Here is a 135,673-nt window from a genome sequence, read left to right on the forward strand (position 1 = left end):
GTATGGGAGACTTGGAAAAAGGTGAGTGATATCTTGGGCATTCAAATTTGTGCATATATGCAAAAACCCCACACCTCTAAATACAGGTAGAGAAATTCTGTTCCCCATTACTGCCACTCATATCTCAAGAGACTTTTGAGTGAAAGTGCAACTTCCAAGAGGCTTCAGGAATTCAGCTTGCTTCCATTTTTTCAATAAACGATGAAACACTCCAAGGTCTTTCTATTCTCTGAGGCTATTTGAGGCTTAGAAAGAGGAAGGAGCTAAGATTCTGGTTCTAATTATTATAGTAATTTTGAATGAACAACTATCAGGTGATGAGGACCTGGTAGCACTTCAATACATTCCCTAATTTTTGAAGATGGAAGCAGAAGAGAACTGGTGCTGTAGCTGGAAGTCAAATCTTTCTAAGGTATATTTTTCTTAGTCAGTGTAAATACCTAAAACTACTTAAAACTGTTTCTTTCCAGAAAGTGTTGATATATAAGATCAGTTTTTCCAGACTTTATAGAATTTCCTCTTTCCCAGTAATGGAAAGTCTGCTTTTCTTTTTTTTCTCCCCATCTGCTTGAATGCCACAAGACAGTTTATCATTCCTAATCCTTAATTAATTAATTACTGCTCTAATACAGCAGTCCGAGTGCTTTTAGAAGATCACCATCAGAGGAAGAGTTTGTTAAAAATCTGCACTCTCGGGATGCATCCAAGTTGAACACAAACCCAGTCACAGTATTTTGAGGGTCTGACACTTTGGTTCATAAGCAATTACTTTCTGAATACAGACTCAGCATTGGAGCAAAGACAACGTGTACTTCTGTATGTCAGTTACTGGTTCTTATGCTTGAATCTAAGACTAGGTGTCAAATAAAATATGGATTGTACTTCAGAGTAAAGGAAAAACATTTATAATAAAGTTAATAAGCAAAGATTTACATTCCTGCACATGACAGTACCTCTGGCAGCAGCTTTGTTAATGCTACAGTTATTGCTGCTTCTAAGTGGAGTGGCAGTATTGCAGTTCTAACTTTCCAAAGACAGACAAAAACCACCTATCCCCTCTTCTAGATCTAAAGCTGCATCTTGCTTTTGATCACTTGAAATACAGAAACCTGGTTTTGCTTAGTAGAAATTACTGTCGTGAATGAGGGTTATAAATGGAATACCAGTCGAGTTTTACTCCTTATCTCTAGTGCTGCTCCCCAAACTGTACCATCAATTGATGGATTAGAACACCCAAATTCCCAAAACCTTTTAGTCCAAAATTGCAGTAACAGCAGAGAAGGAAAGAATGATTGACTTTTTTTTTTTAATGAATGGTGGTTGGGAAAGCACCACGCAATCCCAGTCGCTCAATACACTGTTCCTGTTGCCCCGAGGCACTGGAAATCCATCTCCATTTAAAAAGCAGCCTCGTTGCCACACACACAAATGTATTCTCAGAATAGCAAGAAAGCTGGAACAGGTGCAGTCAGACAAGGAGCTGCATGTGAACACAGGCATGTGGCAGAGGATCCAGCAAGAGTCCAGCTCTGTGGCATCAGGACTCCCCTACAGTCGGAAACTTGATCTCCAAATATTTAATTTACACATTCATCTGTTTGCAATTAAAAAAAATAATTAAAAAAAAAGAGATTAAGTCAAACTTCTAAACTGATTCATCTCTTCAAGAAGATGCCAGAAAAATTTAATCTGTCAAGGAATACAACTGACTGAAGTCATACCAGCCCTAATTCCTTTGTCACTCTTGTGAATAGATTAAAACAACCAGAAAAAATTAAATAGAAAAGCTGCATTACAGAGTCTTTAAATTGTGAGCAAAGAAAAAAGTAACATTTTAACTTAGATTTCCCTTGTTAGAAAATATGGTCTAAATATACAATGAATTCTGAATTAACTTGAATTTCCTTGGATTGAGTAAGAAAACAATGCACTGACTTTAGAAGGTCATTCTGTGATAGTGTTTAATTTTAAAGCAAATCTGGACTACTCCAAGAGTAGTTAATCTGAAGGGATTGATTTCTGACAGCTGTTATTGTTTGAAAAGTTAATATCGAGGAATTTTGTATTGGTTTGAAAAGGCATCTGTTTCTAGAACGTGTAAAGCTTTGATAAATCAGAGATAATTTATCTGCTTTCACTTTGTACAATAAAGCTGCTTTTAATATTCTTATCTTATAATATTAGATGCTAAATAGAGTGACTTTATCATGCCATCAGTTTTTAAGCAGAATCATTGAAGTCAGGTGGGTTTTCTGTTCCAGAATAGAGGAATTATGTGACCCACTATCATCTTACTTGTAGTGAGAAAGAAACCCAATGAAACAGAAAAGGCTGCATTGTGCCACCAATTTATTAACAGTTTGCCCACTGAGAAAATGAGAAATTTTACTTTATAAACTATAGCTAAATTTGTATTTCATTGTATCTAACTACTTGGAGAAAGTGAGCTCACACCAAATATTTCTTTCAGCTTCTCTCCTACCCACCATGCAACTCCTCTACTCGTTTATTCAGCAAAATTCCAAATTGGCATTATGCACACAGAAAGAACAATTTTAGGAAACCAGACATTTCTTAAGCCAAAGGAAAAATTGAACTGGCTTCCATAAACAAGACAGTAGCATCTTCCAAAGTAGAAGGTGGAGCTAATGATTTTTATTGCGGAGAAAGGGAGGGGAAGTATTCTTATAAAATTTGGCAAAAAAAAAAATCTGCTCTAGTATTGAAGTCAAGGAGAGAGTTGTGAAAAAATACATGCTTGAGCTGCAAGTAACTGGGCAATATGTTGGGGGCGAGGAGGGACATAAAAGTAGTTCCTGAAAGTCACAGAAATTCCATGACTTCATCATTTACTAAGCCTTTATCCCATTCTAGGAATGTGTTTTATTTAACAACATATACACTGTTCCTAAGTACATATACACAGCAAACTGAACAGGTATGTTCTTTTGGAAACAGTACCCAAAAAAAAGGAAAAGTATACTGACAAGAGGGGAAAACTAGAAAGTGAAATGCACACTCCAAGACACAGCCTCAGCAGTTGCTCTCATTCTGAAAGCTCCTGCAGTGAGGCCACCTGCACTCAGCTCCAACATCTCCGGCTGCATCATTTCACAGCCATGGAAAATGTGCATCTCTGCTTTGTACCTCACTTTCCCCAGCTCTGATAGTGATATTTCCATTTATCTACCCCTGAAACAAGTCCATATCTACCAGGAATGCAGCATCAGTACAAACAAGAGCAAGGAATAGCACTTGACAATGTTATGGAGAGTCTCTCTTGTAAATAGGTAGCTGAAAATATAACATTTCACCAGTCTAACTAACCCCATGTTTCAAGATGCTGGAATATAATTATTCAAAACATCCCATCTGCCAGCACAAGGCATATTAATATATAGATATATATACATATATATGTATATATACACACACACTATATATACACCCTGCACTTGTTCCTGGTTTATTTAAAAATGCAAACCAAAAACTTTAGTGATGAGAGATATTGTAGCTCCCTGCTTTAAAGCACAGTCATTGGATATCCCTGACCTGATATTCTGACCTTGAGCACAGATTATTTACAGAAGTTCAGACACAGCATTTTAAAAGCTGAGCTCCTCTGAAATTTGCATTGCTTTGCTCTGATGTTTTATATAATCTGCTCTTTTGGAACTGTGAGAAAAATAGCTCATTTTATTCCAAAGGATGAAATCATGGAAGTGTTAAGATATTAATCCATTCATCAGTTGTCTTCAGATAGGAAAGTGAGCTGATAAAACAAATTAAGAGCAGAGCTTCTTAGAGAACTAGAGAAACCTACTGCTGAGGTTAATTTGCACACCTCCTCCACACTCTCCTGCCAAGAACACAGACCTTCAGGAGAATTTCACTAACAGTGACTGTAGTTACCACGCTCTAGAGCATAACCATTCCTACTTGAAAATTGAATTTGCAAAATTTTAATCATCCTGCCAAGAATGCCAGTCCCAATTTGACCATATCAATGTTAAATTTGACCATGCCAATATTAAATTTAAAATATGCTACAACCTACTTCTGTGAGAAACTTTGCTGAACCAGAGTCAAGGGAGAAGCAGGTATATATTCAAGAGACTGTCCCAAGAAATATTTTGAAGGTTGAATAAAAAGTTTAGCTAGACTACTCTGTTATCAGAGCTGTCTCAGTAAATAGGAGTGTGTTCTCCTCACCTCTCAAAGTTATTTCTAAAGGACAGCTTCTTCAGTTGTTCTGTGATAGTGTGGAAGCCTAATCTGGAGATGGCATTACAATGATGTTCTTTAAGTGGCAATGCACATATGAAGGTGACTGAGTTTCACTTTTACAGAACTGCTAAATATGTGTTAGTTAAACAATAGCAGCCTCTCCTCTTTGTTTCTGGCTCAGACCAAAGAAAGAAATATAGAAAACAAGTCCTACCACTTGAAGGCTGTTTGGCAACCCATCTCAGTTCAGCTGCTAGCACACAGCTCTGTAATAAAACAACCACTGTTGCTTTCTGGCGCTCTCACCGTACAGGCCAAGTCCTGAATCAACCAACAAAGTACAGAAAAACAAGGGAAAGACCTCCAGCCCTGTCACCTCCAGATGCAGAACTGCATCAAACAAAAGGCAGAACAAGTTTACATGTAAACTAGCACCGGGGTTGTTTTACCAAGTCTCTGTCTGCTGATTGCTTCAGTTTGCACAACTGTCAGTTTTGCACTTTCCACAAGTACTGAAATGCTCAGACACTTCAGAAAACACAGGAATTCCTGACAGTTCCAAGGGTTCGCCTACGTGGATGTCAGAGATTTCTGTTATGAGGACCCAGGGTGAGTTTAATCTACAAAGAGATCAGTTGGCCGACATCATTAACACACTTCTACAAACAGTGGATAAAACAGTTTTAAATTACCAGAAGTTGCATCATTATGGATTATTATTTTAGCATTGTTAGCCTTCTATAATATGATGTTGCTCCCACTGGAATACTGATTAAAATAGGAACCAGATGTGCTTTTCATGACCAGATTGAAAAAGATAAACAACCAGAAAATCAATTCAAATAAAAAGGATGCCCTGGGGGTGTTTCTCGAAACTGAAGAAGGAGAGTATATGTATCTTTTAGAAGGGTGGAGTAAAAACTGAAAAACATTCAAAACCAGAAATCTCCTTTTTCACAAAAAAAATCTCTAAGAAACATGAAACAATCTAATTCTTCAGATACCTATTTAGATTATATTCCTATGCATCACTATATTAAAATTGGGTGTACCAGCCAACACAAAAACAAAGAAAAATCAGTATTTTTAGTTTTGCTCATAAATCCATAAGAAATAAAGCTCATAGGAAAAAGACTAATTTATATTTAGACCTCAGTGTTTTATGGGAATATCACTTTGGTTTATTGGCCTGTAAGTATGATATGAAAGTTCCAAAAAAATTATCTATCTTCTACTCCAGAGAGCCACTAAACGGAAGTGTTATCTTTGTGCCAATCCTGATGGGAGCTGGTTTTGTGCTAAATGCAGAGCAGTGTCTGCAATCTTGAAGATTGAGTATGACTGAATGTTTTGCAGCATAGACCATCTGTTTCATTACATGGAATAGAAAAGAGCAAAATTTCTAGTCACAGAGGAACAGAGATCACAAACCACAAAGGAAATTACAGGACCAGTCCTTAACACCACAGCTTCTACTGCAGATATCAGGGTGGACCTATTGAAGGTAGATTTTTTTCCCTTGCTTCTGTACATCTAGGCCAGGAACCAGATCACTGAAGAGAGTGGCAGTCTCCTTTGGCAGGCATGGAGAAGAGTGGATTTCTTCATTAGGTAGATCAAATAATAATGTAAAAAATAGGAAAAAAAAAAGTCTCACATATCTACCTTAATTTTAGAAGAGCTAGAAGAGAGACTAGGTTAGCCCTGCTCAGTACCAACTCTAATGACTACTGACCCAGTTGCACCAGGTCATTTTGCTGCAGTTGAGTGTCACAATGGGAAAAGTATAAGCCACACAATCAGGCTGCAAAACCTGAAATAGCACACCATATAAAGGCAGAAGAGATAACTTACTTCCAGTTTTCACAAACTAACACTTTTAGATATCAGCATCTGATTTTTTGGGTGAACAAAGCTTTGTCACCATGTGGTACAGCAATCACTCCATCTCTAGAAGTCCTTCATTGCAGACTACCAAAGCCAAAACACAAACTTAGAAATTTAAGATTACATGCAGTACAGCCTAATACACATTTGATTTGCCAAATGATGTTATTTTTCTTAGATATATTTTGAAAAAGCATTAGACAGAAGAAGAGGGGATTAATATGAGAAACTCCTCTATCTCTTCCTTCTTAAAACGACTTCCAGGGGTCCCCTATTTTCTAGCTCCTATTTCTTCTGACATACTGCTTACATTAGGAACCTCATTACTTTCCTCTGTTCTGTCTCATATCCCTCTCCCTCTGTCTGGGAGTTTGCCAATTTTTTTCCATTATTTCTTGTCTCCCACAGTTTATAATGCTCCTAATTTTCCTCTTCCCATAGCTGGTTCTCCTTTCTCTTCCACATGCCAGCACCTGCTTGTACATTTACAGGCCTCTTGGGATACTTCAGGAAACATATCACTACCTTCATGTAAAAGTTTACTGAGCTTGGACACTCAGACAATGACCTGCCTGAGAAGCAGCATCTGTGGATGTTGAGAGGCTGGTGTTGGATCAGAGTTCCATTCTTTGAGACATCCTCTGCTGCATTTGAGATACTGGTGCCAGCTGCGTAAATCAACAATTACAACTGTAAATTACTCCAATATCAGAAGAAAATTAAGATCATGAAGCCAAACGCTCTGTATTTTGGAAACACCAGAATGAATGCTGTTCATGAAACATTACTTCAACTTGTGTGTGTACATAGGTGATCTTTCTTTGCATTATCACTTTTTTATCCACAGTTGTACAACTTGAGACTGCTAAAAGAGATATTTTCTTACTGCTGTTGAAGTAATGACTATCAAAATCACACTGGTATTGGGAGTTAACTGATAAAACCTCACAAAAGAGTCTCAGAATTGTAACAAACTCCCAGATTTCAGGATACTTTAGGAGAGCCATCTTTTCTTCCATAGGGAACTCAATCAAGAAAAGATACAAAAAGTTTTAGTCACCATCAGGAACAATCAGGAAGGGCACAGCAGATTAACTCAAGAAAAAAAAAAACTAATTTGTAATTTAAGATTATAGAATACATGTTCAATTTGATAAACTATTCACCAGAGACCTTTTAGTGACCAAGAATTCATAGCAGGCACTGCCAACACATTGTTCCTGTCTAACAACGCTACGAAACAAACAAACAAACAATGGCATGATCTTCAGAGAGGAATTTTATTGAAATGTGGTTAACTAGCAAAATACTGCCTGTCAAAATTCTTTAAAAAAATAGCTTTTCAGTAACTTCCCCTAAATATTTATATCTTCTTTTTCTGGGGCTTTCAGTCAACTGGATTGAAAACACTCACAGAAAGTTGTTCAGTTGAGTGCCGTGTCAAGGGGTTGCCACATCGTGCCTCAGCACGATGCAGTTTAGCACAGTAACTTCAGCACTGGAGCCAACACACAGACTCAGTGTGAAAAAAGTTTTCACAAAGTCACATCAAGAAAAGTTTTCTACAACAGAAAAGGATTCTCTTGCAGTAACACACTGTCAAGCACAGCAGAGATGCAGAGATGCTACAGATGCACTCAACCCAATATCATAAAAGGCTGATAAGGAGAATTTACCACTACACTAGGCAAATTCCTATCAGGGAATCAAATTTTTCCTCCTCTTTTATGGGGAGAAAGGAATACACAGATCTTTAGTCCCAGCTTTTCCCTCCCTCTTTCTTTCTACCACCTCCCAAATGTTCTGCATTCCAGTTTCACCAAACAGTAATATATAGGTTTGTGTGAAGAATACTTTAGTTGCAATGGACAGTCTTTGTCAAAGGTGTGAAAAACTAGCAACTGGAATTGCTGTTAAAAGGGTAGTAATGTGATAGTTATGATAAGCAAAGTAATGCAGGAGTAAGGAGGCAGATCAGAACAACGTCAAGTTTGATAACAATCTGTTCCAACGCTTGACCCTCATCAGTCGCTGACAAAATTCAATCCTTGCTGATGCCACAAGCCAGACAAATAACCATCCAACAAAGCAACAGCTGCAGAGACATTTAGACTCTTGGAAGCACAGCTGTTCACAGAGAGAAGGGATCACTCCTTCAATCTGCAGAACTATACATACAGAGCAGCAGGAGAGTTTATATTGCAAATAAATAGCACAGTCTGGTAATTCTCAGTCTAGGCATCTTTAAATCGCAGCCAGTTTGAAATCAATAGTATCCCATCTTGCTTAACTTTTACAGGAGCTCTGAAAGAAACTGGAGTTTTCACATAGTCTCAATTTGCCTTGCTGCTTTGAATGCAAAGGTATTTTGACACTTTCTTTCCTTCTTTTTATAATTAGAAAAACTGGCTCACCAGTCCATGCCCACATCAGATGCCTCAGGAATGATGTTGACATGCTAATTCTAACCCTGCACTTGATATGGTGAACTGCACTCCAATCCTTAGCACTTTACATCCTTCTTTCACACCCTCCCCAGATTATCAAATGACTATTCTGGCCTGAATTTACATAGGATTTAGTAGGATATCATGGACTTCATTATCAGTAAGTGAGGGAATGGAAAAAGTGAGGAAATGTAGTGGAGCTCGCTCTGAAAGCCAATTACTAACACAGATTCTCTGCTAACAACACCCTTTTATTAGATTTCCTCAGTTCAGCCAATGCTTACCTACCATTCAAATGGTCAACAGCTGGAAAACCTTACATTTTTGTGACTAAGTGGTGTCCCTGTTTCTGACAGATGGGTAATAAATAATGCAATCATTACAGGGAATTGCTCTTACTCTGAATCTACTCGTGAGTTCTGAACTCTACAAGGAGCACGGCTTTACAGGGGAATGGGGCAATTTTCCCCTACATTATTTTGCTTTTAAAACACATGTAACAATAGCCCATATAACTAGATGGAGGTTAGGAAAGGTCTTACTCCAGCTGTTTCCCAAAATCAAATATTAAATACGCAGTAGTAACCCAGTAGCATTTCTGCTGTACACGGTCCCACATTTTGTTATTTTGCATTTGTTTGCACTGATTATACCAACCTGCTTTATTGCCTGCTTTGTACAGAAAAGAAAAGCCACTGAAAAAATGTCTAGTTAAATCTCAAGACTTAAGATGCTTGTAAATAACACAGAACCAGGAATCTACATTAAACCCTGGGTGAAATCCTGGACTTGCTAAATTTATATAGAGATGCCAAGAGCTTTGTTTGATAAACATTGGTTTGGGTGACTCTGTGACTATGTACTGTGATAAAGACCTTAAGTTTTATCATCACTGTCTTTATCTTCACAATTTCCCTCCCTGACTGAATGCATGAGGTGGATAACTAGAATTTGTGCTTTTTGCATATTTTACCTTACATCATTAATAATGTTTCAATGTATTTCATTGTATCAGGTTTTTAGAATCAATCACAGGAGCATTTTGACATCTACAGTATGCTAGAAGGGCAGTAAATATTGGATGTATCACACCTATTTAATTGGATAAGCTCACAGGTGTAGAAGGTGGATCTAAGCAAACACATTCCGCAAATCCAGGTCTTAAAGTTGATTCTTATTCTGTGTATATAAAAAGATGCTACACATTTTTTATTTTGTAAGAAGAATATATTTAAAATCAGGCAGAAGAAATGACTGCATGGTGAATATTTTGGTAAAATAAAAATTTGACTACAAACAGATGGATCACTTCAGAAAGAGAGACCTCTGAATGTCATACCTGGTAATAAATGAGATAAATCAAATGGCTCTCCTCAGTATTTTCTCATATCAGCTCTCTATTTTTCATATCTCCAGCAAAAATATACTGTTACAATTCTGTAACATCTTATGATAAACACAGCCTGAGTGTCCTGATGTCATCACAAGTAGGATCCCCTAAACCTGAGGGTTATCAAGCTATATATTAATTACAACAAGGAAATCTATCATAACCATATACAGTGCAAGCTCCATGTAGAAAAGAAGGGTTCACCTGATGACCATTGCATTCTTTTCTGTCTCCTTTCAAAGTCAGGATCATGATACTCCACTGTCCTAGTGAATCAAGCCTGGATGAGTTTATCTCTGAAGTTTACTACTGATTGAACTAAGGCATCCCCAGTCTTTGTTTTCCCTAAAATAAGCTAAATAAAACACATTTGCTGTAGTTAATTAACAAAAAAGGAAGTAGTTATGCAGTTGTCAACTATTTGATAGTTTCAGGGGGTGTTTTTCAGTATCTACTGCATCCCATTCAAATTTTCCTGTAGAATTAAATCAGCTCAGTATGATCTGGATGAATAGGAGGAAACAAAGAAATTAATGATGTTGAAGAGATCTGTTTTGAAAATTGCTAGGAAAAAATTATTGTTGTCTTTTCAATGTGATTTTAATAACCCACACCAGTTACCAAAATAACATTCTTAGAGTCAAGGAGACAAAAGATCCATAATTATGGTTTTTAATCTTAGGTTTACAACCTGAAAAGATAAATCCAAACTGAGGTGCAATATTCCTCATCTCTCTTGTTTTCTGCCTTGCTATACATTTATTTTCCATGCATTTTGCAGCGTTTTTCAGATACTGCAATGCTGCCCAAAGATTTGCACAAACTGTAGCACCTTTCTCGTATCTTTTTCATGTAGCAAAAGTCCACCTTGAACTAATCCTGATTTCCAAGATCTGGAAACTATGGACAAGGATTTAACCACAGCAAGATTTAGCACCTTCACATCTACAGCATTTTTTCCATAGGCCCTTCCAATCTCATTTTAGCTCTTGCTGCAGGGCATTAAAGCCCAACAACTTGAGTTTAGAGTCTGATACAGAGATTATTATCTTCCTACTGTCTTAAACTCTGGAAGTTCTGGAAGATGTTCTAAAGCAAATTCAAAATGGATCAGGGAACAAGGAGGAACACAGTGCTAGTTTCTTAGCAGGTCTGTGTTGCCCTAAGGGTAAACTGCACAAAAAGGAGGGGTTTTTAAGTCACACTCATGACCCAATGCCAAACCTGGGCAGTAGATATTACAGCAGGCCAGCCTGGAGATGAGGAAAGCACGGATCCTTAGTCATGTTTTCGTCTGAAAGGACAGAAAGTAATTTCCTATGTAAGGAAAAAGGGAATAAACTTTATTAAACTGTTTCTATTTGAGCTGGAGGCCTATGTACAGTCTTCATAATCACAAGCAAAGTGCTCACAATTTATTTCCACTTTTCAGCACTTTGTGCACCGCAGCAATGCTATGGAAAACTGTCCTATCAACCAGGAAGCAGGAACCAAAGCATAGGTTAACATAAAGGGGGTAGGGTTAAGCACTGAAGGATGGCTTACAGCATATGTGTTTGGCACATTTTTGTATTTCCTGTGTTCCTGATACCTGAACACATTCATTCAAATACAATATTGCCAAAGAAACAGGAAATCACAAGCATTTTAGGGGGACAATTTCTATATATCATCCAGGATTTTCTTGGGGCTGCATTTGCGTAGCCCTGGTCATGCACGTAAGCAGATAGAGGATGAAGTACCAGTCAAGCTAAATCTTCTCTAAACCTAAACCAGTTCAATTTGAGAGAGATATTAGTTATGCTTGGTTTAAACAGGTGCACGTTGGATCATTCCAAGGATCAGAGATATGTGCAGAGAAGCCTGATGTGCACATGCAGACCAAGCTGGCATTCTCCCACTAAAAAATATCCAGTTGTACTTGTTGTATAGCAAGACATAAAACTGTGTGATTAAGGAAAACTGCAGTTAAACCATGGTGGAAAGACATTATTCTATAATTATAAAATAAGAGGATATTAAAGTAACCAACAATAATAAAAAAATAACTGCATTGTTCACCAACTAAACTTAGAGCTCATGCCTTATTTAAGCTGCTTTGCATTTATTCTTAAATACAAAACTTCATAGAAATCTGAACTGAGGCACCACTTAGAAAACACACTTACAGCAAGTGATTTATTTTTTCAGAGCCAAGAGAAATACATGCCTATGCCTGGACCATGAATAGCTCCAGCTTTCTGTAACTGAAACCTCAGGTATGTATTTTTTCTCCTGTTACTAACTGTCAGAAACAATAAGTTAGCAAGGAAAACGAAAAATTAAAACCAGTGTGGATCTGAAAGTGCAAGTTGTTATTGCACATAAAAGACCCAGAATATTTACAAAAACATTTCTACTTGCATCCTATTTTGCTGCGTAAAGCACAGATTACCTTTTATCCTTGATTGCTTTCTCTATAATACACAACAGATAAGCCTTTTGAATACCACACATTTTTTTCATTGCTATCATTCTGAATTGAGACTGTGGAATGGGCCAAAGAACATACTGATACAAATCCAGCCAATGTACTGGCAAAAACCGCAGCGGGGATAAATCACTTCAGTCCCCACTTCTTGTCAGAACGGTGGTCACGGGTTGGCAAGATACAAGTCAAACTGGAAATAGCCATAATCACAGTTTACAAGAGTTAACCTAATGAAAACCACTTCTTGGTGTATCAACTGCAGGCATCCAGCCTTTGAAAGCCCTAAGCACTATACCTTTCATATCAGAAAGGTGCATATATTGAGTCTTTTGCTGAAACAGAAAATTAGCCTGAGCTCCAGAATATGGGAAACAGCCCAATGTGCTGAAAGAGCAATAACTGCAAGAAAAATTGATCAACTTTGGACTTTGAGTGAAAACAGTTAAAAAAAGAATGCAAAGCAAGTGACAAATGGGATCAATCCACGGGAGCGCTGAGGAGGAAGCCGACAATGCCAAGGAAGGAAATTGCTCATTCTCTTTGTCTGTGCATAGGAAGGGCTGAGCACTACAAGCTTGCCCGGTGCCATACACCTTTTTGCTCTTTTGGATCACTGCAGGAAAACACCCTGACTTAGTTCTGTCCCCCCTCACCACAAGGTGGCACATATGTACTCCCTGGGATTTTTAACTGCCCCTACAGTTCGTTTTAAAGAAAAAACTGTTATCCAATTGTAGAGCGAGGAAAGGAGTGCAAGTGGGATAAAAGCAGGGAATGATAATCCGTGTTATATTATCAAGAATGAACAAGTAAATGTAAGTAAACTATTCTTAATAAGTGGATTAATTCCAAATTCTCCTTGTTAGTATTATTTACTAAAGGGACTGAGGTGTACTCACATCAACAGTCTGGCAATTAAACAGGATGAGGAGTTATTGAAAAGTTTGCTTCAGTATGTTTTACAAATACATTCACCAGAAACTAGGCAGAATTTACAGATGAAATGCAACATGGACAGACTGGTGCCAGAGATGGAAACAGTCACAGAAAACCAGGTGTATGTGCCCCTGATTTTGATTTTTCAGACTTTCAGCCTGCTGTTCACCATTGGCTGTTATACCGTATGAGGGGTGTTCTTACATTGCTGCCACTTTTCATTCTCGCTCTGTGAGTTTCAAGAACCAACCACACGTGCTAAGGAAGGCTGTTCCCTACTAGCAATTTTTCCTTTCTGCTGATAAAGGCTGTGTTTGAATGTCAGACTTTGAAACATCCAAATAAACATTCTCATTTTCACCTAGCGGCCGATGAAATAAAAATCTCAGCGCAGTACTCCCTCTTTTCAAATTCATGATGTGAAAAGGTACTGTGTGATCTACAAGGGCCACAGCACACCCTTCTCCACAGCACATAACAGACCCACGTTTCATGTATCCTTTAGAAAGGCACTAAGCAGACTGTGAATACACCAAACTGCAGAAGAGATCTGAAAGCAAACTGAGATAAGCATGTGAGTACGAAAGAGAGGAGGAGGAATTTTTTAAGGACAGCAAAATACTAACCTAAACCAAAGCACAGAAACACTGGCTGGCACACGAAGCAATTCTATCCACGCACCACGAAATATATGTTTTTAGAAAGTAGATTCTTGGAGATTTAAAGCATAAACTATGTACATAGCTCCCTCTGATGACCATTGGACACGATACAATGCAAGTCTCCTTTTACTTTTGTTCGTGCACTCAACTGACAGCTGACTGGTTAAATTCTAATTGCTTCCAAGTGAGGTCAGCAAAGGTATTTATCGAAAAGGACTGAACAACAGGCTCAACACACACATGCACGCGCACGCACAAGCACATACACACCATCGCTCCAGCCTGTTGATTTATGGAAACAATTACAACTCTGGTGGAGCCTTTCTGAGCTGAGAAAGTTTGTAGCTACAGTAGAGTGTCTCATGTTGCAAAAAGCAGACAACAGAAATGGAGTACTTGGGCATCCAGCTCTTATCAACAGGAACAAGTAAGTTATCTGTCCTTTACAAGAACAGTTTCTAACAGCTGATAGCTTTTATCTTCATTTGTATACGCTCGATGCTAAAAAAAGAATTAAGAAAACGATTTCTACTAATAATCTGAAAAGGGTAGGAATGAAAATACAGGGCTAAAGCTATGAGGTCTGTTTTGAAATCTCAACTAGGAAAAAGTTAAATGATAGATTGTGCTAATAGTGACTATATAGATCTGAAGTAACAAGGAGAATTTTATCATGCATGAGAAACTAGTTGAAGTGAATCAATAGGAGATTTTTGGAAGGACTTAAAACCGAAGACAGAACTCTATTTACAACCAGGGGAAATGTCTGTTTGTGTAAAAAGTTGTATGAGAGATATCTGTTGTATATACATTTGCATATTGTTAAAAATCAGCTCAGATGTCATACGTTTGTGTGCAGTACTTTTCATTAGCATAACGTAACCTTGCGTGTTTGTAACAATTGAGCATAAAGACTTACACATGCACCTTTTCTCACAGATCTTTTATTTTCAGTGCAAGCAGCAAATTCAAGTAGTAAAGAAGGTCACGACAACAGAGGTTTTTATAACTTGTGTCTTTAAAGGATATTCTGACTGAAGAGATATTTAAGAAGCTCTTCTATTTCGCCATTAACTATTAAGGAATAACGATCAGAATTCTAGAAGAGGGAGCAATCTCATTTAAATGAATCTGTAACTCATAAAGACAGAAGGCAGGTCGGTGACCTAAGAGCAACAGTCTACTTGAGATTTAATTTTCATTATGTTGTTCATGAACACCCAGAACACTGCACTATAATGCACAAATGGATACTGACATGGATCCTGCCAATTTTGCTCTACAGATCATACTTTTACATTATCTTTCTAATGGGCACTATATCTTTAGCTTGCAATGACATGACTCCAGAGCAAATGGCTACAAATGTGAACTGTTCCAGCCCTGAGCGACACACCAGAAGCTATGATTATATGGAAGGGGGGGATGTAAGAGTGAGAAGACTTTTCTGTCGAACTCAGTGGTATATGAGGATTGATAAGCGAGGCAAAGTAAAAGGGACAAGAGAAGCAAACAACAACTACAGTAAGTAATACTTTTGCATTTCCTATTTCTAAGGTTTTAGAAATCTACACATCATTGTTTCCCATTCCTTGATTTATCGTCATTTCAGAGGAATTTTGTATAGTGAACTGACCATTGTGTAGAACAAGTTTGCCAATTAATCGTACAGCAGGACATTTGTTATTGATTTTGAAATGCGTCATTTTAAATACTACATTGTAGATCTGCTAATGTATTAGTTACAGCTGGAAACTATTAGCAAACAGAGAGCCTATTTTAACAAGTGAACTAAGGTTGTAAGTATGAAAATGTATAACCACCGACTTTGCTCATAAAATACCTCTGAAACATTAAACCACGTTTATATAGTCCACAAACTACCTAAAGGTTTGGTTTGTTTGAGTTAACAATTAAAACATATGCAATACTAGAAAGTTCAATGGAAAGAATTATGTAAACTCTCTTGCAAAATCTTTTAGATAGTTTGCCAAGCCAGGAACAAAATCTATTATAGTTTCTGCAGTTCATTATTACAATGATCATGATGCTGAAAAAATATTCTCTCCCCTTTCTTCCAAAACCATGACTCATCTAGAGAGAATGGACATATAATATTTTACAAAGCTCTACCCAATACAATTTCTGGACTGGAAAAATAATTGTTGCACTAATCTGTGTTTTTCATACAAATACCTATATATCTTTGATTTACACTTGAAGGTATCAATTTTTGCAGCCACTATTTTGCCACATTTTCTTTCATGTTGTTGCAAATATATTGTTTATTTAGAGAAACATGGCATCTACTTGAAAGGACATTACTTTATTAAGATACAACAGGAAAATACATAGGATTATATTGCATATTTCAAAATAAAATCATAAGCAAAAGGGGCCAGGGACAAATAAAAGGACAAACATATTTCCAAGGATGCTGTTAAATACAGTTTTAATGTAGGTTGTATGTAGTATTGTGCTTTTTATAACAGCAGCAGCAGCAAAAGAAACCAATAAATCAACCTTCAAGAACCGTTGGTGTGATTCAGCTTTTAGCTGAAGCTGCCTGCTTGTTTTCTATAAGAACAGCACTTTCCATGCTATAAGTGCCTGCCTAGTGGGCTGCATCATTTATTTCTTTACTTCAGGACTACATTAAGTGCTTGGCAACTTGTGTGGCTAAAACTGCATTGACTAATGTGACTGTTTCTTTTAAAATTTGTTTCCATATGCCTCCTTTCTTCCTACACTATTACCCAGTGAATAACCATATTCCTCTGAAAGACAACACATGGCCAGCAGCCAACTAAGTTATTTGGTCCATATTCAAGAAGACTCCCTTTGAGTTTCAGGACATTGCTACAATACAGATCCATAGGGCTAGTTTTGAAGTGAAATGTTGTTCCCACAAAAATCACTGAAAAAAATCGTTACTGAGCATTGAAACAGATTCTTCTAAATTAATGTAGATCAGTGAATATCCACAGTACCCAATTTTTTCTTTTGTTATTTACAAACACCTTAAAGAAATTATGACAGCATATGAGCTGAATAATTATATACATTTGTGCTTTTTTTTTTAGTTGAATGATGCTCAAGTAAAAACTGTGTGAGCAATTTAGCATTATTTCAAATTCAAGTAAAGGTTCTCAGTTCTCTGCAGGATTTCATGCTGCTGAAGCACATTAATGACACCTTGAAACATTCTGTAGTGAGACCACTAGAGAATAATAGATCATCTTGTGCTAATGATGTTCAGAAAACTACAAGAGACTACATTTTATGATTATTTAGTGATGGTAACTAACTATTACAAATTCCAGAAAGGCAAACTTGAGTCACTAAACCCTTACATTTGCATTGCAGTGAAAAAAAATTGAATCCTTTTTCTGGTGAATTAAACGAGTATCAGAAGAAAAACCAATCAAAAATTGAATGGTTATTTGGTGACTGATGTGTGTTTTGATGAACTGGCTCCACTAAATTTGACTGAAGCATGTAAGAAGTCTCCCACCATCTTAAGTTTAGGTCTCTTACTGTAATTTATCTATTGTATCCCAGGGAATAACATCCAAATGCTTTTGTTGGACAAGTAGAATAGGCAAAAATAGACAAAGACGACTGGAAAAATGTGAACACTTTTAACTTGGATTGTCTGAGAAACTAAAAAAATTAGTGTTGTAGTATTATCATAGAAACACTTCTTTTGTCATATCCTCTGCTCAACAAAAGATGCAAGCAGCCTTTTTGAAGACGTGCTTATGGTTCTCTACTAACATACCTATAAGGAAAATAATATTTTATAAGGGGGGAAACAAACAAACAAAACAAAAGCAAAACCAACCAACCAAAATAATACAGGAATAAAAATCCCCACCTGGACTAACACCCTTTCCCTTTTTAACATTAGGAGACTTAAAAGGCTATTTTTATCCAGGGTCTCTGAAAAACATGATTTTAAAATCATACCCATGACAAAGATGTATTAATGTGTGTGTTCAAATATTCTTGTTCCATGATTTCCAGTTCTGAAAGTTAGTAAAAGGTAGATCAGACCTGTTTCTTAGGGTGCAATCCCAGAACAGCTGCAGTCAAACTAATCAATGGATATGAAAAGTGTTGCTCCAAGACATTTCTTCTTCTTTTGTCCTAATTTTCCACTTACATAATAAATAAAAGGAATTTTTTTCCCTTTTGAATTCACTAATATGTGCTATTAAAATAAAAATAAGAAAAAAAATCATATTTTTACCTATCATAACTTAGTTTCATAAAGGAAGCTGCCCTGACAGTTTCATAGACAGAATCAACCATTTGCTTTCAGCCTGTGAATAGGGAAGCATGAAAATTGTGAAAAGCAAACTTCACTGAGAAATGTCTGTAGAATGATAACTTCATCACCACTTTGGCAAGTGCCAAAATTCACAGAGGTTCTCTCATAGTTGGAACTATGAATGTCAGAATGCCAGGATGGTGAGGAATTAGGGTCTTTGCATTTCAATCTTCTCTAATTACAGAGTAAAAATATATAATAACATACTATGAAAGCAACAGCAAAAATAATGAAAGTGTTAAAATTTCCTATGGTTTTAACTTAACAGCCACTGTATTAAATGTATGTGGATCCAAATTTCATGAATGCTGAACCAAATCCTCATTCGCCAACTGTAATTAATCTGTATTTATCATTCACTTGCTTCAAGACACATCAGAAGTTAACTGCTTAGTTCAAGAAATCTGTGTGTGCTGCCCCAGTGAAAGGGAATTGTTGAATCCTGTTTACAACAGTGATGACCTTGTTAGGTACCCAAAGAACATGGTTCTGTGCACATTTCAGAAAGCAGCAGAGCCTTCTGGTGGACATAAAGGTGATAACTCAAGAGTGAACTAATCAAATCAGAGGACAGTGATCTCCACTAAGCAGAGGAAATCACTTTGCACCTGACAGCTTTGCTTTCAATCTCAAAGCTAAAAGGCAGAGTGAGAACTGAGAGTCACACACTGAAAAACTAAAGCAAGAATTAGGAAGCAGCCAAGAGATTAGGTCACCCAGGAAAATCTGTCATTATTCATAGAAAAATTTCTCTTTGACAAAAACTTTGTCCAAGCCTAAACCAGATGGTTTATATTGAAAAATAATTTTTTATCTTGTTCATGGAAGAGAATCTAATTTGGCACACAGAACAGACTCTTTGAATTCTTGATTATAAAATATGAGATTGACTGAACAAGTCTTGGAGATAACATGGCAATTTGTTAACTCAATCTCTGAAAGAAAAATAAGCCTCTCATTATCACTGTTTACTCTTTCCTTCATTTCAGTTTGTGTTTATTAATTTTGCCATATTTTACTTGATTTTGTTCAGAAAAAAATGCGGCAAAAAATCAGAGTTTATTTTGACTCTATCCAAGAGGATTTATAACTACGACTGGATGATGCTTTAGGACTTTCCACGCTCTGTTGCCTTTGGAATCTCATTTTAAAGACTTCAAAGGGTCTCTTAGTTACTAGAAAAGCCTTCCCGGAACCTGAATCCTAAGATGTCTGATCCTATCATATCCCATGTGTGCTCTAAACCCAGAAAGTGCCAATTTCCTCTTCTTTTCAGTGGGTAAAACCAACAACAACAACAACAAAAAAGTAGAAAAAGTAATCTAGTGAGATCTTGACACAAAATGGCTGAAATCTAGATTAAAACTTTTATCTTAGAAAACTACTTCTATTTTGACCAAAATCTAACAAGTCGTAGTTTTCAGCAATATTAAATGAACTCTAACTCAGTTTTGTTCAAACCTAAACCCCAACTGATGGCAAAATACACTTTAAATGCATCTTAGTGGTTAAATACTCAAACTTGATTAGAAATCAGAATTATTTCCAATAGCATTTTATATATGCTTCTTAGCATAAAACAAATGCTGGACTATGTATGCTGTGCCACCATATAAATTTTATTTTCTGTTGATTAAATACATGTTACATAGAGAACCAAGAAGATTCAGTTCCTGAAAATCAGATGTTTCAAGGCAGGTATTGATGTACCAGATTCAGTTAAGGGTTATGTGTGTTTCAAACAAACAGAAAGTCTGTCTTTGCAATTGCAGTCTTGATTTTTCAAGAGGTTGTTTGTTCAACCAAGATTTTGGTGTCAGGAGAAGACAAACCTTTCAACCAAGATTTTGGTGTCAGGAGAAGACAAACCTTTCCTAACCTGAAAGTGCTCTTGTTTCACATTAGTACTCTGCTACACTTTTCAATTATAACAGAAGGAGATTTAATTCAAATGGAAATATATATGTATCCCCTCAAAACCTAGCCTACAGTGCCAAGGATGACTTTCTCTCCTTCAGCAATTAATCAGACCCAAATAACAGATTTCCCTTCTCCCCCTCCATTTCTTTGTCTAGCACTGGTTGTACAAACCACCCCCCAGGTTTCCACTAGCAGAAAATCTCCTTGGCTATACCTCAGCCTACACTTTATCACAAATCCCAGGTTTTCACTCTCAGCTGTAGATTAAGATGGGTTTTAGCAAAGATTCAGATATCAGAAGCAGCTGAGTTATACTTGTCTCACAGATTCTAATGACTTTTTCAGTAAGTGTACCCTTTGTGGAAGTGAGGAGAAAGCAGGGAACAAAGCCCTGAACCACTGCAGCGAGATTCTTCAGATCTCATGTCCAGATCAGTGCTCAACTGACACAGGATGACAGGGGTGCCACAAAGCACAATTAAAACTGTTTATTACTTCTGAATATACCTCCTGACTCTTCATCACCTTGTCTATTCTGAGGCATTTACCAGCTGAAAAGTATGTGGAAAGCCAGACAGTAGCAGTTTATACTCACTTTCTTCTCCCTTTGAACAAAAATGATTGCATAAGCTCTGTGAGGAGAGAATCAAACCTCTGGGCTCAGGCCCAGGCAGCAGCTTCACAAGCTAATATACACCAACTGGGCTCTATCTGCCAGGGTGAGCTTCAAAACTGAGCTAAAATCAGTATGAGCAGTGAAAAACACCTAAGCTGAGTCTAAACACGTTGTCCTTAAACTGAGTCATTTGACCTTGATACGCCCTCATAATTCAGCTGTGGCTTCAAGTTTTTCTCAATCTCTCAATACTGAGATTTATCAGAAATGAGAAACTGCATTTTTATGGAACCATCACTCAAATTTAGCAGCCAACTGTGGAAGCAGTTACAGGACACATTTCAAAGATAAATTGCAGCCCCTTCTCCCCCACAGCTTATCCCCCCTCAATTGTTTACAATTTCTGAATGTTCAAAAAATTCAGTGTTGTATCATTAAGCATGTTATTGCTCCATCCCAAAGAAAATGTGCTGAAGTGGCCCTGACCTGAGACTCAAGAGACTTGAGGCTAATCCAAACTTTTAAGAAATTTGCTTACAGACTTTGGGAAAATTCTTCAGACTCTCTGTGTCTCTATGAAAAGAATTATTCACCTCTCTGTAAAGAGCTTTAAAAGTATTAGTGGAAAAAACTTCCAAACCTCAAAAGAATTGTGTGTTACTGTTACAAATATTAAATAATTTTATTATAGAATATTGACTAATAGAAAATGAACTAAAATAACTGAAGTCAGCAGCTAGACAGAAAAACACTGAGCTCAGATGAATCTTAAAGAAGCAATTTCCATATAGGCAAAGAGAATTTGGTAGAAAATGTAATGCCTTATACAGTGAGTCTTGCAAAACAAAACCTAAATCCAGATATCCCCCTTCACAGCTTCCAGCTTTCTGTATTGTTTGAGTATCTCAAAGAGATTGGTTTAGATTTCTAGGATCCTGGAGTACAGAGCAAAGCTGGTTTTCTCCTCCATCTTCCTTAAAGCTCAGGAAGACCAAGACATCCCAGAGCATACAATTATACTGTTCCACACTACAAGATCTATCAACTAGTAGTATATTTTGGAATGCTTTTCTCATCAAAACAGAAGAAGTTTAGGCAAATGAAGGCTGTTACTCTTCGTGGGTGGCACACTGCTTTCATTGCATAATTGACTGTCTATGACTATATTTGGCAACTGCATTTCAATTGTCTTGTTTGACCTTTGACTTTATTTTTAATTTTTAATTCTGGATATGAGCTGACAGAAAGGTCGAGTTAGCCTTCTGGTGTATGTAATTTAGAAACATGAATATTAAAAAGTTAATAGTGAAAATTCTTATGGCAGAAGCATAATAGAGGTTAACAATCCTAGCACTGAATTGTCATACTCTAAAACTTTCATAACACATGACATCATTTATACAAATGGAAAAAGTTCTTTGTTACAACTGGTGTTGAAAAGTTAGAAGTGGATAATCACAGATGTGGCCCACAACTTCATGAAAACACACCAAAAAAAGCAATAAAAATACCGATGCAATCAATACGCTCTCTTGACTGTTATTTAGCTTTTAAAACAAAGAACGAAACCAGGATGAAGTTATTAAAAGGTCTTTTTCTATTAAAAGGACGGATATTCTGTTAAAAACAGAATCCTTCAGCATCCAGACTTTCAAAACTATGCCCAGTCAGAACATGGATAGATCGACTCAAAACTATAAATGACAACAGCAAAAATGACCATTTCGTGGCAATGTTAACCACAGTAACTTCAAAAGGGATCAACAAACACCACTCATCTCCATCACTCCAATAATAACACTTTGTGAACACCCCCATTACCAGTGGATTTTCCGGAAGGATTTTCCTAGCATTAATACTTCCATCTTTGGTAAACCCGCTTGCTTCCTTTTAAATGGGTCAATAGACACTGGGAGGTGCTATAGACTATATAAAGAAGGTGATCAGACTTGTTCTTGGCAATTTTGATACCTTGGAATTTTGATATTTGTCTTACTAGCAGGTAACGTGTTTCAAAACAGAAAAAATATCACCACCTGTTAACAATAAGCTTTTTTTCATTAATAACCTGTGCTAATTTTATACATTTTATTATAACCTTTAAATGTCATGTGGGATTTGATATTTCAATCAAAAATGAATGTTTACAGTAAAAAGTACATAGAGAAGTTCATGATTGTTAAAGAGCTGAAAAACATTGGGGGGGGGGGAGGAATAATTACAAACAACATCCCATTTGGAGAAGGCTGTATGTGAAACTGTGCTGCAGTCCCAGAGCTGCTCAGGTGAACTGGTGGAATCCTTCTGGGAGTGTTTTTGTGCACAGCTGTGAACAGTGTAGTGGCAAACGGGGAGTTTTACATGCCAGGTGTGTGGGAAGGCTCACAAGAGCTGTCTGGTTTCTTACACTGCATGGTGACCAGAGATTTGCCCTTGGAGTGCTCTCTATGAACTCTGAGGGGGGCAATGTTCAGGCTCTCTAGCTGACCATCAAGCAGACAGATTTGGGAGAAAATGCAGATCTAGTCCAGGGAAGAAGGCAGTGGAGAACAGACTGATTCCATCCAGTGCTTGTGTAGCTTCTTGTGAAAACAAGAGTTGTTCTCCCTGACAGAAATTCTGAAGCAAAATAGAAAGGATAACTGAATCCTGAGAGTGCAGCCAGTACTGACACAATTGGAAAGTGCAACTTTCACCAGCTTTCAAAACCAACTTTAACTTCTCCATGCTAATTTATTTCCTTAGGAAGAGCCTGGGCAGCCTGGGGACTGCACATAATGTGCAAGATGATATGTAGAAATCCAAGCAGTCCTTGAGTGCTTATTGGTGAAATTTTACAAGGATTTAGGGAATCAGCTATGTAAATCCAGCACATAACGATTCAAATAATGAGACTTTCTTGTTAGTGCTGCCTTGCAACAAGAGACAGACTTACACTGTGGGAAAGGTCAGCACAAGATCTTCCTCAGCAGCATTCTTTTATGTTTGCTTGTGTGAGGAAACTGCACCTGAGAAGCCTTGAAGTCATCATAGTTATGTCACTTTGCAATACCACAACACACTGGAGTGTTACCTTTACAAAAGGCCAGGGACAAATACCTGTCCCCAAAGTGAGATTCATCCCAACTGAATTCCCACCCAGCACTATTGCCTGCATTAGTTTAGCACCATCTTACCCATGCAATGCAATAACACAGCACACAAAGAAACCTCTGCCATGTACTAAGCCCATCTCTGACCACGCATGAACCACAACCGTGACAAAACTCAGTGCTCTGCCTACAAATATTGCTTCTAATCAAAACCTGAATTGTATACAAATACAAGTACTTTCAAACTAACTGCTGACAAAAAGCCATTCTTTCAACAAAGACTGAGAATGAAAACCAAATAACAAGGTATATAATTTCCAGGGCAAGCAATTTCCTTCGAGGACTCTAAAATACTGCATACAAGTCAGAAAAAAAGAAACTTTCTCATGTCTAAATTACGATTCCAGAAAGACCATTCAGGAAAGAAATACTACCACCTACCTCATCAGGGACATCATAAGAACTGTGGAGAAAACCACAATGGGAAACACATGGAAAGCCTCTTCCCTGCAAGGAATCCTCCTTTCACACTACTGACCAGCTACAAAGGCCTGGCTATGCCCTCCTTCCTTTCCCTTAACAAGGGAAGCAGGTACACAGGTGCTTTGAGTCTCCTGCTCTGCTGGGCATCCTGCCTCCCCTGCAGCACTGGCACTGGCTTTCCAAGTGCTGAGCATTCTGTCTGAGCATCTGTTTCAGCAGCCAAGAAGGAAGTTTTCTTATGAGGGTGTAAAAGACAAACAGTCTGGCATGTTGTCCTACCTACTAGCAGCGTAACAGCCATATATTTGGGTGAATTGGTATTGGACTTCATAGCAAATATTTATTAGTTCAAAGGAAATCAAATGTTACATCAATTTTGAGAGTAGCCTTAGGAGAGTCTGCTCAAATTATAAAGTAAATGGCAAGAGTCCTAGGCCACTTATACTTGTCCCTTTAAATGCCTTTTAAGTTGAGCAATGAAAATAATACAGCTATTAATAAAGCCAAGCTTTGAGATTATTATAAACCAATTTCAATCAGAATGTTCATATTAGCAAACTGGTGCCCAGGCTACTCGATTATAAATAGCAAACTAAAATTATTTAATATGCCTTCATTTCTGACTGGATCCTTATGGGACTTGGAAAATTCAGTCTATATTACTGAAGATTAATGTCATGCAACTAAATTAAAGCAAAAAAAAAATTACCACATCTTTCTAGGAAACTATTACCACATATTTCACGGAAATCATGCTCTGTTAATTTTTAGCTAAGTAATCCAGTGTCTTGAATTTGAATTACTCTATTTTAATAATATTCTTCAAGGACACACTCGGATGAGAACTTATGAAAGGGCACTTTCATCCAGAAGGAACACTGGAAGCAAAACTGGTTTATCAAAATCAGTGAGCTATCATTAGACCAAATCAGACCAAAAGCAGGATTTTTCAGACAATTCATAACATATAAAGCAGACCCCCTAATTTAGTACAGAGATTAACTGCCTAGCTCTGATCCAAGCAGATTATTTAAAAGAATGTGATGAGTTCCAATGGCTAAATCATTTAAGCAGAAAATGATCAAGTGATAGAAGGTATATTTATCATAATTACAGTGAGAAATTATTGGAGAAATTACTCAGAACTGTTTAACATCAGAAATGTAATAAATACCTATCTTTGCCAAAATAAGACTTTTTCCTTCCTATATAACAAAATATTTCATAAACACAAGTAGGTATCTGTAGACTGTCTTGTTCAGATAGGATCTGCAGACAACCCAGAGACAATTTTCTAAAACTGCTGACAAGTACTCAAGGGACATTTCAGTTACCTTCAAAAAGGGCAATACTTAAGCCTAAGCCCCATAGCATATGTATGGTACTTCCATTTCTACATAACTTCAGGTGATGCAAAAATGTGTAAGTAGCCACTGTTGGGCAACTGCGTGAGACAAAAACAAGAGAACTCATGTTTCCTGACTTTGTCCTAATCATTGTAACTGATAATCTTGCATGCATAAAACATAGACATTTTTCTCCTGCTAGGGCTCAATTAAAATGTATGACTGCCACTATAAAAATACCTTTTCCCTTTCTTCCTCTTCACATCAGTTGTTCACCTTTTGGTGCCTGTGATACAATTTTCTTTGGGGCATCCTTATCCATATATGACAAAATTTAACAAACACTAGTTTTGTACAAATTATTTCCCCGATAAACCACCTGGATTCCAAAATAAGAATGCAGGTGCTCACCCCCTTTTAGGGGATGCAGGAAAACGCAAAATATTTCGGTCTGTATACAGCACTGTAAATACTGAAGATTTTGGATCACAATCTCTTATATTGTCTTCTTGTCCAAACTTCAACTATGCATTTATGGATGTTTTCAGCTGAACTGAGCTGAGCAAGCAGAACTGCCAGTTATAGCACACGCTTCCATGAGTTTACTCTTTTCCAACACCAGACCTGTCACAGTTGGATGGTTTCTTTCTTTGTTTTCCCCTTAAGAGCTGTCTGGCAGCTGCACCCCAAACCAGCCTCTGTCAGTGGATTCCTAAAGAATTATACATACATCATCTAATGGCATCACATGTGCTGCAATCTACAGATGGCATTGTACAAAAGAGTCTGATCTGATCCCTGTCAGACTGTGCCATATTTGTTTCCTTAACACAGATTTCTACAAGAAAAAAAATAATTCCCACTCTCTGTGCATGGTATCTGACTGAAATACACTCTCAACAACACAGAGATGTAATCACCATGAGAAAGTAATGGTTGAGAACTATAGCATTGGTTCTTTTCAACATACAGTCAAAATATGGCTTTTCTATTCCTATTGACTTAGGGATCAACTGTGGCAAACTATCATTAATAGTCTAAGTAGTTGCTGTTGAAAGCAAAAATACTGCACAGCTGTGGAGGAGTTAAGTTACTGACTAGTGGAAAAGCTATCTAACCCTGTGATTCATTAGGAAAAGTTTGCTCAAGAGTTGAAAGACCCATATTAGGAAAGAAACAAATACATGCCATTTGTAGAAGTCTGGCTCTACTGCAATCAGTAAAAGTTTTGTTATGATGCCTATCCATGGCTTGAGTTTACTTAAAAAAATGCCAGATAATAACTACTGCTTCTGCAAATCCATGTGCTTTTACTTGAAGATACAGTTTCATAACATTGGTAATAAATACTGGACATAAAGAAAAATGAAATTCCTGTTCCACCATTAATTTCTTCCTGACTTTCAAGTCAGAATGACTTATCTATCATAACAATATCAATGTAGGAGTAATGTTTCTATCTCTATTCTACTCAATACATGGGCTTAAGAGTCCAATACAGCAGAATATACTCAATTCAGTATACTCAACTTGAAAAATAGTTAGCTATTACTTTTCAAGTATATGTGCAAATTTCTATTTCCATATGAAAGATATAAATGGAGGTTTATTCTAAGTTTTTCTGACCTATATTAAAACCACAGACCCAGATTTCTATACTAAAAACTGATAGCATTATTTATAGTGAATATATATTTAATAGTAAAAGTGTAATCTCATTTTGTAATTTTTTTTTGACATTTGCATTTACATATGAATCAAGAGTACCTTGATAGTCATGGGAGAATTAAGGTGGCACAAAAAGATCTAGTTAACAACAGCAGAATTACTTTGTCTCATTTTGTGTGGTAAAAAACAATTACTATCTCAGTCAACTTTGGTACTGTTTCTCCAGCTCCTTTCTGCAACACAGCTGAAGTCACAGATATTCCATGTAAAGAAAGAAAAGGTTTCTTTACCACTTTAAGTACTTGGAATAGCCATAATTGTTTCAGTCAGAGCAAAAAGCATAGCAAATCCTTTACCAGGAACAGGTTTTCCATATACATTTTAGAACACACCCCTATGGGTACAGCCAAGCCCTGTGCTGGTTTAACTACACGGTTTTCAAGGCAGTTTAAAAATTTCCTGCTAAGTTCAATGTTACACAGTCACTTTTATGTTACAAACACTAGGAGAGAACAGTACCATACAGAGCAGAAATGATCATAAATACAATGCAGAATCAAAAAAGGCTGTCAAACTGAGTCTGCCAATCACAAAATTACACAAACTTAATGCAAATCCTCCACACAAAAAAAAAAAAAATAAAAAAGGAATGGAAGAGCTGCAACCCCTTTACTTGCACATGCAGCTTCTGCTACCCAGTCCAGAGTCTAATCTTAAAAGCCTTTTCCCGAGCCCTCTAGCTCTATAAACCTATGGAAGAAATCTCTTCTGTGTTACTCTGCTTCCTTAAAGTGAACATTTTACTCTCCCCTGCTTGAACAAGGTCCTTGTTTAAGCCCATTAGCTGAAATGCATGTTTTCAAACATCAGCAATTCATAGACCAGCTGTTTTCTAGATTTTAGAGGGGTCCATACTTTCTGCTACAGATTGCTTATGCATTCTGTGGAGCTCATCAAAATTTCATGACAATACATATAAAAGCAAACTGTAGCAGAAAAATTGAAAAGTGGAACATTACCAAAGGCTAAAAGACTGAAGCTGTTATCAAATGATTGAGTGGAATGAAATCTTCCATTTGTTTCAAGACCAAGAGAAAAGTATGTCTTTAGGCTTATGCCAATGCACTGCACTGTCATCTATCAAACAGGTTGTTTGATTATTGTCAGAGATGGAAATCTGGAATACTACCAATAGTATGGCTGCTGGGATGGATCTGAATGTAAGGTATCAGATCCTTTAACAGGCTGGTCACAGACATCTTTATTACAAACAGTCCCTGTACAGTGGTGCAGCAGTACCTGTGTGCTGGGAGAGCCAAGCAAACGAAGCCCTGCAGTTTGCAGGCCCAGGAGAGCTCCCAGCCCTCCTGAGGCAGCTCAGGGCCATGGGAAACTTCTCTTACTTGGTAAAGAAAGTGAAGTGATTTCTATCACATTTTATGTATTTTCCTCTGGTTAATTGAGAGAATACTACAGGTGGGGTTCTTGGTGATAATGCAAAGTGAATAACAACACAGCTCTAACTTCATAGTTGCCCTTTTATATGTCCCCTTTAGGTATCTTTAGCTGACATAAGCTAGTAATTTTAATATATTGAAATATTTATTTTAATATAAACTGAAATAAATACAACTGCACCAATTCACATATGGGAATATAAAAATTAGAACAAGAGCAATGGGAAACTAGGTTGTGTATAACCAAAACCATATTAAAAATGCGTTAGAGTTAACAAAAAAGTTTAAAGAAATATAATATAATTTGGCTAATCCAATGCTCTATTAACTGTTTAGTACTGATTAGTCATTTCATGACTTTTTACATTTTAGCTATGATTGATAACTTCTTTTCATAAGATAACATCACACTCTTCCAGCACAACACACTGGAATGTGCAGCCCTTAGTTCTAGAGCCCTGATTTCTACTTTTAGGGTACAAGCAACTTTCACCAAAAAACTGGGCACTATTTCTATGTAATACTTGCAAAAAGCAAAGCACAGAAAGGCTGTAGACTCTAGAAAATATTTACATTATTCCAGTGGCAATAGTTTTCTCACTGACTTCCCAATATTATGCACACAGACAAAACTACAAGTGTGCACGGATACTTTTACCACCATGGTTAACACCTGATTTCCTCTACATCCTGCATTTCCTCTACATCCTGGCATTTGCAGTCAAAACTGAAAAAAACCCAGATCTTCCAACGGGTCAATTCAGCTGAATTTAAAAAGGCAGATTAAAAATCACACAAACAAATACAGACTAGGCTGCAGCTCCCATAGTATATTTGCTCTGGTAATGGCAATTGGTCCTGTAGCCAGGAACAATTTTCTCCACTGGTGCTGATGCTTCTGTTTTTCTCAGTTTTGATATGGGCTTGTAAATCTAGATAATGACTAAAGATAACAACTGGGTGACAGTAACACATTTATAAATATCTGGTCATGTAAAAAAAGAGGGAGGTTTCAAAGTGCTGCCTCTGTGTAATGGCAAATATTCGATTGATTTCCCTAAAGTCAGGCTTCCAGTCAGGCTTAAAATTTTAGTCAGGTAAAACCAGTGTGTTATTAGAAGGAAATTAATTACATTAGGCAAAATTAAGACAAGGAATTCTTAAGCTATTTGAAAAAAAAATTGGTTGGATATTTAACACACATTTTGATCCATATACTGAGCAATACAGGAGAAACATCTGGTATGAAAATCCTAATTTATTTATCAGGATTGGATCAAATTTTTAGATTGCTTTTGATTTGGAGAGGTTTTTAATTTCTGCCTTTTATTAGTTTATATTTTAGTCTTTGGACTTCTACAGATTTTGAAAGTTCAACTAAATCTAAATTATTTGTCAGCAGCAAACTAGAACAATTTGAGAGACCATATCATATAAATATATGTCCAGTGGGGTTTTGAAGGCAGGAGGAGTGAGCCAGATGGTTTCTATCAATCCCCACTCTGCGATGCAGTGAGGGGTTAGTGAGATTTTCCCAGCAGCTTCTTGCATTTTGTACCTTGACAGGAATTACGTGGTGCCTGCTTGTGTTCCTCTAGACACTGTAATTGGTATATTTACATGTCCAGCTTCAGCTGATCCTGCACCAAACAGCAGATCTGACTTGGAAATGGAACTAAAATGTATCCAGTTGGGCTGTGCTTGCCCTGCATTTTACAGAACTACTCTGAGTGGGAAAAGATGTCCATCTCTTGCAATAGGATGGCAGCGTTTACGACTGAAAAGAGCTCTTAACTATGTGAAACAAAATTTTACTGCCTGAAGTTTCAGACCATTTAAAACTATTTGCTTCTATGCCATAGGCCCCTGTGTATACATTCAAGCTCTGGAATCCTGCAGCCACCTTCTTTCTTATGCATCCACTTTCTGAATTTTACGTATTTGAAATAATTTCGGTTATTAGCCACATCTGGGAGCATTTTCACTAATAAAAATGCATTGTACTATATATTTAAACTGATAACACATTGCAGAATGTCATGGTCATTCTACAAGCATTCAATAATAGCTTTTAGTAATTTTTCTCAGCAATGTATAATATGAAATTTTCCTGAAAGAACACAGGAGGGCAGTTTTTAGGTTCAGTTTGTCCCCAGAATACAGCTCTGCTATTTCTCCTGTCAAGCCTGTTTCATGAACCAGGAAAACTACCACAGGAATGGCTGGAGACAGAACAAAACAGCTAAACCTTGAGGTCAGGGAATATCTCATATAAAAAAGAGAAGATTCTGTCTTGGATTTATTTTTGCCTCCTTTAACTGAAAAAGTCCAGCACTCAGTGCCATGTTATATTTAGGCCATCTTTATGACTGCCTGCAGCCAGTTTACCCAGGAGATAAGCCATAACAGCACAGGAAACACACGTGGAATTAAAGTTCCTCACAACACAATTCAGATAATGGATAATTTGTTTTCTTACATACAGAAAAGGTGTGTGAATATGCACTCCTGTTTTTTTTTTTGAAAAACAGAAAAGGTCTTCATGGGAATGACATGACAAATTTAAGGTTAACTGTGATCACTAATTCTGCCCAGGAACGGGGCAAGGAGAACACCAGCTCTTTACTAGATGAAAACACAAAACAGCAGAGTAACAAAAATAAACACAAATTAATCTGTTTTAAAACTTTTGCATTATGGAAGAATTTGAAGAGACAGAAGTCTGTGGGATTTTCCAGATTCAGATAATCAAAGTAGCTGTAGGCATTGAAACTGAATTTGGGAAGTCTTGCACCTCTAGATGGTTTATCATATTTTGCTGTGAAAAGGTTAATATGCAACATTTTACGTTTACTTTTGCTGTTTTGAAGCTGTATTCTGAAAGTCTACAAAGCTTGAAAAGATCATGCAATCCAGTGAAATTGGCAGAAAAGATTTAAATACTAGAAATATCCTTTGAGCTGTAGGGAAAGTATTTTTTGTACAAGTTCAGCTCTGAACTATTAAATCATTAATTTTCTTAAGTGCTTGGAAACAATTACATTTTGTAAACAGTCATTCAACTATTTTTTTTCCATTTTTCATATCAGTAAATTATTAATGGTGTAATAAGAGACCACTTTTTCAGACTGAGGATTAAGACTTGGATTTTACATGACAGTATTAACTCTAAAAAATAATATTATTCTTCATTATAACCATATGTTTAGCTTCAAGGCAATTTTTATTGAAGGGAAATGTAGTTTCCTGCAAAAATGAGAAATGACTACATGCTGTATAAGAGGCTGATCAAGAAAATATTTATATAAAGCACAGAGGAGATCAGCAAAGTGAAGGGGTCTAATAAGTTTAAGGAGACATTCACAAGAGAATGACTGCCTGGGGCAGCATGTTGTTCACTTGTTACTGTGTACTGCTATTCACAAGTCACACCTCTAAATTGGAAAGTTCCATAGTTTTATGATCTACTTCAGTGAAAAATGCCACAGCCTTTGGTCTTGACGATCAAGTCAAGAGAAATATTGGAAAGACAGTGGCCTGAAGTGCTAATGTTTGACAGAGACCTACTCAGGAGAAGGCAATTTAGAGTCAGAATGTCCTAGACCAATTCTTACTATACTACCATTTTCAATGAAGAATGAAGCATTTGATTTATAAACCCATCTAACCCAAAAACATTGGCAGAGAGTTAATACAAAACTGAGGCCAAAGAGGTTGGACAATAAAGAAAAATACTTGGAAATTCTAAGCTATTTCTCTTCAGCAATTATTAACTGCCATATGGTGGCTGAAATCCCCACTCCAGTGATTAGGGGAGGGAATCTTCACTGCGTGTTGCAAACTGACAAGCACAGTTTTACATTTATTCACTTTGAAAAATAACTAAAAACCAAAGGTATTATGGCTCTTAATACTTCCCGCTGCAGATCAAATTAAACCTGTAAGTGAAAAGGAAGGTGGATTTCCAAACATCAGCCTGGAAGTTCAAATCAGACTCTGCACCTCTCGCTGTGGTAGCAGCAATGCATAGTTGGAAGGGCAGATCACACATCTGATGGTGCACGAGAGACTGTGTAAACTCTTTGACCAATGCAGACTTGCCAGTGGCACTTGGCTTACCCCTTCCCTTTCTGTCATGGAGGTAAACACCCACAAGTCCAAGCACACATGCAAAAAACAGATCTTGTTAGTAAAATAACAGCATTTCTAAACAGTCATTTAGTCCCTGTTGTACCTTCCCTCCTATGTTTGGTTCCTGTCTTGCATTTTTTATGCTACCTTCACAGAGATATCAAGTCAGCAGTGTCTTTCAGAAACCTTAACATGGCTCAAAATCCTTAACTAACTTATCTGTCAACTGTTGAGTATCACCAGGACAATGGTTTATCAAAAAGTTGTTCTATCTAGCAATGTATGTATTAATCAGTTTGTAGGACTGAAAATTAGTGAAGAAATTTATGGAAAATGTAATGTCAAATAAGGAATACTTAAAATGATCAATAAATGAAAACCCAACAGAGTACAAAAAATTCTTTGATGGATTTCTGTTTAGCCATTAGTTGATTTTCTTTTTAATTCTATATGCCCACTGTTTTTATGTCCAGTGAATTGCAAAAAGGCAATCAGCTATTTGTGCTTAATCAAATATTTCTGCACATGAACTAAATCTTATAAGCAAATTCTGCTACTTGAGGATGTTTAATAAAATGGTGCACTGAGTCCTCAAGGAATATCTCCCTACCTTTAATCGTGTTTCCTCAGACAACTACAATTCCTGCTTGGAAATTACACACAGGACAAACACAGGAGTTTTGAGTGCTTTGAATATTTATCCAAGATATCCAGATGTCTGGCACCTTGCTGAAGCAGTAGCTTCAACTGTTCTCCTGAAAATCCTTGACAGATCCATTGTTTATGTGCAGATCATTTTTACAGCCATATTCATATCTACAGTGCCTCAGATATTCTACACATGCACAGCAAATGCACACATGGATACAGCACAAAGCCCCTAAATAAAAGCTTTTTTTAGCCTTCCATATTGGTCCATGCTGTAAACAACAACATATATGTGGTTAAGCCATTAATCAAAATTCTGAGTATCACAAGGAGAAGCTAAAAGAACAAAGTGATAGTGAATGTATGTACCAACTTGTTTTCTGTTACCATAATTAATTGTTCATTAAAATCATATCCATAGATAGAAAATTCCTGGGGAGGAGAAAATTTCATCTCTGCTTTGAAAACCATTAAAACATACACTTGTGTATCCCTTTCTGCTTATAAAGCTTATAAACATAAGTTCTCTGAGGTACTGTCCAGGAAACTCTTTCACCCTCTTGCTAAGGAAAGTACACAACATAAATGCAAATTCTACTTTCTATCAATTTTAATTTAACAATAGGAAGGGTAAAAATTAAGTCATATTACAAAATATCTTAAATTAATACTTTAATTCACAGTAACTTCTTTACCATTAGATTTTACATTTGAGAGAGAATGAGCACGCAAATTGTTGCACTGACATTTAAAAATATTATTAAGAATCAAAATAACTTAAACACATACAAATACTTCACAATATAGCCACTATTTTTAAAAAAGAGATAGAAAGGGGTAATGTTTCCTGAAACCAATGACTTTACAAAACTGTCCAATGAAACCATTCCTTTTACTGATAGACTTTTCCAGAAAAACTAATAAGCCAGCTAATGAAGGTATTTACAGTGCTGGCTCACCAAATACACACACACACTAAGACTGTGAAAGTTTTCCAAGACACTGTATGATTGACCATTGAGATTTGCATTTTCTTGCTTTAAGAGGCACAGACATTAACTTATTAAATCACAGAGTAAAAGAACAAATTACATTAAATACCATTCAGTGGTGTAAGCAACAATGAGATCATTTTTCTTGGCCTTGAACCATCTGCAAAGGTCACTTGAATTCATAAATATGTGCTCTAAATTCAATTAATTAAAAACACAAGTTAGTGAAATTTAGAGGTTTCATTTTGTTTTGACTTATTCTCCATCCAAGTCTTTTCTGCCTCCTCCTTCCTTTTTGAGATTCCACATACTTTATCTTAAGACAATTCTGCCTAGGAAAGGGTGTTGCACAAACACATTCCTCACAAGTGCTGAACTGTCAGTGCCCTAAAACTACTGTCAACCTCCCTACCCCTAAAAATCAGCAACAGACTGTTTTTTATTACTTCAGTGCAGAAAGAGGCCACAAGAAATAAAGTGCTGTACATATCACACAAAATTTGGTATTGTAAAGAATTTAGATTATATTAAAAATCAGTATTAAATATATTATCTGTTACTTATTTTTTAAAAAGAAAATTATAACAACTAGCTTCTATACTAGCTTTTGCTTTCCTGTCCTTAAAAAACATACTTTTCCTTTCCTTCTTTCCAGCATTTAGAAGACTACCAAAGTCTTCTTAGTGGTTTCCACCCTACCTTTAAACATTTTCTTGTAACAAATGCACCTGACAGAATAGAAAAGCACTGGAATGAAACTGCTGTCGGCCTTGCTGAAAAATGTAAGGGATACCCAAATTTCTCTTTAAATTAGTATCTACAGAAACTCTAACAAATCGAGGAGCAGTGCCCAGGAATGACAGACATTGAGGGGATACCTGCAACATGGGAAATGTCTGCAGAACGAGCTGATGAGGGACTGAACACAATGTGTACTTCAAAATTTCTGCCAGAATCTTCCCAAACAATCTTACCTGGCCTAGTGGGGCAGCTCCCTGCCATGTGAAAAGATCCCTAGCTCGGTGGTTTTGCTCCCTCTTTTCTTCCAAAACCCCTCTGGTCAGGTTAGAGCTGCCTGCTAGATCTTCAGCCATGAGCAGCACTCACTGGTTTCCTTTCAGCTCTCAGGAGCAAGAATTTCAATTGCTCTTTCAGCCCCTTGGCTGCAAAATGATTAAAGACAAAATGCCCCAGTTTTGCTAAATCACAAGGCTCTCACTACTTTGTGATAGATAAGATATTGTTATTTGAGGATATTATGGGTAAACACAAAGAGACTCTGCCTATTCAGCTCTAGCTGCATACTGATAGAAATTTCTCTAATATAATCTGTAAATGGATTGTGTAGCAATAAAAGCAAAGATTCGTTAAAACAAATAAAATGTCCCAGTGTGTTGTAAAAGTAAAAAAAAAAAATTAGCAAATACAAGGAAGATGAAAATGTTAATGTGAACACGTTACTCAAATAAAAAATTATTAATATGTGATTAATAGGTGATTAAAAACAAACAAAATTATCAAATACTGCTTATCAGGAAAGAATTATCTCCCATGAGAATGCTCAAATCTGTACCAGTGATACAGCTAAACGCCCATTTTTCTCCATAAATATCCAGCCTGAGGTACTATGGAATAAGTCCAAACATAAAAATGTCTGCTTGTAAAGTACTGAGCAACTGTCATTCCAGACCACAATACCAGGAAACTCACCTCATTTGTGATGTAAATTTTCTCCAAAACCCAATATATTTTTCACCCACTAAAACTCTGTGTCAGCCTAAAGGGTTATTTTGTGTCTTTTTTTTGTCTTTTTTTTTCCTCCCTACTGGATATCAATTGTCTGTTATTTAATTTGCACCAAGTGGTTAAAAAGAATGCTGCCATCATCCACAGTCATCTCTTCTAAAGACAAACTGTAGCCCATCTCAGCTCAGTGTCTTTTATGCACACCAGACAGAATTTCAGCTCCGCAGGAAAGTTCACTCACTACAGGAATTTTAAGCTACATTTGATACACTGACCGTGCAACCATATAAAATTGTTTGGAATTTCATGCTGATTTTATAGAAATTACAGTTGTTTTCAATTTTGTATGCCCATCTCTAGATCGTTGGTTTTTTCTTTCTGGCTTTAATCTGATTTCTTTCCCAGTTACTTTGTGGTATATTCAAGTCTACTCTTAAACCTCTTCCGATCTTCTATGGGGATGCTTTAGATAAAGTTACCGAAAAACACAGTTTACATTTTAATTTTTAAATCGGGGGTATTTAAGACCTTGTTGAAGTTTGGCCTTCTGAATTTCTCATCAACTTCTTATCAATTTAAGCATGCCTCTAAAGCAATTTTGGTTATTAGAGCATGAAAAGAGTATTTCAATGAAACAATCAACATATAACGATTTTCTATTTCCCATCCTAGCTTGATGACTTTTTTCTTTTCATTAATAGAGACTGAAAGGATTAAAACTCTTTACTTCAAAAGGAAGCACCTAAGAATGGAATTGCTAATGTAAGACAAGGAATGGTGCAGTATTAGACTGAGGAGAAGAGGCTTTCCTTAGTAGAACTTCTGACTGTAGATTTTAGTTCTTTATCATTTTCCTGAAGCATCTGGTGCTACATAAAATAACACTTAGAAATGGGCACAGACAAATCTCACATGTGTGCCTGGTCATTTTTTTCTATTTCTGTGTGGAGTTTTTTTCTGAAAAGATTTTAACTTACTGTACCTCTCCTGTTGCTCTGAGGAAACCACCTTAGGGATAAAATCCTGCCTCCACTGAGTTAGCTGAAATCTTATAATTCTCTTGTATTAATTTTTGTCTTTATGTATAAAATGGCCTATAAACATAACACAGCATAGAGAGTTTACTTCTATTACCATTTTTCTACTAATAAAGAGATTTACCTCCTTCCAATGAGTCCCCTGAAAAGAATCAGCATGAACACTGAAGGTCAGCTAGACAGTAGAGGAGCAATGAAACAAAGACATTTTAATTCAGTTCATGTCTTAAAGGCAGTGAAAAATGGAACACCAGAACAATCTTTAGCTTTGGTGAGTTTTGCTGAACTCATGTTCAGCTAATCTTTAGACTATATTACAGTGCTGTTGAATTTAATTACCTTCAATTACTCAGGAGCAAAGCTCTTTCCAGCAAGAAAAATGAGATTATTGGGTTAGTTTCCAGTACACAAATGTTGTTCCTGCCTAGTCTCAAAGACATTGCAGTGATAGAGAACTTCAAAACGAAGGAGAAGAGCAAAAAGAAGAGTTTTTTTTTAAAAAAAAAGCTACCTAAAGAGATCACACTCACAGACTTGGCTGGATCTAACAGTCCTGACTGTGTAACAGACCATAGACACACAGAGCATAAGGATAACCATATCTGCTCCAAATTTAATTTAGCCCAACATCCTGTTGGCAAGAACCTCCAGTAGCAGATGATTACAGACAGTATAGAAGAAACAGGAAATATCTGCAGTTGGCCAAAATTCTGGTTGAACAGTTTTATTCCCTTGACACCTACTGATGGATTAGGTTCCTACCTGCAAGGACATATCCTAGTGTCTATTTACCATCCTGTAACTTCTCTTACAGGGATTGAGTACCAAGAACATACAAAATAAACAAAGACCAATATGACTACACTGTCATATAGTGAATACAATGTGAAACCTTGACTTAATAGGAATACTGAAAGGAAATGAAACAAAGAGGGAAAAATACAACTTACATTCTCTATTTTATGGATTTGTTCTTCGGTATATTCTTTAGTAATTTCCTGCTTTGGTAATATAATTATGATATAATATAAAAGATAATTTTATTAAATAAATATAATTTATAAAATTATAGTTGGAAGAGACAGTGATTATCATTATCCACGTCTCTTTAACCTCAAAGTTTGCATTAAGTATTTATATATCAAGCTGAGAATTAAAGAAATAGAAAAGTAGTTTAGATGTTTTCATAGAGAGATTATGTTGTTCATAAGTGTTAAATAGTCCATTAACTAGTTCATCAAAGAACTTGTGCTTTGAGAATTATGCTGAGCATAACAGGTGTGCAGGGAAAAGGTGGACATCTTATAAATTTGTATATTCAGAAGCACCTTGTAAAACTGTTAAAGTACTGAAATTTCTGTCTATATTATATTGAATATTACTCAAAATCATTCTTCCAGGTCTGTGAGAGACCTCTGATATTTAGTGTGGATACTAAATTTAAGCAGGTGATGCAACTGCAATGATGACATTGATAAACTAATACACTTTCAATGTATGATTTCTCAACCTTAATAGCCTCTTTCCATAGTTTATGTACATAAAGGAAGAAACGTGACTAAAGTAGAAAAACAAGTACCCCAAACCAAAATAAAATAACTCCAACAAGTCAGTATGAATGTCACCATCTACTTCAGAAAAAAGAAATCTAAAAAAATGTAAAAATTGTAACAATAATAATATTGCCTTGGACAAAACCTTTTGGCATTTCCTTTTTAAAAGTAGAAGGATTTCTTACTACTGTAACTTCAGCCAACATCAGCTTACTCAAAGAAATCTCCATTCCTACTAGTATGACTTGTTTTAAAAAGTCATTTTGAATCTTTCATTTTTTAAAAATTCTGTATAAATAGAAAACTCTAACACAGATATTTTTTTTTGAATAAACCTCTCCTTAAGTTAACGGCCAGCACAGGCAAAAGAGCAAATGGATATAAGCTGTCACTGAAAAAATGTGGATTGCAAATTACTAGGAAGTCTGCAGCCATTAAAATAAATCAAACTCTGGAACAGCCCTCGGCAGAAACACTGGGGGCAAAGAAATAACAATTCCAATTTAGTATTGGCAAAGTTTATGAAAAGAGAATTATCTGATGCAATTCCCAGGCTAGCAGAACACTGGACTTGATGACCCAGAGATCCCTTCCACTGTTATGTTCTTTGTTTGGCTAAATGCAGATGTTCATCTGTTTTTCAGCCTCACTGTGGTTTTTCTAAAGTGAAATTTAAATGAAAGTTAACATAATTTTTGTTAGTTTCAGTTACAAATTGCCCTTTGTAAGAATTGTTCCTAGGCCTGCAGCAGGGTGGAACTTGTCAAAGAAGTCCAAAAGCTTTACTTAAAGCTGGCTTAGCATTATGGAGAAGTACAGAAGTGTAAGTGCTCCAAGATGAATGCCCAGCACTGCACACACCATGAGAAGAGGTAACAGACCTGGTAAGGAAAATAGGAAATAAAAATCAACAATACAGACTAGGACTGACACATGAGTAATATCAAGGAGGAAAGCAAAGCAGAACAGGGAAGAAAGCAAAGGACATCACAATATAAAGAAGTATAGGAAAGGAAAAATATCACATATATTTAATGCCTTCCAAAAAAAACCACACACCAATTATTGAAAAATTATTAGTATGTGTGATGGCTGTGAAAAGCCAATGCAAACTTGGAAGGGAAAAAATGAAATGTTTTTTTAAAGAGGAAAGTCATCGTTCAGGTGAGAATCTAACACGTGTCTCTGTCTCCCTCTCACTCACTTGTCTCCTCCACACCGTTGGAATTTGCCTGGAGTTGCTGCCTTTGAAAGACCCCATTTTGGAGAACAAGTCACAGGACAGTTGCTGTGGCAGAGTTCTGTCAGCGACTCAGTGTGGAAGGAAACAGCTCAAACTCAGATGTATAGCTCTAAACTATTGCTTAAGACAACATTAATAATATTTAATCTTGAAAACAACCTGGTGTTCCTTAATAACTTGCACCATCCTCTCGCCTTTGCTAATTTTTTTCTTTTTTACTAACATGAGAATGTTTTTTATGTTGCAGGTAACTTAAATGTATCATAGTGACCACAGAGATATATACCAGGGAGATGAAAATAAAACAGTTTATAGAAAACAACACTAAATGTTTTCTGGGTTTGAATAACTAAGTTCTCAGAGCAGCCTTTAATGATTTTCAAATACACGTATCTTTACAGCTCCAATCAGTCATAAAAGCACACAAAGGTCAGGCAAATACTTTATCTTATTTAAGACACTGTGTGGTCTGTTTTCTATCACTCACAAGTTCTAAGGTTTAAACTCTTCCAAGGAGATGATACTGCTACACAAGACTTCAAAATAAAGGCTTTACACAGATTCTGTGAACCTTGACGGCTGAGTATATATTCCAAATGAAACCACGAGCCTGATACATTCTAAGACACACTGATTCTTTGAAAATAGAAAAATTTTATACTGACATCACAACTTCAGAATGTACTCAAAAATTATCACCATTCAGTTTTTTAAGCAGTTTTACGCAGACACGATCACATACAGGGATTTTTGAAAGTCTAGCCCTTTTTTCACATGAATACACGTAATTTTTCCATTTTTCAAGAACAATTGCTTGAGATTTTCAATAAACACGGAAATATTACTGAATATGAGTTCAGCTAAACCTTCTGAGTTGACTGGAGAGCAACCAACCATTTTACAGCCCTTGCCATGTGCCTTTGCAGGTATTCTAGAAATCCGAACGGTGGCAGTTGGAATAGTGGCAATCAAAGGAGTGGAAAGTGAATACTTTCTGGCAATGAACAAGTCAGGAAGACTCTATGGAAAGGTATGGATGCAAACTTCTCTTATGTGTACAGTCACCCTGTAAAATCTTAAAGATACACATTTTCAGATGTAGCATCTGTATGGTTTTTTATAAAACAGATTCCTAACAAAGTAAAACGTATCCTGTACTTATCTCATACATCCCATACTAGACTTTTACGCCCATTTAATAAATTCAATTATTAGAGCTTATACACTCCTTCAAAATATTCAACATTCAGATTTCAGAAGTCAAATTTATTTATTAAAATATTAATAATACGCAGGGTTTATAATGCACCTCCCATTTTCCCTAAATAGCACTTATCTTACTCTATTTTATTATTTACTCTCAACAGAAAGTCTGCAACGAGGACTGCAACTTCATAGAACTGATTGAAGAAAACCACTATAACACATATGCTTCTGCAAAATGGACACACAAAGGAAAGGAGATGTTTGTTACACTAAACCACAAAGGGGTTCCAATGAAAGGTAAAAAAACAAAGAAAGAACACAGAGCATCCCACTTTCTTCCTCTGGCAATATCCTAATCCCAAATGATCTATAAAGAACTAGTTCCAGCAGGAAGATTAATTTTAAGAAGACTATTTGACAAGATATCAAGAGAGGCTGGAATACTACTGAGAAACTGAACAAGCTGGACTTGCGCATTTATGTTTATTTTTAAGAGACTACATGAAAAGATTTGAAAATATACACAAAACCAGATTTAGTAACTAAAAGTTGTAAAAAATTCTAAAGAGTTGTACAATCATTATCTTAGTCATTGTAACTGGGTAGTTTCTTAAATTAATTTACCCTGAAGAATAAGTCATTACTTGATTATCTGATAATATTTTATTTAAAAAACCTATCTGCTTCTTAAATATGGCTGCTATAATAATAATAAGCAGATGATAATGTTGTGTAAAATATGTCAGACTTTAAGGCTGCTGGAATGAGTTGTCAGATTATCAAGTCAATAGAAAATGTGGAGGCTGAGCAGTATTTTAAATACTTCCCCCAAGAAACTGATATCCTATACATAAACTATATGATCAGAAAAAAAATATAATCTTGTAAATGTTTATTGTTGTATTCAGATAAAAGAGTTAGTTTGGAAAAATTAAGTTTACTCTAACACAAAATGTTCCTATCTATTAATGAAACAAATACCTAATGCTGCTCTAAAAGATGTTTCAAATAGTGTATGTAAAATAAAAATAGGAATAAATAACGTACTTCATCTCACTTTTCACAAATTAACATTTTATATAACGATGAAGCAAAAATTCAGACATATTAAGGTTTTTTATGTAACATATCCTATCTTTTGTATAATTCCTGTTAGGGCATACAGCTTTCAATATTATTTTTCCATCCTTATACATGCTTTTTCTGTTGTTACAGCATTAAACTTTATTTTAAGTTGTATTTGAACTTTATTGTTTTAAGTTATTTAAATGTTATTTATAAAAAAAGATACTTATTAAGCTGCATCTGTTTCATATGCTTTTAATTCTAAAGGAATAACAAAATGGTCTGGCTGAGATGCATGAATTTTTTTCTGTGACCAGACACAAAGACTAGTACACAACCCTCCTGCCAACATACATTGGATGGCAGACAAAAATGACAGCCTGCAGCAAACCACACAATAGACATCTCAAAAGAAACAATGCAAAAATCTTAAAAATCTTTGCCACATACTCTTGCTGATTAAAGGCTCAGAGTTATGCCAGGTGAAAGAAGGTTACAGTTTCAGCAGGTAATGGAAATAACTCTCAGATGGTAGAACCAAAACTCACAGATACAGAAACATGCATGAGCCTGTAGGACTAGTTTGAAACTGCAGCTAAAATCAGTGTGACCTGCTGAAGAAAAGACATCTTAGTTTTCCAGCTATTAAAGTGTTCAACTAAGCCCTACATGACTAATGCATTATATCATTTCATTCTGCTCAGTTTTCCCCACATGTTTTCTTGGTAGTGTGATAACTGCACTTAGATAAAGATCACCAAAAAATGAGCTGAAGCAGCTGCCAGATGACTGGGATACAGTCAAGTTAATTAATAATGGTCTTAAATGCCCTATGCTGCATTACAAGTGTTTAGAGTCTACCACTTTTTCCTACAGGAAAAACTTTCTTTTTAAGAGCACTCACAGAAAACAGCAAAAATTCTCTTTAACAAATATTCTTTTTTCCAAAGAAATACTTGTCTAACAAATAGTGTCATTTGAAAATTGATTATGTTATTAGCAAGTCAAAAATCAAAGAAGATATAAAGAGATCCTTGCAGGAAAATGTGTCACTACAGCTGTATCAGTAAACCTTCCCTGTGCTCTTGCTGGTTTATCTATCACATGTTCCATGATCACAACAGACTGTACTATGAAAAGCTTTTTTGCTGATAATTGTCTGCACTCCTTTCTGTGAATATATAAACATGAAACCAAGTTCACACTCGTGATCAACAGTAACACACCAGCAGAAGTTTCTATACCTAAACTAGGTTAGTTGCAACTTTGAAATAAAAATGAAAATAACATCTCATTAAGATTGTGCTTAAAAGCTCTACTGAAGTTTGAATGAAAATGTAAGTACACGTTAATATATGAATATATATGTAAAAAACCCTTAAAATTAAAACCAGATGTAGACAAGCTCTTTTAAAAGATATTTTGATTATGTAATTGAAGGATCTAGAAACACAGTCATACAATTCCTGAGCCCCAGTTGTAATTAGCCTTTACTGCTGACTGCTTTCTCTAATGAATCCCTAAGTTACCATCATTACCAGGTAAGCCAAGGCTGCTTTATGTTTTACAGCTGTCATAACTGAAATGTGTCCTGTGAGGGAACTGTTCACAGAAAGACACTTGACTGCAAATGATGCAATTCTTCAGTACCACAGTCATATGGCCTTAAAACTGAACAATTTTCAACACAGCTTTATCTCAGAAAATCTCTTCTGAAATGCTATTTTTAACTCAGGAAAAAAGTCAGTTTAGTGCTAAAACTAGAAAATAATAATCAGAAAATGTAAAGTGATGATCCACAGCAGCAAACTATTAAAAGACAAGGATAATAAAAAGAAGCTATTAGGATTTAACAGATATTCAAATAGATGTCAGAAATCCTCACAAAAGCCTATTACATCAATTACATCACAATTTAATGTTAACATCAACATATAATATACCATGTGGGAGGAAAACATGTTTGTATGAAAAGAAACAGATATTCCTTTCTAGATATGGTTCAAGTAAACCCAAACAAAATGGCTATAAAAGCCAACCTCAGTTGTAATTTCTTTGCTTTTCCTTCAGAGGCATTGGCTTTCATGCAGCTTTTTATTTTGTTTACCACCAACACTACACAGTGTGCACAGACTGGGGTTTAGGAGTGAAACAAGCTCTGAGGGTTAAGTAGCACCTCTGACAGCCACTCACATTTCGTGGGAACTGCTCCACTACACAGGCTCTTTAAATTTAATTAGCAAGGTTCTACTTAATTACTTATCTTTTGCATTAGTGCTGATAAACACTCTGGGACACAGCAATGGGCAAATCTCATCTGAGGAATCTCACAGAAGGCTGCAGGATATCCATCCTTGGAGGTTTTCCAGGTCTGACTGGACAAAGCCCGACACAATCAGTGTGGGCTCTACTTTGAGCAGGAGATTGGACAAGAGACCTGCAGCACTCTGCCAACCTGAATGAGTCTAGATTCCATAGGAAAGTTATTTGTCTTGAAACAACGACACAAAACACATCTTCCACGTTAGGGGGATAATTACACATTTGTCTCATCACTTGTGTATCATTAAATGTATGCAAAATGGTGTAAACACACAATAAAAAATGACAATTGGACAATTTCCATGACTTTTTAAAACACCTGATATGGTACAACATGGCCTCACTTTTAGTTCTGTTGCAAGTACTTTAAAACACTGCTCTGCACAGCATCTGTAATAATCAGATTACTACATGATCCATTAATTATTAAAATACACTTGTCTGTGTTTTAAATTACTTTTTGAAGAAAACATGTATATTCTCTTTGAATAAGCTGAAGCAAAATGTAAGTTAATATTAAATCAATAAAGTAATGAGAACCACAGTATTTCATTGCACTCAACGACCAGTATCTGAGTAGTCTAAATATTTCTAAGTCTAAATAAATAAGCCTAGGATATCTATCTCCTCACTACCAACTTTTCAAAAACCATAGTAATTTCATAACATATAATATGTAGAAAATAAAAATCCAGTTAAGACGATTTTTCCCAAATTAGGAAAACAGGCATCCTCAGAGTTGAGATCCATACTTAGAAATAATAATGTACTTTTTTTAAACTAAGCAAAAAAAAAAGGAAATTCAACTGTTTACATCACTGGATGATTTTTAAAAGGTAACAGTTATTTAAATCACGTTTACTTAAAACAGTGGAGAAGGTGAATTTGTTAGCAGAAAAAAAGCTAAATTCTTTTTGCTGTTAGTAGAATAATGCTGAGAATCAGGACTGTATTTAAAGCAGAAACTCAGATAGGAAAATATTCAAGAAGTTCCACAGGGTTTTTAACATGACATTTATATTAACTTTAATAATACCCCCACAACAAAATTACTTAAAAAGCTTTTTAACACCATACATTGAAATTCATAGTCTTAAATAAAATAAAACTTCAGAATTTAATTATAGATATTTGGGAGGTGAGGGGGGGTTAACATAGTATTAAAGCTACCAAGTGTTAAGTCTTGAGCTCTGTAAATAACTTCACAATAAATACCTGGTTGAGGAAAGCTGGCTTGTAAATCTCAAGCATTCCAGATACTGAAATTCCATAACTGCTTACATTCCAGACCTAAAATGGGAGATTTCCTTCAATTCTGTTTGGAAGGCAGATCCCAGCTTACCAAGATTCGTTGTTTCATTAAGGAAACACTTTTATTTAGAGGCCTGGCACTTCAAAAGGATGTCTCTTGACACAGAGGGGAAAAAAAATACTCACTTCAGATGAAATGACTTCCTCATGAGAATAACTATTTACCTGCAGTGCTAGGCAGAAAAGCAGAGGAGTTAGAATGAAGATGCATAAACTCATCACATAAAGGTTACAGTGTATTCAAGCTGAAGTCCAATATCAAATAACAATCCTCATTTCTACAATCATTTCTCAAACAGTGTTTTAATGAAGACCTGAACACTGAGCTTTATTCAGTGTAATCCAGATCCTGGGGTACACCAGGTACCCAGGGGTTGGCTGTTGGCACCTAGTGACAACTTGAAGGGTCAGGTTAAGTAGGCTGCTGAAATTCAATGTATTTCAATAGAAATGCTCAGTCACCCTCACAAGAAAAAGATGTTCTTTTAGCTGGTGCCCATTGTCTCTTGACCTATCACTGGGAAACACTGGAAAGAGCCTGGCTCAGTTCTCTTTTGAACCTTCCTTTCAGGTATTTATTACATTGATAAGTTTTCCCCTGAGCCTTCTCTTCTCCAGGCTAAACAGTCCCAGCACTCCCAGACTTTACTCATGGGGGAGATGCATCAGTCCCTTAATCACCCTTGTGGCCCTTCATTGGACTCTCTCCATTATGTCCACATCTCTCCAGTAACTAAGGAGCCCAAAACTGAACACTCCAGGTGTGGTGTCACCAGTCCTGAGTAGAGCAGAAGAATGACTTCCCTATTCTTCCAACTAATCCAGTAATATCTTTAATACCACTAGAAATGGTTTTTATAATGTTACATTGTATAATTTTAATTAGAATTCAGGATCAAGTCTCTTTACAATTACAACTGGCTGTCTAAGCATAAACACAACTCACTATTACCTTGGACAGCACCAGTTTGGATGGTCAAGAATCTAGTCATCAGCTGCTCACTGTTGAGTTTTCAGAGCTCATCTACTGGCCTTTGAAACCTGGCTCTGCTGCAGATTTCTCATATAACTTTAAGCAAGCCATTTTCAATGTCCTATTTGATAAGTAAGAAAAACAAGTTTGAGCCTGGTACACACTACTAAAACATCAAACAAAATTCACTATTCATTTTTAATTGCTCTAACATTTTGATTTTGTGCAAAACAAACTGAAAATATTACTAATCATTTCTGTTGACAATCAAGATTTTGCAGTGTACTCTAAGTTCTATTCCAAAATGTACAGTCACGTGCATTATGTGTTTAAAAATATTTACAAGACTTACTGGCTGCTGCAGAACTGGCAGATGCAGCAGCTTGTGTGTTAGCAGTAGCATCTTTACTGTATGATTTACTGTGACAGCCTTAAAGCTTTTGAGATTCCATTTCTTCCACACCCATTTCCTTGGTTTTAGATCTGAAAAGAAAAAACTTAATTTAGAAAAATGTTTATGTTAATTTTGAAAATCACCCTATGAAATATTCCCAAATGAAATTAAAATTGCTTTGTTTCCTGCCTAAAATGGGCAAATTTTTATGCCCACGGTCAACTTTCAGGCGTGGGTTCCAAGCCTGTTAACTGAAATAATTATACTCATAGAGTTAAAGTTAACCAGAACAGTTTCTGCTATCTCCCTTCTGCTTCTGCTTGGTTTTGCACATGGCTGAATATCCTTACTTTGTGGTTGTTCCAATTCTGGTAATTCAATACATTTGCATATGTTTTGTTGAGGTTGTGAATTATTCTCACAGCAATACTTAATTGACTTTATTCCTTGGTTTTCAGTATTCATTCCACTAGAATTTTACACAGCTCCCACACCATAAGTCTCATGCAGATACAGAATTTCTGCCATAGCAGTGGTCTCCCAGAGTCTTGGGATTTTTTCTGGTCTGACTAAATTTCAGTTAAATCAGTGCATTATCTATTTATAGTGGTTACACATTACAGAGAATACTGTGGGCTTACCCAGCTCTTCCAAGTTAAAGACCCATTAGGACTTTGGAGCATATGTAACTTTGATGTGTGTAAACCTTCTCTAAATTAAATTTTCAGGGTGATCTTTTTCTACATACAATTTTCTCTCTCTGTAACTAAAAAGAAAATTCTGCCCAACAAACAGTGACTGACAGAAAGGAAGGTTTTGAGAAAAATATTTCTGTATTTTATATCTACTTCAAAAACATATTTCTATTGCATTTGTCAATCAGCTTCAACATACAAGATAATGAAATCCACATTGTCATGAAATCTAAATAAATGAGCAGTAAAGATAGAAATCTGCTCTAAATCTAAGTTTTGGAATGGATATCAAATGACATATGCAATCTAAAAATCATAAACTTTTACTGTCAAAACATGCAGATATTTAATGGTAATATAATACTACTTCCAGTAGAAATTTCTAGGACAGGTACAGTCTGAATCCTGTAAGGATATTTATAAAAAGTGGCCATTTTTTATAGAGAGACACCTTCAGGGCCACCTAAATGCTTAGCTTTTACTGAGAAGAGCAAAAGAGCTTCTTTGGGTATTTCAACATTAGGTTGTCAAAATACAGGGACTGGTGTGAATATGCCAGGTACCTGCAAAGCTCTCAATCTTTTACTGGTTTTTGTTTTGTTTTGTTTTGTTTTTAATTTTCCATAAACCTAGGACTGAAAGTCGAAACATCTAAAGTTTAAAACACAAAAATGAAGGTACACAAAATTAGTGAGGCATCAAGTTACATCTGTGACGTTAAATTTACTACATAATTAAAAAATACATAAGAAGAAAATGTTGTAAATAACAATGACAAAGAAGAGGAAGACACTGGACTAACATTTCCTTCTACTTTAGGAGGCAAGAACTGAGTCTAAGCTGTGCCAGAACTGTGTCAAGAAGTGCCAATAGGATGTTAATATTTCTTGCATCTTGTTTATCTGGGTATATTTGCACCTATTTAAGCACAAATAAACAAAAATTTTTAATCAGTCCTCCAAAGGTGTGTGGCATTTCAGAAAGCAGCATCAGCTTCTGGCAGTGTATTATAAATATCTCTAACAGGAAGAGCTGTAGATTATAAACTCATATAAAATTTTTATCCAGTGCAAGTAATAAGATCTCCAGCCATTATTTGGATGTCAAGGCATTAGGCTTTGCTTAAAAAAAGAAAAAGACATTTTATATTTTTTAGGACTAGTGGTACATTGTCAACTTCAACTAACATGCTTCTCTGTGTGCATTTTTACCACTTTTTCTCAAAAATCTTGCATTTGTGCACATGTTTTGTGGCAAGTCAGGTCACTCTTTAGACACAGAGTTTATCAAGGTTGCTCAAGAATCTGAATTTTAAATCTCTCCTTCACTCTGCACAACTTGTTTTTATCAGCTTGACAGTATTTGGACTTGGATAAATGACAGGAATTATGTTTCCTTCATTTATAAATGTGAAGCAGTCAAAATTCACTCAGAATATTTACAATACTCTTCAGTCTGATCAGGTAGAAACTATCTTAAAATAGATTGTGAAATTCAACCAGTGTAATACTAATTAATGATAGGTTAATGTGCAAAAAATTATTTTTATTAATAATAACTTTATATGCAAAAAAAAAAAAGTCAGGATTGCAGACTATGACTTCTCACTTGTCTGCAAGGGAAGTAACTAAAGTATTTAAAGCCATACCTAATTCCCACTGAAGTGAGTAAAAGATAAAACCAGAGAGTCAGGGTTGCAATAACACTCTAAACTGCTGTTTACAATTTTTGTGGCTAAGTCAGTCATCATATTTACACAGTGTTTAGAATTTCCATTACCCAATATATCTGAATTCATGTAGCCTTAGAAAAATCGACTGACTCAGTTTGGTGTCAGAGATATTTCTTCGACTTCCAAGTCAAACCATAGTCATTAGACAGAATTCTGTGTACCTGTTTACATGTAAGGCAAAAAAAAAATCACCTATATATTTCTAACATTTGACTTCTCAGCAATATATTTGGTAACCTGAAAAATGTTTAAATACTCAATTCATAATTAATGTTATTTCACACAATGATATAAACAATATTTTCAGCTAATTCTTACTATGAACTGTGAAGGTACTTCAGATAAGGAGCACTGGTCTAAAACAGACACTTCAGGTGACTACAGATACCTTTGGAGATATAAAGAAATAAAAAGGACTTTTTCAAGTTGTTTTTCTTTTCTCCCCCAACAAACATACAGAGAGAGGTGTAATCCCATTTCTGGATCCAATTAAAAAAAAGTGAAAATTTAATCTTTCTTGTTTAATCCATAAAAAGAATTAAAAATATGTAACGCTCCTGTGCTTTCCCCATCTCACTCATCTGAGTCAGAATTTCCTCTGCAGCAATTTGCTCTGTAACAATGTCTTAAAAAAATTAGCAAGGTTTAGGTAGAAATAGAGGCTGGATTGATAATTTTATTGATTAAAAGCTCTAATCAGGCAAAGACTTTACACATATCTGGATCTACATCTAAATGTGTCTGTACACAAAACTTATCACACTGTACAGTCCTGTTGCATCACTGGAATGATTGGAAGGCTTGAAAGTCACCATTTTGATCTTTCTATATGACTCATCTTTCCTTCATAACACCAAGAGCTGTGGAGAACAACATGTTTGCACAGACTTTTGCCTGCACTTTATTTAGGCCTGAAGAAAAATGCTCCTAAACCCCAGGCAGAACTGGGACTTTGGCTTATTAGACTTTTTTAAATTATAAACTTGACTCTTACAACCTGAGGGAAAGCTGTAAACACTTATCTGGGCCAATGTCTTTCAGGTACTCTTTTCAAGGATGTTCCTCTAGATGAGCTGGGCCACTGTAACAAAAATACTTTTTCAGCACAATTCTCTAGTTCAGTGACATGGGTCAAATCTGAGAGTGGACTGATGTTCAGTGGAACACGTTCATACACACATTTACATATGACACTGAAGGAATAATCTTTTTGTAGCTTACCCACCAAAGAGAAAGGTTCATCGAGAGAGAGACAACTCAGCCGTTCCTTCTGCAGTCAGTCCATTGGAAAAACAGTTATTTCTGAAAATTACACAAATGCAAAGATTAAGTAATCTGTGAACTCTATTTTGCATAAAGAATTGTAATAGGAGTGTAAATGCATATAACATCTAAGAATCTCTGATTTTGGCACCACTGTAAGGAGACTGTGATTTCCTCCTGTCCCATGTACTGCATTCAGAGGTGATTACATCATCTCCAGGAGACAGAACAACTGAAATAGGCCAGGGAGGCCCATTAGAGCAGACACAGAGTAATTAAAAAGACTATAACGTTTTAGTTAGACAAGGAGATAACTCAAGAAAAAAGGGTCATTATGTTTCTAAAGAGACAAATAAAATCATGTGCAATTTAAGTTCTCAGAAAGGCCAGTAATGCCTTCCATCTGTTGAGCACAGCTTTGGAAGCACAGGAGGAAAGTCTGTTCCTTGATCTAGCACAGAATTCAAACAAGCAGCCCAAATATTTGAGCAAATTGTTGAAACCAAAGGTAGTTGTTTGAAGTTAACCATCAAATTGATCACTTTCCTGAAATAACTTAGTAAGTGTTAATACGGAGTAATTCATGTGTTTTTAAGCCCTCTGGTAGAGCTGAAAGACATCAACATGTTCTATCTTAATAGCAGGGCAGCAAGACAAATTATTTCTTTAAAAAAAAAATCAGTAAAATGTAAGGAAGCTATTGATACACATATGTTCATTCTGTGATTCTGTGACTTCAGGGTAAAAAGGAAAAAGGTAATAATAGCAATTAGAAATTAAAAAAATTAATATTTTGTTCTTACATTATCCCTAATTAAATGTTTCCATTTTTATGTCAAGTTGCTCTTTATACTGGAATGTTCCACCCACCAAAATATTTTCACACATTTTTTGTTTCTTTGTTCCAGTGAGAGAAGTAGTTCTGGGTCAAAGCAAAATGCAAAAAATATGTAAGGGCACTTAATCAGAAAGGTAGAACCTCCATTTCCTTCGCAGTACCTCCATAACATTTATACTATTATTATTTATGCACTTCTTAAATACACACTGAAGAAAAAGCAACAAATCTGGCACTGTTCTTACAGATTTAGTTTTTAGTTTAGAAGTGGGAAGCAATGGGAGAGTTTCAGATTAGCCAAAGTGTTCACTGAAATCAATCAACTGGTATCTTCTGAGTTCAGTTTAATTTAAAAATCAAACTTTAGAGTTGCAACTGAGTAGAAATCAAGCGTGAGGAATTCTGGTTTGGAAAAGATAATATTTTTTTGTATATTCTGAAATTAAGAGCCCCAAACAAAAATGATACAGCATCCACTCCTAAAATATTATTTCAGTATTGCAGTTTTTGGGTAAATAACTGTATAGGATAAAAGTCTACAAAGGAGTAATTCAGCTTTCAGAGCCTGATTTTAAATTATGAGGAAGCTCAGTTTATTCCCAAACAAGTTCTGCACTAAGCACCCAAAGGAATAATTCAAAGAGATGGTAAACTTAGCAAAACCTACTAAAATTAAGTTTGTCAAGAAAGAGTTTTAGAAACCATTATAAAAGTCTTCTTTTGTCTAATAAACATTTTTATTTTGACATCATTAACTACTGAACATCACAAGGTATTGTCACGGCGTAAGGTAGTAAAAAATACGGATGGAGAAATGTAGCTCATTTTCCCTACTACTGCAATGTGTGACATGCTGCAAGCATGAAGAACTGATCAAGTCAAAACAAAACAAGTAATAACAGAATGCTGGTAGGCATTCTCTGCCACTGGATGTAATACCACTGAAGTCAGTGAGGTTTTTGGGGTGTAACTGAGATCAAAGTTTGGCATAAAATCTGCCTATAATGTCAACTTTTCCCGCTAAAGCTACTGCAACTAATACATCACAGACTTCATTTCACTGAGAGAAATATTCTCTATACCAAAATTACTGGTTTAGTTTAGTCACTTCAACCTAAAAATGCAGTTACTAAAGACTGAATATTGGGTAAATGCTACTGTGGGGCAGCATCCTCAACCAGGCCAAGGAATTTCACAGAGCAGATCCCATGCCCTCTTTGGAGAGAGAGATGCAGAACCAGCACCAGGCACTCGGTATGCTGTAAGTATACTACTAGGTGGAGGAAAAATACAGGTAAAGAAAAATCCAACTGATCCAGCTCTAGAGGAGTTGCCAAGGCAGTGACACAAACTCGCAGCCTCCCGCCCCAGCGCTTTCCAGGCTGTCCCAGGCGGTGCCCTCACGGCGGGGGCAGCGCTGGGCACATGTCACAGGGCGGGAAACACCTGGCACGGACCCCGCTGGGAAGGGCGGGTTTGCCCCCGCTCCCCGGGAACTGTGTGTGTGGTTTCTGGTCAGGTTTTTGCGACACAACACGTCGAAAAAAAATCCCATTCCGGGCGGGAGGCTCCGAACAAACACAAACCCCCGGACCGAGACAGCAGCCGCTCTCAGCCCGGGCTGCTTCCGCTCCCCGCCTCCCGCCGAGGCAGAGCTCGGCACTTTCGTTCCGGGGCCTGCGAGGGCCGCGGCGGAGCAAAGCCGGGAGGCGGGTGAGGAAGGGCTGCAGCCGGGCAGAGGATGAGGAGAGGAGCGGGGCGGAGGGCAGGACGGAGGAGGCAGCGCTGAGGGGCCGCGCTGTGCGCGGGCGGGCTCGGGCGGCCCGCGGGGGAAGCGGCTCTGCGGCCGCGGGGCCTGCGGGACAGGGGCCGCTCGGACGTGCCCGACCGGCGGGAGCGCTTTGTTATTCCCCTGGGAGATCCCCGCCCCGAGGTCCGGGCCCTCCGCTGCCCTCAGCCCGCGGTGCTGTGGCCGCTGCGCTCACCTCAGGGAGCAGCAGCAGCCGGGCACGGCGGTGGGGAGCTCATGGCACCCCACACACCCCCAGAGCTTCACACAACCCCCGAGGTGTCCGGACCGAGGTCCGGAGTTGCCCCGGAGTTGCAGTTGGAATGTGGAGAGAACCCTCCAGCAGCAGCGATTTATCCGGGGTTTGGAGATCAGGTGTAGATGGAGTTATTTACAGTCTTAAAAGTATGTCTGAAGTGAGATTTGGGTCTTACAAGTTGCATGAACTCTGTTGCTGTCGTTTTCTGCAAAGAATACCGTGTTAACACAGCTGAACGTGGGCACAGCTCTTATTGTGAGGCCGCAGCAGATCCCCTGTCAGTACCGGTAACAAAAGTGCTTCGAGGTGTCACCGTTGAGCACCACAGAGCACAAGACATTGTGCACTGAAAAGAATCGGTTTGCAGGCTGGGAATGCATGTCCAATTCCAGGGCCTCTCGCCCTCTCTGCTGCTTGAGGAAACTTGATAATAGTGTGGCTTGGTCCGAGATGTAATGTATATTTGCTTATTCTCAGAGATCATTGAAAGCAAATTGCAGTATAAATTTTGTGTGCATGTTAGATTTTGTGTTTATTTGAATGGACATCCCTGACCTTTCAGAAGTTAGACTTTGTCAGAAGGAGAGGGGACGGTATCAGAGCATACATGAGTGTCTGATTTTACCAGACAATAACAATTTTTTCTGGCATTAACTTTAATTTTTTATTGGAAAGCTAGCTGAGTTTTTTGGTTTTATTATTTTTCAATTAAATTACACTTGATTTTATTTAAACACTTAATTTTGGATCACATCTCAGGAATTATTGTTTGTTTGTTTTTGTTAAACATGACTGGTTTGTGACATCATTTCATAAGTGTGATCCCTGACATGAAAAAGTAAACCTAAATTAGCTGAAAGTAAATACTGAGAATGACTTTTTTTCATTTCCAGTGATGCAGCACAAAGTGCTAAAGGCAGTTTGTAACTACTGCAGGCTGTGCAGGCTGCTGACTGGGGGCTGCTTTGAAGATCAGAGAGGACCCTGAGTGATCTGTCAGAAGGGCTTTACTAAAGCCTGGAGTGACTCTGAGCCTGAGCTCACAGAGCACTAATTCTGTCTGCACTGGCTGTGGGCACATGGTCCTGGTTCTGATGCACCGCTCAGAGTACACGGGGAAACTTCTGCACCAGCTGCAGAGGGTGAGACAACACCTGTGTGGAAGAAAGCCTGGAAAAAACTCACCAATGGTACTAAATAAATACAAACTTGCAGAACAAATCTAGGCTGGGTCAGCACTTCCTATCTGGTACATGGAGCACCAAAGCCCTGTTCTAGCTCTTCTAATTTTTAAGCCTCAAGCTTTGCTCTTGGAAGATTTCTTCTATCTCACAAAGTTCTGCCCAGGAGGGATTTCATTCAGGGTGTTTGGTTGGCCCACACACAATAAGTTTCAGGATAGAGATCTAAATTTGTACAATTAACTTTTCTCTTATGGATTTCTATCCTCTAGGCATGTAATTCACTGTTGGTAGTCATACTGAAGACTAATGGGATTGCTCATCCAGGTAAACACTGTTTAGCAGTGTTTTCATAAACTTTTAGTCCCTGACCCTAACAACAGAAAAAAATATATTTCTGCAGAAATTGAGTGGGATAACTTAGTAAAATTATGAACGTGCCTATATGTGCATTAAAGAGGCAGATCTCAGATTCTTTCCAGCTGTTTGTCTCATGCCCTCCTGAAATCTCTTTGGAGTTCTTGGTGCTATAATAACTGAATCAGATGATTTTATTACTCCTTCTGCTGTAGGAAATACCTTCTCTGATGAGTATTTTTTTGTTAAATAGGATAATACAGAATAATTTTCAATAAATTAATTCATAGTAACTGGATTTTTATATAACAACATATTGTGTGTTTCAGCTAACCATGTCTTTGGGTTCATCTACACAAGGACCAAAAAGAAGTACTGAGTGTTTGGAAAGCCAAGAACTGCAGACTCCATCATCATTTCAAGATAACCCTCTTCAACAATTACAGTTAGCATCCCAGGAAGTGCTGGAAAAGGCAAAAAAGAGTGGCAGATCAAAATGCCCCCGATGCAGTAGTTCAAGGATGTTCTACTGTTATACATGCTTTGTTCCTGTTGAAACTGTCCCTACCAAAGAAATTCCAACTGTGAAGGTTAATATATCTAATGGATTTTTTATAATATTCTTGTTAGTTACTGTGGACAGAGAATAATCTGCCTGCAACAATTTCTTTTCTGACTTACTCTTTATGGACATTCATCTTTAACCCAGCTTAAGTATGAATAAACTACAGTTAGATAAAATTATTGTTCTTATTTGAGGAATTGCATGTAGAAATACTGAAAATGGTCCAGCCCTCACATAAACACTCATGGATCTACTAGATGAGAATACAAGCTGAAGTCACTCAGCTTCTCATTCAACCAGGTAGTTCTTGGAAGTTTCTTTACAGTGCTCTTCCTCATTCTTCAGTTTCTCATAACTCTGACTAGAACAGATTGTATTGTGAACAAAAAATATGATTTATCCATAACCAAGAGTGAATTTTACATAAAATGTGAGCTAAAAGGCATTCCTAAATGTCAGAGTTATACAATTCAGATAACCACTCTCAAAATATAAATAAATAGGGCAGTGCCCTTCAGGTAAAATACTCACAGGAACCACAAAGAGGACTGAGACGTTTTGCAAAATCAGCTGGGAACTAAGATGCATTTTGAAGGTACAAGATTGAAAGCATTGTGAAAATACTTTAGAAGTACTTTGGAAATTTGACCTATTAGATTTAGGTGTATTTTCATTGAAATGGCCATTTTTGCAATTGGATGAATACCTAATAGAGGTAAGTATTCATATTTAGAACCATTACATTGCTCAAATTAAGACCCCATCTGACTTACCTTATTGATTCTGTTTCTAGAGATTGTGCCATGCTTCTTCTCAAGTATTTCCATAAACTGAATGTAAAAGATGCCTCTTGTCACTTGTCTCTACTTTAGTTCCAAGCCTGTTAAAACAAAAATATTATCCAAAATTGTCAGATATGTTTTAATTACACACCCATAGGGATTTCTCCTGAATTTTGCATAAGATTTTTACAAATGTTTATACCTCTATATATGATCATAAATATTGTCCTTTTTTATTTTTTTAACTCCAGTTACCTTTGAAGATTGACATTATCAAGCACCCAAATGAAACAGATGGCAAGAGCACTGCTGTGCATGCAAAGCTCCTGGCACCTGATGATGTTACAATTTATAAATACCCTTGCATTCCAGAATATGAAGAAAAGAGACATGAAGTAAGAAAACTGTAGCACTGTCTAATCACCTTGAATTTCCTTTGTTCACCACCTTACATAAGTGGATTCATTGTGTACCATAAGAAATATTTTGCCCACGTATGAACGTGTTCAACTTGCAGTAAGTTAAAGAGCAGTTTGTTAAACAGCACAACAGTGTTGTGCCCATCATATTCAGCAGCTGCAGTACTTAAACTTTGAATTAACATGTTTTTAACATAAATTTAACATTACATTAGAAAATAGAATATTTTTTACAAGATACTTTTGAATCTTGTCCTGACTTAAATGTTTTATGAAGTTTATAAAATTTCTGTTCTTTAATGGAAGAATTCTTGATGTTTTATTAGATTTTGTTGACACTCAGATCTCTCTCTTCTTTTCATTCAGATAGCACTTATATTTCCTGGCCCCAATTCGGTTTCAGTAAAAGATATTGCTTTCCATCTCCAAAAGTACACTAAAAAAGGTGTCTGTAATAGTGATGATGACTGTTCCAAAGAACCAGTTCTTAAGCAAGCAAAAATAGAACCTAAAGAAGAAGAAAGTCCAAACGAATGCATCCCAAGCAGCAGGAATGAAGGCACTGGACTGAAGAAAATAATATTTATTGACAGTACCTGGAACCAAACCAACAAGATAATAACTGATGAACGACTTCAAGGTAAAAAATACAAGTTGATATTGAGATGTTATTGCTGCAGAAATGTTTAAGGGACATATATCTATAGCAGACCTGAGCATGTATAAGTGTATATCTACCCCTATAGGTACATGAAAGACTTGACAGCCTGTTTCAGGGCTGTAAATACTTCCTGAGCCAAAGACTCCATTACTTTCCATGTTATATAATTTGTTTTGCAAAATGATAATACTGAAGAAAGCATTTACACTTATTTCTCTCACTTCTCTATTGGAACAAACCTTGTCTCACAGAATGGAAGCTCTCCTGTTAAGACAGAACAGTAGTGTGAGTTATCTCTGAAGAAAGTCAAAAATGATTCCTTTGCAGGTGGTTCTCTGCTTTTTCAGGAGACCCAGGGGAGCGTTTTTGTACACAGTGGTGGCAGACAGGCCACTGAAAGGTGAATGAGGGATTTAGGAGACACAGCACAGGCATGTCATGGCTTGGGTTCTCTTTCTAGTGAAGTTGTTACATTTTGATGATCTCACTGCTTTCCAGACTAAAAGGGAATTCCTGCTGGCCCTTTGTACCCTCGCAACTCTGAAAGCAGAAACTGGTAACTCTGCAGAAGTTTTTTGTCTTAGGTTCATTACAAGAAGTTTACATTTAAGAATTCTAATTAAATCCACAAAAGGCAAAACAATTTAGCAATAGCATTCCATTTCCTTGGAGATGAATAGGAGTTTGAAAACACTTTCATTAGTGGAAAAGGTGCACTTAGCTGGGAGGCAGCCTGTCAAGTTTATATGCAATATATATAACTACTAGTGCCTGCTTTACACTGGATCCTACAAGGAATTTCACAGACTGTCTTCCATGGAAGATGAATGTTGTCTTGCTGTCTAGTCAGTTTATTAAAGAATCCCACATGTTAGTATAATGTATTGGCTAATTAAAATCCTGTTACAAGTATTTAGTTTAACACAAAACATGCTCTATCAACTACATTGAAGTATTACTGTAACAATTAGAGTAATTGCATGTTGCAAGTTTCTGTAAAGCATTTGGAACTTATTTTGAGAGGATGAATTCAAGAAAAGTAACAGGCAGCCAGGGGAACTGAAGATTTCCATGGAAGCTTATGCAGTGTTTCAGTAAAAAAGTCATAATTGGTGTTACTTTGGAGCTCTCAAAGGATGGTTTCCAGTTCCCCCATGACAGTGCTGATCTGGTGGACTCTTCCCTCCTTTTTAGAACATCATCTTGGATCCAGCTGTTTTCCAGCCCTCTGTTTCCCTGAGCACCTTTCAGGATTGCTGTAAGGTTTGATAGTGTCATGGAAGTCAGTTTTTTTCTTATAGGGAAAATTTTACCCCTCCTGCATCAGGTGTAAGAGTTGCACACGTTGCTTTCCTTAGTGCCCCTCATACAGAACATAAATTGCATTATCACTTCTTTTAGAGATTACAGGTCTGACTTCCAAGATGAACAAGGTAGTTTTCTGAGGCATAAACTGATGACATTTTTATGCTGTACACGCATGGGAAATAGAGAACTGTTGTCATTTTTCAGTTCAATTGCAAATGAAGTCATCATCCAACAAAATATTCCTGGTATATTAAAGTTCAAAAAGAAGTGATTGTAATTCCAAATAAGTAATTGCCGTAGTTATTCAGAAAGATTAAGTTACAAGAAATACTGGATGGAAACATTAATGAAGCCAAGAAAATTTAAAGAAAAAACTTGTGTTTTGTAACCTTGTATTTATATAGAGAGTAAATCTAGCAAATTGTACTGCAAGAGAAAGCAAATGAGTACATCAATCTTTTAAAAAAAGAGCCTTGAGAACTTGGACAAAAAAAGTACTTCTATATCTTCTTGTAAAAGTGGTGTAATATGTCTTAAGAAAGCAAAACTAAATCAGTTGTGTTAAAGACAGGAAATATTTGAAAGTTGGTAATGTCTAGGATTGATTACTTCATTAAAAGTGGTCTCTAGATCAGAAAGGAAACAGTTCAATCTAATGTTAATAATTACTTTCTCACATGAGTGGTGGAGCTTATTGGCAACATCAACATGGTTGTTAAAGAAACAAATTACTTTGATATTTTTTCCTGTAAATTTGATCCACTTTATATTAGCCAAATATTTTATTAGCTCATACATTAGTATTGTAAGCTTTCATATTTGTAATAAAACATTGCCTTTGGCTCAGTAAACTCTAACCCTTAACTCCCTCTGTTTTTATTTTTTATAAAAAACTACTAAAATTTTTTGTTTGAAATGAGCTGATCCTGGAGTTGTGGTAAGCTCAGTAGTGTCCATGGTCTTGCCTTCAGTGAACTTTTGGTTGTATTCAAGCCACACCTATGTGGGAATTTATTTTGGAGGAATCGTCCCCTGGATTTACTTCACTGCTGTTCAGGTGGAAGTGTCTCTGAATCTGATGGAACTTTTCACTTTGGTTATGGCTGAGAATTCAGGTGTTGAAAACTTGTGAGGGAAACAAGCTCAATGCAGTTTCCTACTACTGTTTTAACTTTCACATGTATAGAATTATTAGAGGTAATAATTAGCCTGTTGTTTTGAGTTTTTGTTTCCAAAATGCCAACAATAACATTTAAATTGAGGGACAGAATCTTCTGGTGTTCAAGTTTTTTTAAAACACTGTAGTAGAGACTTGTTTTACTGTGCAGGGTATCATACATTGCTAACTGCAAAGCAAACAACTAAATCCAGCTTGTAGTTACACTGGAAAGAATTAACCATAGTTGGAAGGTAAAAAGTATAGGATTACAAGTGCTGGGCTATAGCCCAGTTTGTGCTCCTGAATTTGGACCCTACTGAAGCTTCTCTGTCCATAACTTCCAAGCAATTCTTAGACCATATTGTTATTTGTACTGTTACTTGTGCTAAACCATCTCATGTGACACAATATCAGATTTTGACATTTAGAAAAAGGTAACTTTACAACCTGCTCCTGATACTATCGACAGGTGTTCTTTTTAATCCAACTGTCCATCCTGTTTACAAAGCTATTACACATTAAGGAGGCTTTAGTTTTGAATAGTTTGTGCATCTTAAGGAACATAACAACCAAGATACACACTTAAAATTCATCTGTATAATAGAACAGTTACAGAGACTGTGGTAGATAAAAGATTTTCATGTGCCATACAGACACCAAGTTCCTTCTTTCATCTCAAGTGGGAATGCTTTTAGTTTCTAATAAATTTAATTACCAGATTCTGTCCTACTTACTCCTGAGTAATCTCAGTGAGATTTCAGTTACTTAACAAGCATAAATGAAAAGTTTCTGGCTTTTGCAAATAGTCCTCAGTCAGGAACACTAACAGTCTGAAGGATTCTGTTTTACACTTGAAAGTTATTAACTCTGCAAAAGATGAAGTAATAATTTTAAGAACCTTGATGAGTCTTGGTAGGTGTGGGTTTCACTCTTGCCATCTGAAGAGACCCTGCAGTTTACTGAGGATTGTGAGGCTGTTGGAATGAAAGGATAGCCTGTAATTAATTGTAAATATGAGGATTGTATCCTTGTACTTACAGCATTTTTTCATCAAATTTCATAGTGGTCCACAAAGAAGGATAAAATTATTGCCTCAGGTTTACAGATGAAAAATGGAGGTACAGGAAGAGAAATGATTTGCATGCAGGCAGCCAGCAGGGCAGCAGCACAGCTAGAAAACAAAACTAAAGTCTTGTTTGGCATCCTGGCCACCAATCCTCATTGTCTAATCTGTGTCATCTTTTTGTCATGACAGGGTTGCTGCAAATTGAGTTGAAGACAAGGAAAACTTGTTTTTGGCGTCATCAGAAGGGAAAGCCAGACACGTACCTCTCCACAATAGAAGCCATTTATTATTTCCTTGTGGACTATCATCAGGAAATTTTGAAAGAGAACTACAAAGGACAATATGATAACCTGCTTTTTTTCTTTTCATTTATGTACACATTGATTAAAAATGCCAAGTGTTGTGCAGGAAAAGAATAAGATGTCTGTCTATAGGTGCATGACACAACTTTTTTTTGTAGTGATAAACTGCACAGACATAACTAGTTTTGTCTGACTGAAATCTGGAAATAGATTGTACAATGGCTACAGTGTTTGTCCAGAAGCAACCTGCAGACCTCATCCTTCACACTTGAGGTTGCAGAACTACTCAGATGAGCACTCTAGTCAGAGTTACTTTTTTTGAAAACAGTTACACTTTGCTGAATCTTGCTGGATTTCATCCTACAGGTGTGATGTGCTCACTGTGATGAGCACGGTTCCTGAGGTGGGGATAGGAGGACTTGCCATAAGGAGTGATCCCTCTAACTGTAAAAATGAATTAACTTGCTAGCTTTTTATCGTTACTAATAGTTCATGTCAGGTGTTTTCTTTTTGTTTTACACAGTAATAAGGATTTCACTTTCATGACATCAAAAGCTTACAGAAATTAATAGGGTGGTATTTAATTGAGGTGACTTGCACCAATACAAAATGAAAGAGCACATTAATTGAATACAAATTCTGTACTTTCAAAATTAAGTCTGGAAAATTATTCTAGTAATAAAAATGGTCTCTTTAAATATACAGTGTATGATTTCTGTAGTACCATTCACATACTGTTATATTAAGATTATTCTCAACTTCTTGGGTAATTTTAGATTTCTTCAAACAAATTTATTTAAGTGTTTATTACTATTACATAATATTATTCTGGGGAACACTAACTTAATGAATGTCACTATGGCATATTGTAAACAGTAACATTTTGTAGGTGCCACATGCTTGTATTTGAAGCAGCAGAATGGGCTCATTGCACTGCAGGAGCTGTCTGAAAATATAGATCTTTTTGGAGGACTCAAAGTAATTTGCAGTGACAAGAAACAGAGAAGATGGTGATTCTGACCACAACATTTCTGACAAGGCTTCCTTAAATTAGACAGACTGTGAATCTGCTGGTTTTTCTTTTGCAGTAATTGTGTAAATGTGAACAGCACAAGTGAGAATTTCTCTGTGCTGATGAAAGTTTGCTGGTAGGTGTGGCACTGCTGCCACAGTGGGAATGTGATATTTTATCTTGTTTTACTGTACAGCCCATGCTGGCAGAGGCAACAGACCTGAGCAAGTACCTTACCAGCAGAGTTACATGAATATATTTTTATCATACTATGATAAAAAAATCACGTTGAAAAAAGTTATATTTTATTGTAGAAAAAAATGTTTCATTAGAGGTACAAGATAAGATGGATAAATATCTCTGAATATTCTCAGAAGTTAAGAAAAAAATAAATCTTGTCAAATGACAGACTGAAAAATTATAATAGATTATTTCTTAAACAAAAAAAAAAAATAAAGATTTTGTTATCACCTGTAGCATACTCTCTAGGGCACTCTCATGTCCTGGTGAACATAGAAATAGAGTCTTGAAAAATACTTCAAGAAAATCTGTTTATGCTTACACAGCAATCTATACAGGCCCAAAAACTGATTTGTGCTGTGTTTTAATGCTTCAGCATATTGAAATCACTTAATATTGCTTGAAACAATGCTTAATAATGCTTAAACCAAGAAACAAATACACTTTCCCATGTCATACATCAGATTTGTGTGCTTATCTGCAGGAGTGAGTGCACAGAGAAATGCATTTCTGTGGATGATGGAAACAAACCTCCTCCATTTGCAACCAGAAATGCTGATTATGTTACAGGAGTGCACATGAGATGGGCATGAACTATAACAGCACCAGGGAAACACAGGCCTGAAGTCAGAATGAGAAAGATAATTTTTGTATCTACCTTTATATTGAGTTCATGTGCCAGGCAATGAGAAAAATCAGCAGTCATGTCTCAGTGCTATTGAAACAACACCACTTATTCATTTGGTTCTTATTGCTATTGAGAGGTTATTTTGGCTTTTTAAAATGATTAATGCTATTTCCTTTGGTATGAATTTTGATAGTCTTTTGACATTTCCATCTGTTCTTATGTTTCTTAAACTAAGATTGTTATAATATTTTTTTTTAAATCACACAAGTATAATAACTTGAGAAGGAAACTTTCACCCACTTTAAACAAACAAAAATAAAATGAACCCACTGACCTAATGTTTTACAAGAACCAGAGAGAAAAATCTGGGGGGAGACGGGACTTACTTCCAAGACACATTTCCCTGAAAACATGTTTTTTATTTAAGAAGCAGAGGTCAGATAAAAGCTTGTATAAGCGCTGTTCTTTGTTACTTTTGGAAAATAGTTTTATAAGGTTAAAAATTGTTTCCAAATTTAAGTTTTGTCTACCTCACTTCATTTGAACAATGGGAATTAAGAAACTATTCCGAAAGAAAATTAATTTTTAATTCTCAGGTGAAATTAATGTACAGAAAATATTTTAAAATCTGGAACACTGTGTCCAGGAATTGGGTTCAGATTCTTTTTCTCCCAGTGCGACCTCAATGTAACGCAAAAGTCATTTGTTACACCAAGGGACAGATACACACCTAATATCTGTAATTTGTTAAGGTCTGTTAGTATTCCTCTGATAACCTTTTATGGGGGCAGGAAGGAGGTTATTGTCACTTCTGCTGCAAATCTGTCCTGTCTGAGCAGCAGATACAGTTCCTCCTTCTCTCCCATATATATATAAAAATATTTAAATGCTCTATTTAATTCCAACATCGGTATAAGAAACCAAACCAAGTCATCCATCTCACACTGAAAGCACCTCAATGCCAGTGGTACATTTTTCCAGCTTTGAGACTAAAGAAAAATTTTGTTCTGCTAAATGAAAGCGATCAAGTGGTTAATCCTTTCAAGTGCAATTAGCAGCACTGACCTCCCTGTTCTTTAAAATGAGGGTCATGGGGAGGTAAAGGCCAGTTCTGGGCCTTTTCTTTCATATCAGAATACCCCTTCACTAACTATCTCTTCTGTTTCCAAAAACATCAGAGACCAAGAGGGAAAAACAGGCTTCTGCTTCCATTAGCAGTAACTTAAACAGCCATAAGTTAAAGGGGGAGGAAAAGGAAGAGCATCTCTATCTCCTTTCACAACAGAAGACATCTGGCCTCCTGCGGGGAGGCCCCAGATAACAAAGAACCTGTCATTGCAACCCCGCCCGATGTGTTCAGAGAACCATTTTACCTGCAGTCTGGCTCATTCATTTCCTGCCACTGGAGCCATCTGCTTTTGCTTATTGTGGGTATTTTTGTTCTTTCTTTGGCCACGAGCACGAAGTGGCTTCACTTTAGCATGCCTGCATGCTTGGTCAGAGGGAGTATTTAATCCTTCTCTCAAAATGAATAAGAGAGGGAGCTGCAAAAAACAATTCCTTTCCTGGAAGGTAGCACAAATGTCATCCAAGCTGAGGTTGAATAAAGGGTCATGTCAGTGCATGGGGTAAAGATACATTGAGACTGAAAAGAGATGCCAACTTGGAATCTACAGGAGAACCTTCCAAAGCACTTGTAATCTTACCTTATTTAAATCCTTTGCTGCTGCTTCTTGCGATTATTTTTCAGCTGGAGTCCATCTGGTTTTTCACAGTGCTCTTCAGGCCCAGTTGCAGAGTAATACAGTGATCTGTTCTTACTTTTCTCTTGCACTGAGCTTCAGTATTTTGCTTGACTGCTTGAAAAATCAGCCAACATAAATGATGGTTATAGCTCACTTGTATAAAATGTAGTGTGATAGGAAAATCCATTCTAAGTATTCCTACCTTTGAAAGGGTCAAAAGAAGGATGGGGGTAGATTTCCATTAGTTTCCCATCATTTACTATAATTAATACACTCCCAGGTACCATTAACTTGTGTCTCAGAGTATTCTGGGACACAAAAGTTAACAGTGATTGCAGTACAGTTAAAACAGGAAAGCTTTACCAATAAGACTAAAATATCATGTGGCAGTTAAACCCCCGATCTACTGATACCAGAATATGAGGTCACCTATTAAGGTACTGAAGAACTCAGCATAATTCCTGAACTGTTACCCCTTGTCTTCAGAGATACCATTTTAGTAAAATTCCAATGCTGTCATTAATAAGAATGTGAATTGTGATAGGTGACACTTAGTAATACTGACATTCAAAGGAAGTGTTTATATGAAAAATGTACCACATTCTTCCTGTTCACTTGTTGGGAAAGATAACACATTGCTGCCATTTTATGGATCCCAAAGAGAAATGAGATGCTGCAGAATTTTGAAAGTAGGGTATCACATTAAACTAAAAACACTCATAGTGGTGTGATTTCTTTACCACTATCTGCCAGAAATAAATTCACATAGTTCTTGAGTTCCACAGCAAGAGGTGGGAACTACTTCTCTAATGCAAAGCAGACAGCAGACTTAGTATTTTAACCTCATGGAAAGTGGAAATTTTTGTCTAACTTTAGCAATACTGGTGCGGTTACCACATGATTTTACTGTTGACTTTTCAGACCACTGGTGTTGCAATAGGATGTTTAGAAACATCCCACAGGAGAGAATGCTGCACACCAACCCACCCCAGCCTGAGTCCTGCTGCACCCACCATCCTGGGCACTGGGCTTCCCTGACCTGGGAAGTTCATTTCTGCCTCTGAATAACAAATCTCTCCCTGTGAAGCTTGGTCCATCAGCCAGTTGAACTGAGCACGAAACCTAAAGGCTGAGAATTATTACTTCAAAGGTTCTGATGGTAAAATTTTTCAACAACAGGGACAAGATGTACACATATAGCAGTAAGTACATATGTGTACATGTACAGAAGTAGATGTACATGTGTTAGTGTCAATAAACATATATCTCTCCCCTAGCAATAAATGCATTAGGATACAAAACAAATATTTTCTCTGTTGTTGTTTCTGTCTTAGGGAACATAATCAGTGTGGTATCAGAGTTTACAGTATTAAAGATTAAACTGCTACATGCATAGAGCAAATGTATACTTTAATTAGAGAGACATATAGCTGAGCCTGCTAATTTACATAGATGAGTAGTTTGACTAGGAGTTCATATAAGTGTGGATGTACTCTCCAGCACAAGTGCTGTATTATCCCTCCAAACAATACATTGGGAAAAACAAACAATGTTTTATATTTTATTACCATTTTGAATATTGCTGCTGCTGAGTCTAGTGAAGCTCCCTACACTTCTCTTGTAACCATCACATTTTCTTTGCAGCTCCAAGCAGTGCTGAAATATTAGATTTGTAAAAAAAAAAAAAAAAAATTAAGAACACCCAATGAGGCTGAACAGGATACACCAAAGTACTTAAAAGTGTAAAACTAAAATTTAGAGACTGCTGAACTACACCTGTACAGGGGAAATGCCATGGATCCTGCTCCACCATTTCTTTAGGACAGAAGGAGAAAGGAGCAAGAGGACATCTACCATGTAAGGTACTAAGGAAAAAGGGTTACCTCAGGTGATAGTGGGCATAAGCACACATCCACTTACATGATCCTTGATGGAAAACTGGTATTATACATAATGCAATGTGATGGTTTCTTTGCTGGCATTTGATTACTGACTGGAGAATAAAATAATAAAGCCAGACTTAGAGTTTCTCTGAGGTTCCTTAATTAATATTATACAAGTAGTTTATAAATTGCTTAGTTTATGCTAGTATTTACTCTATTTCAAAGTATTTTTATTAGAAACAACAGCATGTAAATCTATTAATTTAACTGTAAATTTCATAATATATCTTCTCTCCTTCCAAAATGTCCTTTACTCTGGAGAATGTGTTTGTACATATGATCTGGTATAACCTATAACCTCAATAAAACAAGTTCTCTGTGAGGTAATAGCATGGACTCTTCATTTTTTTTTTGCAAAATGACATGTCTCAGTATGATCTTCAACAGACATGATATCAACAAGGATTGAATATAATCTCTAGTTAATGTCTGTATCTGTTCATGTCCACGAGTCCTGGGTTTAAGCATACTTGAGGATCCTTCAGGCTTTCCTCCTAATGAGTTTCCATATGAAAAACCTTTCTTCTACTCAATTAAAAATTGAATTTAAAAAAGCATTCCTAGGAAGCACTCAGTTGTGAAGTGTTTCATATAATCAGTGAGGTGGGGTTTTTTAACAGTGCTTGAATGCCACCCTCACAGTCTAAAGGTCTGCTTTAGCACAACTGAAGTTATTTGCTTTGGAGATGGATGCTAGTGAATTGAAGAGAATCAAACTCTTTATAGGTCTAAAAAAAGGTATCCTTAGTATCTTTTCTACAGAAGAACAATAATTTGGGTTCCAGTAAAAGAAGTTTGCTCAAGCTGAAACTCAGCCTCCACTTCAAATGTTGCTCCTAATGCCAAATACTAAAAAAAAAAATTGTTTCAAGAACATAATAACATTTTATTTCTTTCAAAAACTGTTTGAGGTTTCAGTTTTATGACTAAATTGTTTGCCAAATGCAGCGTGAATTCCAACTGATCTAAACCTACATTTTCTAGTGCTTAGTCTGTGCAGCTGAAACATTCTATACAGCTTTCTCTGTTCACGGGCTTCCTTTGGGCCTGATCAATGCTACAGTCTCTTTTTTTTTTTTCATATTTACAGCAGACAAGGAAGCAACTTGATACAGTTTCAGTTATCAGAAACATCACGTAAAGCACCTCAGTCTACCTGAAGCAATTGGATCACATTACTTCCTCTTTTAACTTCACACATGTCTAAGTGTGTTTAGAATATTGGCTTTGATCTGCATACCTACAATGGCTAAGAGCACATAAATGCTTGTATTCTATTCTATTGTGACTGTTTGGCAAAAAAATACAACATAGAAACCTTCACATTGCCAAAAGCTTCCTCTTTTCCTTGAATATTGCTTACTGGATGTGGGGAGCTGGTTTAAAATCAATGCCTGAAGCAGCCAGGGAATTTGCCAACAAAGCCACATTGCCCAACTTTTGAATGCAGAAGGCTCTCTAAGGTAGGCATAGCCTACCTGATTTTGCTCATTTTAAAAGGAGAATTCATTGAAAAAATAATGGAGTAACAAACAAAAAAATCTTTAATTTTTTGAAGCCCATGAAAACTGACGCAGTAGATTCAAGCAGCCAATGCTTTAGCTGTTCCAACATATGGATGACTGAATGGAAATGGCCAGGATTTGTTTTTCAAGGCCTCTGAAAAGTTCTGCCTTCTCTGTGTAGGCAGTGGTCATTTTCAATTAAACATGTGCCTATGTATATTCATCTTGTGGTGCATCAATTTAGAAAAGACATTTCTTGTTTATATCTCTGTATATTGGCACTATTCTTGTGAGAAATTAATATATCACACCTAGCACTGTACTAAACTCTGTCACTGGTTTTTAGTACCTTATTTTGCTTTCCAGAGTTCCAGTATTGGCATGCAAGTGATAAGAGAATTGGGATCTTCCTGTGCTGCTGAGTTTACTGTGTCATTTGCACCACTGACCAGAGCCAAGTCTGTATCTGAGACAAAAAGGAAATATATTACAAAATGCGTTATTATGAAAGGAAAAGCCACTGCTTCGAGTTATCAAGACAACACCAAAGCACATTAATCAAGCACACAATAAATGATGACAGTTTGTTGTTTCATCTGAATGAAAAAATTAAGTCCATCTGTTGGTGTTCAAACCTAGAATCCAATCTTGGCAGTTCTAACTGCTAATGAAAACTATTAAAAAAATTTCGTGCATTCTCTATGCAAGATATCATAAAAATAAATACGGCTCAGATTTAAGAGGCAGCCCTTACGCAAGGCCGTGGTGAGGTTGCTAAATAGAGCACATATGTGGGATCTGAGGATGACGTCCATCATGTTATACCACATGGGGTGTCTCAACACTGCTCACTGACAGGCCAGATCTACAACCTCTGCTCTGTTGGGCTCCTCAGTTCCACGGCCCTGCGTGCGGGAAGCGCTCCACTGACACGCAATCCATGGTAGGTCCAGGAATTGACATTTTAGTAGCTCAAGAGATTCCACAGCTTTGGTTAAGATGGAAGAACACAGCTCAAAAAATTAGTAAAAATTCCTAAAACTTCTAGCCACAGTGGTCATGAGTGTTATATTTCTAGAGTAACTCTACTGATAACAATATAGTGTTCAATTTAGAGCTTTGGCACCAGCAGTATCAAGTCGATCTCCCTTATCCTCATGCTCATTGAATCCTTCAAGGAACTCTTACTGGGTTTGTCAAGTGTGACATCTGCACAAGCAGCAGTAATTCTCTGCCAAGCATTCTTACCCACATGCCTACCAATTTATTTTTTGTTGTTATTTTTCAGTTGTTCACAGTTTGCCTAGTAAAGTCAAGCTTATTAATCTGTGTATCTGTTCAGTCTCCTGGAGCCCATATTAAAATCAGCACCACATTACAGCTTCCATTTCTCCTAACCTTTCTAACCACAGGGCTGGCTGTGCCTGGCAATGAGAGGAGGATGTTCTGGCTGTACCATTTTATTACCTTCTGCAAGAGCCCTCCAAGTGACTGAGGTGCATGAGCCAAAGGAATTTAGTGTCCTGTTACATGGAGAACAGCCTCCAGGTCTAAGAGGTCTACTAGGTCTACTTCGAGTATGGAAGGGAATAAAAGCAGTGTAACACAGAAATGTCTGATTTCCCTGCTGCCTCTAAGTTCCTAAAATGCACACAAATGTAATGTCAACAAACTTACAACATCACATACATCAGTGCAAGCAGAGTATCCTCACTGACAACAATGAAGCTACATCTACTTCAGATGTTTATGAAACATAACTACATAATCTTGTCCTTCTAATCTGTGTTTATAGGATGAACAGTGAATAAGAAACATTTTAAGATTGTCAGCTGAAAACATTTGATATTGAGTCTTCTAGAGGCAGTAAATTCAAGATCCCATGGTACTAAACTTTGCTTGTAAACCTTCCTTTATGAGCTGTCACCTGCATAGTTGCTTGGAACAAAATCATCTTGCTTTACTCCCATCCATTAAAGCTGGGCCCAGTGATGCAAAGCAGCTCTAAACCAGATAAAGCAGTGAAGAATTCTTGTGTGAAGGAAATATGGTCAGTGCAAGGTGATATAAAGATCAGAAAAGGTGCTGTTGAAATTACCAGTTCCCCATCTGTCAGTGACCTTCATAGTCTCTAGTTTAATAGTTGGCAGCTTCAGAAGGAATGAAAGGCCTAGAGGCAGTATAGAGCCATCTTGACCTTTCTTCCTGATGCTACAGCTCATGTGCACCTCCAGAGAAACTATCAGAGCTGTTATAGCCTTCCTTACTCGTGCAGTGTGGAATATATTAGGAAAGGTTTGCCATCTTCCCAAATTTAGGAATTATACAGAAAAAAAGAAATCAAAAGAGACAATTAAGTCAGTGAAAATTAAAACCACAAATCATTAACACCCTAAACATTGATTTTTGTGTGTTTGTATTTCCAACAATGCAGCATTCTGCTTGGAATTCACTATTTATTACGAATAAAGCCTCTGACCCTTTTAAAGATAATTTCTTTAATCTTCAGGAGAAGAGTATATCAACACGCTGACTAATAGCAAATTTCTAGGACTCTGAGGGTTTTCTGTTGGATTTTTTTAATGTGACTATACAAAATGAACTGCACTTAATGTTACCCTCTATGGCAGCCTGCTTTGCTGGGGGAGGCACTTTGGCCGTTCTCTTCCTGTTTTTCCATATCCCTCTCCTTTCAGAGGCCCCTCATCATGATGACCCATCCATTTGGCTGAGGGCTGCACGCAGCTGCCTCTGAAAGAAGCCAACTGTATTCTTGGGTCAGCTGGAGGAGTCAGCTTGATTACAACTGTAGGGATATCCAGCACTTCTAATGCCCATAACTGAGGGGAGAGAAGACCTAGGCCTCACCTCAGGTTTCAGCAGAGGTGCAAAACATATCAGCTGGCACATAGCAAGCACTCAATAGCTTCAGGCCATCCAGTGCATAAAGACTATTTTATTTAAGGATTTTCTGCTACATATTTGGAACCACAGTCTTTTGTTCACATGCTTTCATAGGCATTTGCAAGTTCTTACCATGAAAGAGGAATGATTAGCTGGCACATTTCAACTCACTGGCTCTGCTGTCCTGCAGTTGGGATGTGTGAAAACTGAATGTTTCCCAATTTCCATTAATATTTTCCATGTATCCTACAGAAATTAAACTGTCCTGAAATATCATGACACAAACATTTTTGTTATTGCTGCAAATTGAAAATGAATGTTGGCCAAAGCTTGCCATTCTTAGAGAAATCTCAGACTGAATAACTGATTACCCTGCACAAATCTTGCCAGTGCTGGGTCACCCATTTTTAGGAAAAGCAAGATTTTTCTATTTTTAATGAGAATTAACATGATGAGGGAGGTCCAATGAAGTAAATTCAGTGACTTCATCTCATATTTCTTTGCTATAAACCAGTACTATTCAAAGGGTAAAAAACCAAAGACTTCTAAGGTCTGTGCCCAATTATTTGCATTTCCACTATCCCCAGTTCCACACTAGAGACTGTCACTATTTTTTAAGATGAGGAAAAATTCTCAGCAGAGTTCACAGAGATCAAGTGAGTCATTGCTCATTAAGGTCTAATCATAAAGAACAGGTCTGACGTACACTGGAGGTGGAATATACACCAATTGTAAAACCTCAGAATTCCAGGATATGACAAATGGTGTAAACCTGATGAAATTAGGATTATTGCAGTTTTAGGGCCTTGTTGAACCCTTTTGCCCTATGCTGTATCATTGCAAAAGAATGAACACTATAGTACTGCCAAGACATATGCTGTGATACTTCTACTTAATCAACATTTTTCATTTGAACCATCGCATTATTTATGGTTGTAATTCACTACATCAGGCAGTGTTCAGCCTTCAGTAATATCACATATATCCAGGACATGCTGTTAAATGGGTTTACTGGTGACAAGTGGGCACCAAGTCCCAAAAACATTGTGCTTTTTTTAATACATCTGAACAACAGGTTTCACTGCAAACATAGAAAAGAAGTACAGCCTTGTATTTTGTTCACCAAACAATATTATAACCCCCTTCTTAGCTTATGGTGTAGCGTTGTCTATAATGCAAATTTTCAAGCCTCTTGCATATTTGCACATCACTAAAATAACAGTTAATACTTAGTACAAGTCTGCAACAGACAAAAAAAGCAAAATTTGTTCCCCAAAACACTTATAATCAGGGACAAAAGCAACAAAGACAATGCTTTAGCAGTGTGCACTCAGGTAGCCTACAAGTAAATGACCCAGCAGGTTTAGGCTTTCAGAACAGATTTCAAGGTAAAGAAAAATGGTACCCTCTTGGAAAGCTCAAGACACTCCAGCTTCCAAGGAAGCAGGGATATACAGAGGAACAGACAGGGTTAGGCATGAAGTTGGCTAATGATTGTAGAGGTCTGTACCTCTAATTATGGGCAATACATAGGAATGACTGCTAAAATCACATGAGGTACAGGTGGCATATAAGGAGAGAAGAGAAATCGAGATTTTAGTATTTAGATTATAAGTGTGAATTGGACACTCAAAGGAAGTGGAAACAAGATTTTGACATGACTAAAGTGACAGTGAACAGTGGAATATGCACAGTGTTACACAAGACCTAAGGTACCTTGGAAAGTCTACTGTTGAGTAATTTGATCAGCAAATACCTGAACTCTCACCCAGGGTAATGATGGAATTAGATTCCTTTATCATTTCAACAGCTTGGTCTAATCCAGCTTCAGTGCAAGTTCCAACCATTTCCATAGGTTTCCTTTCTGCTGTAGATGCTGTGCCATATCCACCCAAAAGTGACATTTGGCAAAGATCTCATTGAGGCCTAAATGTGAATGTATTAAATGAGCATATTGGTCAAAACACCAGTTCCAAGTCCATTAAAAGAATCCCAAAATAAATAGTTCATTTGCTGTAAGTTCCCATGTAGTTTGTTTGGGAAGTCAGACTGCGTTATTCTTCAGCTCATTAAAGTTTACTTTAACAAGCTGTGAAGCCAATACAAAAATGGTTCAACAGTTCAGTATTGCATTGCCTTTTTTTTATGAAAGCTTCAGGATCCCACTTGGCATAAAAATCACATTTCAAACAGATTTTCAGATACGCTTTGGAGAAAACCTTTTTTTTCAGCCATTTTTAAACAATTTCTCTTCTTCTCCCTAAACTACCTTAACATTTTCCTTAGTGAAACAAAGATATTCTTTGTTTAAATAACGTCTCCCATCCTGCATGTTATGAAACAGCACATTTCTCATTTCCTCAGAGCCAGTTGCTGGGTGAGATCTTTCAGTGAAGGCCATTCAGTGTTTTATGAAATATTAACTTACATGGTTGGTTTCACAAGTAAATCACATTGCTGTTGTTGCTTTTTCTGGTTGTTTTTTAAGTTCAGTTGCCAGATTTAGTGTACTAGGAACTGTTTACATGCAGAAGAGCTAGAACTCAGGCCAAACTAAGCAGGTTCTCTTATGGTAAAAGATCACCAGTGATGGGAAGGAGTCGACTGTCCCAAGGACAGCAGTTTGTTCTCCAGGCCAGCTTTAAGTGCCAGCCCACAGGCAGTCTGTGACCAGCCAGAGCTGAACTGGTAGCACATTCACACTGTTCAGTGAAGTGCTTGAGCTACAGGCAATGAAGCTACTAAAAAACAGGGGGAAAGTGAGGAAAGGCTCTCCTAGCACACATGTATTGATTGCAATCCTTGAGTTGGCTGGGTATCTCTGCAGTGTTACACATCATGCAACCCAGACATATTTTGATTTCTTTACTCTCCTTGGCATTTTAGAAGTTTGTTTGCCAAATTCTAATCTAGAAAAGCCACCAGACATCTATCCAGTTGTCATAACTTTTCATATTTACTACCATTATGAGCGGAATTCTGTCAGGGAGCCAGTCCAGTCATCCAATATTCTGTAACATCTTATTTGTAAAAGTTTCCGAAGTAGATGCCTTAGTCTTTTTTTCACATAGAAAAGGGAAAAACTAGTGGCATTTCCTTACCACACACACGATGCCTGACAGGACAGCTCCATCCAGAGGAACCAGTCAAGACACCCACAATTGTCAAGACTGTTGCCAAGAAGAAAACCTTCTGTACACAAGGCTAGAGTAACTGTCTGGCATTTGAGTAACAGGCATATCTGCTCCACCTACAGCTGGCAGTCCCTGCAATTTAGTATGCACCACATAAGGGAAGGAAAAATTAAATTTGTATTTCAAGAAATGATACAATTCCCAAAATATTTACTAAGTGAAACAAATGCAAATAAAAGTTATTCAATCACTCAGTTAGCAGAAGATTGTTACCTATGATCATTATTGGTTTGGTTGTGTAAGCAAATATGCCTTTAGAATTTTTGCTGAAAGATTATACAGGCATAGTAAGAGCTGAAATCATTTGTTATTTTGCAGGACAAAACCCTTACTCTCTTATTTCTTTCCAACACTAGTCCACAGTTATGGCAATGGCTAGGATTACATATACATCTGACTAGGTAAACATCCACAGCTTATTTTACAGCACTGCTGCTGGCTAAAAAGTTTTGGATCTCTGCAGTGTGGTTTGTGGGATGCTACAGGGCCTTGCAGACTTGTTAAGGAGTTTTCTATAGGGCTAGATAAACATTCTGCAGAGTACTTTGTTGATTCTTCATCATTTATGCCAATTTTTTCAGTTAACATGCAAGGCTGCACTGCGGCTGCCATTCAGTGAGCACTGGATGTGCGTGCAAAAAACTTACATTTATTTGCGATGAAACAGCTCAAGAATTACTGTCTTGAGAGTATTACCATAATTGAGGAGTGCATACTAATCCAGTGGTGTAGCTTGGATCCAATGCAAAATTTTATCAGACTAGCCATGGATGCTGTCAGCAAGCCAAAGAAGCCAACCAGTGGTGCCCAAGGAAGAAATGGTGCCGAGTTCAGCAAACCTGGGAGCCAGAATGGCTGCTCCAGTGCTGTAGTGACTGTAGCACTAAAAATATTTTTAATGCTATAGCACTAGAAATTAAGACAGGATACAGATACAGAATAACATTATTAGAGATACTAGTCTTCTTAGTTTAGCTGAAAGAAAGATCCACCCATTTCAGATACAAGAAAAAAACCTTAAGAACTTTTTTGGGAAGGAATTCTCAGAAATGGAAGTGCTCCAGCTCCTGTCATACTCCGTGACTCCTTCTATTTCACCCTTGTTAATTATGAGAAAACAAAAGCAGTTTGATATGATTGCTTTCTAATAGCAAATAGGACAGTAATTATTCAGAACACAAAGCTTCAATAGCTGTATAACTTCACAACAGGAAATAATTGCTACTTAGGGATCTAAAAGATCTCTTCCTCTAGCCAATAGTTGTTCACATGAGTCTCTTAGGAGTAAAGTTCTATGGAATCTAAGTCAGATTGTCAGTTAACCAAACACTCTTTAGTAAATCCAGAAAACAAATAAATAAATCCTGGAGATCAACATCAGCATCTCTCCTAATCAAGACAAAAGCCAAAGTCAGTAACCTCCTTCTCCCTGTGTTCCAGTTCTACCAAATTTGTTAAGCTAAGTTGTACAAGACTACTTCCTTCCCTTTGTAAAGGACCTAAGACAATTAGCCCCCCACTCGTCCTAGAATTCAACAAGATTTTGAGGAAAACAGAAAAGGGCCTTTAAGTGAACTGCATCCTAAATTTCATGACAGACTACAGTAAAGAGCACCCAGCAATTTTTCATAGGTCACTAAAGCAGCACTGAAAGCTACACCCTAAAAGAGTGCCCAGATGTGCCACCACTTTGAGAACCTGGGCAGGAGGGTGAACATCCAGGTGTGGATATTCCATCGCGCACTCGGCACTTCCTGGAAGAGCTGCTGCTGCCAAACCAACTGGACTGTGAAACGCAGCTACAGGCTGAGGAAGGTCAGAGATTTCAATTCATTTTGCAATACTAAGACCTGCAAAATTAAATTATTTAAATCCAAAATAAAATATTACATTGTGTTTCATACTCATAGCATAAACAGACCATTGAGCAAGAAGGAACTGTTTACTTCTGTTGTTTTCCTTTTCATACAATGAATTAGAAATATAATAGTTATTGGAAATTTTAACCTAATTTAAGTCTTTTCCAAAAATACATTGCTAGAACATTTTGGGATGACAATTTGTAAGAAACAGAGCCAGAACAGCTCCTTTGAAGCCACTGTTTCTCATGTACGGGAGAGAATTGTGTGGATGTAGCTGCCAGAATTTCTGAACACATTTTGCCTACAGAGAATCAAGGCAGGCAAAACAGCTCTGGATGCATTAGAAACTGCCACAATTTAAGTGACAAACTGGCAAAGAGGTAGTGCCTTCCCCTCTTCTCTCTTACCAAGTTTCAGCCTCAACCTTTAAGAATTTCTATAGGCCTCCATAATATTGGATACAAAATCCTTCTTAACGAATCAGCCTTAAAAACTAAATCAAAATTTTCAAACGTTTCTTTTCCCACAAATTTATTGTAATTCAGATCAACTGAGGCAGTTGGTGGATTCATAACAAGAACATTCTTTCTGTTGAGAAAACAATTGGGAGGTTCCAAAAACATGGAACTAGTTCAGTGCTTTTTGAAACACCAACTTTTCATTTCAGAACATTTGATTTCAGCAAAACTTGAGCTTTTTATCAGCAGTTAAGATTTTTCACCCTCACTTATACTCCCCCCTTAGTTAAGAGTGCCCCCTTTAGGAATTCATGTTTTCATAATATGCTTTCCTATCCTCCGAAAGAATAGGAAATTAATCAATAACAAGGATGCTGAGGATTGAGCACATACACTGTGTAAGAAGTGCACATGCCCATTGTGCCACCCAGAGCACTTCTAGTGAGGATTTCTCTGCTCCTACACCTCTGGCACCCCAATCATACCAAAGCCATCCCCAAATCCAGAAGTGTTCTCAGCCAGCACACAAAAGAGCTGAAACACATTAGTGGAAAACCCAAAAAACTCCAAAAAGTAAAGAAAAAAAAAATCAAACATAGTGTTACTGTACTTCAAACTACTTTAAAATATCCAGGAGGACTGAGAATAAAGAGTTTATCTGTGAAGATGTGATAGATTTCTCCTTTGTTTATTAATGCAAGTGAATATCCATTTCTGATTATAAGACTTCTGCACATTCCTCTCTTCACATTTTCTGGTTTCTGCATTTCTTTAAACACCAATCCACTGAGCAACTATGAAACTAATTAGCATCCCAGCCACTCAGTTCCAGGATCCACTGACATATATTTGAGGACATGTTTTCAATTATCATCAACACTGATGTATTGTTTTCTAATATTAGTCTACAATGCCTCAATTACTGCCTTAGTCTTTATTGTTTTCAGGCTTATTTCTTAATACTCTATCCCAATAGAAAAATACTTAGCACATTATTTTAAGCCGAAAGACAAAAAAAATCTACCTTTGGTAGATTTGCCCTGCACTGTGCACATTTAAAAATATTTTGGTCATTATATAATAGTTTTACCCATAAAGAATATTTTATCAAGGTAAATATGAAGTTCTGATTCCCTCCCATTTAGATTTTAGATATTTCTGAAGTTCCTACATGACCTCACTTAGTAAACATGCAGTCATCCTTCTGATACTTAAAGAGCACACTTAATTTTAAATAATAAATCATCTTTTAACCTACTTCACTGAATGGATTGAAAGTATGATCCAAAACCATATAGTCAGAAAAATCAGTGATGCTCAAATCATAACAGACAGATATTGCTGTTCAACAACATTCTTGGAACACTTGGAAAGGCCAAAGACCATCTGTCAGCTGGTAGCTGCAAGAAATATTTATGGGCTTTTTGGGAGTCTAAGTCCAAAGGCTTCAGTCTGACAGAAGGGAAACTGTCCCATAAGGATATTAATAATCCTGAGATGGAGTGAGTTTATGGATATTGTATCCTGAGGAGATCTGGGGTTACACAGAAGAGCTGTATGACTGCATTGATGGGGCCTTTGCCATGGCCTGTGGAAAAGATGCAACGTAACAAAAAGAAACATAAATTTCCCAGAACACCTCTCGAGTATTCATTTGTAAGACAACTGAAAAAAATTAGCCTCAATGATTTTAACACCTTATCCTTAAGAAGCAACAGTGCAGCATATTTTGATCCAGTGTTTATCTAATTATTAACCTGACCTTCAATGAATGAGGTCAAAATATAAGTGTAAGAATTAGACTCCTTTAATTGCAGGCAGAATATAAGCTGAAAATATCTGCTACGGTTTCCAGTTCAGCCTGAGCTCTCTCAGCCTTTGAAACATTTATTAAAGATTTTTTTTGATCCATTCCTTTCACATATTATAGCACAGGTGGAAATTTTTTTCCTTTATTCTTTTAATGCACAAGCTACTCTATTATTATGGTAATACAATATAATTTCAAAGAATGGATTTCCATTTGCAAAACTAGCTGTGAAACAACAAAAAATAAAGTTTTGTTACCATGTATTTTGACTGCCAGGTAACCTTCTGACAAGTTCCAGGATATCAATCACATTTCTCCCCAGTGCTGGTACCATTTGAAAAACTTTAAAGAATTAATGAAATCCAACACCTCATTTCTTCCAGGGTAAGTACTGAACAATTTTCTAGGATGCTGGAAGCTTTAAGGGTGAGTAAGAGCCAGTTCAGGTCTGATTACTATCAGATTGTTTTCTTCCCAAAATACCTCCTTTCTCTGCCTATAGGAAAGATGAATGCCAGTTAGGTTCTACCTCTAATAAGATAGATCTCAGTTTTAATAAGTTTTGACCAACACATGCATCTGGATGTGGATTAAAAATTAGCAAATAAGTGCATTTAAAGGTGGATTAAAAAATTAGCAAATAAAAATAAATTATGTTCTCTGTCCTGATGTACTTAAACTCTAAACTAGCTACAGATTGGTGCCTCTGCAAATGAATTCAGTTCTCTGATGAATGGATTTCTGCTTTTGTAACTGACTGAACGTTGTGGAGCAGGAAATTCAGAGCTGTTTTCTCTTGAATGAAACACAGCACAGTCAAAGGAATATGCTCAAATAAGGACAGTAGAAAACAAAAAGGCTGTAAAATAGTTTCCCTGGCCCTAGGGATAACAGATTCCATGATATAATGAAGAGGAATGACAAATAGTTGCCCATATAAGTGAATGGCTTTCCTAGAGGACCGTTTTCCAGGAGGGCCTGATTCTGCACAAATCCCTTGTTCCTCGCTGCTTGCAGCATTAATACTCCAGGGAGGATGAGGCCCTTTGCTAGCCTGGCTGGCCCTCATGTGCCTGGCTTTGCTAGCCAAGGCCACCCTTTGAGTTTTGGGTTACTTGGCTACTGAACAAATTTTACCTTTGTTTTTCTGTGAGAGTTACAGAACTTCATTCTACATTAGGTGGAAATCTAATCTATCTGCTTTTCTGTCTTGTGTTTTGAAAATTAGATTATCATCTTTTAAATAAGTGCCAAAGCTTTTAATCTTCCATTAAATAGAATCCATCCTTCTCCTGTAAACTCTACCTATTCCACAGGTTTCCCAGCTCCTAAAAAAAAAAAAAAATAATTAAAAATCTTTCTTTTCTGTTGATGTAGACTTTTTCTCTACATGTGTTTTTGAGGAGTGTTTTAGAGGAATGCTAGCATGAAGGTTTTTATCTTTACTCACTGAAAAAAATTAAATCATGATTCAGGGTCTCTTTTCCACCTTTATCACATCACTGGGTGACCACAAATTGTGATTCAGAAGCCAGCTACATCACTTATAAGATCTGCTACATCCACTCAAATAACAGACAAATAACTGTGGAATCCTGATCAGCATGACAAACCCACACCCAAATGTACCATTTAATCTATAGTTTCATCAACTAAAGAAACATTCTCCTTTTTTTGAGATATCTTCCCTTTTGGGCTGATCATGCAAAAAGAAGCTGGTCCTGTGCAGGGGAAAAAGCAAAGGATATAGACACACATACCTGTGCTGGACTCAATTTCTTATCTCTTCTTCTCACTATTCCCATTAATTCTGTTAAACATTTTCTTCTTTGGTCCTCTTACCACTCACAAAAACATGTACATTTACTGTAGAGACAGTGGGTATAAATATGAAGTTGATGCTTCTGTTGGCATTCCTGTGTGATCATTATACAATCCTTTGGTTGCCAGTAAAATTTCTGTGCATGAATATGTATCATGAATTTGAAGTAAATATGAGACCAGCATTTAGCGCCTGGAGTAAAAGTTTTAAGGTAGGAACTCTTAAATTCTAATCTCATTTGTAATTCAATTTGGCCAAGTCATTAATGTTGTTTTGGTTTCCTGTAGGTCCCTCCTAATAAAATTGAACTCAAATCTGTCATAAAGAAGCATAAGAGAGAAGAAAGTAGCAGACAGAACACTTGGCAATAATAAATCCAATTTCTGATATGAGAGGCAAATGGAGGCCAGGTGTGACTCCCTGGGCATTGTGATAACCACTATTCCAAGCAAGAACAAATATGGTCACTATTTGACTAAAAAAAGGAGCAGGAGAAACAAGCATCAGTCCTAAAATACTTGCCAAACCTATAAAGAAAAAACTATGCACTAGAAGAGTAAAAAAGCACTTCTCTTTATTAGTCATAAAATAAAAACAGGCGTAGAACCCAAACCCTACTTGCACTGAAGTTGTGTCACTGACACCCATGGCAGCAGAAGGCATTTCCTGCACATGCTTTTGCATTCAGAACTTGTATACATTGTTTTTGCCAGAAAACTAATTTGACAATAATAGACTCTTGGTCAACCTGAGAATGAAGTGGGTACCCCAGGATCTGGCAAATGCACACAGGACTGCCAAACTAAATTTCTGAAATAAAAAATATTCCACTTGGGCAAATATGGAGAAATAGTTCATCAAAAAAAGCCAAAATTAAATCTGTCATAAATTCCCCAGTGACTTCTCACAACCTTTACTGCATTAGTAGAAATACAGACCACAGTGTAGCATCTGAACATTGTTACAAGATGCAGACCACACAAAGAGTTCAACAATACTTCCTTGGGAGAAAATATTATTGCTTCCAGTACTAGTCTCTTTGACCATATGTGTTAGTGGTTTAAGAAAATGTTTTTCCCTCTTTAGGAAAAGACTCGATCATGTCATTAATCCAAGATAATACAATATTCTACTCGGAGACATGCTTTGTCATCACTTGTACAACATTTTGTTAAATATACCCAAGTAAGCTCTGAGCAAGAGCTCGATGTACAGAATTAATTTCTCTGATCAAGACAAAGCCCAAAATAGCAATATATTACAATCTCACTCTTAGAAGGCACAGGAGTTTAACTTTCACTGGTACTGTCATTTTAGGAAGTCTTTAACAAAAACTTTAAAACTTGTATGCAAATTACCCACTGTAAATCAAGGACAATAGATCTTTAAACAAGGTTGATACTTTGGACAAAATACTGTAAATCCATGAGCCTGGGAGGAGACAGTAAGGGAGATCTTTCAGATGCTGTACAAAGTTTGGTTAAAGAATGAGTGAAACAGATTTCCTTCTCTGCTTTCTTCCTTTAAAATCAACTTTCCCTACTGCCAAAATCTGCTTTCCTTGAACTAATAGATATTTCTTGTGCTACTCATTCACCTTGAACTGGAGCCTTGAAGGCAGTAAACCCCTGAAAAGCTCTGCTATACATATTATTTTCTGTTGTCATTTGCATTATTCTTCTTTCATTCTATCATTATTTTTAATGCAAGGAGCATAACAATCTTGTTTATGAGAAAAAATTATTCAACATAATCAAAACCTTGCTATATGATTCATTTTTCCATTTCATACATTTATTTCAACACAGATAATGACATCTGGAGTTATGCAGTATCCACAGGCCCTGATCCAAAAGCTTTTAAGACCAGTCTATGTTAATTTGGATTGGCCCTGGATTGGGTCCCTAACCTATACTATATTGGCTCTTTATTTCACGCATAATTAACATCAAAAGAAATTTCTTGGTAACAAAAAGCATACAATGATTCACCAAGGATCCTGAAAAGTTCCATTTTTAGCCTTTCATTTAACTGAAAAGCAACATGATGTGTTAGAAATCCTGACTTACCACCGTCTGCTGCTTCTCAGTGTTAATCCCCACCAGTTTTCAGGAACTCACTTTACTTTTACATAATTACTCCCAGTATGGCTTATCATTTAAATACCAAACTGGCAATGAGATATATAGATAAATTAATTATCTTGTACCTTTTATATAAATTCCAGTTATGGTCATAATTTTCTTAGATTATAAGGATATGACTCTTCCTGTTCTTGTGTTTTGGTTTTTTTTAATAGAAAAGGTGCTGTTTCTGGAAAAGGTTATTGAAATAATACTTTGCACCTTCCTGTTGCATAACAAAACAATCATTATGAAGGATCTCTGTTGTATTTTACCTTTCTTTATATTATGGGTTGACTGTTTCAGCAAAATTCCATCATGGTCACTCATTTCTACTTCTGAAATTAGTAGGACAATTCACATGGGTAGAGAGAATGGGATTTGGCCTTTATCTTGTACTGATTACAGTAAAATACTTGATCTGTAATAATACTTGATCTGTAAAATACCACCAACCACTGATTGCAGTTAGTTGCAAGAAACATCTCTGTGTTCTAGCTAAACCAAATTTAGCCTCGTATATTTTAGCTGTAATACACTGAATACTGAAGGGGGACAACAAGCAAACAAAATTTAAGAAAAACCCAAAACAAATATCAAAAAAAAGGCATAATAAATTAACGTTAAACAAGAACCTATCTACATCCTAGACTACCCCTCCTTAAAAGTTGAACACAAATATGCTTCTCTTTACAAACACTTCCTTAGCCAAAAAGTAATTCCAGTCTGCCAATATTTAAAGTTTAGCATGACTGTACTTTGGTTTAATGCTACCTGCAGGCAAATATGGATTCCTGTCAATCTTCAATTCACCATGACTATAGAAATTAATTTTTCTTCTTAACTACATCCAAAATAAACTTGACTGAAAAAGAATCAGTCTATCTCAAGAAACATCTTGCATACAGAAAATTGCAGCCAGCACACAAGTAATATCAGTTTTCACAGATCTTAAGGTTGCCTCCTGATTTAACTGTATATCTAGTTCCTTTTCTCCTCCCAAATAAGGGGCCAAAGGATGTAGGAAGACATGAGGGCTACTGCTATTACAACAGACTATGCAGGATAGAGTCTAAGGATGTCATATCAGGGCTGAAACACATTTGATATTCTGAGTCTGAGCCCCTGTTTGACTCAACAGAAAGCCACCATGTTTATAAGCAGCAATGTTCCATTTCTCCTGACCTGCACAGTGATGGAGTCAGTGTCATCAGGCCACTTGGCCTCCAATGTCCTTGTGCCACTGAAGTCCTCTTGAGTGTCACCCACAGCCCACCTATCCCTACTTGTCAAGCACCTCTGTTCAATATATTTGAGTCCAAATCTAGCACTTGAAATCCTGTTGTTTAAGGCACAGCTCAGTAGGTCAGGAGATGGGCTGATCCTCAAAACACATTCTTCAAAAATATGAGCTTAAAGTACGGTAGTAATTTTACAGTATTGAAATTTTTATAATTTTTTTTGTCTCATATTTTACTGCTTGAAAAAAGCAAGGAATTCCCTTCCCCGCATTATCACATGGACATTGAATGATAGCATTTCCTCACAATGACTGAACTCACCAAGAAAGTCACAGCTTTCTCAACACATTTTACATGTTTTTATCAAAAATGTTTAAGTAGTGTTGAAACTCACCTTTATTACCAAAATTCCTCTACTGACATGATCAATAGTCCCATAATCTAAATCATCTCTTTGTTCAAAGTGAAAATATTCTTTCTCAGGAGAAACAGCTTTAATAATTTCAAGATGTTGTTGGAAAAAAGGCTACTGGCTTGAGTAGCCATTCAACTTGGCAAGTCCTTGTAACCAGTGTTCACCACACCCTGATGAGAAAGCAAAATAAATAGTTGTCAAAGCTTTTATGTGTTGGAAACTTTTCACATGTTCTCCACAGATCTGATGCCTGCTTTACACATGCTAGTAAATCAAATTTGCATATTACTACAGACATGAGTTACTAGAGCTTTCTTTTACAATTTAAGGATTCTGTGTAAAACTAATAGCTTACTCTGATGCATGACCAAAGAAAGTCAGCAATTTTGTCAGGAAGCCAGAGATTAAATGAGCTGGGAGGCCGGTCAGGGAACTGGTTACAAAACCATATGGTGCTTATTTTTGAGAATAAGAAATCAAGTACTTTTTCAAATTCGAAAACACCTCATGATTGTCTGATAAGAATCATATTGCACAATGTGTTTCACAGATTAATCGCACTCCAGTCAATCCCAAGGAAGAAGATGGAGATACCTTCGAAACTTGAATTCTTTGCAAGTACATCTGGATTAATATTATATTTCTAACGTCCCTTCGTATTGTTATGAAAGCAGAACATCAAAGAAACCCCAAAAGAATTCTAATGCCATGCTCTGAACACAACTTACAGTGAATTCTGATCTTGAACACCGTACCCTATATTGTTGTTCCTCTCTTTCATTGCCCCATTCCAGAACAGCCATCTGGACATTACACTTGCCAGTTCATCCCCTGTTGGCTTCCATCCACAGCACGGGGTCAGTCACTGCACAACAGGCAGGTACAGCAGCCCCAGAGGACTCAATTCAAGGGAAAATTGAAATACTTGTGGCTGGACTGCTCTTTTCCCCAGGCTTTCCAGAACAGGCCATTGCATCTATTTACTACCTAGAGGACAGGGAAGGCTGCAAGTGTTCTGCTTCATAGCCCACTTCCCAAGTTGTTTTCCTGATGATTTATCTTTCTTGGGTAAATTCCCAAATACTCAAACGATAGCATTTTTAATTGCTTTAACTAATGGGTCTTTACAAATGAAAACAAATGACACAATACTAGAAAGAAGGGAAAAATTAGTTTTGACCACTAGAATGAGATCATTATGTAATTATAACTTTCTATTCAAAAAGTAAAATATACTCAGAACTAAAGAAATGAGTTGAAAATATGACCCCTGAAGAGATAATGAAAGAAAAAAAGTTAAGGTTGATTACATCGTCATGCATTTTGGAAATGGCCTCATCCTCTTAGGTATATCACCACTTAGGACAGCACTATTCTGGAAAAAAAAAGAAAAAAAAAAGAAAAAGAGCTCAGGAAACAAAACCAAAAAGTAACTGGTAAAATTTAAAATGTTTAGACAATACTCTTAACACATGCTCTGGTGACAGAATATAATTGCACCTTTATATCATCTTACCCTAATACACTGCATGAATTTTGTATGTCACACTGGAACTTAGTCTTCATCTAAAAATTATAATAGTTTTAATGGTATTCCATTGAGATCCACCGTTCATATTACAAAGTGTTCTTTGCAATTGGTTTAAAATAGTGAAACTAAGCACATCTCTGAATTTTCTTTTCCTATATTTGGAATTAGACACTCAAAATTCTTGTTAATAAAGCTCTAGGGATTAATTTAAAAGCATTGATGGATGTAATTGTTAGAAATTATGTTACCATGCTTATGAAAGTCACAAAGCATGAAACATTCAAAGATGGAATGGTGTCTGAATAATATTCCAATTTGTGGTTTCATTACTTTGCTTTCTTATCCCACAACACTTTGGTAAGAATTCCATGACAGATTTGAAGTGGCTTCAAGGAATGGCAGTCTTTATTTCTATAACACTGGTTACTTTTTCATTTGTTAGTGAGTTACTTGCATTTTCCCTGTACATGAGTTTTTTCTAAATGCTGTTGTATAATACACACCTGGCAAATGTCCAGTTCTGCAGGATGAGGCATTTCTACTTGACCCCCAGCCTCAGCTCCATATAATTACTCATCATTCTTTCATCGATTCCATCCCGCTCCCAGTGATTAGAATTGAAGCTTTCTTCCCCACTTTCATGTTTAAGAAAGCAAACCAAACAAGTTTAATGACTCTTACTAGAAGCAAAGATGGTAAATGTGGAGATATGTAATACACAGGGGTGTTTTCAGAAGTACAACATATTAATTACTATGAGTCTGAATTCAAGATTACTAGGAAATCATTAGCAAAGGGAAGCAAATGCTCTAAATTGCTGAATAAAAAACAAATAAAACCTAATCATAAAGCTTTAATTCATTGACAGTTTATAGTAATGTGTGTTTTCATAACCATTTTATGCTAATAGAGACATATATTTGTACTTTTCAGTAGTTAAGTAGAATCTTCCCTGGAATAAGACCTGTACAAATAACAATACCACTTTGTCACACTGTTTGACAAATAATACCAGGTACAAGAATGCTTAATCTGCTCATATGTGAGCATGCATACAACCCACACTCCAAGGAACTGGGATGGACTGGGTGCAATATGCAGGGAACAAAAGGAAAGTTGAAACTAGAAAGGAAGGAGGAAGACAATGTTTCACTTAAATTGGGCCTGGGAAGTAAAGAGGCAGTATATTTAAGTGCTTCTTTAAAGTTATGCTCTTTTTTCCTGAATACTCAATAATTTGAAGTTTGTGTTAATTAGCAATGAATTGAGTAAAAATTCTGCTAGTCCCATGACAGAGAAACCTGGCAGATTGTTTTTGAATGACAGATTGGTTTGCTTCAGTGCGAAGTAAAGCAGAACTTTAACCAAAATATTTTCTAAAGCATTAAGCAGTAGATTCTAAGTAGATTCTAAGCCAATTTTCTTACTCTACCTGGTGTCAAATCCCTTGACAGTAACTCCCATTGCTTTGGCAGCTATTGCTGCAGTCAGCCCAGTAACGCCAGCACCAATTATCAGCATCTAGAGAGATCAAACAGATAGTAAAGTACATTCTATGTTCACTTATTCCATCACATGCTGTGTCTGCAATATGCCTTATCTTCAAAAGCACTTGAACTTTAAAGAGCATCAGAGGCTAAAAATTGTAAATACTTCAGAGAAGTAAAAAAAATAAAATCTTATCTCAACAATACAACATAGTTAAACAGCTGGTTGGGACTATAAGAACAGGTGGTTATCTGTACAAAAGGTGCCAGATGTAGGAAATAAGATAGAAAAAAAGTTTGAAAAAAATGAGTTAAACAGCACATGACTAGAGGACAGGTATTCTATTCCACAGGAGACAGACCTTAACTCAGACTCTGACAGCAAAGGATGCTGACATTATTTCCCACTTATGCAAATGTTTTCCTTTACTACAGCTCCTCTCAGGTGTGAATTCTGACAGACGTGCTGAAATGGGGATCAGAAGGCAGGGGTCAGTCTCAGAATAGAGAAACAGACTTTTAAGGTCCTTTAAAAAACAGGGAGTGTCCTTCTGAGCTGAGCTGTGATTTAATGCATTTTTTACACTTCAAGTAATTGATCAAGCACCTGCCAAAAATAAATGAAACATCCAAGGCTAAACTCAGATGTACATAATACACTCGGCTACAAACTTCAGTCACCTTTGGCTGCACTGTCTTAGGGCAGAGGAGAACAGAGAGAAGTCCTTGATGCTGAGGTCCTGCCAAGCAGAAGCCGATCTAGCACAAAATATTTTTGGGACCATTCTGGGAAGAATCTAATCCTAATCCCTTGGGGAAGTCTGAAAAGGTTTTGATCAAGTAAATTCTGTATTCAGAAATGCTCAAATGCAGTTAAATCCAATTCCATAGGATGGCTCAAACATCTAAAGACAGTACAAGCCAGCAAACCCAAATAAAATCACAAGGAATCAAATGCTATTAGTTGTCTCTTAGAAAGGTCACATAGAAGAACTGAACTGCCCTGTTACACTAGTAGTCCATCTTTCCAGCATCAAATTTTACTCTTTAGATGCAACTGTACTTTCATAGGAGACACTTGTCCTGCTGCTGATATCTGACCAGTAAAACCCCTGCCAAATTGATGAGGTGCCAGCACCACTGATTTGTACCTATAACAATTGAACAAATAACATTGTACATAGGTAGTTACCCCCTCAGATGAATTAACATTCATGGATGCCACTCCCTAGGGTTCAGGTGTCAGGACACAACTTCCAGAAGCCGAGCCAAATCCTCCTGAGGCAAACACATAAACCAAATCAATTAAATAATTAACAGAAGCTTCATAACAATAGCAAAATGGACATCTTAAAGTAATAATTTTTGAAACAATACATTCAAAAGTCATTCCAATTTATACCAGTGGCTTGAGAATTAAATGTTTGATGGAGTGGAAATGCTGGGAAAAGAATGCATACCAAAGAGGGTGACTCATAGCATAAGGTGCTTCTTGCAACTGCAATATTTGAATTATTTATTTTTAATTCTGTGGTCAGCTAACATGCCTACACTTGACTGTCAGCCCACTTGCACAGAACATGGACGGTGCAGAGAGCTGCTCATAACTATTCCAGGAATTTACAGCACAGATCCCCCTGGTAAATCAATGAGTTGATGAGCATATACACTGTACATGAACTGGAAAATAGGGCCAACCTTTCAGCTCCCTTGAAAAGGGGATATGTTTGAAATATAGGGGCTGCCTTCATAGTTACATGCTACTTAAGCATTCCTGTACAATTTATCTCTCCTAATAAGCTACTGTTCAAAAATCTTTTCAATTTATCATTCTTCATTCAAAGAACTGGAGGTAGCCCCAAAAATATTCACTAAAATGCTGGTTTGTGTCAACATTATGTAGCTATGTGGACCCCACTAGAATATAGTTTTTTTATAGGTTAACATCTAATACTTGTGGCATATTTTGTTTGTGGTTTTTGTCATTTGGTTTTTTTCCTCATTGGGGAACTAAGAAAAGAAGTACTGATTTCTTCAAAAGAGTTATGTAGGTATGTAGTAGTTTGAACAAGAGCTGCAGTTGTTTTGTGCTTGTTCTGCTAAAGAAAGATTTTTCAGGCCAGTTATCTATGGGTTTCTCAGTCCTTTCATAGTATTTGTCCTGAAGGCCACACAACTTCAAGATTTTGCTTAGCAAAATGGAAAAATTTGAAAATTCAGTTTCTGTCTTTATACTATTCTTACTTTAAACCTTTTTCTCCTTCTGTCAAAGTTTAAAAATCAAACTCATAAGAGAGTAACAGATACAAACCCAATTTAATATCAGTGATCTAAATGCTGAAGCAAGGTACATCCAGTACAACTCTCCTGATTGCTTAGATACAGATAGGGAAGTTAGTCCACTGTCAGTACTGCAGGATAAGATAGGCAGACATTTCAAGAATTGCTATACAACTCTAGAAAACTAATATTTTGTAGGCAATGGTAATAATTTTTCCTTACTGAAGGAACATTCCTACTGGCTTCACTGAAATAAAATTTCACGCAGTGGAAGGGAATGAAAGACTGGCAAAAACAAGAGATGCTAATACCCAAGTTGAGCCAGGACAAGACAGCCATTGTATACACATGCTTTCTGTATTAGACAAAAAATTGTTTTTCTTCTGTGGGTACCGTCTGATTCAGTGTCATAGCTATATAACTGAGGTAATAATTTATTTTGGTAAACATGCAAATAAAAGGATAAATTCTGAAAACAAATATTTTAAGAGAAGTTGATATTAAAAAAAAAAAAAAATCAACATTGTTTAGGGTCCTGTGTTAGAACATTGGAGGGAAATCAGAGGGTTTGACACTAGGTTAATTAGATTTAAATAGTTTCAGAGAGAGAGAGAATGTGCAACAGGAAAATACCATTCATCTTTGTAGCAGATTGCTTAAATTTACCAGACCTGTCATCGAGACCTTTTAGAGACTAGTTGCATGATTTTGTTTATGGTTCTGTAAAGACAAACAATATTGACCGCTGACATTATCATGGCTTGTAATTTTTCCTTCTTTAACTTCACTGTGGCTGAATACATGAAAAGTAATTTGTTTTGTTTCATCTTCTGGAACAAAAAAGGATACCCCTTTTAATAAGATAAGAAGATGCAACTGCAGGGCCCGGTTTAGGTCATGAGGCTCCTTCAATTGCAAAGCCTACACAACCTCATTCCAAGAGGGAAAAAGTAATGATTGATGGGTGGTAGACGGTTTCCTATGATTTACTGAAAGTGTGGAGGGCCAAAACAGGGAGAACACATCATAAAGAGATCCCCTTCCCATCCACCTGCAAGCAGACAGGGGTCACAGAAAACTGCTTTGCACCACTGTACTGAGCTTGCCAGAGTGAGAGCTGGCACTTGCACAAAGGTGTCACTGCCACCATTTGCCCAGAGCTGGTTCCACCTGAACCTGAGTGAGGTTTCTCACTGGAATAATGAGAGAAATCCTGACACCAGAAAACCTAAAACATCAGGCCAGCTGTACCTTATTCTTAAAATTCATCGAGATTTAAAGGAAGTTTTGCATAAAAATATAGATGTTGTACATTCTAGCACTAAAAGTTAAGTTTATTGTTTACTGATTCTCAAGATGTTTAAGATATCCATGTCCTGAACAGTTTTGCAGAAATAAAAATCCCAGGAAAAAGTTGTTGTTCTTTTCCATATAGGATGTTTACTGCTAAGCAGGAGTGGCCCAGGGATGGGCCCAAACATCCTCCTTGCTAGGAAAGGGCACTTACGTTTTTTGGTTATTCAGAGAGCAGAAGAGAAATGCATAAAATTACTTTGCTACAGCCTGTTATGCATAATGTGGAACACAGAGGACTATGTTCACTGGTACCTCCTCAGTGGAATGCTGTATCATAAGCAGTGATATGCAAAACTCTTTTCAGATGATTCATGAATAAAACAGTGGCAAGGCAGCAAGTGGCAGGGAGAATGCCTTGTTCAATGAAGCACTTATGTGTTTGATACCTTTATCAAATTGATTCTGCTTGAGATGAACTGGTTCAAATTTAAAACCATTTCAGTATGCAGTCTATGTACATAAATAATTGGTTCAGCATTTAAACTAGTTGTTTGTGTTTGGCAGTTTTTTTAATGAATTCCTTATAGAAATCTAAATCGCTTTGAAATCAGTTCCAAATCTGAATTGTTTCAAAATGTGTCTCATACTGAACAACAACTGGTCTTGACTGTTGTCTGGCCCCTAATGCAATGTGATAACTACATGGGGAGCCAGAATTCAGAACTAGCAGAGAGAATTTTGCACCTTTAGTTGTCAGAAGCTGCAGTTTTGTGAGGGGTAACAGATTCTTTAACCCAGTTCATACTGTCCCCAGGGCCAGGCCTCCAAATAAACACAGCAACTTCAAAGACAGTATTACAGGTTACACTCCAGGCCACAGACAATCCTGTTTGCATGTTGTGATCAGTTCACACTTTGCATTGCAAACCATCTTCTAGTCCTACTTATATGAGAGATTGTTATGGAAAAATAATAAAAAGTGGTATGTTAAAGCTATGCCAAATATAAGACACATTTATCATGCTGTCAATGGAATTTTTAACCATATGTCTCAATGGATTTACTAAAATTAGTTTTGTTTTATACCTATAATTGCTATAGTTCTTAGGCCACATTTACTGTATTTCACAAAAAGAAAGAAGCTTAAGCAGCAGAAAAAAACCCAAACATGATACATGAGCCTAAAAAAAAAAAAAAAAAAGCTGAACTTGCTGGTAAAGTAGTAAAAACTTTTTCTGTGGGACTGCTTGTGTGAAGGTGAAGGCAGAAAATGGGGGAGTATCCCTAATGCTCAGATTGCTCTAGTTTCTAAACTGATGATCACATTTAGTTGACACAAATTAGTCTTCAGAATAAATATGGTTACATCATCCAAAAATTACAAACTTACCTTTAAAACAACATTTGAATTACATACATTTTTCAAACATTAATTACTACCTGGCTTGTCTGTATTGCTCAGCAGAGAACTCTGCTTCTTACTCCACTTTTAGTCAATGTTTTACCAAGGACTGGACACCAGTAGGACATGCAACTCACTTCTCACCTTGATTTTTCTTTGATAAATCCCACACTAGAGGTGTTTGCTATAAGGTCCTTATAGTGAACAGTCCTAAACTAGAAGATACAACTAAGTACAAAGACTTTTTTCCCCTACTGATCACATCAAGTTAGTTTTTATTTAGTTCCAAAGGCACAGATTTCAACATCCAATGGATGCCAGCAGACACAGTTTTCTCTGAAGCCTGAAAATTCCATCCCTATATCAAAACCAGTAAAGTTTTATGCACAGAAATCATCCTTAAAGAGGTATAATCACTGGTTGACCTTGGCGGGACGGTTCGCGTGAGAGAAGGTGGCAGGATTGGGCCCCAAGTTTTCATAAATAACACAGAACATCTCCAGATGAACATTCCACTGTTAGTTTTTATAGTGCCTTCCACAGCCAGCCCACATGGTCTCACACACATTCATAGATGCCAGAACAATAACAAATTAAAGTTTGGTTTATAAAAGGGCCTTGGCTCAGATGCTGCTTATACAAGTTTGCATGCTGTTTACCCTGAAAAAGGTGTGGAACTAACCACAATGAGGTGACAACCTCAATTCCACTCACACATGAGGTGAGAAAACCAATAACAAAACTGCAGGATTAGGAAAGGACACTTTGTTTCTCCTAGCTTGTGAATAAACTGTGTTTTGTTAATAAAGAAATTAAGCAATTTTGTGAGACTAAGGAACATCTCTCTTGGCCTTTAGCATATATGCAGTTAAACATTTTACATATATTTATATAAGGAATATATAGAAATATATATGTCTGACTACCCACAGACCCACACTAAACATGCTGATCCACAGAAGGATGTAGTCCTAGGTTATTATTGTCCTATCTCACTATCCATTATGGGCAATGGAAGATTCTCCTTGACTTCAGGGAAACTGGATTTCCAAGCATTACCCTCCCCCTGTGCTGAGCACAGGTTCGAGGACAACATTATTATACCAAAGCATTGCCTGTGCTTTCAAAACAGGGTTTAAGTGATTGAAGGGCTACCTACTGCTAAACTTGAACTGTTTAGATTTACCTTCATGGCTTGATCCTCCAGAATACTCTCAAAGTCCAATGCTGTCTGTTAAAGTAGTACACACAGAGAACCAGGGAAATGCCTTAGAAGATGAATCAGCTTCAGCCAAGTGCTATTCCTGCCCAGTTCAACAGGAATGTTCTCACAGACATCAAGTGGACCTGACATTTAGCCCCAAAATAGAACAATTAAGAAAGGAAAACAAATGTTTCACCATACCCACATGATTTCACAGAAGTTTTTTCGGCAAATTTTTGTTAAATATTATACACAGCCAAATGCCTGATTGCAGACATCTCATTAAAATTTGGTTGTCCCCATAATTGACTGAGGATACCCCAAGCTATGTGTTAATTACTAGCAGAGATGCAAAAACTAAAGTATGTTTGCTTAAACATACACTGTCAGTTCAATGCCAGAAAACATTCTACAAGAGATTACACAGACCAAGCAGATACATGTGGCAGGGACATTTCTATTAGAAACACTCTAAACAAAGCCATTTAGTACAGAGCACATTTTGCTTAAAAGATATACACATGGCATTAGAGCAAAGCTGGGAACAACTGTAAGAACTTTAATTGACACTAAAGAAATAACTGCCAGTATTTATAATTCTACAAAGAAAAGTGTCATAATGAGTTCACTGGAAAAAATCTGTTCTATCCTGCACATGTGCACATGATATTTTCATGCCATTAAGACAGCAAAAACTAGAAGACCTTTTTTTTTAACTAAAAATGAAGACCTGTATTTGTGAAGTGCTACAGAAAATAGAAGTTTTTTGTTACAATCCTAAGATACACAATTCTGCTCAAGAAAGAAAAATTACCTTAGATACACTCCCCAAATTAATCGCTTTGCCCTGTCCTTCAGGACAAAGACAGTAAATCACTATCAGCAATTACTATACACAATGTCCTTGCAGTATCTCAGCTGCTTGGTTAATATGTAACAGGTAAAGTAAAGCAAAATCTCCCTCTAATCCCTGCCCATTTACTGTAGGAAGGAAAGAAATAAGCACAGAATATCTCTGATGCAAGATCTAAGTAACTCAAAGGCGAAGCAAAAATAGGTCCTGGATATGCTTTGTCTATATCCTGTTCTACCCCTTATGGCTAAATGGAATTATACTAGTGCACAGAGCAAAAGATTTAACCCAGTTATTTTTGTATTCGAGTTTTTTCTACGGTTAAGCAGAAAAACACTGTTCTCATTTTATTTATTAATCCATAAGAACATTCTAATACTTATATAGGAGCAATTGGTTTTTAGCACTAGCCTTCAATCTGTAGTTAATTCTGTAATTCATCTACATCAACTTCTATTCTTTGATGTTATGACAGCACTACAGACCACCATCTGGTCTTTGAGATTTAGATTCAAGATTCGTATTGGAAATGGTATTTTCTTTTACATACCAAATTTGGAAAGGCTGAATTCTTGGATCTCTTCTGTAACCTATCACTGCTTCAAGTATCATGCAAGCAACAATAAAAAAAGTTGAAGTATTATTCCAGAAGTTTGTGCAGAATAGGCCACACTGTTAAAAAGCATTCTAAACCTACTATTTCTGTAAATATAATTCTTCCCATAGCCACTTTTGGAGGAAATAAAAAGTCATTTTTTTATTATCACTATATATGCAAAAGCAGTAAAAGTTCTGGCAGGCCTAGAATCAACAGGATCCAAATCTCCATAAGACTTTTGTGAAAATTGGCAGAGTTCAGCTTGAGAGTGAGCCCATGAAGCAGAAATGTTCAGACTCAGACTTCTCCCCTCTAGTAAACTGGTCACTGGAACAACTTTATCCTCAGCCCAAACCTGTACATATTTCAAAGCTCACTACTGTAACTGTCCCCAAAAAGCTGGAATCAAGCTGGAATGGGATCTGAAGCTGAGTGTTACTGCTTTCTCTTATACACCTCTTCATCTCATTGGCCAAGTTGGTGAGTAGCTTTAAATTTGTGCTAATGAAATACAGCACTGTCAAATCTGGAGCTGCATAAGCTCCCATGAATGTCTTCACTTGCAAACTCTGCCCATTTCAGGCCTGACCCATCCTTTGAGCACGTTTTACCAAATGGCCCAAGTTACAGGTACTATTGGGTACGATACAATAGACTACAGACAGTATATCAAATGAGCTGATAGAAAACACAAACTCTGTATTATCTTGCCTTAGATAATATTAGCATAGAGTAAATTTAAGTCCTCCATTTGTACAGCAGAAGGAATAACTACAAGAAATTTTACTACTGCATTCGAAGAATTCCAGTATCTTCCTTCATTTTACCGTTTCAACCAGGATTCGTGTGAATAAGTTAATTAATTATATTTTTTGGGTGCCATAAAAAAACCCACAGTAATACTTCTGAATGTTATGCTCCTAGTACCTTCTAGTAATGTAAATAGTTTTGAATTATCAAGCTTCATGTCCTAAAGCAAATTTACAGCCTCATTAAGAATATGAGCCAGTTACGTGTACAAGGTTAGTTACAATCGTGCTCCTTTCTCCAAATTCATTAGTTACATATATTTTCTGAACACACAAATATTATGTCCTTCCATTAGGAAAGAAAAGACAGATAACTGTAAATTACTGAAAATCATTTGTACCATTCTTTTGTTTCAAAGTCCTCTTTAGCTTCTTGTGTGCAGTAACCTCCCATACAATTGAACATCCTGCTGAACTTCAACAATTGCATTTAGTAGATGTTGCTTCCTATACCTACATTCTTTCTCCTAGTAATAACATCACTAGTTTTATTGTTTCATTCCACACAGATCATGGATCATGCATTCATTCTAATTATTTATAGTTCTTCCTTTCTAACATAATGTGTCTGTCAGATACTGAAACATTTAAAATCCCTTTGCAACATGTATTTTCCACAGCTCTTCTCAGTCTCGATATAGTTGGAAGCAACTTAAACCACATCCTTATGTCTTTTTATATTCTAAAAGAGCTCCAACAGCTTAGTTTAAGACAAAAAATATTTATAAAATATACACAAACCCCACTTCAGGCCCAAGTTCAGTGGTTTTGCAATGAACATACATTTTGCAATCTTTTGAAAAGTAGTGGCTACTCAGTGCTAGCCACTTCTTGTGTTATTTTCCACAGCTGCTCACAGAATATACTAACAGTTTGCCAGGAATTCAGGAAAAGATATTAACTTCACTGAGAAGTTAATATCAAAAAAATCAAAAATATTTGTCAAGTAGGGGAGAAAAAGGGCATTTTTAAGGGATATTTTCATTCCAGCTGAAGAGTAACATCCAACAACTTACCGGGCCAGTCTTCAGGGTTTCACCATCGCTCTCAGGGGAAAGGCAAATATATCTGAGGGATGTAGTGAGGCACAGGACACAACTGTTTTACATACAGGTAGAGTACAGAGCAAGACAAAGCACCAACTTTTCCATCACAACTTAATCTATAGAAGCTTTAATAGTATGAAATGCTTCTGCATTCTGCTTTAGAGAAGGGTTAGCTGTTTTGGGTTGCATTTTAATTTGGTTGCAGGTGTGTCACTATTTGCTTACTGAAGGATTTAAAGGTCTCACTTAGGAACAGAAATTAATGTGATAAACATTATGAAAAATGTTTAGACTTAAACTACTCCCACTATTAGCTTTAAATGGATTACTTCAGAATCAGCCAGTAGAGTGTATCTGTCCAGGGCAGTGAGCCCTGTTGTGGGCCTAATATTTGTATATTTAGTCTGCCTTTCAGAAGTCTACCATGGGTTACACTGTTTGCAGTACATTTGTCAGGCTAATCTGGTTTAATTATGTCTATAGTGGACTGAATAAAGCAAGTGGCACTCACATGTGTACACAAAAGCAAACACGTTTAATACCACAGTTTTGTAGGGGTCCAGCTCATTCAATTCTAAGGACAGGAACTGCACTTGAGCAATATTCCTCACATGATTCATTACACTTTTGCCTTAAAGGCTTCCTACCATAGGAAATACTTCAGTTTTTACATTTTGTTTATTTCTTTAACATTCTCTAAGCATTTTGAATAAAGTAAAGCATTTGAATACTCTTATATGGCAACACTACTCCTATATTCTATTTTTTCTCTTTATGTTTTCTCTTTTTTTTTCCATTGAAATGTTCAAAGAACGTCCCTAAGGAAGCAATAGCATAATAATTATTGTTTGGTTTATTCTTACAAGAACAGTAATTTAGATTATTTTATTACGTTCCAGACAATGATTGCCTAACCAGATAATGTAAGCAAAGTAAAGTAAACCGGCAACTGAGTTTAATTACAAAAATCATTGCTTGGAACTTTGTAGCAACGCATTTGTGGTTGAGAAATACCAATTAATTCAGTTCACAGTGCAGGGATGATTATTGCAATATCACAGTGATAAACAAGTGATGCAGAAAAAACCTTTCACCAAGAAGTAAATAATGTAATTGAAAAAAAATGTAAATGGGTGCTGTAATGTCACTGTAGAGGACTACTAATGTTGGTCTTATTAGCCACAAGATTGTGTCCCAGATAAAACTATTACAGTGGCCAAATGTGTGTTTTAACTTACACTAGATACACTCCTTCCTGAGGAATAACATAACACTTGGCAAAGACAGACATACATACTCTTATCCTCTTCTTAATGTCATGAGTGATAAAACTGAATCATTATTTCAGCCCAACACACCTCAAGATGATCCTCCGGAACCACAGGCAAAACTCTTAAAGGCAGTCTCCATCACTCTTAGGAGGCACTTTAGAACTCAGACCCCTGTGTTCATAGAATTAGACACAGATAAAGCAGCTTCATACCACTGAGAAAAATGCATTCCAGTAGCTATAAATTGTTCAGCATCATGAAATAACTTTGGCAGACTACAGGTAGATTTAGAAAGATATTGTGGGGAAGTTGTTTACTTGAAAATTTCCATTACATTTATTAGCATTCCTGAAATATACTGAAAGACCCACTATGAAACCAAAAGGAAGGCAGGAAGATGGGACTGATAAAGACAGGCTGAGAAGAAATAACCTCTAAAATTTTTGTTCTATATACAACTGCATGGATGGTCATGCATCTCAATTCATTTCACTGACAGTTCAATTACACAAACAAGTCTATTGGCCCTGAGAAGATGCATCCCAGGGTCCTGAAAGAATTGGCTGGTGTAGCTGTGAAGAATTTCTCCATCATATTTGAAAAGTCACAGCAGTCAGGCAAAGTTCCCAATAACTGGAAAAGTGGGAATATCTTACCCATTTTTAAAGAGGATAATAAGGAGGACCATGGGAGCTACGAGCCAGTCAGCCTCATCTCAGTGTCCAGTAACATCATGGAACAATCCTCCTGCAAGTTGAGTTGATGCTCATGTCAGAGTCTGCAGGGACAGGAAAAAGGGCAACAGTTCGAAAGCAAATGGGGGTAGATTTAGACTGGTTCTAAGGAAGAAATTATTTTCTGTGAGGCACCAGAACAGATTGCCCAGAGAAGCTGTGGATGCCCCATCCCTGGAAGTGTTCAGTCAGGTTGAGCAACTTAATCTAGCAAAAGAGGTCCCTGCCCGTGGCAGGTAGTTGGGCTACATGATCTTTGAAGACTAATTCCAATTCAAAGCGTTCATGATTCATGAACCCATTTTGTCCTTGTTAGGAGTTCAAATACATTAAGCATCCAATCCAACTGGGCTTTGTGCACAAACAATTCCTTATAAATACATACAAACAGCACACTTAGTGTTTTCATCTTTACATTTGTCACAAAAAAGTGACTCTACAGTGACATCAAGTTCCTACAACTCTGCCTGCTGTCTACATTACCCTGGAGTTTAGCTGGATTTATTTACTCTGAAATTTCATCTTTCTGTTCCCTCAGGTAGTTTCCTTAACCACCACCAGTATATTAACTGATAGTGGAAAAAATTGAGCACAGATTTCTTACACTCTTTATAAATTACAAAACTGACATGAAAGGAAAAATTATTTCATGTGTTCCATTGCACACCATGCCATCTGAATGAGCTTCAGGGCTGACAGCCCACAGGAATCATAAGAGTAGTCTCTGTCAAAAATACAGCTAGTAGTTTTCCTTTTCTTTGGATTGAGCTCCCTAATTCTAAAAGCCTTGGACTCATTCTCTGAATGCGCAGTTCTGTTGTATTTTTAAATAAGCTTACATAACCCCTTTTTTCTCTGAAAAAAATGATGTGTTATCAGCCAAGTTCTCTTCTAACTGGTCTAGTGAATCAAGCAGCAGCTTTCATCTAAACCCTACCCATATTTTTCTTCTGAAGACATGCACAAATAGCCTGAGTTCTTTCAGTACACTTGTACACAGCCAAACACTACCACATTGTTCCATAGGCAGCATCCTTCAATTAAAGTTCAAATGCAAATGCCTTTGCAGGCTGATTAGAAGACGTGTAAGACTGATTTCTTCCTTCAGTATAAAGCATTCAAATTTTAGACAACAGATAAGATAATCTAGGCAAAAAGCTTCGGCCAGTATGATAAACAACTTACCCCAAAACTTGATTGGGTCCTTATCCTGGAAGATGCATTTGTACACTATTATTTTAAGTTACATGAATGTTATAGACCAGCAAAGAAAATTAACTTTTCTGCACTGCTGGTAGTATTTGTTGATAACATCAGTGCTATCCTTGCCCTTTCACACACAACTCCAAGTGTCCTATTGCTGGGTAGGAGTATCCTGTCAAATTGTCTTGGTTCTACTGCTGAGGTTCTTGGACCTGTTTGTAAGTCTGCATAAAAAGTAAGGAGGCAAATTAATCTCCACATTTTGTTAATATTAAATCATTTACTTCCATTAAAGGTTGAAAATAATTACCTTCTCATTTTCTCATTTTCTAGGTGCCTAGCCTGAATCCTCCATGGGTGGGATTCATTTTAACTAATTCTAGACATTGTTTAGATGCAGATCTTGAACTATTTTCAACAGCTTCCTTCAGAATCAGAAAGAAAGAAACATTTTCACAAGGTGTTTCAGCTGCCCCATCTCAGGCTTTTTTTAGGAGGAGATAAATTATCTTCTGGAGGGACACAGTCAGGGACACTTTTCTGCAGAAAAGTCAACTGCACAGTGAACAATTCTGGGATAAAAACAAGTATTCAATGAGCATTGTTCATTTGAAAGAACAAACAATATGCAAATACAAGACTGTTACAATACAAATGTTCTGCCATGAAATATGTCATATAGCTTTTTGAAACGTTAACAATTGCTTCCCCTACCCCCGCAAAAAAGAAGATATAATCTCTGAGCACATCAACAGTATTGTGCAAGCAACTTCTTTAGAGAATAATCTCTTTATAAGGACTATCCAGAACACAGGAACAAGATGATTCTGGGGGGAAATTCTTAAGCATTCACTTTTACAGAAGATTACTCAGCCACTTCAAAATGACGTCTACTGAAGTCATTCTGTTACACAGCAAAAATGGGAACTCTTGGCCTATGAAGTAAATGTCAGAGATATGTCTGGGGTTGGGGTTCTGGGGGGTTTTGAAAAATAATTCTTACATTGGGCAAGACTTGTTCCCAGATTTTCCCAAGACAAATGAATAATACCTTCTTACAACATCACCACATCCTGTATATTATTGTAAAATCTAACTTCTGAGTTGTCATTGATTTATTTAATGAAATAAGTATAGAAAGTTAATTTTTTGTTTACTCCACAAATAATTTAGCCTTTTGAAATAGTCTAAATCTAGAGATTATGTGTACAAAGACTACAGATTTCATTGTAAATGGTAAATTTACTGACACCTTTCCAGTATTGGAATGAAACTATGCTAAACCAAAAAATATTAAATTGCTTTCTTCTTTTTCATTACAAATTCAATGGAAAACTTTAATACAAATCAAAATTACAAAATAATGCATGGGATTAATTATCTTCCTATAAATGATTTTATTCAGTGTGCAAATGACAGAGATTACATAGGTATTTTTAAAGTAATTTACCCTGTTGTAAAAATCTTTTGGCTAAAGGAGTTACTTTGACACCCAGAAGCAGATTGAGGTATAGCAAGATTACAGGATTATGAACAACAAAACATCAAGAAGCTCTACTTCCTCTCCACATTGTTGTAAGTAACAATGTTTTTTCTTAATTTTCAATTTATTTGCACTACTTCCATCTTTTAATGTAAATATTTTACTTTCTGGAAGTAGTGATCAACATGACAGTTCATCTTTATTTTATGTTAGCAGAGACCTCAGATCTTATCCAGGTGCACAACAATACATCATACAGCTATATATGTACACCACTCCAATTTAAATGTACTTTTACTGACCTGCTGAGCTAAGTTGCTTGTAAATCATCATTACTACAGGTGTTTCTTGCCCCAAGACATGTAAGAATCAAACATTTCATATGAAACAGCTTTTCTGACAAAAATCACATTCAAGATTGAAACCAAATGTTAACTAATAAAATCAGTAAGTAAATAAAACTGTTTTCATGAAATCTTAGGACTTGAAAGTCAAGACTTCATCTAGACCACTTTCTGCTCCAAGACAGTATCAAGGTTATATAAGAAATTGCTGGAAATGTCAAGAATTATGGATATTCCAACACCTTTGGAAACTTATTCCATTTCCCTTTATCTTAATTTAACAAGTATCAAGTTTAATTTAGCTGCATTTATACATCTTATTCACAAGAGACAAAAATGTATTTTGATTTTGCAACAGCCTTTTATATTGGACTGATATAAAGGTTTCAGTGAAGAAAGCCCAATTCCACTTGTCTTTCTTTTTAAGTTATGTTCCCTAAACAGTTCATAATTCTGATTCTTCACTTTGGTGAATAATTCTCTTCAGCTGGTCCACATCTTCCCTTAAATGTGACATACCAAGGCCATAACAGCCCTGAACAGGCCAGACTGACTTCACAAGTCACCCAGGCCGTCACCCTCATCCCACAGCCTGTAAGGTCACCCCCTTCCCTGTAACTTTGCAGCACTGTCAGGTCACATTGAATCTCAGTGTAACACCAAGATCTTTTTCTACAGAGCTGTTACTTACCCAGTTGTTGCCATCATGGGATTTAGGCAGCAGATCTCTCCTCAATTCTATTTGTGGGATCTTGCTGTCATCCCTGTTACTTGTATTCTACTCCCCCGCCACCGCCTCAGAGCACCTCCCAACTCGCAAAGATAATTTTCAATTTAAATCTTGTCCTAAAATAAAACCTTTGTGCCCTCCAGCTTCATCCCAAATGCAAATTCAATGACTAAGTTTTTATTCCATCATCCAGATCATTAATGAAAATATTAAGCAGCACCTGACCCAGGACTGATTCCTGCCAATCCCTACTCAATACTGAACTTCCCATTTCGAGAGAAAAGCATTGATACCTCACTCCAAATACTTCTACAACACAGACCAGCACCCACCTTACAGCAGATGCATAAAGACTAAGTTTTACCAGCCTGCTTACAGGAACCTCAAAGATGAGATACATGCCAAATTCCTCTCCTCTAATCACAGGGCCTGTAATGCCCTGGCAGACTGTTAATCATCTTGATTTTCAGGTTTTTTTACAAATACCTCTGTCATTTGTGGTAACATTTCTTTTTATGGGAACTGAACCTAAGTTGACTTATCTAAATATTGTACCTTTCTCTCCCTTCTCAAAGACAGGCACTGATTTTTCCTTCTTCCATTCTTTCACATCTTAACTAACCTTCAAATAAAAATTCCAATGGATACTGTGGAAGTCCTGAATACTTCATTAACAGGCAGTAATATCAAATATCAATATAGATACATTAGGTGTGTTATTTTGCTATCAAATGAACTGCTTAAATGTCTCTTGCATATGGCAACCTAGAGTAAGAAAATTGAGTCTCAATGAGACAGATTAAGTGCCAGAAAAAGGTGTTCAAAATGTAATACAGGTAATGATCAATCCTTGCTATTGCAGTCAATTGCAAGTATTTCTTAATCAGTTAATGTGTCATTATTTTTTTAAAAAAGAAGCCACTGGCAAAGCAGTATAGCTTTCAAGTCATTGGTTTTCTTCTTCACCTGATCTGACAGAGCTGTTTTGTTCACTTGCAAAAGTTCTCTGTTGTAAAAATAAAGAGCTCACTGACATTTGAGGTTTAGCTTTACTCATCCATCCTCTTCCTGCAGCCCGAGACGTTGACGTGACATTAATCCTGACCAGCTGCTTTATACAACAAAAGGAATTTGTTATGGAAAGCTATTTGAAAAGTGCAAGTAGCCAATTAATAACCAAATGTATAATTTGAGAAAAACTTTACCAAACGCTTGAATTCTTTCCTTATACAGTCACATTCATTTGTATGAAAATATAATATTCAGAAAGGGCCAAATTATTTAACTGACTTTATTTCTCAAATGTGAAGATACAGGAATAACTTCAGAAAATAAATAGTTGAAACTTCCTGTCAGATTCAACATTTCAGAACAACTGAATGGCTCTGTCGTCCCCTTAAGTAAATTATCAATCCACTGCTGCTGTTATGCATGGTCCTCCATAACCCTGAGGACAAATGTGAGTTACTGATGTACATATTCCTTCCAGATGTTGTGTTTCCCATAGCACTCCTGATAAGAAAAAGCATAAGCAGATCTTATTGAGTTTGATATTATCAGTGTAGGTCTTTAGATAGGAGCAAAGAGAAAGAGTCCTTAACTCTCCTTTGTGGTTGATTGTGTTTAACACAAGCAGACGAGACGGTTTTCACCCTCTATATCTCATACATATTATCCTGCCAAAAATTTCTCTGGTAATATCTGTACTTGTCTACTCATCACATCCTCAAATAGGATAGATAAGGGCAATAAAGCTATATTTTCATCAAAAAATATTGAGAAAAATTGGCCACAACTGAATTAAGTGTCAAAGCAAGAAGATCCTACACAAGCAGCAATTTCCTCTCTTGCCCAGACCTTCAGAGCAGTGTGAAGCTACAATCACCTCCTACAAATACAGCTTACAAAATGCTCAGTGCATTCAGTGACCCCATTTAACTGCTCATTCATGAGGGTCTCTCTCTAGTCCATGGGATATTGAGGAGTCGTGTCCACAACAATTATCTAAAAGTCTCCAAAATGAGCCCTAGCCCAGGCTATCTGTGTAATGTGAAACAGTCTGAATCAAAGACTCATTGATAAAAATGTGAACAATGAATAAGGCAGGTAGGTAGACAAAACAAGTCTGAGCCAACACCACACTCAAATGTTGTATCTAAGAGGAAAAAGTAAAAGCCCCAAACAGGAAAAATTTCTTTTTTTGTACTACATTTGTACTACATTTCCTATGGTGAGTTAAAGTAGAAAAAAAAAAAAAGGGAAGCATATTGGTTGTTCCTGTGCTCACTAAAAGCTTTCCAATATTTTGTAATTCTAGAAATTGTAATGGAATGTTTAATTGCTGCAGTTGTTGAAAAAAAACCCTCTACAGACACAGAAAGGCTACGTCCCAAGGCTCAGAACACTAACATATTTTCACAGTTATTCATGCTTACACACAATCAGTGATTCTCTCTTTTCTGGAACCATGCCAGTAGCATTAGGAGTGGTTACCTCTTCTCAATTTACCTCTGTACAACTTTTGGAACGTGCATTCTGATTGCAGTTCAGAATTGTTCCCCAGTTCATCTCTCTGGTTTCAGGAGTTACACATGGACAGAAAAAAACCCCACAAACTATGCTTCAAGGGATTCAATGAAGACTTACTTCTTTTTTTATTCTCTCACCCTGCTAGATCAACCCACCTTAACAGCTAAAGTTACCTAAGTCATATCCTAATTGGTTTTGGTGTCTCACAAGAGGATGTTCCAATCACCATTTGATTAATCAGACACTGAATACACAGATTTTTCAGCAGAAAAAGAGGTGAGCAAATATCAGGGAAAAAGTCATCTATCAAATCATGATGAATTCAGTGGCAAGGACTAAGGGGCATTAAATGAAAGTAGAAGACAGCAGGTACAACAGAGAAATTAAATTGTGGAACTTCCTGTTTGGAGACAAAACCTTTGACACTTACTAAAGAAAGCATTGCTTGTGGCTCAGTGAGTCCTTCAGATGCAGATTGCTGGAAGAAGAAAAGTAACATGAGAAAGTATCGTTACATATTTGCCCCAGCTTTCTACTCTTTAGTCCTTTGCTTTTAGACAGTTGAAAGGAGGCTTGAAGGTCATTTGACTGACTAGTATGACCACTAAGGTCTACTGAAAGCTTCTAAAGATGTGAAAGCTTTTGAACAGCAAAGTATTTATGAGGGACAGATAATAACCCACTTACTTAGAGTCTAGGGAATCTTGTGTACAAATTTAAAAACTAGGTTTTTTTCTTAATATTTATTTAAAACATTTTTTTTCCTTTGGATGTATATCATCACACAGGGAAGAAATTTAAAAATGGGGAGGTTAGGTTTTCATTCTCATAAGACACATTTTAAATGCTCAGGAGAGAAAGTTTAGGACTCCCATTAAACATCTCCAAATATAGTCTCCCATAAAACTCTCCCAGTCCAACATACTGATAATTTTTAAAACATGATGTTTAGTTTGCAAAGACTCTACTCTTGGGCTCCTTCAACATTTCTTAAATCACCAGGTTAACATTTCCTGAAGAAAAGTACTCACAGAGCAAGCATTAGAAAAAAAAAAAAAAAGGACATAAGAAATCTAGATTGCATCTAAAAAAGTCTGAGATTTCAAGACAGCTCTTTACCTTAATATAATTACTTAGTGGATGTCTTTTGTAGATGTAGCTTAGTTAGAGACAGTCATTTCGTCATGGCTTATCTACACACTCCTTATAACCACACAGACAATCCCTGGGATTTACCAGTAAAGCACAACATATGGTTCTCTTTTCCTTCTAAGTATAAGGCAGAATTGTATAACATATGAAAACAGTATGTCTTAACAAACTGGGAAAATGAAGGGGATCATTAAGTGTAGTAACTGCAGTCAGATACATTTATGTTTTCAAAACAGAAAAAGAAACAGTTATTTTCTTTAAGTTCCAAAACATTTGTACGCAAATATTTAGATTGCCTCAGTCTTCAGACTTCCAGAACTTGTAGGTAACTAAAGAGTACAAGCCACTGTTTTGTTAATTTATAAACTTAAAAAACCACAAACAAAAGTGAGTAGAGAAGTCACAGATGACAAAGCAGAAGTGCAGCAGTGTGAAAGCAAAGTTTTTGTAGAAGAAAACATAAGGACTCGCACATTGTCAAACAGGAATGTCTGCCAGGAACCTGCAAGAGCCTCTGAAGGTGTCTGAACTGGGCTGTCAGTCCCTGGCCAAGGCTGCTCCCATTCCTTCCTGGCCACTGATGCCAACTCCTATTGTGCACCTGCAAGCCAAGAGAGAGGGAACTCACTTCTACTGAACAGCTGAAAACCAGATGTCAGCATATTAAGCTACCACATAGACAGTGTCAGACAACAGCTATAATTACTGTCAATGGAAAACATTATCCTTAGATTACAGGGCATTTGAAAAAAGTGCCAGAAGTGTTCAAAGGAGGAATGGTCTCACATCAGCACTTGCTTTCGTGACTCAGCTTATACAGTCCCTCTCATCCCAGGGGGGATGTTTAAGAAGCAACCTGTACAAAATAATCTTATTGATAGGTTATTTTCCATTTAAACCAGTTCCTCTTCTTTTTCCTTGCACGTCCTGTTTAAATCCCCTTTTCATTGTTTTTTCTGGAAGATCCTTTCTGAGTTCTTCCCACCAGAACAGATTAAAAAAAAATGCAACCCAACTTTATACTAATTATAACCCTTTCCAGATCTAGATGGTCACAGCAAAATTTAAAATAAAACTGTTACAGAAAAATCCATTTCTTGAACATTTTTTAGAGGCTCATTTTGCTATTTCTCTCACTTCAAGAATATGCCACTGGAATTTGAGGTTCCAACAAGTTTATAGGCAAGGTTACCAGGAGCAAGATGAAACAATGTAAGCAAACAACTTCAGCCATTATTCATCATGAAGTCATCTTATATAATTTTAAGAATGCCCATTAATTAATTAGGAAGTTATATTTTACTCTATAGCCTCATATGGATACTGTTCTATAAAAAGGAATCTTGCAGGTATCTGAGAGTAAAATAAAACAGAGCACTTACAAATATAACCTTAAGTGTAAAGCATTTGTATGCTTAACAGTGTCTGATATTCTGATCCCACCACACTGTGTTCTTACTAGGAACATCAGTCAGCTGGGATAGTTTACAGGCTATCAAAACATAATGACTAATACAATAGTTCTCTGCTTTCTTGAAGCATTAGTTTGAGATGTTTGCATGCAATTAAATGAGCCCCAGTACAGATATCCTGTGCTGCATTCTGAGGCTCATGTTGGATCCAGCAGGTCCAGCATTTGATAGTTCAGCTCACATAGTTATGGGTAAAATAACTATAATTTTTTTTGCAACAGGCTTGGATTATTTTGTATTTCAAAGACCTGACTATGAGCAGAATAAAGCATCAAAGAAATTTCAGTCAACAGCAAGAGATGCACCATTTGTTATCCAAAAAACCTCCTTAAAGAAAGAGAAAGGGTAAGCTTTTCAGATGGCAGTTGAGAGGATTCAATGCAGTATTTAGTAAATGTCCTGAATGAAAAGGATGTCCAAGATAGCAGGCAAAGAATAAGAACTTTGCTCATACTCTCCATTGCTCCATGGGCTGTATCCTACACTTAAACATTGGGCCATGAAAAAAATGGACAAAGGTAACAGCTGTCACCTCCCCATGTGAGACATACACTGGTCAAGTCCTTCATTCAGAGTCCATTATTTATGTTTAATTTAGACTTTTCTAAGTAACAATAACCTTGCATTTTAGAAAAATAACCACCATTTGGAGGATATTGTGGAAGTTATTATTTACCACATATTTTAAATTGACCAAAGTTACAGGATAAAAAAGAAATCTAGAGCTAGTAAACACAAAGAAAACACACATCTTCCTGAGACATGGAGGGTGGAAGAAGATTCACAAGGGACTTTGAATAGTTGTCTTGTTCCTTTGTTCTTTCCTAAGCATCTGCTCTTGGTCACAGCTAAAGATAGGACCACAGACGAGACCCTGGCTTGACTCAGTTTAAGTTCAAATTTTATTTCTTTATCACAGTTCCTTTCAAATATCACATATAAAGGCTGATCTGAGTTGGTTTTATTTTTTCCATAACAAGAAAAGTAATTCTTCAAATGAAAAAGGTTTATGTAATGGGTCTAATATAAATACAAATTCATTAATAAACCATAATTTGTATTGACATTTTAAATTTTAAATTTGTCCTTACTTTTGATCATATTGATGTCATTAGCTCTATCCCTACTGCCAGTGTAACTGCCTTCCTGTTTCCTCATCAGCTGGGAGATTCAGGCATTTTTTAAAGGAGTGACTCAACAGCCAGTCACAGTTTTACATACACACTCAAGTTCCAAGCATTTTCTCCAAATCAGCCTCAATAGCAAGAGCCTTAAAACTTCTGGTAAGTCAGTTGGTTTCATAACTATTATAAAACAACGTGATGTTGGTCATTCCTTGAATTTAATGCATAAGGTATCTTCTTCTATAAGAAAGTCAAAGAAATTTCAAGTACCTGAATCATTTAGCAGAATATATCATTCCTATTCAGCATCATAAATCATCCTGTTGTGTGTATATAGACATACAGAGCACATATAATCTCAACACGCACAAAAGATTACAAAACATCTTATTGCAAAACTGACTTCACTTTACCTACTAATTGCTAAAAAGAAACCAGCTCCCTAAACTTGGCTACTTGAGAAAAACATTCAGTTTTCCAGCTGACACTATGAGGATTAAAGAGTAAACAAAGACTGACTAAATTGAACTATCAACTCAATAGGCATTTAGTGAAGAAATGCGTGTTTCTCTGATTCAGTTCTTGGAAGAACATCCCATTGTTAACTTCTGCAGTTATCATTACATAACCTTCAGCAATTCTCTTCAGGATTTATATCCAATACCAAAGCTAATCACAGAGGGAATGTGGCTACACACATTCTGTAGCACCTGCATGTGTATGTATACATATATGTATATATACATATACATATACATACATATATATAAAATAGGATATAATTTGTTGTAAAAATTATTACATAAAATATAAAGAGCAAATTTTTCTGATACTCCTATTTTTTCCTTCCAGAAGTTTTGGAATGCTGTAAATCACAGGCTATGGCAGTGAAACATGAAGAAAAAGGCACAGATAAGAGCAAAGCACTGCAGAGTCAAAAAGAGTCAGAACAGGTGGAGACTAGAACTGCTAACTTGTATCTTTTAATGCAGTTACATTCTCATGAATGAAGTCTGAAGATCTATTAAATGAATAAAAAAAAAAAAAAAAACCCTTGAATTTTCCTTCAAGAGTTGAAACCCCAAGTACACAAAAAGAACATAACTTTGTTCTTATGACAGGAACCTTGTTCTCTAATCAAATTGCTTTGGCACTCTCATAAAATGCTAATATCTAGAAAATCCACAATGACATTAATTTGACACAAAATCTGTCCTTAAGCAAAATGAGGAAAAACAGTTGCAACTGCATCTGCCTACTTCAGTTGCAGTTCGCTGGCACTGGTCCTGTGTGGCTACTCCCACACAAGCCCTTAATAGCAGCCATGGCATATTTTAATTAGGAATGGATCAGATTGTGTGAAACATTTTTGACTACAAGACTCCAGTTAATTTTTAAAAAAAAAAAAAGCTGTACAGAATACTATTTTTGTTTCTTTTTCAAAATCATCTAAAAATTATATTTTTTTTTTTCTAAATTAAAGCAGTTCTGGGGGAAAAAAAAAAACCAAACCACAAAACCCCATCTTTCCTGGAACAGAACACATACAATTGCAGCGGGAATGAAAGTTCAAGATGTGATAAACCCACTTATGAGGCCATAACCATTAACTGCTAAGGGGTTAATTAACTACCAATGACAGACCCACCACAAAATGAGTCCTGGTTTGACTTTTGCTTTTTTCCACAGAGGGGATGAGATCAAAGCTTTTAATTTTGTCCAAATAGGTATTTTTTCTTTCTTGAAAGGAAGCAAAATTTTTAAGTATCTTATTCTTAAGAACATTTTGGCATAACACATTAGCTGACCTACTCTGAAGGCGATTAGCTGGTAGATCATAGTAGTAGGGCACATGTGAGTTGCTCATATCTCATCAAAGGAGGTTAAATTAAACTGATATGTTTTCCCCCATTTTTGCATTTTAGCAACTCTAGTAGTGGAATAATCATGTTATTACTGGTATATTATTTAATTTCAGTTATTTTTATTTTAGAAATTACTGAGCTTACTTTCTTAAAGTATAGACCCAAAGGACTAGTCCCCACATATCCAACTTCTAAAATGGCCACGACACAAGGCAGACTCTACCTTCATAGATGGAGTCTTGATGCTGTGTTGCAAAAATTTATACATGTTTCAAAAGGCTGTTTAGTTATCAATTCAAAGAATAAGCTTGTACAAAGGCAGGCAGTTCTGGCAAACAGTAACAGCAGTAATGGCCGTGGCAACAATGGTCAAGAAACCCCAAAATGAACAGTGGGGAGTAGGTGTTTTCCCGCTGTATCCACGTTTTCGCAGTTAAGCTGTTCCTTGGGCAGCGGTGTTCGTGGTGTCTGCGGGGATGGCACACGCGGGTTTGGGCAGCCCCGGTTGCGGTGGTTGCGGGGATGGCACACGCGGGTTTTGGCAGCCCCGGTTGCGGTGTTTGCGGTGTTCCCACACGCGGGTTTTGGCAGCCCCGGTTGCGGTGTTTGCGGTGTTTCCACACGCGGGTTTTGGCAGCCCCGGTTGCGGTGGTTGCGGTGTTTCCACACGCGGGTTTTGGCAGCCCCGGTTGCGGTGGTTGCGGTGTTTCCACACGCGGGTTTTGGCAGCCCCGGTTGCGGTGGTTGCGGTGTTTCCACACGCGGGTTTTGGCAGCCCCGGTTGCGGTGGTTGCGGTGTTCCCACACGCGGGTTTTGGCAGCCCCGGTTGCGGTGGTTGCGGTGTTCCCACACGCGGGTTTGGGCAGTCCCGGTTGCGGTGTTTGCGGTGTTCCCACACGCGGGTTTTGGCAGCCCCGGGCCGATGGAGGGGCCGGGACCGGACCGGCCGCTGCTCTGGCGCTCCCCCCGCTGGCCCAGGCGGGCACTGCAGAGCGCGGCTCAGCCCCCCCGCGCTGGGGAGGACACACCGATACCGGGTTGGGACGGGCCCGCCGGTGTGCAGAACCACCTTCATTGCAGCTCGAACAGCGGGAATCACTACGGCATTCACGGCCAGGCTTCGCGAACGAAGATTTGGGAAGGGCTCTACCCACGTTTGTTACAAGCACGCTGGTGGCTAAAAAGGCCAATACGAGATAGACAAGTCCGGTTGCAAAAGGCACAGCAGAAGGACTCCTTAGGTGGTATATTCTGCAAGATTCTTTCTATGTTGTCTCTTCTCCTCTGGAGCGATCCTGCGTGCTTTCTCAGAAGCAGCAGCAGCGTTATAGATGGTGTGTCTCCAGATCTTGCAACTGGAGGCCAGAATAGACCAGTTCTGATGATCAATATGGCCAAGGCTGAGATGTCTCAGGGAGTCCTTGTATCTCCTCTTCAGGGCTCCTCTCTTCCAGCAGCCAGTGGCAAGTTCCCCATAAAGCAAGATCTCAGGGAGGTGGTGGTCCTTCATCCTGAAGACATGTCCTGCCCATCACAGCTGTGTTCTCATCAACATGGCCTCAATACTTGTGACTGCTGCTGTTCTAGAACAGATGTATTGGTCACATAATCTGACCAGTGGATGTTTAGGATTGTACGGAGACAGTGTTGATGGAAGCGCTCTAAGAGTCGCAGGTGGTGGTGGGTGATGACCCATGATTCGGGTCCATACAAAAGAGGAGCCAGCACAATGGCACCACAGCATTACAGAGACACTGTTTAAAGCTCCACAATGAATGAGGTGGGGAAGGGAATTGGTAAGACCCAAGCATTAATTGCTTTGCCCACCCATTCACCAGAAAGTCTCTCAGTGATTCTAAGCATTCTCCATCATCCCCAGTGATTATAAACACTTATTTTATGTTTTGGTAATAAAAAATTTTCCCATATTATTCCTCAGAAATAACTAGAATGAATTCTGTGTTTCTTTGATGTGCAGTAAATTTAAGAGCTAAGTTATCTTTTACTTATTCCTTTTATTTTTTGATTTGAAAGCTGTTCATGCCAAAGAGGAGTGAAATGCAAATCAGGCTCATCTGTATATTTACAAATTACTTCAGAGAAATAGTGGAATTCATATGGATTAAAAAACCTGATGGCAGCATTAACCACTAATAATTTTAATTTTTCATCTGTTAAACTGCACCATGTTACTTGGTAAAATAATATTCATCACTAGCATTCAGTCTCTATTTTTCTATAAAAACCCTGTGATATCACATATCCTGCCCCCATGAATTTATCTTACACTAATACATTTTCAAAAGAAAAAGAATAATTTCATATTTTTCTTACCTAATTCTGACAATATGTTCTCTGAAGTTCTAATCCTCCATGATTAGTACTCATGCAGGATTTTCCTCCTGTCTTCTGCATCTGCTTGTACAAAAATTTCAAATAAGTTATGAAACAATAAAATGGATTTAGCAAAACCGATTTTCAGTTTAAACTATGCAGTGATATAAAACAATGTCAATACCACGTTTATTATAAGCAGAAATGAAAAGGTAACTCTTGCAAGTGCACATTTTCCATTTTTAGATTTATAGTGTGTTAACTACAAAATTAGGAGTGAAATGCATATAATCCTTAGCTCAGTTCAGAACCTTCAGAAGTTGTGGGCTGATAAGGGATTAGCTCTACTCAGAGGGTTACAAGCTCTGGAGAGTCTGCTGAGTGTACCTGAGCCTTGGCCAAGTCAGTTATGTTTGTACCAGAGTGTACCTGAGCCTTCCATCAGAGGACAGGCCATTCAAAGGCACTCAAGTACTTGTCAGGAACCTGTTATCAATATAAAACCTTCAGAAATACAAAGGTTCCCCTGCATGTATGGCTGGGCTGTTGCAAGGCTGCTGGACTGTCAGGCATGGCAAAGCTGAATATTAAGGTGTCTGTCATGGCCCTTGTCACTTTTCAGACGTCATCTGCAGCAACAGGAATGCTCACATACCATCTCCAAAGCAAAAATGAGCATGCTTTCATTTTAAAATGCTTTAAAATAGTTGAAAATTCCCTCAGCAGTCAACTGCAAGTGCTCACTATGCTTGACATTCAGACAGGATCTCCTGTATGTGCTGCCTGACCAGGCTGTACAATAAGTCTGCCCTTCTGCATATACAGTGGGACTGGCTGGGTCCACAACATGGTGAGACAGCAGCTACAGGAACCACCAGGGTGACTCTGTCACTGATAACTACAGCATCTCAGCACCATTTATATTAAGAAAGTTATAGTCCCACTAACACCCAAAATAAGGTGTCATTGCCCCTTACATTTCTACCTCATTTTGCAATAAACACTGTGCATTCCTGCAGATCCAAACTTATACAAAAAAGACACAATTCACTTGTGAAAATGTCCTATCCTGCAAAGTTAATCCTAAAAACACATTACAAAACTTGTAGACAAGTAGTTAAGTAATGGATTCAGAAAGAGGTAGAACTCAAGCTTAGATTAAGCAATGACAATTCTTAAAGTGATCTTTGCGTTATTTGGAAGAGGTAGAATAATCTGAAATTAAAACATTTCCACACTGCTGTTTCACGGTCAAGTCACTTTTTTTTGCTTGCCAAAAGCTCCAAGATCATTTTGGGTTTTAGTTAACACTTAAAAAAATAAGGATATAATTAGGCAAATATTGGCCAGTACACATAGACAAAGATACTTGACTGACAAATTGCAAGACTTCCAAGCACAGTAGGAAACAGATGGTATTACGATTTTCACCTTTTGTGTTGATATCCTGAAGAATTACAACTGCACTGAGGCAAGTCCTCAAAACTTCAGATAACTTATTTCTTGAATATCAGCATTACTATATCTGGGATTCATACTTTCACTGTACTCAGACATTTTTATTAACCAACTATACTGCATTATTTAGCACTTGAAATTTAAGAGAGTAAATGTCTTTGAAGTACAACGATTCTGAGCAGTTTCACTGTTAAATGGCAGGACTATGTCCAGAAATGCTTTTCATCTTAAAGGCATATCAACAAAACAGGCTGTTGAATGCTTTACCAGCAGCAACAGTGTATCTTGATTATTCCTTACATTCTGGTGTAAGTAAGATGCTACAATGGAAAGAGAAAGATTAAACATCAAAAATTGATGGACTACAAAGAAAGCTTTTTAACTGTATAAGTGAAGTATTAAGGAAAACTGTACTTCTTCAGGAAAAAGATTTGCAGCAATGTGGGGGAGAGAGAGCAGCAGAAAGGGAGAGGGGAAAGAGAGAAACAGGAAAGGAGGGAGACTATGAAGACACAGGTACAATCTGACAAAAGAGGTTAAAGGAACAAGATTTGCCACCCATTATCATCTCAGTCAGCGTGTGCAGGCTGTACAATGCACTGGGGTTTCAGCCACACCATGGGCTTGTTCCCTTACCCAGGTGGCAGCTGTACCCTGGCCACACACACAGCCTTACAGAGTAAGTATGAACAGTCAAGGTTTTTGCATCTAAGGAAATGTTAAAAGAAAGAATCAGATGCTTATGATTCCAGCTTTGCTCTCATATGAAACATGTTGGCCTTCTGGAAAAGATTAAAAGAAAGCCAAGAAAGCTCTATTACAGAGAGGAAAACAATAGTTATGTTTGTAACCCATATTAAGTATATGTTATGATGGTTTTGTTATGTCAGACATTTCAAAAATCATGGAATGGTTTGTATTAGGATGAACACTTACAGAGAACATGAATTCTGAAAGAAAGAAAGGAAAATTGGATAAAATTCTCATTTAAGTTCACATTAGAAGAGACCCTTGAAAACAAGCAGAGAGCATACTTTATTTAAAAAACATGAGACTAGATTATTTGCATTCATATTCATAGACTTGAACCAATTTCTAGCTAGGAATTATAAGATATGGATTACTTGCACAATACGAATATTCTAAGTGTTTTAAATTTTAGCATAAAACCTCAGAACCCATAGTATTTAAGTAGATTTGTCTCTCTAATCAGCACTTAGATTTGGCTAACTTCACAGCAAAACGTTCCAGCCCTGATTCAGGAAGTCCTCCTGCATTTGTGTATATCTTTACATTAAGAAGAATATTCAAACCATGTGATTTCTAAGTCTCTATTTTAAGTTGAATATGTTGACTGGTTAAGGGAGCTTCTGAATTAGTATGTCAAGTAGAAGCTCTTCCACCCAGCCAGTTGGATGCCAAAGACATCAGTACTCCATTGCTTGGGGGAAGCTGTTCAAATACACTGGTATCTGTCCCTTTACAATAAAGCTTTATGTGATCATCAGGATTTCTAACTGAAAAAGACAACAAGAATTTAAAACAATATGGATTCATTATTTAGTCTGTTTAATTGAGATCATCTATGTGTACCAAACTTATCACAGTCAATTCTGAGTACAAAGCACAAGATTTAGGGTTTTAGTTTTAGGCTCTATGCCACACCATTCAAATTCAGACATCTGCACTGGCTGGCTCCATCAGCCTTTAACTTCCCTATCTTTAAAATCTCTCTCTTCACAACCAAATTCCACTGGAAAACTACATTCAGAGATGGTGTTGAATCTGTGTGCACTGAACAGCTTTTTGGAAGAGTCTTTTGATTTTTTAACCCAAAAAATAACCTATGGAGACAAAGTGAGGTTGGAATGACATGTACATACTGCTTTGATCTACTTGCTCTGACTATCATTTTCCTATTTGCCCTGATAGTAAATCTCTTAACATACCATTATTCCTCTCAGACAATTAAATTTACTCTGCTTAATTACAGTAAAAAGAAAGCCCAAAGTCTTTAAAGATTTGGCTGAGCTGCTGTTGGATAAGACTGAGTAGCTGACTCCTCAGCAACACTAATTTTAGTAGTCACTAAAAAAAAACCAAAATGCTATTTGGTATAGAGAAATAAGTCTCAGCTATTCAGTGGTTCTTTTTACACCAGCATTATGTGAAAACAATTTAAGATCTCAACTTCAGAAGATTCTATAGTACAGTAGAATAAATGTAATGGGGTCTGTTCACAGCTACCTGAGGCAGACTTGCAAGCAGAATTCCTGGATTTCATCCCTGTTCCTCTGAAGTGTTATACACTAATTTACCTTACATTTTTTCACTCTGTATTATTCGCTTATGAAATGGTTTTACTGCTTTATAGCCCAAAAGACATTGCACATAAGCTAAGTCTTTTACCATAGGAAAGCAAAGAATTAACTCTGAACTCTTGCAGGTTCAGGAACACGACAGTACCACAAAGTATAACTTATCCAGTCTCACCCATGACACTTAAAAGAGCACAAACCAGCACAGTGACTGATGATAGTAGGCAGGGATGATTAGAGGGTCGTGGGATTTACAACTAAGACCTAGTTCAATCCACACTTGAGTTTGTCTCCCCTATGGTTTTATTTTTAAAAATAAGAATTTGAGCCTGAAGTCTTTTATTTCAGGTCTTCATTTTGTGAACTGTTTTAAATTAAGAAAAACAAATACACTTCCAGTCATGTATGTTATCAGGAGAATTAAGTACTAAATCATGAATATTTCGTTAAACAGATATTTTATTTTTTCCTTTTCCATTTCATAAGTTGTCAAAATGACCACATAGTATATGATGGTTCCTTGTAAAGGACTCCTAAACCTTTTGCTAGTATAGAATTTAGCATTAACAGTCAGGAAAATATGTAAACTTGCCATAAGTTACATAAAACAGATCACAACAACAGTCAAAAATCAGACTCTAGGCAGGACCGTATTAAATGCAAAATGGCATATACTGTACTTTCATCCAGAAAAAAGACCCAAGTATGTGCAGATTCTGATATTTTTAGATTACCCTTACTTGGTAAATTGTAATGCCTACAAAATTCTAATAAGAGACTACAGGAATGAACCACAGTTCAGTATAAATATTTATTCCAGTGCTAAAGTATTTGCACAAGTTTAACAACTGTATAAATTATTTCAGCAAAACTACCCTTTTTGTTTGCTTGTTTTCTAGATCAACAACTGAAATTTGAGATACCAATCTCATACTTTTGTTGTTATTAAAAGTTTGTAAATATACCATTACAAGAGCCTTTGTGCTGGTCAGCACAGCCTTTGTGATTAGTAAGTCCTGAAAAAAAGCTTAAAATTTTGGGGACTAATAATTTAATATTCTTCCCACAAAACTTATTTGTGAAGTCCCCCATGAGTTTACAAATACATGGCATGTAACATATAAACCTTAAGACACTCTTTTCTTTATTCTATATTCCAAGAAAGGACACAATATTCCCTGAAATTCATTCCAGTGTTTCATTCAAGCTACAAATATTCCCAAAACAATGAAACAAATGCAATTGGAAAATTCATATTTTGCTCCCAGTTTAGTCTGTGGAGGAAGATCTCCTGACTCTCCCTTCCACAGCAGGTGGTTGCTGAATGTCTTGAAAGAAGAAAATCTCTACTCTACAAGCAACAGGGAGGAGGGAGAGTCTGATTAAAATGAGTAAGATTTCTAAAGAGAGCCAGGAAGAACTTTACAATATATAAATACAAGACATCAATAAGTTCCTATTTCCAAGCTCTGGAAAAATCTCCTGCAGGGAAATCAACTCTTCATCATATTCCCTAATGGGTACCTTGACTTCCCCCACTCCTTCAGAGTGGTTTTCTAGCCAGGACCTCCCCAGCAGGAAGTGAGATTCTGGTACTTTCTGACCCCTGCACACCAACCACCTTAATCAGTCATCCACGTTCACAATGACCTTCCTACCACAAATGGGACCAACTGAGAGTCAATCCAAAAGTCAAGCACTTATTCCCCTGCTATCCATATCTACCCAGTCAAAAAAAAAAAAAAAACACACTTGCCACTTCCTGCTCCTTTCCTTAGGAGCTTGCAGGATAACTTTTTATTTGCTAGCAACAAATGAGAAGCAGTAAGACGGTATCATACCTTCAAAAAGTGAGGCTTCTTAGTGAATTCTACAAAAAACTGTTGTACTATGATCCCAATCTTTGTCTGTTTAAAAAGTATTCCATAAGATAAGGAATTTTCAGTGTAGCCAAAGTGTAACAGAAATATTAGAAAGGGACTCAAAGGAAAGTACCAGCCAATAAAAACTATCACTCCAGTCCACCTCTTGCATCCACAGTTAAAAGCAGAAATGTTCTTGAGAACGATCGCAGGAATAGTAAATAATTTCCATGGTCAGAGTAGTGGGACAAAAGCTATAAATAGAACTAGGAACATATTAAAATTAAAATTGAATAATAGGAGTCACATCATGCCCTTTCCTGGCCTCAGAGAATAAAATTTCAAACTATTAAAATTTAGAAAGCATTGATATCCCACAGAGCAATGCATTGTAGAACTTTGTAAGTCAGTCTGGATATTAAACCAGCCATGCTCTATTCAAGTGTTACAACTCTGCTTTTTATTACAACTGAACACAGGAGGTAAAATGCTGTACCAGCACAGCTGGATGGGTTTTAATATGTCACAGGTTAACTGAGGTGTACGTTCATGGCATATTTATATGTATAATATAGAAATTCATAGCAGCATGAGTTTATGTGACAAACCAGGAGCAGAGCCCAGTGACTCTTTGAATCAAAATATAATATCCTATGACCAAGAACTTTGGCCCTACAGATAAGATATATCGAATATTTATTGTGGAAGACAAGTGATATAATTTGGCATTCACACTATGGAGGGGTGAGGTATAACTGTACTCCATTATAACATATACAAACCTAGTGATAATTCAAAATTAGATTGTATTCTCTGGAAAATACTATGTCATTTCCATGGAAAAAAATGACAGTGTAAGTTGGCTCAGTCATAAAACTGGTGGCTACCACTCAGATCTTAACAACTGGTTACCTTTAGAATTAAAAACATTCCAACTTTGAGCAATTGTATTAAATATTGTTATAATGAAAGGTCACCAAGCATTCCAGAAAGCAGTTTCAAGAAGACATATAACAAATACAGCACCACAGCCTAAACTTCTGAGACATTCCAGAAGTTTTAACTCTACTACATATTAAGTATTTCTTGGTTGTACACTTTCTCTACTAAATATCAGGAGATGATATGAATGAGAGAAAATAAGTGAGAGTGGAACCCAAAGGATTAACAAAAATATTGTTTTAATGTTTGAAATTATGATAAATTCTATGTTTTGACAGAGCACATATTTCAAAATGCTCTTGTACTGCATTTTGGGGGCTCTTCAGAACAGTGAAAGCTGAGCAGTTTGTTTCCTTTTTTTGTCAGAGCCAGACAGTTAAAGCTCAAGACAGTTTTGAGTCAGGGAAAGGTTGCTTCAGATAATTAATGGAAAGCAAATGGGGGGATTGAGGCTGAAGACAATAGGAAGGAACAAAAAGTGTGAAAAATTCTCATTTTTATTACCTTCCAGTGTTCATGTTAAAACAAAAAAAATCCCTTAATTGGGTCAAGCTAGTTGATGATATTGTCTTTTCCGAAAACTTACTGCATTTTAAAAATATTTTGTAATATTTCAAATTAACCTGTCAATTACAGCATCCCAGGACATAAGTTCTTTAGAACTATTGCTTGCAAAGACTGGTTAAGCTTCACAATAAGAGAAAATAAAGGGGGCTTTTAATACTACAAATCTTCTATCCCTTCACTCTGAGTTATAAAATGAAAACAAAGCAGAAGGAAAACCAAAAGGAAAGAAAAATAAGATGAAAATTCTGACAATAAACAAACACTTGCCTAAAGATGTGATCAAAAAATGGCACCAGTGATACCAACTTACTAAGACTCCCCAATTTTGTGACAAATATGACTGGTGTGTTTGTGAGCAGACCTGCAACCTTTCCAACCTGTTTAAGGTAGATCTGCACATAATAGCAAGTTTTCCATGCATGCATGGAACACTTAAACTCCAAGACCTTAAATGTGGTCCAGATCATACTGGTGTTTGATCAATCTTATTTTGTCACAAGCACTACAATATGTATTTTTTGATGTTTAATGATGTCACTAACTCTTACTGTGGTCTATTTTTCATTCTGTAATTCATGTTACAGAAAACATTCTCAATTACTAATGTTTTAAGTTACAGTTAATTATTTAAACTTACAGTGATATGAAAAGTTGGCACTAAAGTACAAAAAGGGTGCTTAAGATCACCTACTGACACTGACAGTGTGTTCATTTATTAACAAGCCTTCTTTAAATGAAGGTATGAGATTTCATGTGTTCTTTTATCGGTGACACAAGTGTTTAACTTCTTCCACAAGATTCCTCAGTGATTCATAGAGACTAAAACAGGCTTTGACAAACCACTGCATGCATGAGTACAGAGCAAAAATAGTGGTTGACAGAGAAAGGAAATGAAAACAAGCAAAGCAATGTGAAAGATGTAGATAAATGAAATGAAAGCAGAAATGAGACAACAGGCTCTTTTTCACTTCCTTGAAAAATATTTCCTGTTGCCAGCATTTGCAATCATCTTTTTATTGGCATTCGTTATAATGGAGGAAAGACCTCTTCTTTGCCAAATATTACTTTAACTTTAGGAACTGAAATGAAGTAGAAGCCTATTGACATTTCTACCTAAAGGCACAGTGAATGTAACAATGCAGCTTTGAGGGTTCTTTAACATCAAAAAGACGAGCATGTCACCTCTCTTGTTTCCTGAAATCATTCCGAGTTAGTAGCCTGCTTCTAACAGTAATAGAACAGCACTGAGCTACTGGAGGCAATTCCAGAACAAGAATACTTCAGGCAGACAGGCTTCCTTTACTTTTAGTTTAAATTCTAATTTATTTGGTTTATAGACTGAAAAAAGAAGTTTAGGTATTTGTATAACTGTGAAATATGCCCTGCGCTATCAATGCACTGGGTCACTTGGCTTAGACATGCACAACACTTCCCTTTAATACTGATCCAAGTACATGTTGTTCTGGAAAGAGTTCAATAGCAGCATTTTCATCTAGAGCCAGAATGCACTAGTTTTCCATTTCTATTGTCTCCTGCACTTTATCTTAAGTGGGGAAATGTATATTAGTGCAGCACATTTAACTTAATTTTATTTAGTTTTACAGGTGCACTAATGCATTTGGATAATCTTTAAAGAAAACAGCTGTAGGAAATGTAATTATCTTCAGTATTATTTCTTCAGATAATTTGTAGAACAAAGCTTAGGTCAAGATAGAAGTTGATCAAGATGGAAGTTTTAATCTTTACTAGCAATCTTAATGGGATCTCAGATCCACAGTCTTTGGTTTTATATCCCAAACAAATGCTGTATATCATAGTTCACTCATATCTAAATGACACTCCTAGAAAATCTACTGTTCATCTACTAAGTATGAAAACAACAATTAATGAGCACCAGTCCCAGCAATGTTTGGCTACCAAGTTGTGTTCAACACAAAAGTGAAGCACAATCCTGTTGCAGTCAATCAGAACAGAGACACACTGAACTGGGGATTGCCCTCCTTGGAAGAAATGAGTCACCATAAAACCTGACAGGCAGCATTCAATAAGAACCAATATAAGCACAATTCAAATCCCAGCTACTTGCTAACACCAGGTATCTGTGAGAACCTGTGACACAGAGAACTCCAAGCCGTGGGGCCATATTTGGTACTGAAATTATTTTCTTGCAGATGGAAAAGGAGTGACAGCTCTTAGGCAGAGAAACAGTGTCTGGCTTCAACAAGAATATGATTTGCAAACAGTAACACATTCTTGTGATTTACAAAGCCTTGCATTTAGCTTCTAAATAAGACTTTTTAAAAAAATTAAGGTACTAGCAGACCAGTCTGACTCTTCTGCAAATAAACACAATGTTAAACTTTTACTGTGACTGTCTATCTACAAAAGATCTTTCTCCTTCAAGGCCTTTTAAACTAACAACAGTGGAAGGAATCAACATAAAACCTTTACGTGCACAAGTTCAGTGTAACAACTGTAAGAGGCAAATGTTCATGCTCATGCAAAAAGCAAATAAACTCCTCTCATGGTTTGGAAAATATGCCCTTTGAATCCCCAAGTTCCAAAATGTAAAACTCACTTCCATAAAACAAACACATCTTTATACAAGCAACTATTTTGTGTGGCTTCAACAAAAATGTCCAAGTCAGAAGTTTACTACGAAAACCATTTCATAACATCTTATTTACCCTTTTTAACATAAAATTCCACAGAAAAGTCTGCCTGGAAAGCAGAGCATCACTACAGCATCCACACTGACTGAGATCAGAGTTACACACAGCAGCTTAAGCAAGCAGAAAATCAGTATCCCTGCATGTGAAATACCAGATATTTTAAGTTTTTCCACAGAGGAAATTAATAGGCTCCTGAATAAGACATTCACAGCTCAACACAAGCCATCCACTCCTTTTTGTGAGGGACTGAACAACACAGGGCCAAGTAGAGATATCTTAATTAACTACTAATGTACTGATCCATATTTAGAAGCAGTAAAGTTAGGGGCTGTTAAGCCCATCCTCAGTGCTGTGCACAGATATCCCTCATCACAGCATCTGAAGCTGCAATTTCCCTCATCTGGTATGATTTTTAAAGTTTCAAAAGCTTCTTTATACCTCCCATCCCTGACAAGTCTTTCTAAGCAAGTTGGTTTTCAGTAAGCATTGTTTTAGACCATGTTTCTTTAAATTATTAAGAAGAACTTTATATACGCTGAATATCCACGGACAGAGGAATTCTTAACAAACCTTTAGAAATCTACCTAAACACTGGGACCTCTGATTATTAAAGCCTTTATTCATAGTAGAACTACTAGTTTTTCCATGATTAGTTTGGCAAACCTAATGATAACACCATTGGTGTGACTGGCACCACATAATACTCTGGGTACTTACGATCCTGGGGCACTAACTAGGTCTAACAGACTTTTTGTCATTGTGCTCCATTCCTCATTGGAATGGACTCAACTGACTAAAAGCACTTCCCCACCCACAGAGTTTACAGCATATGTTTAAACAACGTTAAGTCCTATAACACCTGATGCATTCCAATAGTTTTGCAGCTTTTAATTAACTGTATGCAGTTAACTCTATGCAGCAGACCAGTCCTTTCATCTGCTTATAGCCAAATGACACTATTATCTATTCCAGCCAAAATTCTATTAAAAAGTAGCAATAAGAAAAATACAGCTTCATGAATGCTTATAAAATTACAGTGTTCCAGCATGTAAAAGAAAATTAAAAATACGTAGAAACATCTTTTCTCCCTTTTCTGGTAAAAAGTATTAAAAGGCTATAAAAAGGCTTCATGCACTTTAAATCAGTCTATTTTAATTTATATTATAAACACAAGTTCTTCCTATTGCTCTGAACAAACCTACTTTAATACAGTAAGAGAGCAGGGCTCTAATTTACAAGAGAAGGCATCACTTTCATACAGTAAAACAGCTTTCTCCTAAGTTTCCAAGACAGGCTGTATTTTCTGTGTTTTATTATTAATTCCCCAAAGATATCTGGGGCCCATCAACCTCTTACAAACCATTGAAATAGGTCCTCCATTCCAAAAGAAACAGGAAAAGCAGTAGGAGACAGTACTAGTGATATTCTGCCCATGATAAAGCTGTTATTTTCATTCCTCCTATAGCATAACCAGACAGTCTAAAGCTGTCAGGGAGTTGGAGTGAAAACATAACAGTTGATGTGAAAATGAAAAATAAGTGTTGATGTCTCATGAGCTAAGAATTTGGATCAAAGAGAACCCAAAAGTATCAGCAAAGTTGTCTGTATATCATCAAGATTCCTATGAGCAAATCCCCAGCTGGAGATCTGCCCCCTACACTTCATCCTGTGTACCAAGTGGATTTGGACAATGATTCTGTCTCTCCCAAAACCACTGTCTTTGCTACAGTCAGAGAGGGGAAAAAAGGCAATAAAGTAACCTACGCAAAACCAACCAAACTTTTGCCAAATTAATGCCTTTCTATAGAAGTGCCAGACAAAACAGGACTGGTGCTATCAGGCATCCCAGTCCTACTCATATAAGAGCATGGAATTTAATAGTTTTTGCAGAATGGGAATACTTAAAGGCAGCTGAACAACTGGGACCTTTTAGTATGAAATAGGACAAGTCAAAAAAGTATCCTGGCATCTGGTATTACTACAAGAGAACCTATTCTGGGCACTCTAAGCCCCAAAGAGTCCAGCACTCAGGAGGTCTGCAAACAGTCACTTTCGAGACATGAAAAAATCTAGAGGAATTACAAAATAGCACTGGAATAAAATACTTCAGTTTTAAATGCAATTTAAAGTTTTTCCAGTTCAGTAACCAACTCCAGACTGAATCCTCTCACCTTTCCTCATTTCTCTTTGATGTCAGATGCCCTTTAACAGGCATTGTACAACATTTCTGGCTTCGAGGCATATCAACACAACAGTACTTCAGTTTTCCTTTTTCGAGCATACTTTTATAGTCAGAAAAGTGAAATACATATTTTGAATATTTGTGTTTTAAGAAAAAATAACTCTAAAATTTACAGAGTATCAGAAGAGCTGTGCAAATTGAACTATTTCTGTGATCAGTTAGCTTCTTGGCCTGACATAAAGTGTCTGTTGAGAGACTGGAGAACCAGTACTGTAAAATATCAGCAATTCTTTTCTGGTTCTACCTTCCTGAATTGCAGAGACACCTTCACCAGGAAGGCACTAAAACAAATCCTGGTTCAAATCCTGTGAAAGTCTAACAGAGGGCCAGGACAACAGAGAAAGAGCTTCTGTAAGAATCTCTGCTCATTTTAACAGCATCAGTTCAGCTTTCAAACAGATAGATATGGTATCCTAGCCCAGCTTATTCCTCACTGGAGGAGAAAGACTGACCACAAAGGGAGCCACTGTCTCAGATTATCACACATCTGCCATAATCCTGAGATACCAAACTGATGAGAAGTGTTAAAATTAATAAGAGAGTACCATTATCTTTGTGCACTGAAAGAGAAGAGAGTTAATAAGGAAAAATTCTGTCTTGACCAGGCAGATGCACTTACACCATAAATGCATGTGGACACATGTTCAAAATATTCACAACAGAACTGCTTTTGAAGCTTGAGAACTACACACATCACTTACTATAAAAGGACAGTGGATCTAACATCTGTATTATTCAATTTCCAAACTAATAAGAGAATCTGTTGCTAATGAAAAAGTGAATGTGTTGCCATTTCCGTCAAATCTGTTAGAAGAGATGCTTGAAGAACACTCCAAAAGAAAAGTACAGGAATAGAAACTGTCTATAATATTCTTCCCAGTAAGGATCCTATTTATTCAAATTTCACTTGTATGATACAAAGAATATAATTGTAATTATGACAGCATACAAAATTCAAAAGTCATTTGACTGCTTTTCATTACTGCTCTGTGTGTGACTTGCATGTGTCAATAATAGCAGCAGCATGATTTTAATATGGTGTGCTAGGCAAAGGCATTTTAAGAAAAGATTTGAAAAAGAACTGCCAGCATCTGTTTATAAGCACAAATTTTGCAAATAAAGTAGAGCTGAAGTCAGGAATTTTCATCTCACTTATCTGGTTATGACTAACTGCATTGATGGATGCTTAGTCTACTGCATGTGGTGTACAAGTGGTGAAAGATTAAGGGCAAGACATCAGAGAAGACAGGGAAAAAAGTGCTGAGCATCAAGCAGTCCATCTGCCTTGGCCATACAACAGTTACTATCAAGTGACTGAGAGGCCAAATTTTAGTGTGCTTCAGAAACTGGGCCATCTTAAAAGCAGTTTCAAATTCTACTCACTAGGACGCCTTTCAGGCTTCTCTGACTTCTCTGTGGATCCACTGTCTCATGTAAATCACAGCCAGACAAAAGCAGGAATTTTGGTTTATGTTTAAACTCAGGCTTCTTAAAAATCACTTAGGATGGGGTGTGTTATTTTTAGATCTGACCTGAGGAATAAAAATAAATACTTCAACGACTATGAATTTAATACTGCATAATTAGGACTGTGAGTTTTAATCTCCTCTATTTGAAAATGTATACATATAACACATAAATGTGATTCCATATTATACATGTAAGCCAGTAAAAATCAAGGAATGGTGATATGACCTCTTTCAAGAGGTTTGTTGTGCAGCTTTTACAAGTTCCCCCCCCTTAAAGGACACTGAAATACCCAAGTTTAGCTAAAAATAAATTTCCCAGAAACACATATAAAATGTTAGATGAGGACCATCACATAAGCAGGAAGATAAGAATTTATATCTACCAACACACCATCTTGTTTCTTTTTTACCACTACATTACACTTGCTAAGGTGGGCATTGTATCCCAAGTGTGACACACATCTGTGTTTGTGACTCATTTATGTAGGAATTCATTAACTGTCTTATAAATTTATATTAAAGGAGCATTAAACTTGGAAAGCCAAGCACTAAGAGCTACACTGTTGTATACATTGAACAATATCTGAATGGTTTTATCTTTTAGAAGAGAATAAAGTAGGGTAATACATAGAGCACAGCAAAATTCAGTGGCTCCACAGGACCAAATCAGTACACAACGACTTTGAGAGATGCCTTAACCACTCTCTTCAAGAGCAGAACTTTCATACAGAAACAACTGACTAAAAGATCTCAGATTTCAATTACATAAAGCTAGTTCTCAGCACAATTGGTTTTTTAAACTCATTCCAAATTAAAACTGAAAAAACAACACTTGACATTTCAAATGCCAAATAAAATTCATAAAATTCAAATAAACTGTTATTGGACTGTGGAAAAATAAACTCATAGTTAAAAATCAGGTAATTAACTATAGTATTGTCACCAACAACCACTTCAGATAGTCAGCTGTTCCCTTGCTTATCAATTTATGGCAAAACTGCAACACTGAACACAAGAAGTGACCACCAGCAGCAGAAAAAAGTTTAAGGAATGTATAGCACTTTCACTAAAGAAAGTATCTTTCCAGAAAAACCCATGCTTTGAGATGAAAAGAGTTCATTCTGAATGTAAACCTAATGACATTAAATATTCTATAAAATCACTTAACATTTTCCAGATCATCAAAAAAGCCTCTCATTTGCAGTGGTCAAAGTATGTAAGTCTGCCACCGGTCTCAGAAATGCTGCTGGAGCTTCTACCAAGTCAGGATTCATAAATTGCTTCCAGTCCTTCACCTACTTTCCAACTAAGAAATGTTAATTACATGTATAAGTCAATTGTCTGTATTTTCTTCAGTGTTTATAATATTTTGAATCATTACCCCAATTTATAAAGTGTTTGGAACACAACTTAAGCTTGCTAAGAAAAGCATACCAAATATCACATATTTTCCAAACTAGTTTACCACTATTACTTAAAAAAACCACTGACATTTCTCAGAAGCAGTTTTCCGCTCATCATTCAGCCCAGTTCCAGGATAAAGGGCTAAATCCTGTCATTATTCAGGATATAAGCCTATTTTCTGAATAAATATACTGTTCCATCTAAGTGTAAAAAACTTTATCCATCATTCTTGAGTTTGAACTCCTTGGCTACAATAAGCTTTTTCCATTATAATATACATATTGTCAATACTTGTTTTATTTAAAAAATAATAATTTTCAGCCCAACATCCAATAACCATTGCATTTTTATTACTTTCTTTGAACCACGTACACATAAAGTCACTTATTTTTGAGAAACAAAAAAAAAAAAAACAAAACAATCTCAGTTGTTACAAATATCTCAAGCATTTTTAAAAATCGGAGTGAGTTTGAGTTATCTGTCTATATAAAATCCAGAAAACTCCACTATGATCATGCCATGCAGATATGGCCAATTTGTGGTTCTTGAGCCACATGCAACCTTCAAGCAGTTCAAGTGAAGCTCTAACAGGGCCAAATCACATGACAAACACAAGGCTGCTCTGAGCTGCTGAACAATCTAAACCTACAGTCCTGAATATACTGCTCATCTCTCTCATCAGATAGAAAAATACCTGCAAAGCTCCAATATTCTCAGATAAAAGTATGCACATTCAAAGTATTTGCATAATGTTACCTCATAACATTCATAACTTGATCATCTTCTGCAGTATTCTCCCCTTCAAGGTATTCTTTTCCAGTATTATTAATACCATTTTCATTTCATTGGGTTAATTGAGGACAGAGACCACTCTTAAATGCTTGTCCTGTCTCCATCTCAACCCACTGCCTGACTACCAAACATGGCATTTTTCATCTCTGAAGTTCTCCTAAGAAAAAAATGCAGTTCCTCCTCTACATCACTTGTATTTTCCCCTACTTCTCAGATCTTCTTTTTATTAACTTGGCACAAGTACCACCACATACCAGAAAGACTCACTGTATATTCAGTTATCTATGAACTACCTTTGAATGCCTGCATATCCCTGAACACAGAAAATTTCTCTTTGTTTAAAGCTACTGTGTTAACATACAGAGATAAGAAATAATGTTAAAAATTCATTCATAAAAAATTATCCAAATACATTTCAGAAAAAAAATTGAGTTATATCACCTATAAAATTGGGAAAAAATAAATAAACATTTCTTTGAAATGTACATCGGTATGGCAGCTAAAATACTTTAAGTCACACAATTAGCATTATGGGTATTTTATAATTATTCCTTAATATGCCAACAATATATATGGCTGTAGCAAAGAAACAAACAACTGCCATTGTAACCAATTTGAGTTTTATTTAAAACAGTAGTATTGGAATGCTCCATATTATCTACATCTTGTCAGCACACGAGGTTTTGGCACAGGGAAACACACACACCTCAGAAAACAGTACTTACATCCTATATTTCTGATGAACTCTTTCTTTCCAAACTGTTGTAATTACAAGAAAGGTTTCCTGCTTTTCCCAGCAGATGTCACTGCAAGGCAGGTGCAGAGAAGGCACAGCTGTTGAAAGAATTGCAAAGTGCAGCACAAGCTGCACAGGTTCCCTTGCCCAGACCAAAAGGCAGGTTGTGGATCATTTAAACTCGATATAACTTTGTACATGATAACTTCAGTTTAACTGCTACAACAGCTATAAATTCTAATTTTAAAGAAAGGATGAAATAGCTGAAAATAAAACTTCTATTACCTTTTACAATGTACATTTGATTTATCTTACAATTCTACTATGCATTATCCTCACTATTGTAATTTTATTGTATTTTTTTAAAGCGTTCTTTCAAGTCTTCAGGGGGAATCTGAAGTTGGGAGACTATGTATCCACTCACTTCATCAAACCTGGGGTATAGTGAAAACTTAGGCTTGTGCTCAGTCTTGCAATAGTTTTGTACCAACTACCTATTTAACCCTCCCTTTCTTATATTCAGTGTCATTCTAACAGGTGGGTATCACATGATTAATTGATCAGGTCCTCAGCTCGTCTTTAAAAACAAGTATATGAAAATATTCTAATCACTTCAATCCCCCTGTTCTCACTTTTTTCAAGATTATTTTTGCTTTTGTAAATGTAAAGGCAATATTTGATATAAAAATTAAACCAAAGGAGGACAACACATTTATAGAAATTGGAAAGTAAAATTGTGATTACTAGTGACCTCAAAGCATTCTAGCTTTCAAATCTCAGACTAGAACAGAGCCTTTAGCAAGAGAAATTAAAAATGCATTTATAAAGGAAAAAACAATTTGATTAGCAGTCATCAATTTAATAAATAAATGTGTATAGTAATTTTTACACAGGTTCTTCCACAGTAGGACTCCACAAGCTTCACACAAATATGCTTTGAACAGTTACATTCTGGTTTATGCAAGTACACATTTTTCCTAAATTGGCTGCCAGGGCTCCATCCAAATCCCACAGAAGTTAGTGGGGTTTTTCAGATTAATTCTCTGGGAGATAACTGATCCCCTACTGAGCTGCTGCTTCTACTGAAAGAAAAAAGTTGTCTATAGGCAATGGAGCAAACAGAATTCTATGCATTTGGACTTCAACTGTCAGCTTCTTGCTGGCAGTGGTAAAGGTATTATAGCTGATGGTTCAGATGTACAAGCTGTTACTCAGTCTCTTATTTGCATTAAACTTGCAGGAAATAACTGTGGCTTATGCAGCTTTGGAGTTCAGTGAAGTGAATTTAGAACTTTGAAGGACTATAGCCTGATCCTAAGATCATAAGAACAGCACGACCTCTAACAGCTTTGAGAAAGGCAAAAAAAAACCCCAAAAACTAAGAACCAAAGCATTGTGGGCAAAACACACACACTGCATGACTTAAAAGTGTTTCTACTGAGATATTTAATTTCATAATGGATTGGAAAAACAAAAATAAAATCTTTAGTTTTATGAAAGCATTTGTTCAAGAACCAGATCTACTTAGATCACTCAGAATCTTTAGATATATTTAACCCAGTAGTCACTTTGAGTCTGGTAGATCTGTGGGAGAGAACCATCACATGTCTCATGAGTAATTCCCTAGTCATGATTCCAGTGAGTTAACATGCCTTAAGGATTCTTTTTGGACACTTTCACTAAAAAGTACTAACACTGTACTCAGCCATATGTGATTATACCAGCTTGCTCCATCAGATTACTACTCTGGACTCTAAACTGTGGTTCATGTGAAAGCTAAATTTAATTTCTGAGTTACTTATCTCAGAAAATCTGACTTTGTAGAATTCCTAAAGGGGAGAAAAGTTTAAATATCCTTGGAGATTAATTTAGATGGTGTATAGACTCTTTCATCAAAAGGCAGAGACCATCAAAGTTTCCTAACTGAAGAGTCTGTCTTACTGAAGAGATCACAGATAGATAGGAAAGACAGTTTTATTCATGCACTGGCAATTTCAACAGTACTGCTTTTCATGCTACACCTTTATGAAATAGAGAACTAAGTTTTAACCAATTGCATTTTAGAAAGAAAGATATTCATACTCTGCTAACCATCAAATACAACAAGGACATTTGAAGCCATAATTGAATCTGCTGTGACTGGATGCAGCTCCACCAGCCACAACAGGTTAATTATTTCACTGATACGGCTTCAGAGACCACAATAACAAACAGCTGTTTACCATTAGCAAGATTCAATTTGACAAGTGGCTTTATTACTTTTTAATTATTCACTTTAATCTTTCACAAATTTTAACCATCATTTTCAATTACAATGAAATTACACTTGACATGAACCTCCTTTGGGAAAGATTCTGGAAAAACAACATTTCCTTCAGGCTACTGATGCTGATGCTTTTCAAGTTGCCACATCGGTTGGGGTGATATAATAAAGTCTGCCTAAGGTCCTGTTGTTGGCTTGATAGATTGATTTTTGTGTTTCAGCCTTTCTCTGCTGTTTCTATTCTCCTGAGCAGTACATCTTTTCACTGCCAATGACTGCTATAGCGTGGCTCCACGTCACATGAATTCAGAAGAGCATTCTTAAGCTTCTGACCTTATACTTCAATGAGACTATCCATTGCACAAGGCAGAGCAGCCTAAACCTTTGAAGAAAAGGGCATTTCTATTGCAAATACTTGTAGCCTCTCCCTTTTTCAGTTCTATGAAGCCTATTTCTACCTCAATACATGGTTGAAATTTTAAAACAACAATGTAGGTATCTAAATCAAACTAGCTTCTGCACAGGTTTAGTCAGTAAACTCCCTAAAGCACAAGGCAGGATCCCAAAACAGACACTATCAGTAGAATGTTGCTTAGTTCCCTGAATGAAAAAAGCTACTTAAGATCAAAGTCTAATTATGAGATCTGCATCATAGCACTAAGTTGATCTGAGTATAAACAGGATGAATTTGTAATTCTTTTACCAGGAAAAGTTAAAGAACAGTCCCTCATTAGAAAAAGAGATCCTGGCAGCAATTTTTCAAAGTACACCACTACAGTTCTTACAAAAGAACAGGGGTGGCCTTGGTAACACCTGAAAACTGATGTAAATTCAAGGTGTGTGCATAGTTCATCTCTTATTGTTCTCAGTACCTCTAAATTACTCATGCAGGCAGGAGCTCTTTTATTCTTGAAAACAAAAATTCTTGCCATAGTTTTCTTCTATTTTGTTCATTACAGCATTTGGGTGATATTCCTTAACAAGCAGCATTTCAAAGTCAATCTGTGTCAAAAAGGATTTCATTCTCTGAAATATTTTTCATTGTAATGTTTTTGGAGGTATGGAACTCTCCTGACAATGTAGCTATTCCCTCTGTAAGTCCTAACAGTCTCACATCAGTAAAATCAGAAATCAAAGGCTGAAGTAGAAAGGGTGACTCATTCCAGGAGCATTAAACATTTTAAAACCACAACAGAGAAGATAAAGCAGCTTGAAAATACGAAGGCAAAAACACAAACACTAAAGTGAGAATTCATACAAGTCTAGAATTATTAATCTAATTAAGGGGGAAAGTGTCAATGTTTGGGCATGACTGTGTTCCAAGACCTTTGTTTTAGGAAAGAGGAATGCTGAAGGCACAGAATCCCCACCAAAGGCAGAGGCTAAAACTAATACAGTCCTCAAAGACAATTGTTCCTACCAATAATTGGATTAACTGACTCTTCAAAGTCTCAAAAATAACTCTTCAACTAAAGCATAAGATATGTGCATAAACATGGATAAAACCTACACAGTTATTGTGATATATATAACAGCCCAATAATATCTGTAAAACCATGCACATTTCCATAAGGAATACATGCATCACTGTAAGGACAGGAAAACTTCAGGTTTTCATTCCAAGAAGCCCTGCTTTTCCCTTCATACTGTCTTTCCTACTTTATACTACCCTCACAGAGCCTATTGCAAGATTCCTGACCTTTTTTTGCTTAGTCCCTTTCTACTTTATTTGTTGACTGCCATTTGTTCCTCTCAAAGAACACAGGTGACTTCTATTAATACTACAGTGTATTTGATGCCTGAAAAACAATTTGTATAGCAGAAAAAACAAATACATTGTACTCTGTTCAGAGCATAATAGTTTAACAAAGAGAATTAAGATTTACCACTGCATGGGGTGTATCTGTATCAAATTACAGGTACTAGGCTAAAGATTTTGCTAATTTAATCAGCATTTCTCAGGTGATGCCAAGACCTCAGATGTCTCAGAAAGTTGAAGGTGCTCATATACCTCATCACAAAGAGAGAATTGGCTCATTTGTAAAGCATAGTGCCAGCCAGGGTTCAATCAATCCATGACCTAGATGCAACTGCTGACCATGCCCCTTATATAATACTCCCCTCCAAGTGAAGAATTATTATATTAACACTTTGTTTCTTGTAGCTTTCCTCACCACTTGTATAAATGCATAAATGAAAGTGTAAAGAACTTCTACAACAATAATAACATGCTTTGTAAGGACTCTTCAGTAGAGAACAACACAAGTTTCAGTGTACCTCCAAAAATTCTAATAATAACCTTTAATAACATGTACTTTTTAGAATGCATTTGTTTCCTTATTTTTAAAATGGAATAAAATACTCTACCTTCCAATAGATAATTAAACTACAAATAAAGGTTACAAACAGGACTCCCCAAAAGTAAGTTACAAGAGATGATAGTATGTGGTATCTACTCAAAAACTCTAATATAGTTTCAGACACTCATAACAACTGACAGCAGTTTCCTGACAACTTGAATAACAAGCAAGTAAAATATAAAACCTTACAAGTAACTGAAACAGTTCCCAAAGAAGAAAGTCCACATTTGTAAAGAAAAGTACAAATTACTACATGCTATTAACATGTGAGCAGTGCTGCAAAGCAGACCTTGAGAACAGCAAGGAGCAGCTCTAGGAGGGATAGGAAACCAGTAACCAAATTTGAAAACAAGGCCTGCAAGGCACAGCCTAAGAAGCTGTATTGCTAAACCCAAGCAATACAAGTCTAGGAAAAATATCCAAGACTCCAGACCATGAGACAAACCTGTACCAACAAGACCAGGTCCACATACAAACCAGGAATTCAGTCCCAGCAAGACCCAAAACAATATCACAACCAGCTCTGAAACCACACTCCTGCAGCTCAGACCATCCAGACCTAAGTGCCCCAGCCTGGGCTTAAATAGAGCTTGGGACTCATGGGCAGAGGTGTGGCTGGAACTCAGGTGAGTCCCTCAGGGTAATCAAGGCCTGTCAGTGCCCTCCGAGCCCTGAGAGGGCTTAGAACAAAAACAGGGGAAAATCATTCTGATCACTCCTGCTGCCCTCTCTGAACCTTCCCCAGTTCCATTACATATTTTTGAGGAGAGATTAGAAGCACACACAATATCTAAAGTACAGGGGTACCACAAACTTACACAATGGGACTGAGATAGTTTTTGTTCTGCTCTCTGTTTCTTTAATTAATGCTAACATTTGACCTGCTTTTTGCACATCAAGCACTGAGCTGACATTTTCATGAAATCATCTATCCTGATGCTATAAAAGTGACCCTTCCCTTTGGTCACTACTCTCTTTGTGCAGCACTTCTCATTTATACTGAATTT

The 135,673-nt window shown here is 36.7% G+C and overlaps 2 protein-coding genes and 1 long non-coding RNA gene across 12 annotated transcripts; 2 read left to right on the forward strand and 1 right to left on the reverse strand.

Moving 5' to 3' along the window:
• Positions 1 to 14,187: 14,187 nt before the first annotated feature.
• On the forward strand, positions 14,188 to 45,276 carry FGF7 (fibroblast growth factor 7). 2 transcript variants are annotated; one of them, XM_051797091.1, is made up of 4 exons: positions 14,188 to 14,446; positions 14,959 to 15,543; positions 41,211 to 41,314; positions 41,652 to 45,276. In XM_051797091.1, the coding sequence occupies exons 2-4, from the start codon at positions 15,258 to 15,260 to the stop codon at positions 41,844 to 41,846; spliced, it is 585 nt and encodes a 194-aa protein (XP_051653051.1). In that variant the 5' UTR covers positions 14,188 to 14,446; positions 14,959 to 15,257; the 3' UTR covers positions 41,847 to 45,276. The 2 variants fall into 2 exon arrangements, with proteins under 2 accessions (XP_051653051.1, XP_051653052.1); XM_051797092.1 differs by having other exon boundaries at positions 15,349 to 15,543.
• Positions 45,277 to 47,519: 2,243 nt separating this feature from the next.
• Positions 47,520 to 54,406, reverse strand: LOC127475351 (uncharacterized). The gene is made up of 3 exons (XR_007906174.1): positions 54,307 to 54,406; positions 51,208 to 51,284; positions 47,520 to 47,644 (listed from the first exon to the last, which is right to left on the reverse strand). It is a non-coding gene; the product is annotated as an uncharacterized LOC127475351 (long non-coding RNA).
• On the forward strand, positions 53,338 to 62,635 carry DTWD1 (DTW domain containing 1). 9 transcript variants are annotated; one of them, XM_051797083.1, is made up of 6 exons: positions 53,699 to 53,796; positions 55,025 to 55,321; positions 55,999 to 56,259; positions 57,268 to 57,411; positions 57,802 to 58,075; positions 61,819 to 62,635. In XM_051797083.1, the coding sequence occupies exons 2-6, from the start codon at positions 55,211 to 55,213 to the stop codon at positions 62,046 to 62,048; spliced, it is 1,020 nt and encodes a 339-aa protein (XP_051653043.1). In that variant the 5' UTR covers positions 53,699 to 53,796; positions 55,025 to 55,210; the 3' UTR covers positions 62,049 to 62,635. The 9 variants fall into 9 exon arrangements, with proteins under 9 accessions (XP_051653040.1, XP_051653043.1, XP_051653048.1 ...); XM_051797088.1 differs by lacking the exon at positions 55,025 to 55,321 and adding an exon at positions 55,585 to 55,639 and having other exon boundaries at positions 53,738 to 53,796; XM_051797084.1 differs by lacking the exon at positions 53,699 to 53,796 and adding an exon at positions 53,901 to 54,016.
• The last annotated feature ends 73,038 nt before the right edge of the window (positions 62,636 to 135,673 follow it).

The sequence above is a fragment of the Manacus candei genome, unplaced genomic scaffold, assembly GCF_025592945.1.
Source record: "Manacus candei isolate 608988 ecotype Guabito, Panama unplaced genomic scaffold, ASM2559294v1 h1tg000046l, whole genome shotgun sequence".
NCBI lineage: Eukaryota > Metazoa > Chordata > Aves > Passeriformes > Pipridae > Manacus > Manacus candei.

Coding starts and splice junctions, on each gene's coding strand:
- FGF7 (XM_051797091.1), top strand. CDS start 15,258: ATGCACAAATGGATACTGACATGGATCCTGCCAATTTTGCTCTACAGA. Junction 15,544..41,210: donor AGAAGCAAACAACAACTACA/GTAAGTAATACT, acceptor GTGCCTTTGCAG/GTATTCTAGAAATCCGAACG. Junction 41,315..41,651: donor CAGGAAGACTCTATGGAAAG/GTATGGATGCAA, acceptor TACTCTCAACAG/AAAGTCTGCAACGAGGACTG.
- DTWD1 (XM_051797080.1), top strand. CDS start 53,509: ATGTCACAGGGCGGGAAACACCTGGCACGGACCCCGCTGGGAAGGGCG. Junction 56,260..57,267: donor AAGAAATTCCAACTGTGAAG/GTTAATATATCT, acceptor TTTTAACTCCAG/TTACCTTTGAAGATTGACAT. Junction 58,076..61,818: donor AACTGATGAACGACTTCAAG/GTAAAAAATACA, acceptor TTGTCATGACAG/GGTTGCTGCAAATTGAGTTG.